The sequence below is a fragment of the Melopsittacus undulatus genome, chromosome 6 (assembly GCF_012275295.1).
Source record: "Melopsittacus undulatus isolate bMelUnd1 chromosome 6, bMelUnd1.mat.Z, whole genome shotgun sequence".
Classification (NCBI taxonomy): Eukaryota; Metazoa; Chordata; class Aves; order Psittaciformes; family Psittaculidae; genus Melopsittacus; species Melopsittacus undulatus.
The window spans coordinates 19248753-19368918 of NC_047532.1; the positions used below are offsets into that span (position 1 = coordinate 19248753).

General features: G+C 50.4%; 3 protein-coding genes across 3 annotated transcripts; 2 read left to right on the plus strand and 1 right to left on the minus strand.

The window, feature by feature from the left end:
* Positions 1 to 2813: 2813 nt before the first annotated feature.
* On the plus strand, positions 2814 to 103213 carry ZSWIM5 (zinc finger SWIM-type containing 5). Its single transcript, XM_034063870.1, has 14 exons — positions 2814 to 3510; positions 72684 to 73040; positions 81666 to 81814; positions 82481 to 82631; positions 88222 to 88401; positions 90760 to 90936; positions 93279 to 93425; positions 94369 to 94506; positions 94970 to 95230; positions 95667 to 95802; positions 97415 to 97572; positions 99653 to 99816; positions 100060 to 100141; positions 100738 to 103213. Exons 1-14 carry the CDS (start codon positions 2829 to 2831, stop codon positions 101598 to 101600), a joined length of 3645 nt encoding a protein of 1214 aa, XP_033919761.1. The 5' UTR covers positions 2814 to 2828; the 3' UTR covers positions 101601 to 103213.
* Positions 103214 to 104148: 935 nt separating this feature from the next.
* Positions 104149 to 107481, minus strand: UROD (uroporphyrinogen decarboxylase). Its single transcript, XM_005151084.2, has 10 exons — positions 107424 to 107481; positions 106468 to 106580; positions 106306 to 106385; positions 106044 to 106106; positions 105749 to 105946; positions 105344 to 105505; positions 105114 to 105251; positions 104899 to 104999; positions 104587 to 104653; positions 104149 to 104426 (listed from the first exon to the last, which is right to left on the minus strand). Exons 1-10 carry the CDS (start codon positions 107444 to 107446, stop codon positions 104262 to 104264), a joined length of 1110 nt encoding a protein of 369 aa, XP_005151141.1. The 5' UTR covers positions 107447 to 107481; the 3' UTR covers positions 104149 to 104261.
* Positions 107482 to 107636: 155 nt separating this feature from the next.
* Positions 107637 to 118028, plus strand: HECTD3 (HECT domain E3 ubiquitin protein ligase 3). Its single transcript, XM_034063871.1, has 21 exons — positions 107637 to 108129; positions 108220 to 108380; positions 108756 to 108848; positions 109125 to 109260; positions 109691 to 109806; positions 110089 to 110202; positions 110621 to 110703; positions 111064 to 111229; positions 111700 to 111781; positions 112718 to 112900; positions 113576 to 113628; positions 113945 to 114009; positions 114432 to 114535; positions 114870 to 114989; positions 115337 to 115426; positions 115795 to 116001; positions 116407 to 116536; positions 116982 to 117056; positions 117285 to 117366; positions 117488 to 117559; positions 117819 to 118028. The coding sequence occupies exons 1-21, from the start codon at positions 107803 to 107805 to the stop codon at positions 117901 to 117903; spliced, it is 2544 nt and encodes an 847-aa protein (XP_033919762.1). The 5' UTR covers positions 107637 to 107802; the 3' UTR covers positions 117904 to 118028.
* The last annotated feature ends 2138 nt before the right edge of the window (positions 118029 to 120166 follow it).

The window sequence follows — 120166 nt, forward strand, 5'->3', positions numbered from 1 at the left end:
TGAGATGTGGCACCTACCAGCGCTTACCTTGTCTGCCACAAAACAAAGCACAGGTAACGGGAAACCCGCAGGGGGCATCTCAGCAGCGCTCTTTTCCTCTCCCTTTTTTAAGGCTCTTCAATCTAGTTTGTGGCGAGAGGAGAGTACATTTATGGTCCCACAGCACCTGCAACTTCAAGCTGGGCTTCTGACCGAGCTGGTACCCAAGGAATTTCCCACGATATTGCACTGCAGTGCTGCCTAACTGCAGCATAGAGCCATGGGAGCTCCCTTCGGTCAGTAAATTATCCAGGCAAGGACTCAAACCGAAATGCTTTCTGGGGCCAGCGTGAAAATTCAGCGCTGAATAATGCCAGCACTCAGGCCAGAAGAGCTGGAGCTGGTGGCTCACAGCACGGGCAGACCCTGACCAAACAGCCTTGAAGGCAGGAGGGAACCAGGGCTGCTGCCAGTCGTAGAGGCTCAGCAAATGGCCGGGCGCAGGAAGGCGTGCAGTGAATTATTGATGTACCTGGTTCCAGGCTCTGAATGAGCAGCATCAGGGGCTGGGCAGGAGGCTGACATTTTGCATCCTTCCCCAGGGAGAAGAGGTCTGTCAGTGCTCTCTGGGAGGAGGAGAGCTTCCCCCCCCCCCCCCCCCCCCCCCACTTGTGAAATTCAGGTAATGAAAAGCACGAGCAGGAATGGGGAGCAACAAATGTTCTGATGAAGAGGGAGAGGAAAAAGAGATTGATTTGTCTTTGAAATAACATGCTAACCCCCCAGAGACAGCCTGGCCAGCCACTGCACTGACCTTGCTTTGATTTGAGTCTGGATTATATGTTTTATGCAGTGAAAAGTCAGCTCATTGGGAATGAATAACATCCCTGCTTGGGCTGAAGTCTAAAATCCTCTTTATTGGCATCGTCTGGGGATGACATAAGTAAGGACACTCAAGGTTGTCACTAGGTGAGCTCTGCAGACACTGGTGACAGAGGGACCATGCAAGCTGGGGTGCTGTTTCCCAGCTCTCATGCAGGCTCCCCCCTGCCTGAGCAGACCCAGCAGCTGGGGGGAGATGTGGGTGCCAGCACACTCCCAGGCAGTCAGGCTGCTGGAACACTGGAGCCCTCAGCCTCCATCATCGGGAGAGAGCTCAAGATCCTGTAGGACTGGTCTCTGCTGGGAAGATAAACATTACTTTGGGGCAGGAGAGTGCTTTGGGTTGGCCCCTTGAAGTCCCCCTGTGCAGCCAGGGAGGGGCAGAGGTGGATTAAGCCCTTCTCATCCCCCAGGTCCCATCACCAGGGCAGCAGAGGTGATGGTGAGGGGCAAAGTGCTGTGCTGGCAAATGCTTCCTGTCGCAACAATCCCTTACAGAAAGCAAAATGCCCTTCGGGGTTAAAGAAATAGGGATGTGATTCCTAGGGGAAACATAAACAAATCTGCGTGTAGCTGCTGCCTGAGGCCAGGCCCTGCTGCTGGTTAGCACTGATTATCTTGAACAAGAGCAGCCGCAGCAGTGAGGAACACCTCAGCCTTCAAGGAAAACCTCTTCCTGACCTTCATCGATTAGCATGTGGTTTATTCTCTAAAATGGAGATCTCTCGTTGCAGTAGCTCTGCCTGCTCTCACTGCCTGCCTGGGATCTGATTCCTTCCCTCCGGGTCCTGTTAGGGAGACCTTGGGCTTGGAGGTGCCTTGTGGCATAGCAAAGGTGCATAATTATTTCCTGTTCCCTAATTGCATCTCCCTGTTATTCCAGGAAATGTACTTTTGCTCTGTCAGTAAGAGTAAATAGGAGATCGCTGCAACAAGGGAGTAACCAGTAATGGTCTAGATGTGACTGAACTGCAGATAGAAAGGAGTTGGTTCACAAAGCAGCCAGAATAACAGCAAGAAAACGAAACTCTGAGATCTGGGAGGTCTGCTCTTCCTCAGAGGTTTGTCACTGAAAATTGGGCCGGGCAAAAGAATGGGAATGTATTTCTGTGGAAAATCCTGGGATGCTGTCCTGCTGGGCACAGCAGCAAAGCGCCCAGCCCCTGGGTCAGCTCCCTGGGCTTTGGGCTGCCAAGTCAGGCAAGATGTGCTGAAAGACCTTGCTTTAATGTAACCTCACCCAAGAGCACAGCAGAGCTCCCGGGAGGTCAGCGCTGCCTTGGGAGGCAGCTCCCAAGGGACGAGTGTGCCACAGGAGCCGGTATTGTCTCTGCACCCAAGGATGCTGCAGCGGTGTGTGGGATGAGCCCCTGCTGCAGGGCTCCAAACGAAAAAGCAAACCCTGGTGCCTACTGAAGGGCAGGGCTCTGCCGTCTGCTCTGCTACCCGGTGTAACTCCGTAGGTGATTTTTGGGTCAGGCTGGGCCTCGGGTCAGACCGGCTACCGCAGGGCTTGCAGCGAGAGCGGGCCCCAGTTCCCGTCGGACACCTCCGGTGGAGGGGGGCACATCCAGCCCCTCCGAGCCCCCTCACTCATCACAAGCTCGGCTGGCCTTGACACCCCGTTCACCCAGCACCTACGGGCACGGGGCTTTCCCGCTCCCCGCCCTCCGAGCACCGGGGGCACAGCGACCTCCTTGTTTCCCCCCTCTCGAATCAGACACAGCCAGGAGGGCACCGGGCCGGTCCCCCGGGGCTGCCCTTTGCCCTCCTGCCCCCGACAGGTGCGGTCGGACCGGGGTTCCGGCGGGTGAGGGGCGGGCAGGGGGCTCTGGGGCGTCCCGCCCCAGCGGGGCCGGCTCCGGGCCGTCGGGACCACCCCCTGCAGTCTCCACCTCCGGTCCCCGCCCTCTCCCCCTCCTCCTCCCCGTCTCTCCTCCCCTCGCCCGGCTCAGTCGGTCGCAGCCATGGCGGAGGGAGGAGAGGGAGAGGAGCTGCTCCGCCCGCCGCTGCCCGCCGGCGCCCCGGGCCCCAAGCGCTTGTGCTCCCGGGCCTGCCCGGCGGGGGGCACCGGGGCCGTTCACCCCCGTCCCGGGGCCGCAGGGGCCGGTGCGGGGCCGGGCGCGGGGGCCAGCGGGGCCCCTCCGGTTCTGGCCGGCTGCTGCCCCGCGGCGGCGGCGGGCACGGCGGGGGCGGTGGGGCCGGCGGCAGCGGCGTCGGGGCCGGGGGGCGGCGGCGGCGGTGAGGCGGGCAGCCTGCTGCAGCCAGAGTCGCTGCTGGACGCGGCGGCCAAACGGGTGGCGGGGAGCTGGGCCTTCGAGCGGGTGGAGGGCCGCTTCCAGCGCATCCCCGAGCCCGTCCAGCGCCGCATCGTCTACTGGAGCTTCCCCCGCAGCGAGCGGCAGATCTGTATGTACTCCAGCTTCCAGCCCGGCCGCGCCGCCGCCACCGCAGCATCCCCCGCCAGCGCCGCCGCAGGGGGACCCTCTGCCGCCGCTGCCCCCGCCGCGGCCGGTGAAGAGAGCCCCGCCGCCGGTCCGCCGCCGCCCGCCGCTGCCCCCGCCGCCGCGCCGCAGGGCGAGGGGCTGCCCTTCCGCCGCGGCATCCGCCTGCTGGAGACCGGCGCGGTGGACAACGTGCTGCAAGTCGGTGAGTGCCTTCGGGACGGGGCCCCGGGAGGCTCCTGTGTCCGCCTCTCCACTCCCCCCCCCTTCCCCTCCAAGCGCTTCAGCCTTTTGTCTGGCGCGGTTGTGGTTTGACAGGAAAATCCTGCCCCGGGGGCAGGGACCGCCTGGTGATCCGCTGGGAAGATGACGGCTGGCGGGTGGGAGGGCGGGGGGGAGCCCCCCCTCCTCATCCTCTCCCGATGGGGTGCGTGTACCCGGGTGTCACCGGTGGCTGCCCGCAGCGCGGCCGCCGTCCATTCAGCCCGAGTGGGAAATAAAGACACGCCCCCCCCCGCCCCCCTTTCTCCCCAAGAGCCCGTCGGGGATTTGTGTGGAAGCCCCGCTCCGGTGCCCCCCGCACCCTGGAGCACCCGGCCCGATGCTCCCACTGGGGTCCCGGCGCTTCCACCGGGAGATGGAGTTATCAACATAACGCATCTCCCCTACAGCTCTGAGCGTTTGTCTTTGTCTTCTCAATCACGGCTTTTTTTTTTCCCCTTGGAAAATCTCTAGGGGGGCATCTGTTCCCTGCTTTCCCTTTCCCAGCCCTCTGCCCGGACACGTTCAAAGGGACTGGCTGCTGGAGAAGGAAGGGGACAGTTGGGGTGATGAGTTGGGTGGACTGGTGGGTACCACTGGCGGTGCTCGGGGACGGCTGTGCGTGTTCTTCACTCTCCTTTGGTGGCGAAGGGGCCGTGGGAATGGTGATGGGAATAATGGCATCGTGTTCTCTCCATGGGCAGGTGGCTTTTGTGTGCACTGGCGGAGGGGGATTGTTGGAGAGGAAATGTTCTTCCTCTTCCCTCATCCTCCTAGTCCCCATCCGAAATCCGCCTTATATCCGTATATATTTAAAGAGAAGCAAATTGTGGTGTTTTATGTATAATAATCCACTCCCGGTTGTTATTGGAAGTGATTGAAATGCGCCTTTCCATTAAAATGACATTAGGCTAGAATTTGTTTTGCAAATGTGAAATGTAAATTCATCTTGTGCCAGGGTATGGCGTGAATGAGTGAAGGGAGGGTGGTTTTTGTTGTAAGGAATGGTGAGTTGGGCTGTGTTTATTTAAAGAGCCCTTCTTCCTTTTGGGGACAAAAAACCCCTTGCTTTAGAAAAAATCGGAATCCCATTTGGTACAGTTTACATCCAGAAGAGCTTTATCAAAACATTTTCCATTTGAGATGTGAAAATAGGAGACAGCAGAAGAATTCTCCTCCCACCTCTGAGGATATGCAGGGAAAATTCCTGTAGCACAAAAGGTTTTTCTCCGAGGATATGATTATACCCTTTTTTGGCTGAATTAATATTTTCTGAGGGCTGTGTTAAGATGATTAATTGTTCTGTTTAAAATACTTTAAACTTGAAACCAAATAATTCTTTTTTAGAAGGAGAGGAGTAGCTCTTCAGGAACTTTAAAATTAGGAGGGGAGGGAAAATAATAGCTTGCTGTGGGCGATGCTTTATTGACCTGCCCACCGAGGCGTGGGTGCAGCGAGCAGCCGGCGTGGGAGATGGAGGCAGTGGTTGCCTAAACCCAGGGCTGGTTCTATACAAAGGAATTTTCCTGTTTTAATGAGTTTTTATATTTCTTTACCTTTGAAACATGGCTCTGACGAGGCTTTAGCCGATGCTGTGAAGGATCTGGGTGAGCGCTGGGGTCAGGTGCGTGCAGGGCACGCAGAGTATTCCCATCCCAAAGTGACATCCAGCGCTGCATCCAGCATCATGCGTGCCTCGTTTCCTTGCATTTCCCCACTGCTGCTTTGGGCGAGCCAGAGGATGGCGAGGATGGTCCTGATTCTGGTGTTTCATATCCCCTGACAAATCTAAACCATCTCCTCAGCTTTGAAATCGGAGCTTGCTCCCATTGTCCTCCGAACCATCATCTTTTTAGATGAAGCAGCATGTTCTGGAAGCGCTCCCTGCGAAGTCGCTGGGTGATTTATCCCTGGTTTTTACAGCCCAAGAGGGGCATGCGGGATGCTGGCTGGGGGAGCTTGCTTTTGGAGGAGGGGGGTTCGAGTCTTGGCTGTAGTGTCGGTCATCTTTGGATGGCAGCGGGTGGGTGATGCGGGGTCACACACCTCAGGTTTTGTCCCTGGAGCAGCCCTGGGCTGGAGCAGGAAGGTTTACATCAAACAAAAGGCTGGGAAGGGCTGAGTGTTTATCCGGGGCGGACGGAGGCATAGCTGAGATGTCCTCCGCCAACTTTCCACATCCATCCTGCGGATGCTGCTGGAAGGTGAGGTGGAAGAGCTCCAGCCACTGGAGACACAAACACTTTTGTGGCTGCGTGTGTGTGTTTGCAGTTAAGATAGGAACTTGGTTGTTGGCTTATATGGGAACCATTATGTCTTGGAAAAAAATAAAACCCCAACCCTGGCTTGCTTGATGCTCGCCGGCGCTAAATCAAAACTACTGTTCCTCTCTAAGGATCCCTTTAATGGACACCGCCAGCTCCCGGCGTCACGACCTGAGGCTTGCACAGTTGAGATTTGCTGTTAATAAAGATCAGATGTTTGTACAGTTGTGTTTCTGACTCAGACCTGTGAAAGAAAAAAACCCAGAAGGATAGTACAGATGTGAAATTCCTGCTCTCTGTGGTTGGAAAAATCTCTTTGAGAAATTGAAAGCCAAGATCCAAGAGGAATGACCTTCTGGAGATGGGAGGATGGTGTGGAGGGGTGAGGGTTGTACCCATGGGGATAAACTGCTTCGGGCTTCAGCTCCCTCGTGCTCACAAAGCTGGCAGGTCTGAGGAAAAACATATATGCCGCATTATCAACCAATAATTCCTTCATGCTTAGTAAAACTTAAACGAGGCTTAAACCCTGATCTCACTGGAGTCATTAAATGGACTTTTTTTTTCCCCTTGCTCAAAGAAAGATCTTGGATGTTGAACACAGGCATCTTTGTCTTCTTAAAAACTGCTTTATTATTATGTGTACAGATCCCGTCTTTGTGTGTGTGTGGTGTGTGGGTTTTTTTTCCCTTTTAATTTTTAGACAAATGACAAAAGCATGCAGGAAAGGAATGCAGAAATGCCAGGCTTAATATAAAGCATGCGACTGCACTGCATGCCGGGAATCCTAAAGGATACAAAACCTTTAACGACAGCGGTTAATTTTTAACAAGTTCACTCGCATAAATATTTATGAACAAAAGTTTTTACACTATTATCTCTTGGGTTTTGGGAGAGAGAAAAGGCCTTTGGTGGGTTTTGACAGTAGGCTGTGATCTGGCAGAACAAATTCATGTTTCTCGCCTGCGCTCCCTGGTATGGTATAATAGGGCATAATGTGGTTTGGCCTCAAGTTGTCGCGGCTGCCAATGGGTGGGCGAGTGTCCGTGGCAGTTTTAGGTAGGAATTCTCCTTTTCCATTGCTTTCTGTGATTACTCATAAGAGGAAGCATCGAGCTTTGTGTTGTTCTTTGCGTTGTAACCGGCCTCTTAGGAACCTCCATGGTGTGTGTGCTCCTTCCCTGCAGATAAGCCTTTGTGCCCCAATGGGGAGGTATGCAGTCCAGCCATAAGTACATAGGCAGAATTTACTTTTGCTGTTAGAGCAACAATGAACCAGGGCTTTAGAATGCACAGGCTTTGTAAACACTTGGAGGGAGCCTGTGTTTTTCAGACCAGCCGTTAATTCTGAGTATTTTATCTGATGCTGTGCAGGTCAGCCATGGATGTCCAGCTTTCCCAGTTGGACATCCAGGCACAAGGGATTTTCTGACCCTGCTTCAACAGCCTTCTGCCCGGGCAGAGGTTAAGCTAGGCCTGCTACCTGTAAATAATACCCACAAATGCATTTTAAGTGCAAGAGTTTTGATTTGGAAGCTCTTTGCAGCAGTATAGTTTTCAGCTTCTGTTGGTGGTGTATATTTGTAATGATGCCTGTTGAAATGCAGCTTCAGGGGTAAAAATACCGATGGGTTCTTATGCTCTTAACATGGTTGAAACTACTTTTGGCTCCCCTCCTTTTAGTTTCATTTAGATTTTATTTTAGTTTTTTCTAAAAATGCTTACTTTTAGGTATTTGGTTTCCCTCCCTTGTGCTGTGGTATGGGGCAGAGTCTAAATTTGTATCCAGTTGGTTTTAAAAGTCTATGTGGTGTGCTGCTTTATAGAGCTGTTTATTTTGGGGAAAACACTTTGATGGGGCTCTAAGGGCCGGTTGTGGTTGCTTTTGTTTTGTGTAAAGATCATTCTCTTCCTGGGTCTAGGTTTAAGGCTGTATCCAGCAAGGGCAGGTTTGAAAGGAATACTATGGCTCACGAAATGTACTTATTTCATGTTGAAACCTGGTATCCTGTGGCAGGGTGCTGCTAAGGGAGTTAGTTCTGTATGCTCTCAGTTTTTGGGTGGGGTGGTTGTTGTACAACATGTCTCCAATTTGCTAATTAATTTTAACTTCATTTTTCTTTATGGGCAGAGCACTTTACCCTACCATATATATTAAAATACTTCAAACCACATAAAAGGGCCTGGCAGAGGTTCATTACCCTTATCATGATGGAAACTGAACACTTTAAATATGCATTAAACTCTTTACGCCTCTTTTTTTTCTTGCCTTAACATAATTAAAACAGAGGATTATCAGGCATTAAAACTTATGATCTGTTTATTACTGTTCCCTCATAGGTGAGACAGTTTTTGAGCATGTTCTTGGGGCTGTATTACAGAACCTGCAATTGGAGGTGGTGGAAACCACCAGAGTTTCTTGCTGGTAGTGCAGGGTGAGCTAACAGGGCTTTGACACCTGGAATTTTACCCCCCTTCTTTTTAAAGGGGATCTGTTTATTGGCTTTTGAGTCTTTTTTAAGAGTCTAAACAGACCCTCTGAAGCTGGGACATCTTTTTTAATGAGCTGGGTAATTACTCCAAGTAAAACTTAGCTTAAAGAGGCTGGAAAGCTGGGAAATAAAGCACAAGAAATGAAATCTTTAAGTTTCGGCTTTAAGAGTAAATAGGCTGGAAGTGGTTTTTAGTGTGACAAGTCCTGGTTTCTGGCTTGAGCAGGCAGTAGGAGTTCATTCTCTGCTTACCTGTGCTTGATAAAGCTTAACCCAGGTAAGAAGGTGCTTTTCTGCACTTCCAGCTCATGTGTCGTTAACAGCAGATTCTAATTTTGCCCACATGTAGAGGGAATCTTTTAGGAAACATGTAACTGTGCTAAAACTGCAGTAACATAAACCACATGTGCCTGCGTGCTTTGTTTCTGAAGCTTTGTGCGAGGGAATGTGCTTTGCTGTTACTTGACGCTCGCTTTGATGTTCGATGTTTTATGATTAGTCCCTCTAACCTCAGATAGGACTTTTGGAAAACTTAAATGAGCTTGTCTATGCAATAGCTCTGTAAAGTCACACTCAGCTGTGAATCATCTCTTGTGGTGTGTCAGCTTTTCATTTTCCTTGGATACATATATATTACAAAAAGAAAAAAAACCTTTAGCTTTAGGGTGGGAGGAAGAGTTTGTGGGCTGATGTGTTTCCTTGGCGCATATGTGAGCCTAGCCCTAGAGGAAGACTTGGTCCATGGGGAGGTGACAAGTCTTCGGTGTTTTTGGGGTTATGTCTTACACCCTTTCCCAGCAGGAGATCTTCTCCCATCTGGGGTTAGCCCATATGAATAGTGTGGTCAACCTTGTGCTCTCATTCAGTTTTTAGGGGTTTTGTATTTAGGCAGCATGGGCAGCTCTGTGTTCAGTGGCAATGTGAGTTTCTCCATCACTGTAGTAGCCCTTGTGGGGATTTCGGGAGGAGCAGCATCTCTACAGTTTCTCAAGGCAGCTGAGCAGTGGGGGAAGGAGCCTTCCCTTGCTCCCCTGTCTCTTAGCAGTGCTGGTTTCTTGGGATGGTGTGGTGGATGAGCTTTGTTGGGGTACTGGGAAGGTGGATGCCGGGTTCCTCTGCTGCTTTGCTCAGCAGGAGGCAGGTGATGGTTGAACCTGTGTTTCTCTGTGGAGCTCCCCATCTGTGGCTGATGTTGGTGATTTTATTCTGCAAGTAGCTACAGATGTGGAATAGTTACCTTGAGGGTATTAAAATGAACTTACAGTCTGTCCTACCTTACATTTGATAATGTCTTGGGGAGGTTATGTCATGGGGCTGTCATACTCCTGGTTGTCTGGGGAGGAAAGCGGCTCCTCTGATAACTTGTTCCTGCCTCTACTTAGTTTTGGCCTTCTCTAGCATCAATAGAAACTGATCAAATTTCCGAGGAAAATAAGAACTCAAAGGACACCAAACCTTGGCTGCATTAATAAGTGCTGTAAGACAAGTCTACCTTCTGGATGGAGCCAGGGTGTGGGGTAGTGGTGCTGAGCTCTCCTCGACTGCCTGCAGAGCTGGCGAAGTCTTGAAGATGCTCTCCTCCATGCTTGGAAGAGCAGGACTGAGCCCCATTTCGTTTTTCTCCTGGTGTCCATAAGAGAGGGTTTGGTGTACAGACTTGAGCCCTGACTTGTGCCTTTGCAACAAGACTTGGGAAAGGGCCCAGTAACATCTCACAGAGAGACACAGGTTCTGCAAAACACTTCTTGGGGGATGTGTGTGGGAAAGCATCTTCATGGATTCACAATGAAATGTCACAGGAGTGAAAATTGAGATTTTTAATGGATTTTTTTTTTATCCTGATGTTTAAATATGAATAGATTCCACTTGGTGCAGGGAGCGTTTTATTAAATGCTGAGGATTCACCTGTGCATGACACCACCGCGCTGCTCTCCAAATGGATTTTCTAGTGCTGCGTTTTAAGAGCATTTGCTTTTTTGTCTCAAGCTTACAGCTTAGGACTTTGTGCAGGATTGGGGTTAGGCCTTGTAAAATGGTGCATTTACAGTAATGCACAAATTAATAAAATCCTGGGCTTTTTCTGTGTCACATTTTGCTTTCTGGGTGCACTTTTTTTTTTCCTCTATAGAATCATTTAGGAGAAGACCTTTAAGATCATCAAGTCTAACCATTACCCCAGCACTGCCAAGCCCACCACTAAACCATGTCACTGAGGGCCTCATCAACATGGTTTTCTGAACACTTCCAGGGATGGTGATTCCACCAGTGCCTTGAGCAGCCTGTTCCAATGCCTGACCACTGGGTCTCAATCTCCCCTGGCACAGATGGAAGCCATTACCTCTTGTCCTATCACTTCTTGCTTGGGAGAAGAGACCAGCCACCTCCTCTCTCCATCCTCCTTTCAGATAGCTGTAGTAAGGTCTCCCTTAAACCTCCTTCACTGCTCTTCTCTGGACCTGCTCCAGCAACTCAGTGTCTCTCTTGTAGTGAGGCTTTCCGAACTGGATGCAATCTTACCTCTCACATTAAAAACAAAGCCATGAATGCGCACAGGAAGCAGATGTGCTGGGGTGCCAGCTTGGAAAGGTTGCATGTGGATACATTTGTCCAGCTTGTCATCTTACCAATGTCCTAATGCTGTCACCGCAGGGTTGAAATGGGAGGAGGGGGTCTGTGTCCCCCTTGGGTGCCTCCCTCATTGCTGGGGACCTGTAATGAGCTGCCTGCACCTATACCACCCAGCTTGTTTGACTGAGGGCTGCTAATCATTATTGAGGTTCGCTCAGCAGGATGTGGTGTGGTATCTGCCTGGCTGCTGTCCTTGCACCTGGAGACGATGCCTGTGCCCCGCAGCTGCTGGCAGAGTGGGATTCCCAATGGGAATGCTGGAGACTTGGTGTCTGAGACCTTGCCAAGGTCAGGACAGGCTGTGCCTCCGCTCCGGATGCTGTCCAGTACCCTTGGCCTCCATCCTTCAGCCGATGTTGGCTTATGGGTGACTGCTCGGGATGCCGATAATAGCCATTACTCGCTGTTGGTGTTATGTGGTTGTTAAAGGCAGGGAGCTCCGGCGGTGCCACGTGCTGTGCCCTGACTGCTCAGCTGCCTTGATGAAGATGAGTGCCCTGTCAAAGGGGTGGCAGAGCAACAAATGGGTTCCCGAGATAAATATAATTTGCATTAATGAACTGCAATGGCTTTGGATGCCAAATTAAAAGCAGTGTGTCTGGAAGATGACAAATAAATGTATTTTCTGCCTCACTCGCTGGTTCTCATCTCTTTTGATTTTCTTTATCATCAGAAAGAGGTTTTTTAGCTTTTTTTAAAGCCAGTTGTGTTTATTTTGGTAACAGTTCGTTGGCTGCTCTGTGTACAGAAGCTTTCTCTTGAAAGTACTGAAACTATATTAAAAGTGCTTTTGGCTGTCATCTTTTATTTTGCTTTGCCTTCGTTCTTCTCCCAAAGCTGGGTCGTTGCTGTATCAAATGCTCTGAAGCTGTCTGGTAGCATTTTCCCTGCGGTGCTCCGTATAAACTGGAAATAAAAAGGGAAGAAATTGCAGGATTTGGATTTCTGGAGCTTTTTTCCCCCCCCTCTGTGTGTGTGTGTGTCCCATTGAAGTCTGAGCAGCTGCCTCCATCCACACAGCCCGCTGATGGCATGCACAGATCTGTTTCTTGTGATTAAAAGGAGAAATAATACCCCAGTGTTTAGAGAGGGGCTGGGGAGTGTGCGTGTGTGTGTATGAGTAGTGCTTCTCCCCTCCTGCATGCCACTGCCTGCTCCTGCCTGTTTGGCCCAAGGACCAAGTGAGCCAGCAGCCTGGCTGCTCCTGCCTGCATCCTTACGGCTTTATATCCCTGCGAAGGAAGCATCCCATGCCGTTTGTGGTGAGCTGCAGCACCTCCACCCGGGTGGCCTCCTCCATCCTGCACTGGCGACCTGCAGAGGCCCTGGGGTTTTTATTCTGTTCTAAGGATGTTGAAGCATTTTGGTGGTGCTGCAGCCACTTGCTACCAGCGTGCTTTGAAAAACACCCAGCAAGTGTCGAGCATCTGTCTGTGAAGGGGGAGGAAATTCCCCCCCCCCCCCATTATTATTTTCTCCTGATTGTCCTCGCTTGGTGTGGCTTTGGCTATTATGGGTGTGTAAAATAGAACTATATATGACCTTTTATCTTACAAGAAATAGGTTAAGCCATTTTTAAAGAAAGTGGTGGAGTCAGCAGTGCTGCTAAGGAGCTGCTTTCGCATGGTTGATAGGCTGTGAAGCTGTTCAATGGACTTTGGTTTCAGAGACAATATCTGTTTAAATTAATCTTTGTCAGATACATGCCACTGCAGACAATTCAAATTCCATTTGCTTTCTGATCTCATAACAAAAAAGCACCTTACACTGGTTCTTTTATTGTAAAATTAACTTTTGTCTGTGTGTCCTGGAAACAGGGGTGGCATAAAATCTAGTTAAAAGGCTCCGTTATAGGAGGATTCTGTTTCTTTGTACAAGGCAGACTTTTTTTTTCCTCCCCCCCTTCTTTCCCTTGCGTGCATTTAAAAAGAAGACCAGTGTTTGAGATAGATTAGGGAGAATGCCAGCAGATGGACTGATTCTGTTGTTGCTGCTGGCAACCATCTAAGCAGCCATTTTGAACAATGCTGATACCGGGGTACTGATAACACAAAGATGAGGATGGGATAAATATCCAGCTAGTCCCTTTCTCCCCGCCTGCTCCTCCTCCCTCCCTTTCACGCTGCTGCTGCAGCCCTGTTATTAGAGAACCCGATTGTTTCCAGAGAAATGCCTCATCCTCTTAGCTCGGCTGGTGGATGTGTGCTGTTGCTTATCGCCTTGGTTTTCCTCATGGTTGGTGGAGACGCTGGCAGATTAGCTTCTCCTAGGAGTGTAAACTGCACTGGGTCTGAAGGGGAATGGGATATTTGGGTACTTTGCAGGCTTGATGCTCTTTCCTCTACCGTAGTAAAGCATGAGGTGTTTGGTCCTTCCCATGTAAGTGGAGACAGTTTCCTTCGCTTCTTGTGTGCATTTTAAGTGCTTAATATCAAAATGCGATGGCATTTGACAGATGAATTTAAGGTTTTAGGAGATGCACCATTATCTAAATGAGTTTGAGATCTCCTTTGTGCCAAAGTGATTAGTGTGGGATTGTGATTCCAAATTAAGGGTATCCCCTTCTCCCACTGAGGTTATCTGCTGGCTCTTGAGTATCAGGGTCAAGTTCATGTCCTGGACCTGCTGCTCTTGAGCTTCTTCAGATACATGTTCATATCTGTTTGTACCACTGGAGTTTTAGCACTGAAATTAGTGGCCTTCTGTCTCTCTGTTCTGTTTCCCATCTCTAATGGAATATCCACTTCATGGAGCAAGAAATTCCAACCAATCTTTACCTTTTCCTAGCAAATGACAAGAAAGCTGTTTTGTGTTTTACAAAAGGAATTCGGCCTGGATGAATGTGGGGTTGTTCTTAGGAAACCTGCTGGGCTTTGCCATGAGCTTTCTAGTGTAGCCCAGTCCTGAAAGTGTGATCCAGAGTGCTGGACAGGGGATGTCTTGTAGCCTTGGCCTTTTGGTACAAGAGCATCCGTGAAGTGTGAAGTTGCTCAGTAGAGCTGCCAAGCATCTTGGATAGGAGAGATGCCATTGGTATCTGGGGCTTGGGATTGCTGTAGGAAGAGCAGGGCTGGTGGGCTGGGAGACAGTAGGTAGCCTTCAATTGCAGTTTGGTGTCCAAACATACTGTGTAGAAATGACCTGTCCCCAAGTCCTCTGTAGGTAAGGCTCCCACGTTATGTGCTGCAGCCCCTCTGCAGTGCTTCAGCCATCTGGGAGTGTGAAGGGAGCCAGGCAGCCAGAGCAGGCATGGTGACGGGAACACCGTGTAGTGTTGATGCTGCTGCCTCTTGGTGAGCTGCTCTGGATTAGGGATTTGCATCTGATTTCCAAATTGCAGGTCTTTAAAGTGTTCCTGGAGCTGTCGGGCCCCACGTGAGGAGCTGAAGGTGAGCAGTAATAAGCTGCTGTGTTCTTGCTGCCTTCCTTACGTGGGTCTGCAGACCACAGGCTGAATGTTTGACCTGCTCACATTGCAGCATTTCTGAGACTTTCATGTGCAAGGTGATGCTCTTACTGTAGCTTTATTCCAGCTAAAACTTCTTTGGGGTTAAAAACTATGGGTAAGTCTCAAAGAAATCTGTATAGAATAGAATCATGGAACATACATCTAATTATATACAGAAGATGAAACTTTACTGTAAAGCAGCAGATGTAAGAATTAAAAAAAGGAGTTCGGCAAGCATTTTATGGTTTCCCTTTTTAATTTGTCCCCTCAGTCTGTTACATTTTGAGGTAAATCTTGTATTTCTTTTTTTTTTTCCTTTTGGGAAGTATGTTCTTCTTCTTGAATCTCCCTTCTTCTAAGCCTGCCTTATTTGATACATAAGCTGTGCACTGGCCATGTTTGATGGACTTGCTAAGACAAGGGGTGTCTGTCCTCGAAGTTAAAACATCAGGCTGTAAGATCCACTTTGGAAACGTAAGGGTGCATTGGAAAGCTCTCTGAAGACTTGAACTGAGAGGCCAGGGGTCTCAGCAGGTTCTCAGTCCAAGTCTTGCCTATATCTGAGGTCAGCTGGCATCGTTGAGAGATGCCTCTAGCACACTCAGAGGGCTCCAGTGCCTGGTGTAGTCCCCAGCTGCCTCTTCTCATAATAGCTCTTGTTGTGTCGCTTGGCCTGTGGCATTAGGAAATACCTTCTGGAGACTAGAAGATGAGTGAGAAGAGAGTGCCTGTTTTAGGCAGATACCTTCTTTGAAAGGTGGTGAGTTGGAAATGTGCTCTTCTGACCCCGGCTCATGATGAGGTTGGGCCTTAAAAGCTCCTGCAGGTTTTGCTGAAAGGAGCCAATGTGTGACCAAGTGTGATGGTGAACTCAGCGTCTTCTGGCGTGCTGCTTCTGTTCATTTGCTTCTCACTGTGGAAAATATTACTCATCAGCAACAGGCACAAAGCAGGTGCTTGTGAGGATGACCAAGAACGAGCAGTGGGTTTTGGAGTGCTTTTAAACTTATGCCCTCTGAAACAATGCAGAATGAAGCTTAGCCTAGTTGCTCTTTTCTAGAACCTCCTAGGTGGCATGGAAACGAACTCTGCCTCCCCTTCCTAGGGCTCTCTGCATCTCTTAACTTCTATTGAGTTTGACTCAGCTTTAGCTTTATGGACCTCACCCCACTACATAAAATTCAGGCTCTTTTAGCTAAACCCCCTTCAGATGTGCTTGATAGCAGATGGCTTTTTTGAGATGGAGGAGCCTGTTCAGACAGGGGTTTGTGAGGCTGCTGGTTTCAGAGCCAGGACATAACACCTTGCTGTTAAAACCTGTCTACAGCCCTCTATGAGACAAGGACAGCAGCTTCTGAAACCACCTCACCCAATGAATGGCAGAGAGCAGCACGTCCTTGCTTTCTTCTGCTTTTATGGTCGGTGTGGAAGGGGAGGTGATTGGCAAGGTCAGGCTGTTCCCATGCGGGTGAGGTGTTCTGGGAGCAAGTATTTGCTTTTTCATTTGGAAGTTACTGGTTACTTACGAAAACATGGTTTCTGGTCACCTCCTACAACCACATAACTGGGGGCATATGGGAAGAGTGGGTACCTTCAGGTGCATCACTCTGCCCGCTTTGAGTCATAACCCTCGTACAGCACAAACGTCTGTGTCCACATTCAGCATAGTGATGGGTTTTGAAAGATTCCCATGCCTTGTGCCCTGCCTTCAGCTGGAGGTTGTTTGCTGGTGGCTCACGGTGGTCTGCCTTCCCCATGGAGAACCTGAGGGGCAGAGGGGGACTTGAAGCGTGTTGTAACTGGTGCTGTGCTTGCTGGGAGAGGGAGCAGAGTCAGTCTGTGTTGTGATAAAAATCTGTTAGTTAGGCTCTGGAAAACTGTGAAAACTGACAAAAACTGGCCAGGATGAAGATGAACGATTAGATGTTCCAACCATTGCTCAGCTCATCGACTTCCACTCTATAAAAGAGGGTGGGTGATGTGGGGGAATGACTTCATGGGTGTTGTCCAAATCTGCTTGAAAGCACTAGTTTTCCAAGAAGAGTGAGCTTCAGGGGGCTGAGGGCACTTCCTAAGAACACCAATGCTCTGCTTTGTTCTGCACTTGAGTAATGCATGTAAGATAAGGCTTAGGTGGAAAGGACCCAGCTAAATGAAGCCAGTGCAGGGAATCAGAGTTGTGTTTCACTGGAGACCTGCTCCTGGGTGGATGGAGAGTTCAGACATCACAGGTTCCCTCTGCTGCTGGTGCTGTTGTCACCCAGTGCTCCTTTTGCCAGCATCTCCAGGGATTTGCAGATGGGCTCAGCAGGCATGGCTCCTCATATGGGGACAGTGTGTTTTGGAGAGCATCCTGAATGGGAGATTGATGCTTTCCATGAGGATTCCTTTGCTCCCTGTGTTCCTTTTATCCAAAAGAGGCAGAAGCCAGTGGTGAGGTTTTCCCTTGCCTGCCTGCCTGGGTTTTGCCTTGTTTCTGATGGCTCCTAGCTCAGCCCAGAGCCTACAGTTCAAGTGCTGTGGGAAGGACTGATGCCCAAGAGGGGTTTTTTCCCTCCCCACCCTTCGCCACCCCCACCCCCTGGTCAGCCACACTGTGAGGTTTGATGAACCATTAACCTAAAAATGCCCTGAGTAGCAAGAAAATGTTTCCAAGGTCTAAAATGTCTTGCAGAGCTTCAGAAGTGGGAATGGGAGCTGTGGTTTGCCTGAGCAGTTCTTTCTGCTCCTGGCTCTGCTGTGACCTGGCTTTGCTTTGTGGGTGCAAGGGTATGTTTGGGATCTTGCAGAGACGGGAAGGCAGCCCTCCAGGGCTGGGTCAGCCAGAGGGGCCGCCTTCCAAGCAGATGTCCTCTTGGCATGAGGCTCGGCAGGTTTAAGACAGGATGTCCCTGTGCTCTCGAGAGCTGAAAGCATTGAAATAAGTAACAGGCTGGGAATGTCTGAATCCAGCTATGAATTCCTGGGGAAGAGGATTTGGCAATGGCAGGCTGTATTGGCGGGCAGGCTCCATGTTGCTGGTGGAGGACCTTGATGTCCTGCAGGCTCTGCCAGGTGCTGAGCCCAAGATTAACAGGGCAGCGTGGCTGCATGAGCCCTTTTACTGTTTAGGGCAGTGCAAGGTTCAGTTCCATTGCTTCTTGGTGCTTGTCCATTGCTTCTCCTGTTATTGAATTAGGGGAGAAGCAACTAACTAAAGGGTAGGGACTCTTCCTGGTGTTCGCCAGAGGCTGCAACTTAGGGCTGTGGTTGTTAAGGCATGGCTGTGATGCAGTGTTATAGCAAAGCAAGCATCTTGTGGCCATGGGGATGCCCCTGAGAAGGACCTGGTGGATGTGATTCTGTGTGAAACTGGAAGATGGGTTTGTCCTGGGTGCAGAGACACCCAGGTAGGAGGAGACTGGTTTACTCTAGTGTGGGTTTAGTAGCTGTGACTCAGAGCCTGACCATCATCAGTCCCAGCAGTCCTATTCCTGAGGGCTTTCCTAGAGCTGAGTCTGCAGCATGGGTGATGCTGCAACCCAGGAAGGAGCTGACAGCAGGATCCCACCTTATTTTCATAAATAGTAACAGCATCTCTAAAGGCTTAGAGGGCTTGATAGGGAACAGAGCTGCTGGGTTCTCCTGTGTCCAGGCATGGTCAGCAGCAGATGCCTTGGAAGGAGATTAAGAGACAGGGCTGGAGCAGAGGGATGCTTCCCTTGTTATGAGTGGCCTCTCCAGCCAAAGGGCTACTGTGGTCCTTGACTGCAACTGAAAGCAGAAGGAGATGGTTTGTGACAGCAGCCTGGTCCCACATCTCCTGCAGCATTGGGATTATCCCCACATCTCCTTGGGGCATAGCATCCTTTCTGTGTTGGCAGCAGGATGGACGCTCCCTGGCAGGGACCATGGCACTGCTCTGGGAGGCAGCAGTGACACAGAGCTGTTGGGGCTCTGGAGACACCAGCACTTCTCCACCCTGTTTTGACGCCATCCTGGAGCCTGGTTTGGGAGGTTTGGGCCGAGGGAGTAACAGGCTGAGGTTTGGGAGAGGGAGTGAAGCTATTCAGAGCTGAACATGGTGAGAGAAATGTGTATTTGAAAACCATGCTGTAACGCTAGATTCTTCTCTTCCCCATCATGATCTTTTCATCAGTTTGACTTCACTGAATATTTTAATGCCTCTGTAATTGTAGGCCGAGTGAAATTCCCCATGGTAGTACTTGAACACGGTTAGCAGTCTGGAGGTGGTGGCGTCTCTCTGAAGGACTGCCTCATCTTGGTGTGCCTGGTGCATTGCCTGGCCCTCTCTGAGATGCCAAACATTATCCATGGAGGAATGACTCCTGGTGTAGGGATATTTGCTGGAAAGGTAAAGTTCTCTTCATCTTCTGGCTGTGATTTTTTAACATGGATGTTGTCTGCTGTGGGTTGCAATGGAAGAGTTCGTCGCCTGGCTGGAAAAAACCTTGAACAAAAACACCCTCAAAACATGCTCAAACCATGACAAAGGTGCATGCAGAGGATGTCCCATGGACCACGCTGAACGCAACCTCTGCTGTTTGGTAACTCGTGATGCCAGACTTAGGAGATCTCTTTGCAATGTAGGTTTTGGGCAGTGTTCTTGCATTTGGAGCATGAAGCTGTTATCAGGAAGCTGGGTGAAAGGCTTTCCTTGGAGCTCAGGAGAAAGTGTTATTATTTAAAAGGGTAACTTGGGGTGAGAGGGAAAGAAAGAGAAGTAGCCTAATCTTGCAATTTAAATATATTTAAAGATTCCCTCTGTTCAAGTTTGCTTCCTAGCCTTGATCAGACGGAAATGCTGTTAGCTACAGAGTGGAATAAATCGAGGGCACCCTTATCTGTGCAAGATAAATTACTATTGTTTAGGAAAGACACTCCAGGGATTGAAGAATTTAATTAAATACACAGGGATTATGAATATGCATGTAAATTAGACAATCTAGATATGACATGGCTACAACTGCAGGGAATTGTTCGAACTTAAAAGTGTAATCATTCTTTTTATCGGGATGTGGGGAAGGGTAACAAATGAGAAGATTCCCTTTCCCATTTGCCTCTGCCTTGGCTGGTCTCGGGTCATTAAGCAGTGGGAATTACTCACCACGGATCAGCCCTCCACAAGCCCACAGAGGTGATGCGCTGGAGCCTTTCTCCACCCTAATGAGCCAATGCAGGAGCCCATGGGAGAAATGGGGGTTGCAGTGAGGAGCAGCCACCACCCTGGTCCAGATAAGGGGTTTGGGAAGGTGGGGAGATGCTGTTTGCCTTCTGCTGAGAGACAGGATGGGGATGCTCCTGGCATGGTGCATGCTGCCTCCTGGTATCACCATCAGAAATGAGGATCCTCTCCAAAGGACTTGGGAATATAGTTGCTGTGGTTTCAGAGCATCTCCCTAAAAACCACGGGGGTAAGGTGTGCAAGCGTTGACTGATCAGCTTTTCTGCCTCTTTCCAGTGATTTTACAGGGGTGCCCCCTCCAATTTGATCTCTGCTGTTTAGGAAGTGGCTTGGAAATCACAAAATGTCTCTTTTTTTAAGAGACTAAGCTCTAGATTAGCTTGAAAAAGAGGCAAAATGAAATGTTTCTTTTGAGTCAAGAATCCCAGGAAGTTCAGAATGAAATGCGGGAATGTGCTTGTCCTGCCTTCCCAGTCAGGTCTGGCTCCTTGTAGCAACCTGGTGTCTGTGCTCAGCCAGGGCAGGTTCTTCAGGGGACATTAACTGCAATATATGTGCTGCCTTGAATGTGTTTAATTTGCAGCTCTTAAAGGTGGCATCTAATAACAATGCAAAGAAGTGTTTTTCTTCCCACCCTGTGTTTCCTTTGTTTGACTTCACCTCCATATGCTCGGTTTCATTGTTCTGCTAAAATCAGATTTCCCTATAGCTTGAGTCCAGGACCTGCAACTGAAGAAACGGATTGCTACAAGCCCCCATTCTGTGAATTTTGAATTCTTAAAATAGGCAGGGAAACATGCACGTGATCTGACTTTGAACTTGACTAGTCATTAAAAAAGTAATTAAGGAGAGGCTGGATCTTGACTTGTTTTCCATTTTGTTGTTGTTTCCCTGCATCTTTGTTTTGTTTTCAGTTGGCTGGAGCTGTATAAAATGGATCTGTTCTGATGGGGGGCCCCATCAGGACCCCCATGGACCCGGGGCAGGAGCAGAGCTGAGCCTCTGGCTGGCATCCCTGGGGAGCATGGGTGGTCTGCAGAGCCAGGAGGTGATGCAGAGACCCACGTCCACAGGGTATCAGCTTCTCCCACCTTCTCCACCCCCTGGAAAGGGGGGCTTATGATAATCGGGAGCTCGGTCCCATCCTGTTCAAGCCACATGGGAACAATGCCTATTTATCACTTTTCAAAGTGGATGATTTTCCAACCCCTGGCTCATGGGTTCTGATTAAAAAGACAACAAAGAGAAAAAAAACCCTATCTGAAAATGTGAAATGCCTAAAGCTTCCCCACTGCACATTCTTTCTGAAACCTTGGAAGACCTGTCTTTTTATTTTTGTCACGGAAAATAAAATAGCTGGATAATATTTGTATGGGTGCACAAGTGCATGGAGACAGGTTTGAACCTTTGTAATAAAGTATTTCTAATAAAAATTTAATGTCCTCGAGACAGTGTTATGGCAGCTCATTACTATTAAAGGTCATTTGAAGAGTATTGATCCTAAATGTTACAGCCGAATGTAAACTTTGACTGTTACAGTTATTAATGTATATTTATGATCTATGGGATATGTGTAAAAGGAAAATGAGAATATAAACGGACTGGTGAGCTCATTTGTTTCAGGATTGCCAAAGGCTGAGTTTGCACAATTCACCTCGCTTTAAAGCGTATCTGTCTTCTTTGTGTTACATAGATTGAACCTTATTTATTTTCATTTCATTTAACTGGCAAAATCTTTTAGTCCTGCCCTGGAAAATGAATGCCTGCTTGGATTTCTGTCATGCCCATGGCGTGGCCTGAGCTCTGTATCTGTTCCTAAATGTATACCAGGGAGCAATATTTTCCATTCCGCTTCCATGCCGGCACAGGAGTACCAAGGACTGAACTTTGTGTGCGACCGAGTTGCCAGCATGCATCGACCCTGAGTGTGATTAGAAGGTTGTGCCCCTGGAAAGCAGTTGTGGGGTTTTCATTGAATTAATAGAAACGTTAAGGTCGTGTGCTGAGAGGGGAGGTGGTGCTATCTATTTTTGCTATTCTGTAACGCACCCGTGTTTGCACATCTGAGGCAGAGGGGCTGTACCCACTGTGAATTTTAAGGCTCTTTGTATTAAAAAGACAAAAAAAAGAAGAGAAAAAATAAAAAAGACAAGAAACCTGTGGTGGCAGGAGGGAGATAAACGGTGCTTGTGATATTTCAAAGTCACATTAATCTTTTTTTCTCCCCCTCCCCCTTTTTTCCCCCCTTTTTCCTTTTAATGTATGACTTACTCTAGGGAAATTGTCTCCTCATGACTGCAGCGGATTAATGTGCACAGATCAGCTCCTGCATTATTTTCCTGTTTTGACAGAGTGGTGATTTTTATATGCATGTCCCTTTCTGCCAAGATTACAGCTCGTGTTCTTGGAGTTTGGAAGAGTTCCCTGCCAAGAAGTGGCAAGGAACGGGAAGCTGCCTTTCTGATGCACAGTGCTAGCGAGAAACTCTCCGTGGGTGCAGAGGCTGTGGTTTTGGTGGTGAGGATGGGAGCCTACTGGTTGGTGAAGGCGAGTGTCGAGGGCCAAATCGTGGTGTATGTGCTGGGACTCGTGCCTCAAGGCACTCTGCATGGTGGCATGGAGATCGTGATGTGGTGGTTATCCTCATGATGAGGTCTGGTGCTGGTAGCAAGGTGTGGGTATCCAGTAGCACAGAGTAGCCGGCTTTGGATGGGTTTGTTGCATTGAGAGTCCTTCAAAAGATCCTGCTGTTCTGCAAGCTTGTTGATGTCAGCTTATCTATTTTAAATTGCAGTTAAATATATATTCTTCTGGTGAGCTTTGGTAAAGTTCCACTTAAACAAAAAGTGAGCCAGCTCTGGCCAGCCTATGTGAATGGGACAGATTTGGCGTTTTCTACTCTCCCTATGGCTCCCGCAGTATCTCTAGGCACAAGCTTGACGTTGCATTTATGATGATCATTGCATCCTGTTTTTAATGGTTTGTCTAGACAGTGCTGACATAACTATGAAAATACTTTGGTGACCTAGTCTAGAATTAGTGTGCACAAAGAAATCAGCCCTCGCTTCTGATGTTTGCAATCAGTTTGAATGACTATATTGTAGCGCAACTTAAGAGGGAGGCAGATTTGGAGTTGCTCCAAAGAGCAAGTCGTGAGCGAAACACATCCAAACAAACCCGTGCGGTAAACACGCAATGGGTAGGGAAAATGCTGAAATGCAGGTTAGCCAAGGTTTGCTTTGGAGATGCGTGGCATGATTATGAGGTCTGGTGTAAGGCTGGAATTACCCCTTGGTTGGCCCAAAGTTTTTCCGGGAAGCTCGTAACCTAAACTCTAAACTTGGCCTGTGCGATGTCGTGCCCTGCATTTGGAAAAGCTTTGTCAGCGTAAAAATAATGTGTTCTTTGCAAATGTCAACTGTGTTGTTGACAGTGCCTTGGCTTAGGAGTTTGTAAACTTTGGGATTGGTGGTGGGTCCCGTTGGTTAGCTCGGAAATACCTGGCACGTCCCTGCTGGTGACTCGCAGCAGTGTAACTGTACTAGAGTTTCACTCTGGTCCTGGAGTTGAGGCCAGTTCCTACAGCGCTTGACTGGTGCCCTAAGGAGCATGTGACTTGCCTGCTTAGCCTGCTAATCCCAGGTATTTTAAGGTAACCTAAGTCTCCTGAGCTGTGGGAGAAGTGGTGGATGTCTCTACAGACCAAGTCCCTCCCTTCGTGGGGTTCATTGCTGTGGTAAGGACTTGGGCACCCTGGAAGAAGGGTGCATCTTAAAATGAGGTCCTTGGTTGTAACATAGCAACAGTTAAGGTTTGTGGCCCAGTCTGAACACCACTGCCTAAGTTTGGTGGGGGTATGCAGAGCTTTGGTTTTGGTAGGGGTACGCAGAGCTTTGGTTTTGGTGGGGATATGCAGAGCGTGGATTTTGTTGGGTTTGGGTAGCATTTGAGAGTTGGCTTGCTGCCTGTGGAGGAGATGGCAGTTCATCCCTACATTGCTGTTGTATAAACAGGGGAGAAAGGACAAATATGAAATGTTGAATTCATTGCAGGGAAATAAATGACACGTGAAAGGGAGTTGTCTGACAGAGCGGTTCAGTGGTTCATGCATAGCTAGGTACCACATGGAGGCGGTTCCCAGATGCGTGAAAACCAGCCTCTGGTTTTTCTCTGCATCTCCCTGTCTGTGTGGGGATGAAAGAGGTTTCCAGGCAGTGCAAGCAGAGGAGGAAAAGGGCAGGCAGGGTGTGTGCAGGGGTTTTGCTTGTTTTAGGGTGGAAGGAGAGGGATGGCAGCTAGGAACAGTGTCTCGTGCCAAGGCTCTTTGGGGGCTTGTGGGTTTGCAGGCATTTGGGATGGAAAAGTCCCTTTGCATGGCAATGCAGCTGGCCATCCTGTCAGCCTGAGGCTTTGCTTTGTTTGCCCAGTAATAGCTTTTATTCTTGGATTGCAACATGGAAAGTACTGGAGCTGCTAGTGTCTTGGTGGGGAGGAGTGGGAGCAGGATACCATCGATGAGGCTGCCCTGGCAGTGTATATAGGGTGAGGGCTGGGGACCGGTGTCCTATCTGCCCTGGTGTGTGTTGGAAACTCTCCCCTCTGTTGTGAGAAAGCAAGGCAGTGGTGTGCAAGACTGGTGTGCAAGGGCTTGGATGCCTGATGATGATGTGGTGACTTTCTGTGCCCTTGAGCCCTTGCCGAAACAGCGTTGGAATAACCAAAGGGAAACCGGTCATGACATTTCCAGGCCGGTGGGGAGCCTGGCCCGCCTGCCTGCTGCTGTTGGAGGAGGTGTTTCATGACTACCATTAGTTACGTGCTTGCAGAGGGAGGAAACAAATCTTTACTGAGTTGGAAACCTTGTGAAAAGGTCACACTTCTGAAAAGCTGTGCATTTTAAGACTGCTCAGCTCTGCAAAGCTGCCTTTGAACTGGAAGAGTGGGAGTTTAACACCCTTGCGACAGCTCTAGGCGCATTAAACTCACAAAGCGGGAGCTGGAACCAGCCATGAAGTTAACTCTTGCTGGGTGCGTGGCCTTGGGAGGGGAGAGGAGCCCATCCCTGGTTGATCTCCAGGGGGAAGCAGCATCAGTGTGAATACAGCCCTTATATCGGGCATCACTTGGGAGGAGATGGTGCAACTGGGGGAAGCTCCAGTTGTTGCTGAAATGTTGTGGTCATTAAAAGGTCGAGTGAGGATATAGTTCCCAGGGAAATGTGCTTCCCCAGAGCCAGTGGCAAAACTCAGCTTCTTAAATCAAAAGAGAGGGTAAATGTATTTCTTCTTGGATTTAGTCAATACAATGCGCTCAGTTAGTTCTTTTGTCTTGGAGACTGCCCTGGTCAGGCCAGAACAGCGTGCTTATGTTAGTCATTTACTTTTCTGTGATAAAGATACATTTTCCTGGCCCTTCTTGGGCTCTTTGGGTACCTTGCTTCTTCCCTGTCCCTCTTAATTGCCGACTTCCCAGGGTACCACTATCATCTCTGCCTTTGTGTATTCTCTCCTCTGCTGTGGCAATGATGAAGGTTTGCTCACTCCTGTGAACATGGATAGTGAAATTGCTGTTTATCATCTGCCCTGCTATTAGCATAGGTAAAATCCCTTCATTACAGGCTATTAGTTTGAGATTGTAGGTGCTAATGGCCCCATTCAGGAGATACTAGGCACTTGCAAAATCCCCCTGATGCCAGGAATTGATTGTATCGATCAGTCCCAGAGCACCAGCAGGATGTTTTGAAGAGGTTTTAACACTGTGTACAGGGCCCTCCTTATCTTCCAGACCCGTTTGAAGCTTATAGATAAGGATCCCAGACCCTGTCTGCTGGCCAAGTCAGGATCCGGTCAGAAGAGCCCTCAACCTCTCAGCTGGAAGTTGTCCCCTGTGCCTGCCCTGGGAAGTGCAATAGTTATCATAGCCCAACGCTGCAGTGGACCTGGGCTGTGGTGGCATCTGGAAAACCTGGTCCTTTGTGGTTGTGCTTTGTCTACTGGTCATTTGCTCCTCATTGCTCCAGCTAAATGCTTTGGGAATGTGATGTGGGTTCTCCTGATGTATGTTATTGTGCAGCTCTCAGTCTATAACTGAGCTGGGATAAGGTGGCAATGAGCCTACAGATGGTATGGGTTTCAGGAGCAGTATCTGTGGGCAGCAGTTGAACCTGATTGTTCATCTGAAGAAAAACTCCTAAAGTGTCTTGTTGACTGTGGTCAGACACAGAGGCTGAGTGCTGTTTTGGAGATGCAGCATCCCACCTCTACCATGTGGCTTTTACTAGTCCAAGAGAAAGTTTGCTGGAATTCCCAGTGTGTGTAAAGCATTGCCTGATGCTGTGCCCTTGCGGTTCCTTCTCAGCTGGGATATACCTTAAGGTCCTGAAGGAGAGGGATGGGATATGCTGCTCCCAGTGTAGCTTGATGGCTTATGGTGCTCACCAGAGCTCAGGGCATTGGGGGAAGGAGTCACATGGGAGGGTGTGAAGCACATGAGAAGGAAGTGAAGACCTGCTTAAAACCAAGAGAAAAGAAAAGCAGGAGCATGGATGGATGGAACCCAAGCAAGTTTGACCTCTGCTAGTCTCTGCTCAACATCTGAACCACACTGGGTACCGTGCCCAGAGGAACCTCTGACTCCTGCATTGCGAACTGAGTCACTGTAATTCAATTGTGTCTACCTGGCTGTGTTCCTGCTGCCGTAAGGGCTTATTCTGAAGAGTCAGCTGGGCTGCGCAGGCGCTGGTCTCACTTGTATCCAGCACAGGTTCTTCCATGACACGCTTTGATTCCCCCACCATTGGCAGTAGCCGTATCTTTTTCATGCATCCCGGTGAGTGAGGTGGGAAGCACATCTGGGGAAAGGCAGGGTGAAACGTCAGGCTCTGGATACCCCAATAAACACCCATACTACGGCTGTAACATGCTTGTGTGTCCGCATGAGGTTGCAGGAGGGTCAGCCCATGGCAGGTGAAAACTTCCAGCAAGGTAATAAATCAATCGGGCACTTTTCCAGGCATGAGCTGGGGGCAGAACTCTTCCCAGTGATGAGTCACCTGTTTGCGGCCCGTTGGCAGACGGACCCATGCCTCGGATCTGCAGCCCTCCCCTGTTCAGACACCACCGGCTGCAGAAAGTGCTGATGCAGCCCGCGGTGTCTGAAACGCGCCGTTGCCATCTGCCTCCCTGACGGAGCTGCAGCGGCTTCTTTTTTTAACCGGAGTTTGCTGAGTCTTGGCTAATTAACTGCCTTTGGAATGTGGAACGTAGGAAAACGCCTGCTAAGTTTGGGGGTGCTGGGGCACTGTGCAGTCACAGGTTTGTAGGGAGTTTTTTAGTGCCTAATAGGAGTGAAAACAGGCAGGCAGTAGTCTGATAGGCTTGGCTTTGGAATCTGGATTCTGAATTTCTTGATGTTTTCAAGAAAAAAAGTACGTCAAGATACATCTGCACTGAAAGCTGGAGACCCTCCTGTATGAAGAGAGGCTGAGAAAGTTGGGGCTGTTCAGCCTGGAGAAGAGAAGGCTGCGTGGAGACCTCATAGCAGCCTTCCAGTATCTGAAGGGGGCCTACAGGGATGCTGGAGAGGGACTATTCATTAGGGACTGTAGTGACAGGACAAGGGGTAACGGGTTGAAACTTAAAACAGCAGAGGTTTAGATTGGATATAAGGAAGAAATTCTTTACTGTGAGGGTGGTGAGGCACTGGAATGGGTTGCCCAGAGAGGCTGTGAATGCTCCATCCCTGGCAGTGTTCAAGGCCAGGTTGGACAGAGCCTTGGGTGATATGGTTTAGTGTGAGGTGTCCCTGCCCATGGTAGGGGGTTTAGAACTAGATGATCTTAAGGTCCTTTCCAACCCAAACTGTTCTGTGATTCTATGTATCTCTTGCTTGTCACCTTACCCTCTATAACAGTTCAGCATGTTTTCGTAGGGGAAGGAGCTGTAGGTCATGTCCTCTTCCTGGTTTATGGGATGGTGATGTGCTCAGGGAGTCCCATAGTGTCCCAGTTTGGAGCAGGCTGGCAATGTGATGGGGATGGGTGGGATGTGCATGGGGATGTCCATGGTGTATCCCAAGTAAGACCTGGATGGAGACTGACTCTGGCTTGCTTCTGTTTGCTGAGGAAAGAGATGGGACTTTGAGGGTGAACTGACTGCAGAGGGAGGCTGGATGAGCAGTTAAGACAGGAGGCTTTGTTGCTTGACTCTGGAGTAGGACAAGGTGAATCCCAACTGAGGTGGCTCAGGGTGGTTGAACTTGAATTTTTCTGGCTGAATGATCCATGAGAGTTCAAGGACCTATCTCAGCTCCACTTTGTGATCCCTCCCTAGGAGTTACTGATTTAGAGTGTGAAAGGGACATTTCTAGACAAGGTAAGAAGCTTACTTGCTGTAGGAAGAGAACACCATTGAGTGTGGTGTTGGCCCCAGGGTCAGGTGAACAGTATGTTCAGGTAGCCTTTGTTGTTTTGGAAGGAGATCAATGTGTGAGGTCCATCTGGCACTTTAAAACAAGTACATTTATTTCAGAGTGAGGAGGGTTTTTTGATCTTTGGGTTTGATTCACCAACTTGGACCTGTAATGATCCTTGATGCTTTATCCCATTTCTCTGGACCTGCTGCTACCAGTGGGCAGGAGGGCACAGAGCGAGGACGTGATTGAATTAGGTTTCTTTAGGTCTGAGCCTCCTGTCTCCTCTGGACATGCTGCCAAAAATTCATCCAGTCTAAACACACACAAATCTTCAGCTTGTAAACTGGAGTGACAATTAGATGATGCCTGAGCAGCAGACCTATTAAGAGGCCAAGCAGAGCTGGTGTTTCTCCCTTGCTAACTGAGTAGCAGACTAGCTAGCTCAGACACATCCCTTCTCTAAACAGCTTTGGCATCCAGACATTTCAGAGCAGCTAAAGTAAATAAGCCCTTCTCCATTTTATTTATTGGAAGAGGTCCTTGCCTGTGCTGGGAAGAGGTATCCTGGAACAGGAGAAGGTGCTTTGGCCTACTTGAAGCTTAAGGGGGAGAGGAACACTTGGACTTCAAAGGGCTGTCCTGATCCACATTTCTGAAGGCTTCTCTTTCTCTCCTTTTTAAAAAGCCTTCCTCCTGGATTTCTTTGAATAACTCATTGTTTGGGAATGGGCTCTTAATGTGTGTCCTTCTGTCTTTCAGCCTTTTGGTATTGGTTGTTGGGTTCCCTGCTGAGCCTTCCTCTTGCATCATGATCCTGTAGTGTAAGAGGATCTGTTTTGATGTCCCTGCTTGCCTTGCATCTTGGGAGATTTGGGGAGCGGGAAAATGTGGACATTTGTTTTCCTTAGCACTTGCTTGTTTGCTCCTGTGAATCATCTGCAGGGAGCGTTATGAAGAATGGATTGATGAGATCAATGGAACTCTGTTCCCCGCTGCTCTGGGAGGGTGTCCTGCTGGAATTCATTGGGGTTATCAGGGCTTGGGATGCTGTAGAAACCGAGCTTCTTTCTGAGTTAATGCTCATCTGATGTTCAGATGTGTATTATTTTCAGCCACAAAAGATTTGGGGGGGATGGACTTTGCTCTCTAGGGTTGGGATGTTTGTGCTGTTGGGACTGATTTCTTAGCACAGCTGGAGCTTTGCCTCCCTGTCTGTGTCTGAGCTGCTTTTTTCCCTATCAGGTAAGTAAATAGGATGGGAGAGACAGCCTATTCCCCACAATCCATAATTGACAAGTTTCGCTCTGGGGTTCCATTCTGTGCCATTGAACAAAGAAAAGGAGCCTGTACAAGTGCTAAGTGAAAAACTCGTCTTCTGCTAATTTTGAGAACTTGCCTATAATTGTGTACCCCTGCTGTGGCACGTTGACTTGAACAAAACCTGCACCTGGCAGGAACATTGTAAAGCAAGAAGTTGTAAATGCCTCCAACATCAACGTTCTGCAGTACTTTTTAGCTTGGCCCATAAGCTCTTGAGTGGCAGGAGGTATTGGAGGAATACAGACATGTTTTGCTGATGCTCTTGTGGCAGGGGTTTAGTATCCTCCCTTCACTTGTGGTTTTTTTGTAGTTTATCTTTTCCAAATCATATTTCCCTTCCACCTTCCTTTTCCATCTTTTCTGTCATTGTGCTTCTTTACCTGACCCAGTAGCTGTGGCCTGAGGACCTGGATATTAGAGGATTACCCTAAAGGATCTGCAGCAGTACTCAGGCTAAGAAAACCCAGCCTGTTTTCAGGTATCTCTGCTGGGAAAATGCATAAAGATCTGCAAACAGAAAAGGGTTGAAGATGTCATGCTCTTGCCTCTTTAGTTTCCCAGTCAAGCTGGGTAGTGCAGAGAGCAGTCCTGTTGCAAAACTGGAAGGACATGGGCAGCGTAGCCTGAAGAGCACAGAAGATTAAGGTATTTGGCACACATGAAATGCAGTAAAGCTTATTTCCTGAAATCATTGTTCTTTAACTAAATAGTGACTCCTAGGCCAATATATTCTTCAAGTTAGAAATGCTCAGAGGATTACAAAGTCTCTAATTTTAGGGAATATCTGAATGGAAGATCTCAATGCTACAGGAGAACCTAAGCCCTGTTTTAGCTGATGCACCTGATTTCACCTCATGATGACTAGAAACGCTCTATGTCAGTGGGACATTGCCTCTCCAGGCACAGACCAAGGGCTACATGTTGGAAGGAGATAGGTTCTCCAGGGCAGTTTGTGAAGAGCCTCTACAGGTCATGATGAGGCTCATGGTGGTGACTTTGGTAAGGCTGATGGCAAAGCCCATAGTGTGGGAATGAAGTGGAAGATATTAGCTCCTCCTTTCCAAGCATAGTGGTATCAGGTTGTTCCAGTTCTCCTCAGGATGCCAAGAGCTTGGCTGTTGCACAATGATGAGGACATGGCCAGTGTACCCTGAAGGAGCACTGATGATGTAATGGTTAATTCTGCTGTAAAAATCACATTCTTAGACGCTTGGGAATTGTGCTGCAGAAGTGTCTTCAAAATAATAAATGGCTTTCATACTCAGAAAGAACAAGTGTTATAGATTACACTTCTCCCCCACTTTCTTCTTCTTGTCTAAACCAAATTCATATTGCAGAACTTTAAAAATATACAGTCTAATCTCCCTGAAACCTAAAACCATTGATCTTTCCTGTAGGGCTTCATGAATGTGTTTCATTTTTGCAGTGTAGCTGTCATCTTGAAGATCTGTGATTAAAGTCAAGTTTTTTCCCCTAAAAACCCGTTTTTATCATCTGGTGAGGCTGTGGTGAAGCATTGAATTGGTGTAAGATTCATAGCAACTTTTGCATTAGGAAGCAGAATCTACTAGTGCTTCTTTGCCACCAAGAACCTACCTCACCATCAGTGCCCTTGGAAATGTTTAGGTTATGTGACCATATGTTCTGGGGGGGGGGGAAGGGATGGAAAAAGGCTTGGTTGCATATAAATGATCTTCTTTTCTTCTTTTCCTAAAGCCCATCCAAATAAAATATTTTTTTAATCTGTTTTGGACTCTTCTGCAAAAACATAGCTAGTGTGTTAGAATAGTCAGCTAATATCTTATTTCCCAGTGATTTAGTCCCTGTGAGGACAGGTCCTCAAACCAATTAGATGCTGGAATGAAAAACCCCTAGAGGAAGAAGCTTTACTCACATGGGATGCTAAACATTGGTAAAATACATAGAGCTATACTGGGAAATGGGGAAGGATCCTTTTGCTTTCCAGGAAACTAAACAAAAGTGTATATCCTAACTGCAAGTGAGGGAAATGTGTTACTGCAGAGCTCTTGTTTCAAGCAATGCCTTTTGGTGTTGTGCTCCACTCCATGGCTCATGACATAACTGAAGCCAAGCTGTGGCTTGTTTTCGGTGGGAGCATCAGAAGCTGCCTGTGGGTGTCAGTGCCAGTGGGGCTGTACAGCATGGGGATTTACAGTACCATGTCCTCATAGCATCAGCCATAGAGGAATCTTCCTCCAAATGAAGTTGCTTTGAAATCCCCTTCTCATTTTCCAGGAAGGAGGTGGTACCCATCTGCTCGGTGTCATGAGCTTCTTTAGAGGCTTTACTGGGAGGTGCAGCCGAGGCCAAGGTTTGATGTGGTGTCTCTCTGAATTCTGCTTTTTGACCATTTCATATGTACAACAGACTTGATGTTAAGTCTGCACGTTTGACACTCAACCATCTGTCTGACATACAGCATGATGGAGTGAGGTGCCCTGGTTAATAAACAGTGGGGAAAAACATAGTGCTAAACTCACCCTTCCAGTCTCTTTGGAAGGAGGTGGGACATCTTATCCCAGTATCAGGCATGCTCATGTTTGTGACTGCAGGGGCTTTTTTCTTGTCAGAGCCTGTGCTTTTAATCTCAGGGCAGAAGTTTGTGAAACTACAGCTTTACTCAAGAAGAATTTTGCTTTATTGTACCCTCTGCTTGATCTTCAAGTAGATGCACAAATTACATGGATATATTAGGATTTACAGTACAGGACTAGAGAAGGGCTATGCAGGGCACATAGGGCACTGGTTAAATTGATCATAGTGAACCGTAAACATCACCTTGCCTTCCAGGTATTTACATAAGTAGAAATCGAGTAAATATTTGTACGAGACACTACCATTATGCCAGCTGATGTACAGGCCGGGGAAGAGGTGATCTCACCTGCCAGTGTCCTCTTGACAACCTTAAGTGGGGTGTGAATATTCCTATTTACCCTCTAGGTCCTGGGGTAGGTTTCTAAATGTTGTTGAATCAGCTGAAGTTGGGGTGTTTTGGGTTTTTGTCCTCTCAACTTTGAGATCAGTTATTTGCCCTCCAGATTAAAACCCAGCATTTAAAACCGGAGTAAATTTATGGAGTGTGGTGCATTTTAATTAGAACATTTAATTAGGAGAGAATTCACAAGAGTGGATCTTGTTTTAAAATGATCAAAGATGTTAAATGAAAACAAAAGGGAAAGAAATTATGGGGATGCATAAAAGACCATTTATTTTGAGTGTCTTCTCTACCCATCAAAGGAGATCACTTTCTGTCTGTGCTTTTTGTTCCAAAAATAGCTAAGGTGCTGCCTGATTTCTCCAGGTCGATGTTGATCTCTCTTTGTAATTAACTACGAAAACGAAATGCACAGTTGGGAGAGGAGAGAAGCGGGTGTCAGCAGGTTGCTGAAGATAGCTCAGGTGTGTAAAATGGATACTCCATCTCACCACTGACCGCCCTGCAAATGGAGCAGTGCATCTCTCGCTTGTTTTACACGTTGTGCTGTCTTCTCAGCTTCTTGCTGACTGTCATTTTGCATGTGTGGCAGATGAATCTCTTGAGACTTCCGCTCATTTCCTCTCTGAGTTGCGTTAACATCTCCTTGCTTCTGGTATCAAAGCATGGGCAGCCAACATGGACATCATATTTCTCTGAAGGGCATTGACGGAAACAAGGAGATGGTTTTTCTGACAGATGTCTTCTCTTGCTGTCTCCAAGCAGCAAATCATGTGAGGTATTGATGCCAGGGTGAAAGACTAGCCCGCAGGTCCAGTGAAGGGTTTGCTCTCCTGAATCCTCCTCAGGTACACGTCTTCCCAGAGATTTCTGTGGAAGATTGAAAACCAGCATCCCTTTGTGGACCTGAAATACAAATCTCTATTTTTAGTAGAGAGCAAGATCTGATGTCCTCAGGAAATGAAGTCACTGACTTCACTGCATCACCCGCTTCTGCCATGGAAACAGTTGGTGAATTAATGCAAGTTTTGCACAGGTTTAACAGCCTTCCTCCTCTTCAGAGCAAGGGGTGGGAGGAACATTTTCTATTAAACTCAGAATTGTTGTCTTAAGTTATTAATTCCTTGCATCCTAATGTATTTATCTCTGGCTACAGTGAGGAGTGGAGCGCTTTGAAATCTAGCTAGCTCAAAGGATGCTTTCCTCACTAGGGAACAAAGAAGAAGCATTGCTTTAGTAGGACACTACATGGGTTTAATGATTACTTTACATACAGTGCGCAAGCAGCATAGCAGAGCCTTGTAGCTGGTTTTGAGGGTGTTGTGTCCTTCAGAAGATGCTGTGTGTGATATAGGTTCTGTCTAAATGGAGTGTGCAGCTCCTTGTGCTTCATCCAGATGAGGTCAGGGCTGCCCACCAGTAGTCACCAAGCTGTCATGGCCACTTGGGTTATAGACAAGGTCAAGAGACACTAGGATGGTGGCAGTGGAAGCTGTAGACCCTCTACAGCAACGTGCTCTCCTCATCTGCCTTTTCCAGGTGTTATAGCAGGAAGGAGAACATTTTGTCCTGAAAATCCAGGCTCCAGGACCAGGTTTTGCCAGAAGCTGGATTAGATTTGGGATATTTGTAACTCTTAAGTGGTTTTTGCACTTGGTTCCTCTCTCTGCCAGCATTGCAGTGCACTTCCCTTGATAACCCTAGCCATGTAGGAGCATATTGTGGTGCGTAGCATGTGTGAAGAGGTGCTAGTTTGGCCACATGGCTGTGAGTGCTGTCCCCTTTGGGACCTTCTCAGACTCTGTTGTATGGTTGGCCAGGCTTTCTAAAGCCGTTTCCCTCTCAAGTTCCTTGGGCTCATTCTTGGCCAAGAAAACATCAAGTTGCTGAAATTGTAAGCCAGGATCATACTATTTATGTTGGAGGAACAGCGCGGTTTACGTAGATGGACTCTTTGCAAAATCAGCTTACGCTGGCTTTTAGCAGTTGAACAGCTGTAGCAAGTTAGAGATGTTGGAAGAGCATCCAGCTTGAGAGCGGTGTGCTCCTCTGTCATCACAGTAGGGTCTTGGTGAGTGGCAGACATCTCCGACCTGGTTTTCCAGGGTTTGAAGTGGGAATGGTTTGGGACTGGGGGATGAGTACCATGGTTGCTGGATTTGTTTACTGCATCCCGGTTCCAGACCTGGTGGTGAATAGCAGGCAGGGCTCACTGCCTCCATCCAGCTTGTGTTGAGCAATGCCGTGGCTCAGGCTTCACATTTCTGGCCTTGCTGGAGACTGAATCTCCTTGGCGTGGGTTTCTGAGCTCTGCTTTTCCCCTCTCCTCCATTCTGTGTGAGCTGTGGGGTGGTTCTCATTGCCACCCCAGCCTTGTTCCTTGCCACAAGCCCCCTAAACTGGGAGCAAAGATGAGTTTCACTTTGGAAATCCCTGGGATTGAGTGGGAACTGGGAGGCCAGTTTGGATGTGGTGAGAGAGCAAGGGGAGATCAGGCTCCCTTCTGGTCTCGGCTCTAGTCTAATAGGGTTTGATGCATTAATCCTCTTTGCTGGCTGGGTCTGGAGGGTGTTTGGGGCATCCCTGTCTAGGCATGTCATCTGGCAACATGTGGGAAGGTGATGGATTTCTTGGACCATGGGACAGCGGGGAAAAAAGACAACTGTTGGGCAGATGTGTCATCTTTGAAGTGGCTTGAAGGGTCTGTTGGAACTCAGAGAGGGAATTTCTCTCTTCAGCGCAGCTGTCTTGGCTATCTGAATGTGAATGGTCCCAAAACCTCAATGAGTTCTTGCAGGGTGAGCTCAGGCTCCGGCACCCAGACCCCAAATGAGAACTGGCACTGCCAGAGGACCCAGCTCCCTCCCACCACTGGCATTTCCCATGGCCCAAGGGATGGAGGAGACAGTCTCCTTTCCCTTCCAACCTTGGAGCCACCTTAGACAGGACTGACCCTTCATATCCTCCTAGTTTTCTACTGGCACTTCTGTCCACCATTGGTGGATGTATAAGGGAGTAATTTCTCATGCTTGATGGCATGTTTTTTCCATGGAATCCACTTCTCTGGCACCATACCTGTGTTTGTAGGGAGCAGGCTGACCCGAGTCTGGAAATAAGCATTTTCAAGGCAGCGAGGGAAGAAAGATGTTGCAAATGTGATTAATGGCAGTGGGTGTGCAACTTAAAACTTCTTTTTGTTGTTATTTGATCTTTCTCCTGCAAACTCAGCAGCTGACTTCTGCAGAAGATAAACACATGGGAGGAGAATGGAGAGGGGCTCTTTGGTCTTCAAAAGCAATTAAATGTTGAATGTCTGACTTGAGACATCTTGAAGAGGCCCGGACTGCAGCAGGGGGGTGTTCATCCTTTTCTATTGAGCAGGCCCCATTTAAGAGCTCTCAGATGGACAGCAGCAGTTGCAAGACACTTGGGCAAAGTATGGTTTCTTATGGTGAGGGGTGCATGGAGCTGAGCTGGTTAAAGGCAGGTCACATCAGGCTGTATAGTCTGTATTTAGGTTGTGTTTTGCATTTATTGCTGTTGCTGTAAAATAGGTTGAAATACAGCTGATGTCTAACAGAGTTTGAGTCCAGGTGACCGCTGGGAGATGTTCTTGGTGCCACGAGGTCACTGAGAAGATGACAGCGCTGAGTCAATGGGTCATGTTTTCCTGGCATGCAGGAAAGCAGATGAGCCTGGGCACCAGCATTCCTGCAACACTGAACCAGCAATGGTGAGCTCCCAAAGGGCTGCTGCTGGGGAGCTTGAGGTGTTCCTGGACAAGCTCTGGATGAAATTTGGCATTCCTCTGGAACGTGACTTGTCTGCCCCATGCGGAGGCAGCCAGCAAGGGTGCCCTCCAGGTCCGTGCAACTAAAAGAATCTTGAATTCAGTCAGAGCTGAGGAACTGGGCAAAGTTTAGAAATAGGCTCAGTGCAGACTCCTGTTACGGGTCCAAGGAGCATGGTATCTGCTTCTGAAAACAGCCAGGGGCAAGTTGTCTCGGATCCAAGTCAGAGGCAGAACAGCGGGGCCTCTCACTGTGCCAGTGAACTCTTGATATGCTTACTGGCTGAATCCCACACTTGGAAGGTAAATCCTGGGGGGAAATTGCATGTATTACCCAAACGAATGGTGTTTGAGAGGGCTTCCTCTTCCCTGCTGTCAGCTGTCTGAAAGTTATGTCTTTTCCAGTATAGTCCTCCAAGATCTCTAATAGTCACTGGAGAGACTGGTGCTGCCTAGAGGTGATGTTGACCCAGTCCTTTGGGATACATAGGTGACTTTCTTGCAGTTGATGGTAGAGAAGCTTTGAGTGCTGTCTTAGACTCTCATCGCTTAGGAGATGAATCCCACCATCAGCCATGTGTGTGGGAAACAGACTGCTCCATTTTGCAGTGGATTTAGCTAAGTCAGCACAGCATTCCCACAGATGTGAGCTCTTCCTGATGGCTTGGTACCCTGACACCAGAAGAGATGTCCCTGCTGCATAAGGACTGTGCAGGCCAGTTGGATCTGTGGCCCCTGTTTGAGTGTCGGTCTCAGGCTCTGTAACACACTTGAGTGTTAGCATGACAAACCTTGAAAGCATGCAGTATTGCAGAGGTAGGAGAATGTGCTGGGAAATCTGGAGGAAGAAATGTGTGACTTACTCTTTATGAGCATTTTTAATCTCCTCACATCTGTTATTCTGCCTTCCGCCTTTTCTCCCCCCAAATTTGCACTTTGTCATTAAAACCAGGAAAGAAATATCCCAATATGCATATGACATTTTCCAAAAGTGCTCTCCGTGCTCTCAAAATCCAGCAGTTTTGCTGCACGCCGTTCATCTGTAATCAATTAGAAGGTTTTCTGATCAACAGAAGCTGGAGGTTCTGCTCCCTGGAGCTTAGCACTCCGCACGAGGAGGTGGGATTGCCTGGCACTTAGTCTTCTTTCACCTGAAGAAGGAAATTGGAGCAGCAATGAATGGAGCACAGTGAGGCAGAACGAGATCAAAAAGCTCCAAACACGCTTGTTAGCCCTGTTCCAGCCCCATTGCAGTGGTACTAAACCAGATGGTCCAGATGCAGCTTCCAGCTTGGGAAGTCCTGAAGCTGTTTCCTGCCAGAAGCAGGGGTAAAGCTCTCACTGTGTCTTCGTAGAGGTTGTCAGTCTCTGTTAGACAAGACAGTGCTGAAAGCTGTGATCCAGTGCAGACTGGGCTTACTGGTTTTGAGTCCTCTGAGATGTGCTGCCTATGGTAGGATTGAGACCTCAGATACCTGAGTGAACCCAGACTCATGAGGTGCTCATCTCTCCCTCCTGATACCAATCCCATGTTGCCTGACTGTAAACCCAGGGAAGCAAAACTTTCCGGGGACAAATTTTTGTCTTTGCGCTGCCTGGAGCCTGCTCTGGTTCTTCTGCAGGGTGGGGACTTCCACAAAGGCGTTCATTTCCTGTTGCCCCATGGGCTTTGCAGAAGGCAGAGACTTGGTGAAGGGGAGGAAGGAAGGGAAAACTGAAGCTAAATACTAGGAGGAAAAGAAATCTCTCCAGTGGGGGATAAATGATCTGAGTGTTTGACTTCTTAAAAAGAGGGACTGGAACCTGCTGAGATGCCCAAAACTGGGACATGATGATGCAAGGAGGGATTGGTTCTGTATGTTCTTGGCCACTAAAACCAATCTTTTCCCTCCATGTTCCTAGAAGAGCTGGCTCCATAGGAAACATGTCCAAGACTGGCTTCAGCTTCACAGCAATAGAGAGCAGCAGCATCAGCCTGTCCAGTGGCCTGAGCATTGGGATGTTTCTCTCCTTGGAGGGGGCAGGGGCATAAATACTACAGCTAAAAGACAGAAGGGCTTTTGAGAGGGTAATAGAGTGTAAGATGGAGTATTAAGCCCATCTCCAACCGTAATTAAACCTGCAGTTGGAGGGTCTGTCACATTGCTTCAGACCCTTGGAAAAAAAAAACCAACCCAGTTGCTAGCTTCATTAGTAATTAAATGTCCAATTACTGTATGTAATGTTTCTGCTTTGCTGAACTCCACAACTGCATTCATAAACAGCCCTAAGGAAGGCCTCTAATCTGTGCCATTGTTCTTCAAGTGGTTTGCACATGCAGAAAGAGAAAAGAAAAATCAGGCAGACATTTATAATATGGAAAGGAAAGGGGGAAGGGGTGGGAAGAGGAGGAAATCAAATCAGCATCTTCCACCTCCCTCCCCCCTCCCCGAGGTAGGATCTCTGCCAAGCCCACAGAGAAGCCCTCAGGCCCCTCGAGCATGCAAATGTAATTTTCTATCCAGACAACACACTATTTTTTTTATATAAAATGAAGTCCACCCCCACCCCCAGAAAACCTCCTCAAATCCCCGAATGCACAACAGAAGCAAGAAGAAAATTACAATGAAAGGAGGAGAGATGGGAGGGGGAAGAAAGCAAAAACCCCAAACTAAAAGCAGCAGCAGCCCACAAACAGAAGGAGAGATGGAGGGAGAATTGAGATGAATATGCAGTGTCCAGAGTTTAAATAGACATAAAAGATAATGAAGGGGGGGGGGAGGGAGAGGAGATTGTAATCAAACAAAATGATTTTGGTCCTCTTCAATCATCCCTGGTTTGCAGGCTGTCATTTTATACAAATTAGAGCCAGGGTAATTTTATGAATATTCACTGGGACTGAAATCACGTTTATTAAAGGGAAGGCGCCCTTCTCGGGGCCCACTGAGCCGCTCTGCTTTTGTTTGCCTGGAACAACAGGAAAGCCACTTGCGCGATGGATGGAGACCGGATCTATGCCCCGCTCCCCTCCTTGCCTGCGGTGGGGCCGGGCTGGGGTCCTGGATGGATGCTGGAGGCAGCAAGGGATGGGTTCCCATCCCTGTACATCCCCCCAGGGAGGGGTGACCTTCACCTTTGGGGTGAGCAGCAGAAGACTGGGTGGAAATGCCCTTCTCGGGGATAAGAGCTGTAGCCTGGGAACTGGCTCTTTGCCTCATCTGCGGGGGGGGGGGGGGGGGAATACAAGTGCTGTAGCCTTTAATTTCCAGGCAAGCCCTTATTGAACCAGTAATAGCTTGAAACCATTTGGGATGAAATAATTGCCACATTTTTACTTCTTTCTTTTTTTTTTCTCCCCTTCAAGCATGGCTGCTGAATTGAATTCTTCTTCCTGCTCCAGAGTCCAACCCAGGTCTGCGTTGCACATGTCTGGCACCATGCTGGGGATGGTTCCTCTCATACATAACCAATCAAAGATGTATTCAGGGCCGTTGTGAGGAAACCGGGGATGATTATAAGTCGAGAGATCCAAGCCTTTTGCTGACTGCTCACCCTTGCATATTATGAAATTTCTCTTAGAAGGGCAGACAAAGCCTTTTGAGCCCGTGTGTGGTGATGGCCTCGCTTGGATGTCTGGCTTTAACTGCTCCACAATGTCAGCCTCTCGTTTGGAAAAAAGGCCAACGTATCCTATTGTAGCATGTCAAGTACCCAAACGCTGCCATTCAGCAGCCTGGCAATGGCTGTAACCCATCCTCAGGTTGTCAGGGTAATGCAAGGAGATCGCTCTGCCGCTCGGTAGCCGCCGGCAGGAGGAAGGCGAAGCTGACCTAAAGAAGAAACGTTTGTTTAAATATTTGATTGTGGTTTAGCCCAGCGGTGGGATGGCTTGTCCCTTCCCCAGGACAGCTGGGGTGCAAGCCAGATCGGGGTGACTGGGTGTCAGGTTTGGTTATGGTTGATGAAGCCATCTCTAATAAATTGCAGTGCTGTGCTGGGGTTGCCCAGGGATGGAGACGTGATGGCTGGGGGGCTTGGAACTGTTTATGTGCTGCTGGCGTGAGCAGGTTCTCCATCAGGTGCTGGCAGTGCTGTGCATCTGTGTGCCAAACCCAGGTGAGAGCAGGAAATCACCTGGTGGGGACCAAAAAAAAACCAGCATTTTGTTTTCTTATTTTTAGATCTTATCTCTTTTTATTTTTTACCCCTCTTTTGATCCAAAAAAGATGAATTCAAATCTGAGACAACCAGACCAGCCAATGCAGTGGTTACACGGGTAGTCAGCATCTAGCTTGAACCTTGAACAGTAAAAGCAGAACTTAACCTCATTAAAGGGACTGTTTGGCCTTGGTTGTGTTTCTTTTGTGTTTTTCTTGCCCCCCCTCCCCCCCCAAATGTGGGAATATCAGTGGGGACAAGTGCAGAAAAGTGGTTGCACATGTAGTGGCAGAAGTTTCCTTCTGGAATCAGAGTGACTGTAGCGCCTGCCTGCGCTGTGGAGGGTCCTTTGTTTTCCAGATGATAAACCAAGCTCAAATGGCTGTCACATATTCCCAGCATTTTCCCAGGGCTCAGCTGAGGCCACAGGGGTTTGGTCCAGAAGAACTGACTTTGCAATGCCTTGTAGAGCAAGGCACTGGGCTCTGCTCTCAGCAGTGGTAGTGTGTTGGGCTGGGAATCATCTCTGGTCCCTCTGCCTGCTGCTGGGCTAAGGAAAAGTTGGCTTTCCCCTTGTCTGTCTGTGCTCCCCAAACCTTCCCATTGAAGATGCTGCCCCATTAGTTCTATGGCTATTCCTTAACTTAGTGCTGTTGTTGACAGGGCTGGTCAGGCCATCTCCACCATGAGGGAAGGCTCCTCATTGGAGCCACAACACTGTCTCTGGCTGCCCTGCTTCAACAAAGCCTTGCTTACAAATAATCCTTCAAGGCTGTGATGTGGGAGGCAGCATGTGCTCTTCAGGGTTGTCAGGCCACGTGTTTCCTGGCTTAGAACCCTTGCTGGGGACCCTGTCTATTGGGTGTGCTGAGGTGTCCTTGGCTTGCAGGCCTGATGGAGAGCTATCCATTTGGTTTTTATCCAGTGTTTTCCTGTTCTGGCAACATTTTGTCTTTGAAACTGAGCCCGAACCCCCACAGAGAGCCCCCCTGTTGAACTCCAAGGCACTGGGGGTTGTGCAGAGGGAGCTGGTTAGGATCAGAGGCTCCCTGTGGTGTCAAGGGCAGAAGAGGAAGAGCAGGCTGATGGCTTTAAGACATGGGATGAAATGGTTCCCATCTACTGTTGTTGTCTTTGTTGCTTGGGTTGGTGCATGTGTGCAGGCCAGACCCAAAGCCCAGATGAACTGAAGCAAATGCTCTCCCCTGTGTGATGAGGGTCCCCAGGGACCCATGAGTGGATGTGAAACTGAAGTTCTTGTAAGGGGGAAGGATGTAAATGTCAACCCTGTAGGCAGCCAGGCAGCAGCAGCATCTCTGCTCTTAGATCTTGTTCTATTTGGTGTGTGTTGCTTGGCTCCTCTTGGTCTTTTCCACCACAAATAACATTGCCAGCCAGGCTGGGCTGGTTTTCTTCTCATTTGGATTGAGGGACCTTAGAACTGCTGAAGTGTATTTGAGCTACTAGAGAATGTAATAAGCCTTTTCTGCCTGCCAGTGTGTATCCATGAGGACACTTCAGTCTGGACCCATAGGATCTTGGTTACTTTAGGGTCTTCTAAATTGAACGTACAAGGATTTCTTGAGTTGGTGTAGAGGAGAAGGGGCTGTTTGTTAGGGCTGTGCTGGGAAGCCTTTTTCTGTCTCCATGTAGGGAAACAGAAATGTTGTTGAAATGTTCTTTCTTTATTTTATTTACTCTGAACTCAGCTCTTGCTTCTTGTTGTTCTGGTTTTTGAGCAAAGCTAATAACAAAAGTTCTCAAAAGGGTTCAATATTTTGTTATGATACCAGAAATGATGAGTCTTTCAAACAGAAAAGAACATCCTTTGTCTCATTAAGTTTATGACTTCAAAAAACTCCTGCTGGCCATTTTCCGTGGGGACCTTTTTCCAAGAGGACTGTTTTCTGAGGCAGCTCCTCAGGTTTTGAATGGTTTCATTCCTCAGCGCTTCTTTTGAGTGGAAAGTTTAAAGATGCGTCATCTCGCTTGAGCAGGGTGATAAACTGTAAAGCAAATCTGAAGAGCCTTAGAAAAGGGCTGTACAAAATGCAGATGTAGGGGATTAGAAAACAGAACTGCACTACATCCAGTGATAAGTGAGGTTGAACTCAGCAATTTCTGAGCAGTTGCACCAGGGAGGAACAGAGGAGCAGGGAATGATTGATTTTTGGCTCCCGGCGGCAGGAGCAGAGGTGAAGTATCTAGCCTTGATTTGTGTCTTGGGTGCTGCATGCTGCAGTGGTGGTCAGCAGCATTCTCCTGTAAGGGCTGGGGGCAGCAGGGAGGTGTATTTTATGTTTGTAAGTGTTGTATGCTCCAAAATGGTTGGCATTTCCATGGATATATATGGCTGCTGGCAGTGATCTGTTGCTGCTGTTTGGGAGATACAAAGGGAAAGGAAGAACTTCAGAGCTATAATGATGCTTTCAGGTAAGGAAAACCCAACATGAAGCTGTTGCGGAGCATACCCAAGCTGTCAGTCTTGGAGGTCAGAGAACCCCAAGGCAAAACTCAGAAGTGTGACTTTGGTGGCTAAGGAAAATCAGCTCCTGCCTCATGGAGCAGAGGAGGCAGAGATAAGCCCTGGACCACAGCCCTCACCTGTTTGTGCTCTAATTTATTCTCTCACATCTCTCTTTGGCTTAATCAAGGCTCAGCGTTTTGCAGTTTCCCCAGGGCTCAAGTTGCTCTCTTGTGTCTGGGAGCTCCATACACCTTGAGTTTGTTGCTGGAGGGCCTGCCTTGCTTTTGCCATGCTGATCATCACCTGTCTGAGCAGCTTTGCACAGTTTTCATTTTGCTCAGAAAGTACGTATGCAAAAGCTCCTGTTGAATATTCAGCCCCTGCCTAGAGCTTAGGGTTTCCTCTCCCAGTGAGATGACTTTTGTGCCTTCTCCTTTGGCTTACTTGTCATACTGGAAAAGCAAAGCTGCTGTCAGTCCCTTATGCACTAGGGTAAGATCTGTTGATGTATCCTGAGGCTAAAGTTACTTTCTGATTCCGAGTAGTTCCCAGGGCACAGATTACAAGTGCTATGATAAAAACACTGGGTTGGATCTCTTTCATAGAAAATCTTTATTTTTTTCCTCCTGTGATCACATCTTTCATCTCTTGCCTCTTGCTAACCAGGGAGCTTGGAGAGTTGGGCAGATTCCAGAGCTTCCGTCTACCCCAAAAGCTGCACAAATTCAGTCTAGTGCTGTGTTTGCCATTGACCCAGCCTCACCAGGCTTAAAGCTCTCCAACTCCCTTTAACTAAGGGAGTCGCAGTGCAGGTTTGCTCTCTTGCTGGGGCTTGGTGGTGGACTAAAACAGCTTCCAGGTCTGCCTTTGGCTTGTGATGAGCCTGTATATACATTGACTTCAGGCAAGATCAAAGGTGCAGGACTCTGGTCCACTTAAAGGTTTTCCCCTCCTGGCACCTCACACCACTCATTGCTGCCATGGCAGATGGTGATAATGTGTCTTTAGTGTTCAAAAGAGACAATGTGAACAAGCCCCAGGGCCAGCATAGCTTTGTGGAAGAGATTCATTGGAGATGTAAAGCTGGCAAAAGGGAATGTTATGCTCTCTCTACCAAGGAAAGTGTCTTCCAGGTCTGGAGGAGTGGAGGCTAGTCTCTTGAGTGACACATGGGTTATCCTCTTGCTTGGGATGCCTAGGGTGCAAAGATCCCTGCATGCCACATCCTATTCCTGCCAGGTGCATCCTGGGAAGCCATGGATGTGGGTCTCCTTTCCATTGCTAGCTTTTTGTGGGAAGGCATGGAGAATCCTGTAATACTGTTATGCTGGATCTCTTTTGCCCTTTCTTTCACCTAGTTTCCTTTCTGAAGGCTGTCCAAAGACATGAATTTTGTGATGGACTGTGAAGGACTTGAGACTGAAAGCTGTAAAATGCACATCAACCACTCCATAAACGTCAGAGCGGCTGTGCAGGAGCACAGCTACTTGAGTTTAGCCAGTTCTGTATATCAAGTGATCCCTGCAGATTTATTAGATGTTTCAAAATGGATTTGAAATAACTGGATTTAGTGTTTCTGGCGATTCCTTGAACCATGTTGCTTTTCAGCCAACTTGCATAAATGTGCCAGTCATGGGCTGCGGTGTATCAGCCAACTTAGCAAATGGTTTTATTTATAGCTGGAAAAGTGAAGCCAAGGAGTATAAATCCTGAAAAAAAAAGGATAAACTGTATCGTGGAAATAATAAACTTCAAATTCATGGAATTTCTAATGTTCCACTGATGGCTAAAAAATCTGTTTAATGACCGCTGAGTGATATTTGGCTGCAAAGCAGAAACCCCAAAGTTGTCTTAACTCAACAGTGATATTTTTTAGTGTTTCTTTGTATGCTGGCACTGAATGTCTTTGCTGAATGATAGAAAGTTGACCTTCTCCGCTGCGTTTCTGCAGTGGCCAGATAAGATTTGAGATCACAGCTTTGCTTCTTCTGTTGATGATCTATGGCCATAGCCCAAGACTCGCTGTTAGATGTTGGGCTGTTTATCTGGAGGATCGGTTGCATGCCTGGCTAACTTTGGGGGTGTGAAAGTTGTTCAGCTCTGAACTGAACAGTGTCTGAAGCAAGTGCAGGGGGAAGAGGCTGGCAATGGATTGTGGATCCTCTGCTTTCTGAGCATGGCTGGCCAGCTAAAGGAGACCTAGCCACATCATCAGAGATACCAGGATGGATTGAATCTAGAGAGGTAAGAAGATCTGGACTGTCAAAGTGGTATTCTCCTCCTTCATCTCTCCATTGGAATCAGTAGTGTACTTTTAAGCTGATGACTGTTGTATTCTCTTTTGAAGTGATTCATTAAAGTTTAAGGACCAGATTGCACATCCTTTCCTTCTAGGTCAGTGTCAGGGCAAATGTGCTGTGGGAACCTCATTGCCACATGGATTATTTATGTGGGAATGTGTAGGATCTGTGCATGCATTTCACAGCTGCTGGTTGGCAAATTTGTGTGTAGGTGCATTGTCCTGGTTCGTGTTTGTCATGTTTTTCAGCAGCCTGAGCTTGGGGTTCCTTTCCTGGGTGGGAAGAATAGAGGGAATGGTGACAGCAGAAACCATTGAGGCTTTATGGTCCCCACAGGGGTTGTGTCTGCAGTGAGCTTTGGGGTGCTTGTGTGGCCATTCCTCCAGCTGGACTGACCAGCACTGATGCAGTCCATGGGAGCCATGGTGTGTGTTTGTGTGTTGTATCTGCAGGTGGTGGTCAAGTCTCCTGCCCAGTCATGATGGTTGGGTGTCCCTGGCCCCAGACAAGAGCTCTCCCAGTGCAGCATGGTCATTACTCTTGGTCACTCATCTGTTCTTGTGCTTTGTCAACCTGGACCAGGCTAGCATTTTGTGCATGTGGCTGCTACTTTTTATTCCAGAGATGGTCTCTAAAAACCTAGTTCTGTTTTATTTATTTAATTTTATTTCATTTATTTTAGGGCTGAGTTCAGCTAAGCAAGTTTGAAGTTTCTCTGAGTTCTGATGATTGACATTGTGTTTGAACACCGCATTCAAAGCTAATACTTCTTGCAGATGCTGAGATAAGTATCTGTAAATCTTTGCATTTACCATTATCCCCAATTTTCTTGTGCAGTGCCTGCTGTCACCGTATAAGGATATTTATCCTGCACATAATCTGATTGGAAAATAAGGCTTTGAAACAGAAAGGAAAAAACACATTTCAGGTGGTGTTAGAAATGTCAGTTGTGGATGCTTAAACAGTCCTGATTGCCTCCAGGCTTTGGGGCATTTGGGTTTTCAGCCCCCTATTGTTAGATCTAAAGCTGCTTATTGGAGTCCGAACAGGTTAGAAAGACATCTTGTTCTTCAGATCCTCAGAAGTCTGCCTCTCCCCCACTGCGGGGGATGGCCTTCTTACATCCCAGCCAGTCAAGTTTTAACCCTTGGCTTAGGCAGCGCGGGGCTGAACAAAGAACCGCTGCTTTCAGATGGAGCAGCATAAAAAGCTATTATTTCATAATAATACTTTGCTTTTCCCTTCCAAGGATCTCCTAAGGACTTTACAGATATTAAAGCCTGGGCAGTCACCTCTGTGACTGAGAGCTGGAGAAATGGCTGTGTGTGGGCAGCTGAAGGGTTGAACATGAGGTGTAACCTCTGCGTTGGGGTGGTTTCAAGACCAGAGGTCTCCTGTGTGGTTCATACCTATATTAGGCCAAATTGTAACAGGACAACAAGGACATTTGGGGCCACAAGAGCCTCCTGATTTGCATTACTTTGTACCCATTTCTTAGGCTTGCTTCAGCTTCTTGGCCCTTGCCAGCCGTTGTGTCTTGCATTGGGGCTGGTGGCTGTGAGATCAAGGATGCTCTCTGCACAGTCCAGATGAATTTTTTTCATGCCATCCCTCAAGCAAGGAAGAGGGAAAGATTTCATGTTCACTTGGACACCAATATGAGGGTGGTAGAAATGCAGATGGTGTTTTCTGGGCTTGGTTATACCTGAACCCTCTTACCTTTGCTATCATTACAGCATCAGATGGCTGATGGGGTGGATTGAGGTATCTTTGTATGAAAGCAGGTGTTTGCAGCCCTACATCTCAGTGGTGGGAGAAGGGATGTGGGAACAGGAGGTCTTCCCTGTAATACCTGGTCCTGACACTGGGCAAGTTAGACCCCATCTCAAGTTAAAGAGAGGAGAACTCTTACTAGTGAGATGAAGAGTCCTTGTTCTTTCATTCATCCTTTCCTGCTTTTGGGCCCCTCTAGGGCACAGACAAGAGCTGGTTTAGCTTGTGGGGTTTGCATCCCCCATTCTTCAATTGCTCCTTAAAATTGACACCTCCAGGGATGCTGTGGGCTCTCAGCTCAGCATCTGGCACTTCCTGTCCAGCCTGAGGTTGGATGTTGCTGGCATTGAGCAACAATGGGTGAGTGATGCTGAGAACCTGCTGCTCCCATGGATGTGGGTACCACTGCAGAGGGAGCACATAGAATCATAGAATAGTTTGGGTTGGAAAGGACCTTAAGATCATCCAGTTCCAACCCCCTGCCATGGCCAGGGACACCTCACACTAAACCATGTCACCCAAGGCTTCATCCAACCTGGTCTTGAACACTGCCAGGGATGGAGCATTCACAACCTCCCTGGGCAACCCATTCCAGTGCCTCACCACCCTTACAGTAAAGAATTTCTTCCTTATATCCAATCTAAACCTCTGCTGTTTAAGTTTCAACCCGTTACCCCTTGTCCTATCACTATAGACCCTAATGAATAGTCCCTCTCCAGCATCCCTGTAGGCCCTATTCAGATACTGGAAGGCTGCTATGAGGTCTCCACACAGCCTTCTCTTCTCCAGGCTGAACAGCCCCAACTTTCTCAGCCTGTCTTCATACAGGAGGTGCTCCAGTCCCCTGATCATCCTCGTGGCCTCCTCTGGACTTGTTCTAACAGTTCCATGTCCTTTTTATGTTGAGGACACCAGAACTGCACACAATACTCCAAGTGAGGTCTGACACTGCCCTCTTTGCCCACGTACCGTCCCTCTGAAAAGGCTCCTTCTGGCCAGCATCACAAATGTGTGGATAGATCAGATGCCATTTTCTCCCTCAGACAGTGGCAATAAGTCTCTTTCCTTTGTGGGGACAATTAGTTTCTTTCCTTTGCGAGAAGTTTGGTTGGAATGAGCTGACCCCTCTTCATGGAAGGAGAGCCCTTGTCCCTTGTGTCCCTGGGAGAAGCCACAGCATGTACCGTTTATGGTTTTTCCTTTTAACACAGTGACTGCAGCTTTGTTTTCTACATTTAGTTTGCATCTAAGACCAGGACATGGCTCATGCTGTGTCCCTGATCCAGTGTTTAAAGCTTTGCTGTGATTTAAGTTTGGCCTGGGCCCTGCAGGGTTTAGCTTAATTTTTAAAGCTCTCAATGTGAATAATTCCTCGCTGAATGCAGATCGCGAGAGGGGATATTGATTTAAAGCTTTCAAGCTGGTGGTTATGGATTAAAAGAAAAAAAGAGGAAGGAAGGAGATTTACTGTAGTCAGAGCTGGTTGCCCAAGTGTTAGTCCCTTACAAACAGGCTTTTGCTGAGCTAGGTGTGAGAGCAGTGAGGGAGCCCAGTGAATTTTATCTTTAAATTGCTGGCTGCTGAGAATCAGCTGTGGGATGCACTCGATTGCAATTCTCCACCTCAGGGGAGCGTTTGCTGTAACTCCTTGGCCTGGACTTTGTGTGGGTACAGATGTTGCTGTGGGGTTGCAGCAGTTCCCCAGGCGTGGGGGATCAGCAGGAGGATGTGCTGGGTTGGGGTGATGCTGCTGTACATCCACACACCAGGCTGTAGCAGGGGCAGCAAATGGGGAGCAATCAGCAGAACAGGGTATAGGGTCTCGGAAAGAAAATGACAGGAAAGGAAGCATTGGTAGAGAAGATGCTACAGGAGACTGAGAGAATTAAAGGCAGGGAGTATGTCCAGTTAGCATGCAGGGCTCTGAGGTCACTAATGCTGGTTATTTGGATTTCAAAGAGGATCCTATTAGCTCCTGTGGCGGAGAATCATTAATCAGTGGGGTGGGAGGCAGGAGCTCAGGCTGGCCAGAGAAGTCAGTTTCCAATGTCCTTGATGTCCTGCCGGGCTGGCGCTGCAGAGCATCCTGCACAATGATGGGTTTGTCTGAAATGAGACGCTTCCAGCCAGAGGCACTGGATGGGATGGGTAATGCTGAGCCTGTGATCAGTGGAAGGCTACAAGGACACCGTGTCCATCCTGACCTCTGTGCAAAATCCCATCTTGGTGCTGCTGCCCTGGAGGTGTTGCTGAGCTGCTCTTCTTAATGAGTGCAAACCCCAAATTACTTACCTTGGCAAGCACCCTGTTAAAAGTTTCTTGTTGCTATCCCACAGACACTAAATGGAATTTGGAAGAGGATTTGGGGAAAAACAGTGTTTCCAGGTGTCACTGTGATCCCTCAGAAATACAATCTCTGGCCTGCCTTTTTGTTTCAGTCAGGTGTTCTCACATGTGCCCAGGAGCCATTTCCAAAGGAGCCTTTAAGCACAGGATCTGAAGTCACACTGAGAGTTGGACTTGTAGAGCAGCCTTGTTCTCCAAGCCTGGTGCTAGACCAACTTTGAAAACCTCTGAAAGAAGTCTGTGACAGTTTGGAAGAACCATTTGCTGTAGAAAAATGCCATTAATAACGCAGAAGGAGACGTGTGAGTTGTCAGAGATGGGGTCAGAGGAGGGTTGCTTGGATAAAATTTAGCTGTGGACATGGTATTGAATCTGGGACAAAATTCGTTTGGCAGCTTTTCCCCAAGAAAAGTGGCCGAAACTTCCTTGCTTTCCATGTCGAAATTTTTGCCAAAACCTGTTTATCTGGGATTTGACCTAACACTTCCTATTTATTTAAATCCTCCAAATGTCATTAGGAGGAAGGTATTTACCAACAATTGTTATATACACACTCTTCTACATTTAGATTTAAATCCCTGTGGTGACCCATTCAGACTTGCTAGGGACTGATAAGCAAAGCTTTTAAAGAAAGGCCAATAAAAATGGTCTTGTGGACAAATAATGGCCATCACTCCAAGAAACTTGATTAAGATCAGCAAGATCAAGTCTCCGGCTGGACTGAGTATGCTTCAAATCCCCAGTTGTCTGGCTTTTTGTCTGCAGGATGAATTTATGAGAAAAAGGAGAACCCAAGCCTGCTATTTCAGCACCGCTGGAATTCATGAGTAGAGCTGGGTTTCAGAGACACCGCTGCCTTGTTTTGGCTAAGTCCTTAAAATGGAAAGCCGGAGATTACCATGGTAGGCCTGGGGTCATCTTGTTGCAGAATATATAGTCTCAGACACACAAGATCTTTTTCTTCAGACATCCCTTCTGGTCATGACGTTTGGGCCTTTGCTTTGCTCCCTGGCTAAGAGCAGCGTTAATCATAGGACTGGAATTCGTGACTTAACCGAAGAGGCGTTTTAATGCTTTTCCTGTCATCGATCAGCGGGCTGGAAGCCACTGTCTCGGTAGCGTTGTCACATTGACCTTTGTGATGGTGCTTGATGGGTTCCCATCCTCCTCAGTGCCTCCCAGCCCAGGAATGCCTTCCAGTGTGCCCGTCTTTTTGCTTTCGGAAGGGGTGATCTGAACTTGGACCCCTGCAATACAGAGAAGAGGCTTTTTGTGCAGGCTGCAAAGGGCTCTTCTGTCTGCAGCAGGGCACGGCAGAGAGACCTTCCTTCTCAATCTGTACTGCTAGAACAAAAAAAAGCCCTTGCATCAGAACTTGCTATTTATATTTCTAGCTCTGAGACTCCTCAGCTGCATTATTAATGAAGCGTTTACCAATTAAGATAGATGAGTCTGCTCTTGAGGGTGTTTGTTCAAGTAAGGTGCCTTATTACCATATCTGATAGATATAGTGCCAGGTGCTGATTAAAACCTTGCTGACTCCCCAGGGACAGAAGTCTTGAGGAAATAAGATGGGGAAAGTTGTCCTGTTTCCTGGCTTTCGCCGTGGAGGGAGCAGGAAGAGCTCAGCATCCCTCCCCAAAGGCCCATCCCAGACCTTGTGAGCAGCATGAAACAGGCATGGGGAGGAAATTAATCAGCCTGGATCAGAAATTCCAATAGCTGGAGCGATGCAAGTGTGATTAATGCCTCCTGAATGCAAGAGGTGGAAAGATGCTAGTTCTGTGGCTCTTGCAAGGCTAGCAGTCTGTCAGGCGAGGAATTAGTTTCCGATGTTGACCCTATGGGTTTTGGAGGTCTGGAATTGATGCGTGCCTGTGTTACGGTGTTTCAGCAGCTCACTAAATTAGGTTTGCAGGCAAAATGATGCTGCGAGGTGCCGGCAGCCCACATATGAAAACAATTTCCCTTTGAAACAGCACTAAGGAGGGCGAGCAGAGGAGAAACGAGATCATCTTTAGGTCTCTCGTGGCCTACACGAGTTGAGAAGTGTGTGTTCACTTTCCATGCTTATTATAATACGGGAAAGGAACTATGTTGTAGGCTTTAATGATCCGCATGTGAAGAGCATCTTAAAATAGACTTCACATCTCCTTGGAACATACATATGTGTTTATAATTTTATGGTTATAAAAATACGTATTTACTGAATACATGGACTTTGTTTCTCCATCTGCTAAATATAGTCACGTATGAAAGTTATATAGAAAATGTAATTTTCCCCTAAATTATCCTGCTGTCAGTCTGCTTCAGTTTCAGCGTCGGCAGAGGCGAGGCGCGAGTTGAGATGGGTGCCGTTGCGCTGCCGAGCAGGTGTCTGGAAGCAGTTTGACTGAGGATGGGGATGGCTGGAGGTGGGGTTGGTGGCACCAGCTATCATTAAGATTTGCCCAGCAGTTCACAAGATAAGACCCTGTTCTCAGTTTTGCTTGTAATTTTGTCAGGGTTTTAACCTTCCAATTTCCACGTTGGATGCCAGCCTCAAACTGATTTTAGGGGGGAGGAAAAGGAGTATAAAATGGTCCTGCCATTTTTGGAGAGCAGGCTTGCGGAAGAATGTTGGGTTTACCCTGCTGAAGAAGTCTGGGGAGCTTTTCTTGGAGCTTGCTGTGAAGCGCAATGCGAGAGGAAGGGGGAGGAGGTGCCCATTTCGTGAGACATCTTTGCCATCCTTCTACAAATGTGGCCAAACCAATGGAAAGTTGGAATTTGCATGTGCTCAGCAGAGACTTACTTGATTCCAGCATAATTACCCAAGTCCCTTCACAATGGACAAGGCTCCTTCCCACAGGGCTCCCTGGGGAAGCAAGGCTGGATGCCAGCCATCCTCAGCCAGTGGCTCCCTACGTGCTAGCCTGAGGCAAGCTGCACCAGAGCAGGCTTTCCCTCTAATAGCTGCTTTGGGGAGCAGACACAGTGGAGAGCTTGTCCCTCCTTGTGGCTGGGCAGGCAGGTGGGACTGGGGCTGGCAGGGAACATGGAAAAATAGAGATGCTCTTGGCAGAAAATGGAATAGTGACTGGAGGAGGGAGATGTTGCAGGGCTGGAGGAAAGCATGGGATGGTGTTGTGCAACAGGGACACATCAGGGCAGTTTGTCTCACTCTAATATTTCCTAATGCTGCAGCTTGAGTCATGGCCCTTCGCCGGGTGCTGTGTCTCCAGCACGCAGTCCTTGCAGAGGTCTGCAGAAATGCTTGTGCCACGTTTGGGAGATCAGCAGATGGTTCCTCTAAAGAGAGCCTGAAATGTGACTGTTGCTAAAATCAGTTTTTACAGTCACCGCAAGCACTTTGTGACGAAAGGATGGTTCCTCCTGCAAGCTCAGGCTCAAAAGTCACTCTAAATTAATAACTTCTCCAGCGTCTACACTCGGGCCTGGCTGGAGAGCCTGGAGTCTGCCTCGTGACAAGTGTCATGGTGCTGGTTTGTTTTTGTTCATTTCTGGAGTGTTTAGCTCAGAAGGAAGGAGCCAGGCGGCCAGCAGAGCAGTCCCTGGCTCAGATCTGGGATGGGGGACTCCACTGTTCCTGTTTCCACTCCACTGGGCTTGGATTGGGAATTTGGAGAGCCCTGAGAGACCAGACATCAGCAGAGTGTCTCTGGACAAGAGGCTGTTGAAGAAGATGCTGTCTCTTTGGTGTTTATTCCTGTCTGCTCATCCGGGCCCCCATCACTGATGGATGCAAGTGCTCCTGGTTCCCTTCTGCAGCAGTGTTCAGGTCAGTTGAGCTCTCTTGGACCTCCTGCTTCCCAGCTCAGTGGTGTTCTACAGCAGTGGGCAGGACATGTGCTGTCTGCAGTGATGTGGGAGGACACCACTTCAGACATGCTGAAGCTCCCGAAATGACCACAGTGACTCCAGCACACAAATAGAGGTTTCACATTTATACCCCTAAATGCCAAGGAGGAACCTGCTTCTTGGATTTGAACCAATGCTGCATCCAGCTGCCAAGGCAGCAATTTATAGCCATGGGGAGTGCAAAGGCAGAAATATATCAACTGTAAACAGTGTTAGTGAGATTTCCTTTCAGAACTACAGTTTGCTACTGAAGGAGCATCATGGTAAAGGGCTGCCTGCATACTGCCTCGTGTGTGCTGTGGTGGGGTTGGATGCCTGTAGGAGGGTCTGTGCTTGAGACAAGTTTCTGTCCTGTGATTTACTGGAAGGCAGCAGGGGGCTCAGGTTTTTGGGGGAAAGCCTGTGTGAAATGGGGCTGCCTGGTGGTCTTCCAGCTCTCGCCCTGGGGAGCTGGGTGACTGGCGTGCGTGCCCATGTTTTCAGGGAACATTCCTTGTAAGCATTTGAGGAACACTTGCTCTTAATTCACAATCAGATTCTTTCTTCTGTTGTACAAAAATGCAACCAATGAAAATAGACAAGCTCCCTGGGTCATTTCCAGATGCCCTTAGTGAGGCAGAAGTGTTTATTTTTTATGGGCCAATTTTTGTAGTCTACCAGAACGTCTTGTACTGTCTAATACCACATGGAGCAATAGATCTGCAGAGTGTGTTTAATAAGAGCAATGTGCTCTCAGGGATACTCAAATCAGAGTTAGTTTCCTCGCGTGTATGTGCTTTATATTGTGTATTATAAAACATCTGGGTCCAAAGCTGCAGTGAAGAAATCAAACGGCCAAGTCAACCTGGAAGTTTGTACCAGGGCTCTGCCTGGAGAATCACCGTGTTCAGCCTTCTCTTCTGCTGCAGGGACCTTGAGCAGATGGCCTGGCTTTTTTATATTCCTTTTCCTCCTCCTCCTCCTCAGGATCTGCAAATCAGAAGTAAAAACCAGCTTTGAATTTTCAGCATGAGGAACTGCAAGTCAAAAAGGGTCTCTCTGGCCGCGGTTCCATGGCTGTGTGGGAGGTGAAGAGCCCTTGGCTCTCCTATCTCTGCATCCTCCTGCTGCGGTTCTTGGCTTTGCCTCCCAGGTCTGGACCGCCGGTTGCTGGTGGTGCTGGAGCAGCGGGTGGCTGGTGTAGGAGGACGTTGGTGGCAGCAGCTCCATCGCAGCATCCCAGCTGTCCTGCATGCCTCCAGCCCAGGATCCTGTGTTTCGGAGGTGTGCAGTGTGATGCTGCTGATTCTGCTCTTCTCTGGGGCTTCTTGTGCTGTCCATCCAATCTGTGGCCTGTTAGGGAGGAAGCTGAGTGTCCTGCCTCCAAGATGAGCAATGGGGGATGTCTAGGGAAGAGCATACATGCAAGGAAAGCTTGCATAGATGCTTCCACAGAGTCCTTGCTGTGAGCTCCTGGACACAATCCTGGTAGGGCTTTTCCATCAGCCCTATGAGGTATGGGGTTGTTCCTCCCTTGTCTGCCCTCTCTGCTTTTCCTGGATTCTCTGTGCATTTACAATGGGAAGGGAGAGTGATGGGACAGGCAATGGCTGGAGGACTGTGCTGCTCTGGTGGGTTTGCAGTCATGGCATCACAGGCTGGGACATGGTCATTTCAGTGAATTTGCTTCATTTGCTTGACCTTAAACCCAGTCTTTCCTTTCAGGATGAGTGGGCAGGGGAATGATCTTCAAGACTTAACCTTTCCAATAGGAAATCTGTTCAACAGTGACTTTGATCAATGGCTGCTGTCCTTTAGAAATGTCCCTGGCATCTCCAGGGCCTTGGCTGCTGTGACTCTGTTAGAAGACTTGGCTGCAGAGATGGAAGAGGGTTGTAAGCAGCTCCATCTCGCTGAAGGAGCTGGCAAAAAAAGCTGCTGTCAGGGAGCTGTGGTGCTTTCTCTGTCTTTGCTGCATCAAGGAAAGCAAGACCAAGAGCTCAGCTTTAAGGGTTTCTGAAGTTACTCTTTGCAGACTGGAAGAACGTCTTCCCCTTGGCTTGGAAAGGCAGCGGGTTGTGTTTTAGATGAAGCCTGTTCAGTGCTGCTGGCATTACACCATGTACAACAGGGAAAGCAGCTATCTCCCATTTTAAATAAGGATGGGAGATGCAGTGGAAATCAGCCCTGGAGCAGGCTGCTTGTTCTCAGCGTGGGCAGTTTGCCTGTGAAGCGTGTCAGCGTGGGTGCGGGAGCCAGGAGGGACTGAAGGGCTTGTGTCCAATGCTCATATAGGGTTTTTTCCTTGGTGGCACACCAGTAATTTGAATGATATCTGAATTACTTGCTGTAACTTGCTTGTGGATGCTGGAAAGTTGTGCTAAATCCTTCCCCACGTGTCTTTCTGAATGACCAAGTCGCAAGGATCTGGGACCCTTCTCCTGATCATGTTTGCTCTGTACACTCTCAAGCTGTCTATGCATGTGGGACAGGCTGTGCCCACAAAGATCTGAAGGAATGCTCTATATTCTTGTATAAGCTGTTTGTGCTTTATGGGGATGCTGGGAGGAGCAAACTGAAAATGATGGGTTGACCAGAAAATGCATTTCTCCAGGATGCAGTGTCTGGGTTCCCACATCCCATGGCTGATGCACTAGAAACCTTCTCTGTGCTTGTACCTCCCAGCCATGCTTTCCCCTTTCAGTAGGAGGAGGAGATAAATCAGGGTCGTGGTGGGGAAAGCAGAGGAACTTGCTGCTGAAACAGGTCCATGTACCAGCACAGTGCAACTCCAGACTGCACTGATTTGGGCTAAATCATGATATACAGGTGGCATGATGGACCATACATCACAGTGCTCAACCATGCAGCTAGGTGTGCGGTGATGGAGATGGGTCTTTTCTCACGCAATGCAGTGGATAGGAAGGAGTCCTGGCTGACTCCTCTGAAGGTGCAAGTCTTGGTGTCACTGCCCTGCCTGGGAAGTGAGCCCACCCTTCGGTCAGATCCACTTGCCCTCACATCTCTATGAACTGGCTGCAGGAGCAAGGTGCTGCAGAGCATGGGCTGGTGTGCCAGCAAATGTCCCAGAAGACTTCGTGCCCCTTCCAGAGGAGCTTTCTGTTCACTGCAGCAAGAAACCAGGCAATACATCCCCTGCTTGACCTCGGGTCACTTTTTGTACAGCTCTGGAGCTGTGTGCTGAAGCTAAAATTATCAGTGTGGACAGAAATCGCATGGGTCACGGTGAGTCCATGCCTTCCCTTGCAGTGTAGGTGCAGTCAAGGGCTTTCTTCAGGAGCTGGATGGTTGAATAACACTTGAAGGAGAAAATATTTGTGCTGAGACCTGGTGCTGGGTCCCCTGTTCGGAACAAGCCTTGGAGTTGTCTTTAGTTTCTGTATGCCTGTCTGCAGAGCGAGAGTGATAATTAATGCAGGATTGCTCTCCTGGGTTCTGGCAAAGCCAATACTGATTTTCTGAAGTCAGCTCAGACATACTGAAAGTGCAGTTTTAGGCAGGGCTGCGGGTCAAATGTTTCTTCATTTGGCTCCTGCTACTTTGATTGTCAAATTTCACTTGAAGCTTTTCAGTCAGCATTAAAAGTGAGCGCATCAATCTGAACTGGGGAAGTCCTGGACATCAGGTTATTGCATATTCCAGAAAATTTCCTCAGCTTGGCCTTGGAAGAGGAATCTGGTCAGCATCAGATTTATGTATTTTTAATGCAGCTTTTCATTTTTTAACTTCTTTCAAACGGGTTCTTTTCCTCTATAGATCTTTCTGCAGTGTTTTGCAACTGCACCATTCATTCCTAACGAGCCAAACTTCAGCCTGCTCCTTAAAATACCCCTGTGAGGCCCAAAAGGGGCATTATCCCAGCTTTGCAGCCAGGGAAACCAAAGCCTGAAGAGGATAAGAGCTTCATTCCAGAGGTGCCAGGCAGTCGCCCACTGTAAGCCATGTGGAAGACCACAGGCGTTTGGAGAACCGGAGCTCTCGTCTCTCTCAAGTGTTATTCACCAGGAAAATGCTCATCTTGGAGAAGCACTGAGAGACTGTGATAGAAGGGACTGACACGGGCTGGGTGGGTTGCTGCCATATCACCTCCCCAGTGGTACAGAGCAAAGGCAAGAGGGATGCTCGGAGGCTCCCAGCCAGCGGGGATGGGAAGGAGGTGGGTGTTTTAGGAGGGAGCACTGGTTGTTTGACAGAGCTGAGACCACACAATGACTGGTGGCTTCACGTGTGTCTCTGGAGCAGAGGAGGGTGATGAGATACATACCGTTTGCATGCCTGCTCTCTGGCTTGATGTGGTCTTGCCGAGCGAATCAAAGCTTTTGCTTTGAAGGCAGCAGAGGGGGAAGGGGCTGTCTTTGTTCTGCTCTTTGGAGAGCGCTGGAAATCCTTCAGCCCAGAAGACTACACCCTTCATTACCCTCTGGGTTATTGGCCCCAGATTGGAAGTATGGCTCTGTCATGTGAAGTATTTGATTATTTATACAGTTAATGTTTAACAGAGTTGGAGTATTAGAATTCAACAGGGACGAGCTTCCAACTTTGCATGGTTCAGGACTAATAAAACTTCTCTGACCCAGCGTTGTCCTTTCGCTGGAGGGGATTTTTTTCATTAGCTTTGGAGTGTTCAAAAGAGATCTCCCGTATCTGAGGCATGTTGATCTGTTGGCTTCAGACAAAGCAAACGTGCAAAAGTGTCAGCTCGAATATCCAATTGGTGCAGATGCACGCGGACAAAAATTACATGGTGAGTTTAATTGGTGTCTTCAATGGCTGGGTTCAGCAGCATCTGCCTTGGAGACTGGGTGATGCCCACAGCCTGTTCTGGGTGGGGAGGAGCAGAATGCAGGCTGGGCAAATGATGGACTGGAAAGTGAAAGGTAGGAAGAGGCTGGGCTGCCCAGCATTTGGCTTTGCTGCTTGCACCAGCCTCAACTATACTGTTTCAGCTCTCAACTCGCTGTACGAGAGCCTGGAAATGTCAGTGGTGACCTTTTGGTCATTGCATCTTCCAGGAGTGTTGAGCTGGGATAGGATTTCCCTAGTGTTAGGCATGGGAGTTACAAACATGTGCCTAGGGCAGACCTTGCGGCTGGCATGGTCCATGGGACAATAGGAGAAGGGGACAGCGGTTGAGACTGGCTGAGCTTAACAAAGCCTGTGATGGGATTGATGTAGCAATGGGTTTGGTTTTCATTTCTTTTTAGTTTAGTTTACTCAGACTATGGGTCTGGTGGTGTCTCCCCCAACACACTTCAGGCCCATTGCCAGATTCACCAACATCTCTTGTTGGCACAGAACTCTCAAACCTGCACGTACTACCAGAACATGAGAATGCTAGCATGGGTTTTCATACCTTTGTTAGGGAGAAGGCTGATGAATAAGGGCTTTGCAGCATCCTAGAAGTCCTGCAGGGTGGAGTCTCTGCCCTGGAGGTTTCCTCAGTGCTGTGATTCAGTGTTGCTCACTTAAAAATCAGGTTGATTTTTAGTAAACCACCAGGACTGAAGCCATGACTGTGAGCTCACCACTTGTATTTTAGGTGTCCTGATTACCTCCTGATTTCCCACAAACAGAGTAGCACTGGAACAGGTTGCTCAAGGAAGTTGTGGCTGCCCCATCCCTGGCAGTGTTCAAGGCCAGGTTGGACATGGCTTGAAGCAACCTGGTCTAGTGGAAGGTGTCCCTGCCTGGGGCAGGGGTTGGAACTGGATGATCTTAAGGTCCCTTCCAACCCAAACCAGTCTGTGATTCTCTGTAATTTGCTTCTACTTCAGCCTGGTGTGGCAATGCAACTGATAACTTGTGTTGTGCTGGTGACAGCCATTTTTAATCCTCTCCTATGACTGGAGGAACAATGGGAGATGTACAAAAGCAAGGTTATTAGAGTGGTTGTTGCATGAGTGGAAGATCCAACGAATGACAATTTGCCTTTGCAAAAGTACATCGTGAGTGTGATGGGAACTCTGCTGCTCATCGTACTTCCAACCACTTCTCCTCACTGCAGATGATGCAGGAAATTGTACTGAAGAGTTTCATGCCTCCAGTTCCACCTGCAAGCATCACCTGCTTGTTGGCTGGATGGTGCAAGACTGCTTTCAGCTCTCCTGAGAAGTGTTGGTCCCTCTATCCATGGTGAGTTTGTCTCTAGGTTTAATGGAGTCGTTTTTCTAGGGAACTGAATTGATTTTGGAAGAATACAATATCTCTGCAAGATATCGGGGTCATGATCCATGACAGCAGCCTGTAGACAAGTTGTGTTCATCACTAAGATGCACTTGACTTTTATTTCAAGATTACTAGTTTTATTTACACTTCACCTGCTAGGTCCCAAATTTGGTGCTTCTTCCCCTCAAAAATGGCTGAGCCCTCAACCTGCCTGTGGGATTTCCATCTCCTGCAGAGGAAACCCACAGTGTGAAATTGGCTCCTAGGGGAAACAGCAAGTGGAAAGTGTAATCCGATGTAGAAGTATTTATTTCTTTAAAGACAAGTGGCAACCTCCTGTCCCTCCATGCCCCATGTGCTCCTTTTCCTGTTCAGATTTTAATAAATTTCTTGTTTTATCTTGAGGAAGCAAATTAATAAGTAATGGCAATTGCTCTTTAGAGCGAGAGGCTGCTAAAGGTTGCAGTCGTTTTAATTTGGAGTGTGTGTTGTTGCAGGGACCATTCACTGTTGAGGCAGGCACATCCATGTCAGAGCCAGTAAAATATGACCATTCCCTGTGTGCACATGCATTGGGTGTAAAGTCTTGCAAATAGGCATCCAGGCAAGGGCTGTGGGGGGAATTAAGCTGGTCTTGCTGGGAGCTTTGTGGTTCCCATCTCCTTTAGCTCTGGGTAAGTCTGAAACCCAGCACAACTGGACAGACACATCTTCCCTGGGCAATCCCCGCATTGCTCTTCCAGAGCAGCATTGCCATTGAATGTGTGGCAGGTCTCTTTTTATATGCCAGAAGCTGCTTCCTTCAGACACTCATCCAAGGTAGTTCTGTGTTCAGTTTGGAGGTGGCCTGGCCCCGAGCATTGTAAATACCCCTCCTGTGGGAATGTGGAGATGATGGTGGAGCTGGCTGTGTGCATCAGGGTGATGCTAGCACCACTGCAGAACTAAACCTAAGCTGTGAGCCATGACAAGAACAGTTGGATCTGCTTAAAACGGTAGGAGCTTTGGGAATAAAACTGAGTTTTGTTTCTGCACCTTTCTGTGTGGTTTACAACTCATCCTTGTGTCTTCTTGAAGTGCCTGTGATAGTGACTCTACAGCCTGGGGCTTTATCACCACAAGTGGTTTGATGGATGTTGTTCATCATCATGCCCTGTGGGTCAGCATCCTTGTGGGAGCTTGCAGGAGTCCAGCAGATGCTGAGATGTCAGCTCCTGAAGGAGAAAATGGCCTCTTTTATTTCCTGGCTGTTCCTCATCTGTAGACCTTAAGTGTGAGGGTACTTGATGCCTGAAGGTTTCCTACCTGGGGAGGCAGGGACAGAGGTGTGAGCTCCTTGCATCCCTCGTTCAGTGCTTCCCAGCCAACTGTCCCACAGCACTCACATCTGCTGCCAGACCCCATTGCCTCGGTTTCCTGGCCAGGTGAAGAAGAATCCTGCTCCTGTCTCAGCACAGGGAGGGGAAGGCAGTGGGTCCCACTCCTGGGGAAGATTCCCAGCTGGAATCTGGGAGAGAGACCCCCTCCCCAAAGCCAGGACATGTCACCCACAGTGTGCGGCTGCTCTCCCTTTTCCAGAGGCATCTGTGGACCCTCTTTGAAGGGGCAGGGGAGGATTTCCTCCCACTTCTTTCCAGTCTCCAAGTGGGAGCACTGTGTAATACTTGGGTTATGAGCTAATTAGGGCAATTCTTAAAACCCTTTGCTGAGATTGTGGGTTAAAACCGCTCTCTCTCAAATTACCAGCTTCCCTTTTCAAAGGGAAGAGAGGAGTCAACTTCCCAGTCCTCATCTGGTTTTGCTTTGTTTCTGACCCGTTATGCTGAGCTCACTGCATTTTTGGTTGCTTCCAGTTCCAAATTGAGATAAATCTGCTGATAACCCTCGGGCGTGTGTGGAGTCCACTGCCAGGGAACTGCCTGGCTTGTTCCGCAAGGATCCAGGCAAACCAGGAGCTGCAGGGGTGGGATTTCACTCCAGTGAGGCTTTCAAGTTGTATTTCAGCCAGCCAGCAGATAGTTAGCTGGGATATTGCAACCTCTTCCTCTTCCTCCTTTCCTTCTTTTTCCTCCTCATCCTCCTTTGATTTTTCTTCTTTATTTTCCCCTCCTTTTCCTTCTTCTCCTTTTCCTTCTCCTTTTCTTTTCCTTCTCCTTTTCTTTTTCTTTTCTTCCTTTTCCTCCTTTTCTTTTCCTTTTTCCTCACTTCCCCCTTTCTCCTTTCCCCTTCATTACTGAAATAGGTCTGTGGTTAGAGGAGCTGGAGATTCTCTATCCACCACCAGAACATTATGCCACATAATGGGAGAAAACTGCCACTGAATGTCTTACGTCACAGTTTTTCCCTTTCCCTTCAGTCCTGTGTATTTTGTGTTAACTGCACAATATAGGTTTCCGTTTGTTTTAATTGTGATGAATTCCAGGGAGAAGGGATGGATCGCTCCCTTGTTTTTCTTTCTACTGTAGCCCCAGCCATCCCGATGACAGATCTTGTCATTACGCAGTGTCATTTTAGATGTTTGCGCTGCACCAAAAGCAAACGGAGGAGCCTGCAGTCTAGGCTGCGGATTGAATAACAATGTTTTCCCAGAACAAAATAATCTGTGAAGTTTTTAATCAGAAACATGACTTTCACAGAGGCGGCCCAAGCACCGCTCCCAACACAGCACAGCAATGGCTTATGTCTCCCTGGGTGTCAGCTTTTGTGGCCCTTCTTGTTTCTGACGGCAGCAAAGCCATGGAGTCATCTTGAGCTTGAAAAACAGGAGGGGTTGTGTTTGCTCCTATGTGGTGGATCCTCTGGGACAGCTTTCCGGTTGCAGACTCCTAGCTACAGCAGAGGTTGGTGATGCGTGACTAGGAGATAGTGGGGACAATGCATGTCCGGAAGAAGAAAAGGTAGTGCTGAGGGGCTTAAAATCACTGTGCAGGAATCTGCTTCTCATGAAATGCCTGCGTGCTAAAGATGGTGAAAACTGCTGATGCAGGAGAGCGCAGCATCTTTGTCAGGCATCTGTCTCCCAACCGCCTTCCTTTCAAGCAAGGAGGGCTGCTGGGGAAGTCTGTGCTCCGCAGACCCCCTGCTGCCTTCCTGACTTCTCAGAAGGGTCATGTGAAAAGTAATGTGATCAAAAGGGGGGTTTAAGTGTTACTTAAAGCGTGACAACTGTTCTGCAGAGGGTTTTCGTCATGCAGAATTGGGCGATTGGCTGCTCGTCAGCTGTGACCTCAGGCTGGCTGAGGGGTCTCAGCAGAGAGCACATGCTGGCAACTGAGACCTTGTATGTCGTTGCCTCACTGAAGTTGGTCTTGTCCCTCTGTGATTTACCCTATAGTGTCTGAATGTGCTGCCTTTCTTGCCTTTGAAGTGTGTTCAGCTTCATGGGTGGTGGTGATGGTGTTACTGAGGATCCCTTCTGTGATACCATTTGTGAGATTTGGGTCAGTGGCCATGCCCAGGACATGGCAAGGAGTCTAGCTACTCTTGACACAGCCTTTGGGCTCTCTGGAGCTGGCTCTGTAGTTATGCAAGTGATTTTTTGTGTGCCATGTAGTTTAATGGGACTGAAGGACACCCAACAAAAGCCTGGTCCTTGTGGAAGAAGCGGAGAACTGATCCGTGAGCAGGTTGAGTTGGGCTTGGGAGCTGCTGCGGTAGACTTGGATGCTCTTCAGGTCTCTCCATGGTTAGAGTTGGTTCTTCTCAAATACCCTCAGCACACTTCACACATATGATGGATTAAAGCGTTGCAATCTCCCAGTGATGCGTGTAAGCACTGGCATCCCTCCTGTGAGGCACCAACAGGGAATTGGGGACCATGGTGTGTGGGCAGAGTCAGGATGGAGATGTGAGAAACACAATATGACAGCAAGTGTTCCCCCCTCCAAAGTGTGGTCCTGATGGAGCTCCCCATGGAGCTTGCCCATTCCCAGCTCTGTGCAGATATCCCAGGGACAGGAATCATTTGCTTTCCCCAGCACTGTGGTGCAGATGTTACACCTCGTGATGCAGAGTTATCTGGCCTCTAACTAGATGGTTCCTCTCACTTTGCAGCTTATGGGTTGAAAGAAAGCTGGGGAAAAAAAGCTTTTTCCACACAAAATCAAGGTTTTTGCCTTCCCTTCAACTCAGCTTTTGCTGGATGTTGAACTTCAGCATCAACCTTCCCAAGCTTGATACTATCCCTTGTGTCCTCTTCTGGGATAGCTCTGGTCAGGGTTGTCATCAGGGTGACCAGCCCCAACCGTTGGCATGCAGCAGGTGTTTGATTGACTCCCTGTCCTGGAATTACCTTCAGGAATAGCTAATCCACTCACAAAGTTTCCCAGAGTGATCCTGGAATAAAATGTCCACAGAGGGGGCTGATCTGGGATACCAATTGCTGAATAATTTATTCTGCAGTGAGTAGTTAATTTCCCTATGTGGAGCTGCCCTAATAAGCTCCAGAATTTAAGCTTTATTGGGTTGGGGGGGGGGAAGGAAACCACCAAGTTGTTGTGAAGCTGCTGAAGTGAAGCTGAGCCCTGTAAGTAGAATAATATTTCTACAATAGAAAAAAAAAGTTTGCCTGTGGTATCCTTAGTGAAATTCAATATTAAAAAGGAAGAATATATATGTATATATTTGGGTTTATTATAAATGGGGGCTCTAAAAGTTGGCAGGAGAAGGGGGTTGTCCTGGTGCCTGGGGTCTGTGTCCAACTCCCAAATGGGGATGGAGAGCAGGAATGGCAAAACAGGGACATCTCAGTGATTTTTCCACGTTGGGGGAGCAGTTTCAATGCAGAGCCTTTTTGTTAAAAGCAAGGTTTTTGGAAGGAAGTTAGTTGACCTTTTCAGCAAATCTGTTGCTGAGGCCATCGCCACAAACGCTATTGAAATGCTTTTAAAGTATAATGTTCATTTAACACCATTGCCAATAACTTAGAAAGTCAGACGTTATCCTCCCTTAAAAGAAAAAGCTATTCTTAGTGGAAAATACGTCTTTTTTTGGGAAGAATTTGGAGCAGATTTTCGTACTGAATCTAGGCTGCCTCATTCCCTCGGAAGGCTTCTGAGGGCCAGGAAAATTATAACTAATAACTTCCCTATAAATTGTGGAGCTGCTATTTTAAGGTCTGGTGTCTCAGGGAGGATCGGGGTGGCATCCTGCTTCCCTCCATTGCTGTGCAATGCCCTGGTTTGATTCTGGTCCTTATTAAGCTGGATGACAGTCATGTCCCGTGCAAAACCAGAATGTGGGAAGAAAACAAGTCCAGGAGGCTCTCAGGCTTGGTTTTGCTTTTGATTTTCCATACCGATGGGCTGGGTTTGGGTTTTGGCTTGGAGGTAGCCTGCTCTGGAGGTAGTTCTGAGTTGCAAAATATGCTTTGAATACAGTTTATCTTTATGTATTTGGAGACAAAATCCAAACCTGCTCCCCAGGCTGAGGCTAAGAGCTGGAAAAAGCTGCCTATGTGGAAGAGAGGTCACATCTTGGAAAAGCAGGTCAGCAAGGGGAGCAGATACATAGAGAGAAAGATGTCTATGGCTCTGAGGGACCTAAAGGCACCCAGGAATGAGCCTTTAAGCCAGGAGCAATGGGGTAAGGGCTATGGCATGGGAGGCACTTCGCTTTTAGGGTCAGGATTCTGTTTTTGTGGGGCTAAGTTGTTATGTGAGTTGCCACATGAAAAAGGTGATGATGGGAACAGCACTGTTCCACTCTCTTTCAACTGCTGCGAAGATCAGTGATCCCATTGTGGTGACACTTGCATGCAGGGATAAGAGGCATTTCCTTATTAAAACCCTTTTATGTACTAGAAGCCAGCTTTTCAGCTGTTGGAAGTCTGGGTGGCTCCATTGAAGTTGGAAGACGCTCATCCTCATGTGTGAGTTTTGGCATCTCCCATTGGCTTCCTTGAGGCAGCTGGGGTGGTGACAGCACGGGGCTGGGTCTGCTCTATGGCAGCCTCCACTGATGGGATGCACGAGCCCAGAAACTCCAGCAAAAGTGAATTTCCTCTCCATGGATATTTTCTTTCATGCTTGAAAACAACCCTGCATCTGCTAAGTACAAACACCTGACCTGGAACAAGGAGCCATGTTGCTCCTTGTCCACATACAGCTGCTCATGAGCAGAGAGAGGAGGATGTTTTTGGGATGGTCACAGGGATGTGTTGCTTTTTCTCCCTTGATGTAGGGATGGTGAGCTCACTGCTACCAAAAAATATATTGCACATCCTCATCTTTCTGATTTTCTATGGTGTTAAGAAAGCTCTTTACATTCAAGCTTACCATAAAATATACTGCAGCAATATAAAGCAGAGACTTGACAGCATTTTGCCACCAGTTATTACGTGGGCAGCACATGCTAGCAAAGATGCGGTGAACTCGTTCGCTCTTCAAGCCCTTTTTGTTGCTTATGATGCTGCAGAAAGGGCGTTTGGGTTGGTTTGTGTTAATCTGAACTGCTAGCAGAGGAATTCAGCTTGCATGGCTGCACCTTAGCAGAGGAAATCAGTCTGAGCTTTAAAACTGGTTGTATTTTTACTTCTTCCCCCAAACCATATGTCTTTGGAGCAAGGGTTGCGCATCTGGGTACATTAAAAACCCATTTGCTGGCGGAAGGATGTGGAAGGTGGTGGTGGAAAGGGTGGTCTTCGCTTTGGGGATGGCAACAAAGACACAGGTCCCCTGGCTCTCCAGGTTTGGATGGGCAACAAAGAGCACTCTGGGCTGGGGGGAAAATGGGGAATATTTTTTGGGAATGTCACAAATCAGAGCTACTCATTTGGCCTTGATCCAGCCACCCCCTGAGCTGAGTAGGGGGAGGTGAAAAAACCCCTCCATTTCAGGCTCCTAGATAAACAAACACCAGAAATCTCGTAAGGGTAATAATGGAAATCACTGGGAAATTGAGTTAATACAAGGGCATCTGTGTAAGTGAATGCTCGGGACAGGGAAACGGCTTTGTCATTTAACTCTAGTAGTGCTGGAGCAGATGGGAAGCGCGGTGCACTTCACGCATTAGCAGGCTCGGATAAAGAGCGAGGCAGAGGCTGGTGCTCTTGGCTGATTAGAGGTTAACAGGGATAGAAACCAGTGGATTGACTCTTCATTTGCAGGAGGTGTTGTGGGATCAGAGCAGATGGCAGAGAGAGCATCCCTCCAGCTTACTCAGCTGCTCAGAGGAGCTTACTGCTCCCTCCAGCACAAACAGCCCCACTTGCATCTCCTCTGTTCACAGCTGCAGCTCGTGCTTCCTCCCTGGCCTACCCAGAGAGAGAATATTTCTCCTAAACCTGTGGTAGTTGGTGTCTGAGGCTGTAGGTATGTGTGGGGATGCTTGCAAGCACAGAGCATCCTTTCCTACTCAACTGTATCCCTTTGTTACAGCTCTTTCAGTGTCAGCTTAGCTGCAGGCACAGCTCCTTCACAGAGGCTGTTAATGGTCTTTGGGGGCTATTAATGGTCTTTGTTAGCTCTGCAGAGCCAGAGGTGCTTTTCCAGGGTGGAAATGACTGGGCAAGGACAGGAGCATGGTGGGGGACCATGTGAGGGGAAAGGGTACAACAGAATCACAACAGTGTTCTGCTGGGGCAGCATCCTCCTGGCCAGCCATTGCCTGCCTTCTTCATCCCTGCCAAGGTCTCATTCAACAGCAAAACCTTTGCCTGTGGTCACAAAAAGGAATTGCTTTGGGGAGGAGGGAGGATGTAAATCCATAGCAGCTCTGCTCATTCGACTCACTGGAAGCCTGGATTCCCTATTTTGCAAGGGAGAAATGGCAATTGATTCAGCCTTACCCTCTTTCTTTTTGTCTGCCGGCGCTCTGAAAAGGCACATTTTATCTGTGTGTGACAACACCTGCCTAGGGTGCCTCTCATTGAGCCGCTCTGAATCAAAAGAGCAACAAGAAAAGTGGGTTTAATTGCACACATCTTCAGCAGAGTCTTTCTTGCACTGGCAGCACAAAAGGCCAGCCCTGAGCTGGTTGAATGGAGCCCGGGAGGGCTGGGGCGCACCATACTCTCCGTTACTATCGGAGGCAGATGATTCACTTTGCTGGAGCATTGTCATGTGCAAATGAGTTCATGAGCCCATCTCCTTTCCAACTGCAAGGTCAGGGACTGAGCAATTGTCAGCATCAGCCGGCTGGAGGAATTGATCTAGAAGCTGGAAAGCTTTGGGGGATGTTACTAACCTCAGCTTCCCACTGCATGAACACACCGACACCTTCCTCCCACGGGTGTTGTCTACATTACAAATATTGACCGATTTTAAGTTCACGTTCAGAAAGCTGCTGTTTCAAGGCATGGAAATGTGGCTGAGAATGGCTTATAAATAACACACGGTGCAGCAATTATTATTCATTGCTAGTTACGGCTTTCACACAGTGGAAAAACAAATGGTTTTTCCACTAGGAGCTAGAGCTGCAGTCCGCTTAATCACTAAAGAGCTTGGAATCGCTTTAGTTTAAAATACTTTTCCGCTGTGGTTTGGAAATTAGGAAAAAAGAGATATATTTGGGTCATGTTAACCTCATGTATACGACTTGGGCTGAGTGAGAACTTCAGTTTACCTCGTCTGCATCTGCTGTGCCCCATAAATATCTGTGTGTTTGTTCCTGTTTGGTTTTGCAGAGCTCCTGCCTGCTTGAAGGCATTGCTTCCCAAACACAGATTTGAAATGGGGTCCTGGGAGCTCTGTACTGACTACAGGAGCAGTGAGGAGCCAAGCTGCTGTCTGCTGCAGCCACCCCTCTCTGGCCAGGATGCAGGAGGATGTGCCTGGTGCCTTCAGGAAGCTGCATGGATGAACTTCCCATCACATTGCTCCTAACAGGGGCTGCCTAAAACATCAGCCTCAGTTACTAGGAGGTCACTTGAGGGTTTTGACAGCCAGATGTGGGGGTGAGTTTTCTGTGTACAGTGTGTGGCTGCATCCACCAGCAGTCCTTGCTCACCGGGGTGGATGTGGCAGCCCGTTTCCCTTTGCAGAGCTGCTCCTTGCCCTGCTTCAGGGTTTACACAAATGCAGAGAAAAGCCTGCAGAGGAGCCACAGTGATGTGAAGAAGTGCTCCTCGCATTACCTGTGTCACTGCTCCCCATCCTCTTGCGCAGTGCAGCAACCTCAGCTGGTCCCTGCTGGTCCAGGGTTAGGTCCTAGAGATGGCTGCTGTTGTGTGAGGGCTGCCTCCCGGCCAGGACTGCGTTAGCATCCCATGAAAGGCAAGCGAGTGCTGCGCCTGGGAAGAGCGAGCTCATTTTTCCGAGTGGCAAAACTTTGCGAATGACAACTGTGACTTCTTCCGGGCTGTGGTGTGAAATCCGGGGGATGGCTGTGAGCAGCAACTGCCAGAGGGAGCAGAGCTGAGCTCTCAAGTTCCCGGCTGGTGTAGTTGTGGGGTCCTCCTCTCCCTCCTCCTGCTCATGGCTGTTGGAGGGCTCTCGTGACACAGGTATAGGAATGGAAGGGGTTACACCAGGGTTTTGCTTGTTTCTGGGGTTTAAATTCCTACCTGTGGTCTGCGTGTCTCCGCACTTGAACATTGGCTTTACCTTTAGGGGTTTGCTGGAGGATTTGAGACTATGGGCATCCACAGCTGGTCCAGTGGTGGGTTGGAGCTGCAGAACACCAGTATTTTCTCCTGATGGGTGGCTGGTGGGTATCTGGGTTAAAAATGCCCAGCTGAAAGATTCTGCCTGCTCTTACAGAACTGGGGGAGTTTGCAAAGCTGCTTTAGTTGAATAAGTTAGAGATAAAAGAATTTTTACCTTGGTTAAACATACTGCTGTTGAGGCCTTAATGGCTGTAATAGCAAAGTCTCCTGCACTGGAGCCTCCTGCTAAAGGCCTGATCCTTTGTAGCTGTTTCGGAGTCCAGGGATCCATGTTCCTCACAGCCTGGGAGGTTTATCAGCTACAAAGAGGAAAGTGTTGCCCAGATGATGGGTTTGGAAGTGCCACCAGTGTGGAGCTCACAAATCTCCATGAGACATTTCTAGGGTCTATTTTAATTTAAATCAGAGGCACAATGTCCTGTGGCATTAATGCAGGGAAGGTCCTTGCTCCAGTGCTTTGTTTCCATTTGATGGATAAATGGGATTAGGAAAAAGACGTGTTCACCGTGCCCTGTGTGCCTGTGAACATTCATTGCACCTTCCCATGCTCCTTCTGGGGCAGATGTGAAAACTCAGCTCCTTTTGCAGTCTGGATCCAAGAGACATCCACTGGGAAGCTTCTGTGGTAAAAGTAGGGGAGGCTGTTCTGGGGCAGGGAGGAGATGATGTCGTTCTTGGGACAAAGCTAGGCTCCGATGGGGTGTAATTAGTCTGTAGTTACAAAGATGGTATTTAATTATTTCTTTTCCATGGTTTTCAAGCCCTGGCACTGTCACTTTGCTGGCAGCAAATCAAACACCAAGTTAGCTTATGTTAAGGAACAGAAGATGAAGTCCTAGATAAGCACTCGGCTGTGGGAACATCTTAAATTGAAACATGCAGGAGGGACAAGGAGGAATATGGTTTTGCTCTTGGTGCTATGCAGACCCTATGTCTGCAGCCAGGGCCATGTTTCTGTTTGCTGGAGTGCTGGTATCACCTGTGCCATGTGCTTCTGGGATGCAAGATGAATGGAATAGGAGGGTACAGTGACAGCTTTCACAGGGTATTCTTCTCCAGAGTCACCCATAGCCTCCTAGAGACTGTAGCATCAGTTTTCTATGGACCGGGAGTGAGTGCTTCGATGGGTGATGGAGTCATAACCTACCTTTTAACCACCACTCTTCTCTGAGATAGCGATACCCATCACTGCTGAGCTGGCGTGCTCAGTGCCCATGTGTGCTGGACTGCACTTTGCTGCAGAGCAGGGTGCAGCATGGTAGCTGCAGGCTGACCTCCCATTAATGTAAATATTCCCAAACAACACGTCTGTTCCCACCAGCTTCTCTCTCTCCCCATCTCACCATGTTTAATTTCTGACTAAGCTTTTGATAAATGTTTTGTATAGAGCTCCTAGTTTATCTTAAATAGACCTGCTGCCATCATGGCTAAAATCTAAACCAACACTTGACTTAGGGCTCAAGTGCCAAGTGAACTTGGCAGTTGCTGACACACTGAACGGTCCTGTTTGATGTGTGGACACTGGCTATGAGTTGTGAGGCCAGGCTCTCACAGCACATGGGGGAGCACAGATTTTAGGGTGCCTTGAGAGCAACCTGAGAGGTATCTGGACAAATGTCCTCTCTTGAGGGGCTGGATTCAGACCATGGTTGATGTATTTTCAGAGTTAGACCTGTCTGAAACAGGTTGTTTGGTTAAATGAGTTCCTTCAGCCGTACACCAGTTAGCCCCAAGTGGGGTCTGGCCCATGATCCTGCGAAAGTAAGCGGTTCAAGGCAGTGTTTATAGCTAGTAATTTGTCTTAGAGAGTTTTATATATATGTGCGTATGTGCCTATGGGTGTACGTATGCATATATACATACATTCTTGTGCAGGAATGTGGTTTCCAATCCTTTTAACTTGCTCAGAAAGTAAACTGGGGAGAAGCTGGCAGTGAGTCGGAGCCGCCTGCCAAGCATCGCAGACCAGAGAAGTGGTAAAACATAAACACTTGGGAGTTTATCCTCAGGATTTATATAGTTTGGCTGCTGGGGCATGGACTCGTGTGGAAGGGGGGTGCTTGTCAGCCCCTGGCTATGCTGCTCCTGCGGCGCTGAGCCCAGCATCTCCATAGCTGCACTTCCACTCCCGCGTGTGAGTGAGAGGGTAGCACAGGGTTGTTCATCCCTTCCCTCCTGCTCCATTATGCACATGGGGTAGGTTTTGGATGATGGCAGCAGGACAGGTCTGCTTTCCCCCTCCCCTGCGCTAAAGTAAAAGCAGACCTCCTTGATGCTTAATCAGATTTGAATGTGGTTTTTGGCGTGGCTTTAAAGAGACTGGCAGTGAATAGCTGGTTTTGATGCCATTTATTAAAAACCTCTGGTAAAATTTGTCTCGGAAAGCCTTTGTGAGAGCTGGCAAACGCACAAGGGTTTGATGCAGTTAATGTATTTTAATCTTCACACCCACCCCCCCTTCTTTTCTTTCGCTAATTGTAGGGCTCTCAGCTGTCTGACGCCTTCTCCAGGGGACGGCAGGCTCTGCAGGGACTTCTGCGTAAACATGGGCTTAATAAGGTTGCAGTGGCAGGGAAAAGTGAGCATCCTCTTTGGGGAGGAGGGCTGGGATGGGCAGAGTGGAGTGCCGGGGTCTGGGTACCACATCAGGTTCTGCCATGGGGACATAGGGTGGACTTGACCGTGTTAATTAACCTCCTGGTGCAGCCTTGTTCTCCTCTGAGGAACAAGACAGATGGATGGGGGGAGCAAAAATGCCCCTTTTCCATGTAGCTGGGTAAGTGCAAAGTGTTGGTGTTGGACCTCCTCCACAGCTGGCTCCTGGGAAGGGCTCCCTGGGCTTTCAGATTGAGGGTAATGCACATCCAGTCTTTTCTCATTGGCCTTATCCCTTGCTTACTTGATGCATTCACCTTCCTTGGATCCAGAGGTCCTTACAAGCCTGTTTCATGCTTCTAACCCGCGTTTGAGGTGTGTTGGGAGTCCTTCATGTGGCTTGCGCCCAAAGGTGCTGCACCCCTTCATGACACAGTGGGTGCTGTCAGGAGCACCATACGTTTGTGTGAGTGACTTGGGCTGTCCCTGCAGCCCAAAGCATGGATCACACCAACAAGCAGCTGGCTCCCTGGCAGCAGTGTTTCAGGAAAGGCTCCCATGGGAGCAGCAAATATTGTGGAGCTCAAGGAGCAAGCAGTTTCCCCCACAGCCCATATTTTGGGCTGCACATTGCTCCTGTTCCTGCTGCATAGAAGAATCATAGAATCATAGAACAGTTAGGGTTGGAAAGGACCTTAAGATCATCCAGTTCCAATCCCCCTGCCATGGGCAGGGACACCTCACACTAAACCATGTCACCCAAGGCTCTGTCCAACCTGGCCTTGAACACTGCCAGGGATGGAGCATTCACAACCTCCCTGGGCAACCCATTCCAGTGCCTCACCACCCTCACAGTAAAGAGCTCAGAGCTGTGGCCGTGCCCTGGAGCGCTCTACCTGGTTGAGGGACTGAAGTTGGAGTTGGGTTGCCTTTAATTTGTGGGGGTTTTTGTCTGCCTCATCAAAGAAAAGAAAACCTGGCCTTTTTCTGCCAGCCCTCACGTGAGTTGCAAATTGAGTGAGAGGGAGACGTGGATGAAGATGAATCCCAGGAGAGAAACAGTCTGAGAGACTCTTAAACAAATGGGAACTGAGCAGCTTTGCTCTTCCCCTGGGGCTTTGGCTGTTAAATAACTCACCGAGGAGTCTGGCTGCATCTGTGTTGGTGCAGAAGTGTGTTCATATACAGGCTGGGTGTTGCTGGGTGTAAGCCACCAGGATGACTTACATGTGTATGTGTTGGGTGGTGTGCTCTTTGACATGGGGATGCATGAGCAGCCTTGGCTGGCCTTGATCTTCTGCTAGAGTTTGCATGGGTGGTCATGCTCAGAGGGAAGCTAATGTGGCCTTTCCCTCTTCTCCTTTCCCTCTGTAGGCTTCCACCTCAGCGGGACAGTAACGGAGCCGGCGACTGCAACAGAACCAGAGGTGACCTACAAGGTGGCCATCAGCTTCGACCGCTGCAAAATCACCTCAGTGACATGCGGCTGCGGGAACAAGGACATTTTTTACTGTGCCCATGTCGTGGCGCTTTCACTGTACAGGATCCGCAAGCCAGACCAGGTCAAACTCCGTCTTCCCATCTCAGAGACCCTTTTCCAGATGAACAGGGACCAGCTCCAGAAGTTTGTTCAGTATTTGATCACGGCACATCACACCGAGGTGCTGCCCACTGCCCAGAAGTTGGCTGATGAGATCCTGTCATCCAACTCGGAGATCAACCAAGTGCATGGTAATTCCTCCCTCCTCCTTGGGTGGCTCAGCACTGATTCGCTCCGTGTTTGGGGCTGAGGTGATGATTTAACACTAACAGTGGTGACCTTTGTTTTGCCATGTTTGTCTGTTGCTGCACAGAGGTGGCAGTGTCAAACTGATGTTAATGTATGGGTGCTGTGACCACATTTGTGTTGGCCATGCATCTCCACTCTGCCTCTGTTCTTTGCGTTTATCTGTCAAACACTGGCTTCAACAGGCAAGAAAAGGCAGAGCAGACACACTGATGGTGCACAAGACAGCTCAGAATAGGATGGAGAAGCCAAGGGTGGAGGAAGGAGGTACATTTAGTCCCCAGCACAGAAGGATGTGGTGCTGGAGGTGCAGTGGGGATGTGGCTCCACCAGTGCACAGGGACACATCAACCCAGCCCTGCACGTGTCTAAGTCAGGTGCAGCTGAGCTGGTGGTAGATAAAGCTTTAATCTCCATGGGCATTAATTTGTCCATAATAAATGTGTGCCACTGTCCTGACCTGCTGTACAAAGGGGGCAGAGATGTGTGCTGAGGCTTTGTGTTTGAAAGACTTCTTCCCTTGGGAAGCACTGCCTGATGGATGGTGCCCATCCCAGCCCTGCTCCAGTTGCCCGATGGCCCAGGAGGTGTCCCAGGCTCCCTGGGGCTCCCTTCATAAGCTCAAACCGGGCACCCAGGAGCTGAGGTTGGCCGGGGTCTGCAGCAATGAGCTGCTCCCTGCTGCGCCTGTCCCACCAGCTGTGGAACGGAGATAATGAACACTTATCTGCCAAGGCAGGGCGTTGTGAGGATTAACACATGCCTCTTAAGTGCTCTAAAGATGAAAAGTCCCATATGCAGCCTAAAATAGGATCTGAACTGGTTGAATCCACATGTAGAGGTGAGGCCAGGGGTCCACCTCCACCACAGGGGTGATGGCAGCTCTGATCCTGGATGTTTTCCCCTCCCTCTATCTGGTCGTTCCTGCTCCTACCTTGTGAGAGGCTTTTGTCTTCCCCACTGGCCCACATCTGCTGCGTGTGTGGTTGTGCTCTAAATTACTGGCTTTTGGGGGCAGTTCCTCTTTTCTTGTCATTAAAAAAGAATGAGGAGTTGTGGTACTGCGAGAATCTGGTGAGGTCTGTTCCCTCCCTGAGCTGATCCACTGAAGCTGAGGTTGGACAAGATCCCTTCTTGGCCATTGTTTGAGGCTGCTTTCTCCTAAGCAGATTGAAGAAAAGCCTTTAAGGCTCAGAATATTTATTGCTCTGGAGTCAGCAAAAGGCTGGTGATTGGGTCTTACAAAGATACAGATGTTGGCTCCAGTTCAGTATCTGCCTCTTGTTTTTACAAGTGGCTTTAAAAAACACAGCAACATTTCTCTGTCCCGTCACACTCATGCAAATTCACGCACTCCAGTGTGTGATTTTGAGCCGACAGAGACGCTGTTGACTTACCCAGCAGAAGGTAGCACCTGTCCCACACCCATGTGGCTGCCTGGCTGGGGGCACAAGTGAGTAAATGCCTCTGCAAGCAGAGCAACAGCCTTGTCTCATCTTAGAGCAGGATGCAGATCAGCCTTAGGCTGATGAAATGATCTGAAGGTGCTCTAAGAACCATAGATGTTGCACCCTGTGAAAAGGAAGGCTTTAGAACCCTTCATATTCAGGTTCAGAGCGATGTTGTCCAGGACTTTGGCTCTCGGTCCTGACCAGTGGTTTAAGCTTTGCCCTCCTTGTCCTGCTGATGAAGCACAGCTGCAGTGCAAGTATATCACAGAGCTACTTGAGCAGTGGTCTCAGGGTAAGGAGTAAGCCCAGAGTGTGTGGGGCTGCATATAAGAGAGCAATTTTGGGGTTCCCGTTGAAAGGGATCCAGATATTTCCCCCATGTTGCCCTTCCCAGTTGTGTTTCATGCAGGATTGCTGATCCTGGGATTTGGAATTCCTCAAGGTACACTTTGCATAGAGCTTTATGGACTTACATGTGCATTGCTTGTCTGTGTCTAGTTCAGACCCTTGGGCTCACACCTTCGTTCACCTTGGGGTTAAAGTCAAAGTGGATTTTGGCTGGCCAACCTCTGCAGCCCGAACAGTAACCCAGTGTGTGCATTGGACACCTGAGGTTATTACCCCTTGGAGCAAGAACAGCCTCTCCAGAAATCCTTTCATTTTCCCCCTCATTTCTTATGAGGAGAGGTCTGTTGAGCTTCAGATCAGCATTGGTTCTTCCCCACCTGCCTTTAGTCACTCAAAGAGCTGCTCTTTCCACATTGATGGTGAGCACGTGTGACAAAGGAGCTGATTCTGCACCTCGGGAGTGCTCCAGGCTGGCTGGGGAATGCCCCTTGTGGAAGGAGATTGTCTGGTTGTGTAAAATAAGGATTTTCAGGGCTGCTCCTTCTCCCCCTGCAGAGCCTGAACGGCAAAGAAAATCACAGGCCATTGTCTGGCACACTCGTCTCGGGGCGTCAGAGCTTTGTTCCTTGCAGGAGTCTGTAGCCGCGGGCTGTGTGCCGCATGCCGATCTTCCCGGCTGCCTTCCTAGAAGGAAATGCAAACTATCCAGTAATGATGGAGCCCTGGAGCGCAGCCAAGGCGCTCGCGTGTTCTCGAAGGATTCAATCGGAGCGCAGCGCTCTAGGTGTGCCTGCCGCTCTGCTCCCCACTTGACCTCTGCCTGCTTAAGTGGGTCACATTTCTGCTCTCACAGCCGGCTGCAAAGGGCAGCGTGCTCACAGCGAGAGCGTCTCACGTGTCTGACACCTCCGCGTCTGAAGTGGCAGCTGGAGTGAGGACACCAGGGTGGGGGTCAGTGCTGCTGCGTCCCCTCCCCAAGTGTGTCCCTGCCTGGGGACAAAGCCAGTGGCATGACTGTGTGGCATGGAGCAAGGCTGTTGTTGCACTGCTGAATGTGACCCGTGGCTGCTTGGGTTTTCGTGCTGGGGTCGTGCAGCTCGGGAGCTTGGATCCGATAGCCAGGCCTCCAATGGACAGCCAGGCCTCCAATGGAGTGAGGAGCATCTCTTGGTAGCCACCGTGGTACCCTGCTCCCTCCACTCCTCCGAGAGCATCAGCTCAGGGTTCGCATTGGTTTGCCCTTGGGACACCCTGGCCATGGGGAAATGCAAGCGGAGACAGTGGCTTGGGCCACTGGCCATGGTGGGATGTGCTGGGGTAAGTGCAGCTTTGCCACTGGGGGGGGTTCCGTGCTCTGCTACCATGAAACATGGGAAGAGTGTCTCTTTTTGAGGTGCAAATGAAGAGCAGAGAGTGCGTGCTTCAGTGCAGTAAAGTATTTCAGAGAGGGCCAGGAGGTATTGGAGAAGGCAAGGCTGTGAAAAAGAGCTGGAATGTGAATTGTAGGCAGAGAGAGGAAATTGGGGGCCAAAAGTAAGCAGTGTGGAGGAGGGGGAGCTCAGAAGCATCAGTGAGTCCTGATAGCAATGCTCAGTTTGCTGCTCTCACTGTGTGTACCCAACACCCGTTAGCAGCGAGTGCTCAGGGTCCAAGCCATCCAGCGGATTTGGGAGGTTGCATTCACCTCCTTTTGTGTTGTGGCACAGCTTGCAGGGAATGATTTGAGTTCATTTTAAGAGAAAGGCAGGATCAGTGTGGGGCGTGCAGGAGAAAGCTGCTCTCAGAAACATCCTTTGAGCCTGTCATTGGGATGTGTTGGGACTTCGGAGGCAAATGTGAGATTATTCTTGAGGAGCAGCCTGTGGCCAAGGAAGGAAGGCTGATGGAAAGAGGAAGGCTGAAGGAAGAGGCTGATGGAAACCACTGCAGGGCCAGAGACAGTGGTCATTAAAATCTTTAATTAGAAGCTTAAAGACAGGAGCGGCAGCTCTGATGGCTATGGGGCCAGAAGATTTGAGGCTTAGAGGTATCCTTTGTGTATCCTCAGTGAAGTCTGTCCCTTCCTTCCATGGGTAAGGAACAGGAGGATTTGGCAGCCCTGGTGTTTGCAGCTTGGTAACTTGCTCTGCTTGAGCATCATGGCAGGGGAGCTGCTGCCCTCAGCCCAGGAGATGTGGCTGGGACAGTCTGTCTGCCCCACGGAAATGCCAGGGGGTCACACAGTGTCTGTGACACTCAGCTGATGCTATCAAAAGGCTGGGATACTCTTCTCAGGCAGAAGTGGGAAGAGCCACAAAACCTCTGCTGTTTTGCAGTGCAAGAGCAGCTCCTTCCAAGGCCAAGCCAGTGGAGAGTCAGTGTGAATCACCAAGGGGCCTCTGTGGTCCTGCAGGACCTTCCTCGGAGCTTCCTTGGAGGAGAGGACTCTTGGTGGGAATGGCTGCTCAGGATTTACTATGGGAAAACCAGATCTGCTTATGCAAAAGCCTTAAGGAGCCTTCTGCTTCCTCTTTTCACTTTTATCCCAGATGTATTCTTGACCACCTTAAGGCTTTCCTTTAGTTCCTGGACTAATACTGTCCTTCACTTGTTGGTCCATCTTGCTCTTATGCACAGCAAGTTGGCTGTGTGGAAAGTCCCTGCCTGCTTATCCTGTCACAGTGTGCCAGGGCTGATGTTTGAGGAGTCCTCAGGCAGTCTTTAACTTTGAGATCATCCCATGACAGCATCTGGAGGGCAGCACCAGTAAATCTGTTTGAAGTTCTGCCTGCCCACTGGGGATGAGGAGAAGGTCAGGTCTCCAGGGGATTCTTGTTCCTGGTTGCTGAGCTGATGTGAATGTAAGGGAAAATAACACACCTGTGTGCTGGAAATAAAGTCTCAATTGGCAGCTCTTCCCCCTTGCCTTGCAGAGCTACTGGGGTTACTGAATTACCCCAGACCATGTGTGATGCTTGACAAGTTGGCTTCCTGCTTGACAAGCTGGACCCAACACTGGTATCAGCTGGACCAGAGAACTCCTAGCCATCATGTTGGGAGCTGGTCTGGCTTCATTTGCCCCATGGCTGTGACATGGGTGTGAATCCTCAGGCTGCCCCGGAGGCTCCATCCAACCTACCTCCCCTTGAAAATGAACCCAGAGCCTTGGCGGAGCTTGACTCCTGGCTTCGCTGCTATTTTTAATCCCTTGTTGTTAGAGTTCATTTCCTTTCTGGTGCCTGGTTATTTTCTCTCTGAGGTTTTCTGCTGTTTGTTTATTTGCTCATGTCCTTCCCACCCCCTGCCCGGAGCTGTTCCTTCATGTCTGTTTTCTCTCTGGACGCCAGAGAGGCAGCCGGGAGGCATTCAGCAACACCACCACATGCAGTCATGAGATGGCCCTTGTGAGCTGCTACCACGACGGCCAGCCCTGCTGCAGGCTCCATGGCTCAACCAGCTGGCAGAGCCCTCCCCGACACCAGCAACCATAGGACCAGCATGGCCTGATGCTGAGCAACCAGTGTGTGCTAGGCACAGTCAGCTGGGAAGACTGTGAGGGAGATGCCAAGGTGGCCACCTGCATCTTTGGATTGCTTTTACCATCAGCTCGAGGCACTGGATAATTACCCTTTTTCCTTTGCGTCACCATTCCTGCTCCAGGTGAGATGCTCTGGGAGTGCTTCTCATGCTGCCTGGCTGATGTATCTCCCCCTTCTTGCTTTTGGGATCTTGCATTCAGGATGCGCCAATGCTTTGGCATGACCCATGAGGTCCCACCACCTCCTCAGCCCTGGAAACCTGCTGCTTTCCAGTCCAGGAGCACGTTTTGCTTCCTTCATGGTGGGCAGCTAATTTCTAAGCAAAGCACTGAATTTTCCATGCCTGGCTTCATTCTGTTTTCTGATGTGTAGATTTTTCCAGTCCTTCTTTCTCAGTCTTTGTATCCGCCTGGAGAAGTCTGGCTTGGCTGTCAAACAGTTAAATCCTGAGCCCACAGTGAGGGGGAGGCCTGCTTGGAGTGTGATGGATTGCATTTTTATCTCTGTTTCTACAGCCAATGTAAACGGGCTGGCGAAACACTCTTTTCAGTCAAGATGTGCAATGGTGTTTCCTTAAATCTGAATCCGGCAGGACCAAGATCCAACACATCTGAAACAGGGCTCTTTGGAGCAGGAATGCTGCTATATGAGAAATGTGTTACGCAGGCACTGGGCTGTTTTACATGCCGTTCCCTGCTCCTTTGGAGCTGAGACATGGAATCACTCATCAGCTGCGTCATGGCATGCTGCTGCCGAAGCCCCCACGGTGTGAACATTGGCAAGGGGAAGTGGACAAATCCTGCCATTAATATTTAAACCCAGCACAAATCCCGTTGTTTGCTCTTAAATGTTTATCCAGCTCCCCGGCGTAATTGGGCAGCTCGTTATCTGCTGGGTTGCGTTGCACATGTGGGAATTGCTATTACAACCCTCTCCCTGAATCTTTTATAGGAGAGCAGAATGCATTTACAAGCAAATTTAGGTTTTATTTGGAGGCGTGTTGCTAATTTGGCTGCGGCCCGAACCCCAACGTGCGAAGTGCTCAATGTGTTGCGTGGGATGAGGAGGTTTTATTTAGCTGCACGCTTCTTTCCTCGCTGCTTGGGCTTTCCATCATTCACGCTATGTGTGAGCGGCGAGCACTGAGGGTAGCCCCGGGAACCCCAAAGAAACGCAGCCACATTTTGCATCCTGCTAACTCTGACACCTTTATTGTCACATCGGCCTCCACGAGGGACCAAGGATGAGCTGAGCTTCAGTGGGATGTGTCACCCCAGGCATCCACACCCTCCCGGTCCTTATACATGCAGGCGGGTGACCCTATAGAGGCAGCAAAGATGCTTTGGCTGGTCTGGATAGCTGCAGCTGGGAATGGCGGGCAGGATGGTGGGGAGGAGGATATTAAGAATGTGATCGTCTGGGATACCTCAGGGATGGGCTGGATAAGCACTCGTGGTAGACAGATTACTCATTGGTTCCTGATAGGGGATAATCACTGGCTTGTCTGCTCTTTATCTGTGAGATAAGGATGGGGTTAGAGGAGGGAAGGAAAAAGGCACAGAAAAGCTGAGATGACCAGGATGGGCTGTCCGTGACGTTGTGCTCCCTCGTGGCCTATGGAAGGGCTTGGCCACCAGTGCCAGGGGAGCAGGATCAGGGCACATGGGGGGCTGTAAGGTGAAAGCCTTTTGCTCATCCAGGGGCTGTGATTTCCTTTCTGCTGCCTCAGCTCCCATCCCAATTATGTGGTTGTGTAGCCTATAAATTATTCTGCACAGGGAGGAGCAGCATCCTGTCCCTTCAGCATGGTGCAGGCTGTGCCTAGAGCTTGCTGGAACCGCTCTTGGGCAGTGACTGTTAGCAGAAATTAGAGGAGTTTTGTAAAGGACATTACATACAAATAGCTGTGTCTTAGCAGGTCAGGAGCATTCTCAGCCTTTGCCGGAGGAGCAGAACCACTCAGGTTGATGTCCTCTCACTTACAAGCTGAGAAGAGACAGTTGCCCTGCTGAGCAGGCATCCTTGGAGCTTCATTTCCATGAATTGCGTTTGAGCTCCTGGTTGCAGGGAGCTGGGGTGTGCGCAGCATCCAGAGCTTTCTCCAGATGAAAGCAATGTCTGCTCCCAAACCAGATCCCGGTTGAATGGGGTAGACATCATTAAGATTTAATTGGGAATGTGTCAGCTACAGCATCCCTTGGCTGTCTGTGCAGCACCTTGCTTTTCCTGTGCTGACCCCCTTCCTCTCTCAAGAAGGAGATGAGAGAAGCAAACCAAAGTGGAGCGGAGCATCCTCCAGCCATATCAGTCCCTCCTTGGCACTGGTTTTCCCTGAGGAGTTTCTGCAGAGCAGGACTCAAAAGCAGGGAGCCAAAAAGCTGAGGTTCTGTTCCCTTTTGCACTCCTGGCTGCTCGCTGGATCTGTGCTGTTTCCTGCCCTGTGAGCCTGAGAAGCTGGGGCAATGCTGGGAAGTAGGGCAGAGCTCGGGAGGGGAAATGGGAATTGAAAGGGGCAAGGTGAAGGGAGGTGGATTCAAGCTGTTGTTTAAAGCACTTGTGGGGTTTCCTCTGCTGGTTTTTTTGTTCTCTGGAAGATGAAATGCAGGCTGTGTGTGAACACACATGTGTGTCTGCCAAAGGCCCTGCTCTGGTTACAGTTTGCTCTTTGAAGGATTATTGATCCTTTGCTCTTTCAGCAGAGGGTCTCTCCCAGACAGGCACACTGATGCACAGGGATGTGTCCCCTGTCCTGGAGCAAATGGGGGGCAGGACGAGGTGTTAACCCAGAACTCTGGAGCCTCAGTGCAGTGGTGCCTTTGTTAGATTGTTCCTAATGGGGGGAAGGGCTTGCAGGAACTGGAGCTTTACTGATGCTTAAACAAATCAGCAATGTGAAGCAGATGCACCCTGGGCAATCCCTGGAGTCAGGGAGCACTGTGGGCACTGCAGCTGCATTGCCTGCACCCCTGGGGCTTTGACCTGTGCTAGCTCAGCCTCACTTCATGTGGGGTGCAGAGGGAAAAGGGCTGGCATTAACTCTGTGGTCAGGATCCTTCCTGATGGCTGAGCAGTGGAAGGAGAGCATGATGCTGCCAGCTGGGGCTCACTGCCTGGAACCTGGTTGGTTTTCCCACACCTCATCTGATAAAATAGAGGTGGGTCCATATATAACAGAGGTAGGTCCACTTCTTGCTGGTGGGACTGCTGTTCTAAACACATTTGTCTCTTTTCTCCTCCCTCCCCATGCCCCCAGGCGCTCCCGACCCCACTGCTGGGGCCAGCATTGATGACGAGAACTGCTGGCACTTGGACGAGGAACAAGTTCGGGAGCAGGTGAAGCTGTTCCTATCTCAGGGAGGGTACTACGGCTCGGGGAAGCAGCTCAACTCCATGTTTGCCAAGGTGAGGAGGCACCCACTGCTCTCTCCCCTCTCCGCTCTGTGTGTCACGTAGCCGGCAGCTCGCCGGCTGCCCTGGCAGGGTGCCCGTCACAGCTGGGAATCTCTGCTCCAGTGCCTTCTTGCCTGGTCACGGAGCAGGCGGTTGTAATCCAGGCTCTGGGTCAGGCCTGGGTTGTCTCACCCGCTCTCCTGGCAGATCCTTTCCTCCCTCGCCATGGGCTTGCTGTGATCCCTGTGCGAGGAAGGACTTTTCCCATCTCCCCATCAGTATGGTGGAGGGAAGGCCAACCCTGCAGAGCAAACTAAGACCATGCTGAGGTGGCACCAGCCTGCGGGCTCTCCCTTTCTTTGCAGAAGGGCCTTGTTTTCATTTTCTTGATTGCTTGGTCGTCTTCACAGCCTACGCTGTGGCTGCTGCACAGCTGAATTCCAACCAGCCACGTCACAGCCATTGCATGAGTATTATAATGTATGACTATCCTTGGAACTGGATGGTCTTAAGGTTCTTTCCAACCCAAACCGTTCTGTGATTCTATAATCATATATGTTGACAGTCTGGATCCCCATTCTGAGGGAACCGTGGGTTGCCAGCCAGGTGACAATGTCTTAAACACCTCTGAGGGATCGTGGTTTGTCTCACAAAAGACCTTCACTCTGTCCTTTCCAGGTCCGGGAGATGCTGCGCATGAGGGACTCCAACGGGGCCAGGATGCTGACGTTGATAACAGAGCAGTTCATGGCTGATCCTCGGCTCTCCCTCTGGAGGCAGCAGGGAACAGGCATAACGGAGAAGTGCCGGCAGCTGTGGGATGAGTTGGGTAAGGGTCACCACCTTGCAGAGAGCAGCAGCAGGGTTGCCTGGGCTGCTGGGCCAGCAGACATCATCCCAGAGGCCTTGAGGCTCTTTTGTTGGGGCAGAGACCCTGAGAGATGGCAGGAGCTAACTCTGTCCCCTGTTGGGGAAATACTTGTGGGACAGCTGGATCAGGCTCAAGCTACACAGTTCAACACCTTAAACCAGCCCCTCTCCTGCAAAGGGGTCAAGGATCATCATCCATGTGTAAAACATGGTTGGCCCTATACTTGGAGTAGCCTGGTGCTTGGGGTGCTGCTCTGAAGCCTTGGCAAGGGAGGGCACAGGGGCTGGTGAGCTCCAAAGGCTGGATGTAGCCTGGACATGGAAGTGCTTTTCCTGGAGGAGGAAAGGCAGATCCTCAAGTCTCATCCCATCTAACAGATTTCTGCCTGCACTGGTGCATGTTTCCAGGGTAAGGGGGTAGGATGGCCAGCACAGGGCCTGGCTAGAAGGGAAATGCAGTTCTGGGTAGTTGTAGCTAAGCTCCTTAGACACCAGCTCAGCTGGGTGACACTGTAATATCATTAGAATGAAACATTTAGATGAGCTGGGCCCAGGGAGGTTGGGTGTGTGGTGGAGTTAACCCAGCAGTTCTGCTAACTTGGGCTAACGCATCTTATGGTTATGGCTTGTGCCATAGTAAATTTGATCTTCTGCTGCCTGCTGATCTTCTTGTGTAAGAACAAGGGTTCATGGGTTGGTACCAAAGTGATGTTGTAGAGCTGGAAGAAGGTGGTCCAGGGTCTTGAGCAGCTGAAACTGCAGCTGGGATCCCAGATCCTCCTACCAAGTGCCTAATAAATGCAGACATAGCTGTGAGACTGGAGAGCCTGGCCAAACAATGCAGACAAGGGCCGGGCACGGGTGGGATGTCTTGCTTCTGTGTGAAGTTCTGTGGATGGAAATAACTATACCAGCTCTGGAGAGCTTGTCTGTGCTTGCTTGCCAAGAAGATGTTTCCAGGATTTTGGGACGCTGCAGCTAGATGTTTGGATATGCGAAAATCCTGAAGACATGGCCAAATCCACCAAGCCAGACTTTCCACATGGAAGAAAACAAACACATTGGTGAAATGTGGATGGATGGATGGCAGGGAGGCCTGGACACAGGAAACAATTCACCCAGATTATTTGGTCAGGTTTCAAACCCACCCTCCAAGCCGAGAGCCCTCCCTCCCTCCACGCAGGAGGCAGGAGTGGTTGGGTTTCAGTCTCAGCCATGCAGGGACAACGTTGATGTGTGTGGTTTTGGTTGACAGAATGGGAGGAGGTGACAGCACGTCCCCGTCAGCAGATGGCAAGGTGGCCAAGGAACGTCAGGGCTCTACTAAGGCTGGATCAGTGTGACAGCAGGTGAAGCATGGTGCCAGCCAATGCACGTCAGAGCAAGTGGCTCGCCTGGTGCAGGAAAGGCATGCAGGAGGGTCTGGGCATCTGTGTGCTGAAGAGAAGCCCCTGCAGAGGACACAGTGATGGTCCAAGAAGTGGCTCCAGGGCAGGATGTGCATGGACTAGACTCAAAAGTAGGGATTATTGCCCCCATTATACAGAAGTCTTTGGATTTAGCCTTGGGAAGCATTTGCTGCAGGTGCAGATCATCCCTCTGAATCATAGTTTGGGTTGGAAGGGACCTTCAAAGGTCATCTAGTCCACACCCCCTGCAATGAGCAGGAGCAACTTCAACTAGATCAGATTGCTCAGAACCACATCCAGCCTGGCCTTGGACATCTCCATGGGTGGCACATCCACCACCTCTCTGGGCAGCCAGTGCAAGGGTTTTACCACCCTCATTGTAAAGAATTTCATCCTTGTCCAGCCTGAATCTCCTCTTTTAGTCCAAAACCATCACTCTCATAGTATCGCAACAGGATCTGCTGAAGTCTTTCCCCATCTTTCTCATAGGCCCCCTTTAAGTACTGAAAGGCTGCAATAAGCTCTCCTTGAAGTCTTATTTTCTCCAAGCTGAACAACCCCAATTCTCTCTCAGCCTTTCCTCATAGGAGAGGTGCTCCATTCCTCTGATCATTTTCATGGCCTCCTCTGGACCGTCTCCAGCAGCTCCATGCCTTTCCCATACTGAGAACTCCAGAGCTGGATGCAGTACTCCAGGTGGGGTCTCACCACAGCAGAGCAGAGGGGCAGAATCACCTCCCTTGACTTAATGGACGCACAGAGGGACCAGACCTGCAGTGACTTGGGGCGTGCACCAGTAATGACCATTAGCAATGCAGAGAGATGTCCCAGGCCATCACTGGATGGGTAACAGTAGCTGGGGCACGTGGGGCAGTGAAGGCATGTTGTCCAACCGCCTGCGGGCTGCAGATGCCAAAGCTGCCCGGCGTTGCTGCTGCTGCCAAGGGGAGGGATTAGGGGCCTGTTGCTAGCTGCTGCGGGAAGCCCCGGCACAGCCCGTGTTCCCCTGCCACGTGGAAGAGAAAAATGAACCTCACAGAAATGATTTTTGGGCACGTGTTTAATAATTAATCATCGATTTTAGCAAAGGCTGCATCACAGACTTGTGTGGGATTGGAGGAAGATCAGCCCTAAAGAAGATTGTGGGTTTATGCTGGGGAAAATGTAAAGGATTTTGCAGGATTTCAGAGTTTTAAAAGGGTGGAGGGGTGGGGGGGGAAAAAGGGATTATATCAATAAAAACAGCATCGTTTGCTTGTGCTTGTGCTGCCAACTGAGCATCACTGCCCCGTCTGCTGGGGAGCCGAAGGAAAGACCTGCTGGATGGAGAGCTCTGCGGCGTGGGAGCATTTGCCCTGGCGCATTAGTACTTACGATTAAAGCCTAATTACAGAAAATAGACGAAAAACCAGCTGAAGTGCAGCCTGACCTTAATCTGCCCGCAGACGGGTTTATTTATCTCGGCCACTTGTTTACAGTGGGGAATTTCAGCAGATTAAGCCGGGGAGCGACCCTGTGGGAAACAGGAGAGTTTCTTTGATGGTTTGGAAACTCGGGCGCGGGATCGGGAGCGCCTGGCCTCTCCAGGGCTGGCAGCCGGGACTGCTGCGCTGGGAAGGCTCCGACCTGCCCCCCCACACACACTTTGTCCCTGCACCCAGCCCCATCATCAAAAAGCATTTTTGTTTAGAGGCTTAGCTTAATCGTGATCTGCCGCTTTGTTCCGTGCTTAACCTCCTGCCGTCGGAAAGTTCAGATGAAGGTTTCTGCAGCATGTGAACAGACACAGCCTGACCCAGCCTGGCTCAGGACAGGAGTCACTTGTGCTGTCAGCTGATGTCACTTGACCACAGGGCTCAGAAAACCCCTCTTTTCCATCTCTCAGATAACAACTGTGGCTGAGACAGATGCGAATCTCTCCTGCCTCCTCATCCCCACCTCCGTGCCACAGCTTCCCATCTGCAGGAGAGCCCAGGGACACAGCATTTTGACAGGCAAGGGATGCCTCAGAGGGCTCCCAAAAATAGGCTGCAAAGTCATGAGGCTTCCGAGGATCATACCTTAGCTGAGCTGTGGGAGCCAACAATCCAACGGGCGCATCCGATTCCTGCGGGTGGCAGAGGTTTATGCCCTCAGGGTGGCAGTGAGCAGGCACCCACTGCTCAGCTGAGGGACAGGAACCACAGCCTTAAGGAGGACTCATTTTCTGCTGCTGTGACCTGATTTAGTCAAAGATGCTGTGTCCATGCAGCCTCTATGGAGCCTGGAGTGTGGCATAGACCTGCACTGGGAAGAATGGGCCCTGAAAGCCACTAAAGAGATAGGCCTTCTCTTGTGTGTGCATTAATCACTGATACTGCAGCTCAGAAGTCTCATTCCTCCTTGTTCATCAGCAAAGAGCGGGGTTTCAGTGCGGTTTCCTGAAAGCAGCAGAGCTGAGGTGTGGATGGAGCTGGACCATCCAAGGGCTGCTTTGTGTATTTGCTGATCTTCAGTGCCTATGGTTGCTTTTCATGTTCCTGGGTGCAATGCTGCTGCCTTCATCTGTGTCATGACACCATGATGTCTCTTCTGCCAAGCCAAGCCATTCCAAGGAGCTGGAGCACAGCCTCTAAGCCTTATTAATGACTTGGAACCAAAGATGTCCACAAGTTGCAACCATCAGAGGACCCAGGAGAGGCACCCCAAAAGTACCACCAAAGCTCAGCTGTAACCCAGAGGAAGCTGGATGAGGACATCACTGCTCAGCCTGGTTCTGCCTCACATCTGGCTGTGTCAGAGCTGCAGGCTCGCTTGGAGCTGTTTGGCTCGATTCATGGCTGTGCAGCTGGGAACTGCCTCACAAAACAGTGGGTGAGGGAGGTGGTTTGGGAACATGGAGGAATCCCATCGCCAGCAGCAGAGCCATATCGGGTCATGTTGTCCTGCTGCTGGCTGTCATTTTGGGATGGGAACATTGGCTCTGGGAGTGATGGAGAAGTGGGGGAGAGCAGCTGGCTGGGTGGGGAGGAGGAAGATGCTCCAGGTCTCTGCTGGGCCTATGGAGGAGAAGCAGGAGAGGGTGTTTCTGTGGCAGGCTAGGCTGTCCTCTGTGTGTGGCAGGCTCCAGTGTGGGCAGAGAGAGGAGCAGCACAGGCTGCTCAGCCCAGGGGGATCCCTGGGGACATTGCCCAGCTATCCCACCCCACAGGGCAGGCACAAGGGAAGGGACATGCTGTATGCTGGCAGCCCTGCAGGGAGGTTTGAACAGAAATGCCATTAGCTACAGGGCAGTTCCTCATTTTGTACTTATTTAGGTTGTCGCAGCCCTTTTCAGAGCAGTGGGTGACCCGGGAGAGTCAGCAAGGCTCAGTTCACAGCACCAGCATCAGCCCTGTCTTGTGAAAGGATGAGCTGGATCTTGATGACAAATGACCTTGGGCCTGGGTTTGCCTGTAAGGCAACAGGCAGCATCATCAGGCCTGTGAAATCTCATGACAGGGGTGTCAGCATGGGTGTCCTGCTGATGGGCACCTCTGCTTGTGAGACCGGAGGGCTCACGCCTTCAGGGCTCTTGCCTGCGTGACATCAAGCCAAGTGCCAGGTTCCTCTGCTGGTTCCTCTGCAGGCTCTGGGGGTTATTTGGGATTGAAAAAAGAAAAAGGAAAGGAAAAAAAAAAGGAAGAAAATACACCAAATCTCCTTTTTAAATAGTTGAATGCAAATGGCCTGAAGAACAATGGCAGATGAAATAGCATTCGGAGCGGGCTTTAAAGCACTTGGAACATGGGTAGGATCAAAATCAGGTTAGTCTTTGGAGATAGAGACTCTGCAGCTTGCCAGTGTTTTTAAGCATGCTTTGATGTGTAGTTCAAACACTAGATTTGTCCTGGCAGACAGAAGCACTCACAAATTCATACACAGCCGCTCTCTCCTTCCCTCCTCCCCACTGTCCCCCATCTCAGGAGATTATAATTTAGCTTCATTACGGAGGAGTTTTACTGTATTTAAGAGCTGTGTAAATCCCCCTCCTGGGTCTGTGCATTATGCTGAAATGAGCTTACGAACACCGACAGAACCTTGCCGGCTCTCGTGGCAGCAGAAGAGCTTTGCCCCGTGGGTTTGGTGGTGGCACCTCCTTGATTCCTTGGCTTTGTTTAGGGGCGCTGTGGGTGTGCGTGGTGTTAAACCCGCACTGCAAGCTGGAAGAGAAGTCCTGCTGGCTCCGGCAGCTGCGCAAGTGGGGCGAGATGGATGTGTGTCCCCTGGAAGATGGGAATTACGGTAACGAGCTTCCCAACATCACCAACGCGCTCACACAGAGCTCTGGTCACAGCCAAGGTGAGTGCGGGCAGGGAGTGGAAATGCAGGCAGGGGTTAGGTCTGGGTCACAACTCACCCCAAAGTCAACAGACCTCAGTTCACCTGTGGTGATGTGTCCGGGAGTCATGGGAATACAAAACAGTTCTTGGAAATGTTTGGGTCTTTGCTGCATCTTGGTGAAGTTGCCTCTATTTTGAGCATCAAATTAGTGGCTGTTTTAAAGCAATTTGACTTTGGGGGAGTTTAGACCCCTATGGTATGGTTTGAGTATGCAGTCCTACAGAAAACCTGCACTGCTTGAGTTGGAGGGGAGATGAGCTTGGAAGCCCTGGCTGTAATGTGGGAGTGAAGAGTTGGAGATGATGCACAGCCCCTTTCTCTGCCCTTGAGCCTTGCTTATGGGCTGTGATTCAGGTGGTAGATAAGCTGTTAGCCAGGAATGTTAAATGCCATTCATGTGCAGAGCTCAAATGGAGCAATGTAGTTATGGGGTTGTTCCTTCATGCCAAAATATTTCCTCAACCCCTGACAAAGCATTTGATCCCTTTAAATTTAACCACTTGTCCACTTTGCACAACAGGAAGAGGGAAATTAATTGAAAAATTACTGCTCTTGTTGTCCCTCTATCTGCTGTGCTGGAATTACTCTCTGGTGTGTTACGTGTGGCGGAAGTGGGAAGAGGACAGGTTGGCAGCCATGCCATGAAGGAAACTTCACTCTCCTGGGTGGGATTAGCCCCACAGCAGGGGTTCAGGAGGATGCATGCTGCCAACCCACCCCAGCCACAGCCAGGACCGCATGTCCCTGTGTGCCTCCCTGTGCGCATCCTTTGGGAACAGCTTAAATTAAACCTGGCCTTGCTCCCATGTCCTGTGCAAGCCCTGGGACTCCCCCTTGGTGTTCCCAGCTTCATCAAGGATTCACTGTGGCATTCGGAGCAGGTTGCTGAGGCTGAGCAGGTCACTTTATTTAGACGAGCAGGGAGTTTCCAAAGCATGGGCCTAGGACATCCCTGTGTCCCTATGCTCCTGCATCTCCAAGCAGGGAACTGAGAGCAGGATGGATCCTGGAGGTGTCCCGAGGTTAATGTTTGTGTGTATGCAAATACTGCTGCAGGTTGCTGCCAGCCTCTTTCATTGCTGAAGAAGAACAGCTGATTCCTGAAATCCTTCCTGGTAAAGTGAGCGGGCTTGGTTCTCTATGCAGCAGCACCTGGTTCATTTCTCTCCACCTTGGGGTGCCTGCAGCATTCAGCCTAATTGCTTGTTGCCATCGTTTCCTTAGTGTGTTTATGGAGCCTTCCTGGATCAGCTTTGAGCAGTGCCGTTTGTTTTTCACTCTTGAATGCTTTTAACTTGGCCTGTCTTGTGGGTTTCAGGACCGACCATTCATCATTGCACCTCCTTTAGGGCTTCCAGTTCTGCAGCCTGCCGGCTGTGTTTGGCCTTCATGATCCGATGTGGCTGGAGCAGTAGCAGGATTGCTCCAGACAGGCCTTTTCCTCCTGACAGACCACTTGTCTGATCTGTCTGGACAGTGTGAAATGCTTGCCCAGCACTTGATAGCTCCAAAAACATCAGTGAAGTTACAGAGCAGCTCTGCAGAGGAGCAGACATCTGCTGCAGAGCAACAGTGGGCTTTCAGATGATGATATCTCCTCCCTTCCAGCCCCCTCACACAGCCCACAGAGGTTGCTAGAAGGTGATGGTTCCCCCCATTGCCAGAAGACAGATGAGACACACTCATGGAGTTCCCTTCATGGCTTCATGGAATCCCAGGCTGGTTTGGGTTGGAAGGGACCTTAAAGCTCATCCAGTTCCAACCGCCTGTCTTGGGCAGGGACACCTTCCACTAGAGCAGGCTGCTTAAAGCCCCATCCAACCTGATCTGTGTCACTGTGGTTCAGTGAAGCTGGGAGACTGTGCTGGAGCAGAAGAGTGATGCAAGGCATTAACGCTGAGGAAGCCCAGTCCTGACTCTTGGCAGTGAATGTCACAGGGGTGGGAAGGCACTGCCACATTTCAAGGCGTCAGCCTCGTATGTGACTTGGGATTATCATTGGAAAGCAAACAGATGGGCAGTCCTGCCTCTTTTCACACCTCTCTGATCAAGGCAGCTATTCTAGCAAGTTACTTTGCAGTGCTGTCTAAGGAGACAGCAGTCTCCATCAGATGGGACGGGCAGCAGAGATATCTGAAGGCAATCTGTCGCAGTGCAGGAGCCAGAGCCCCTGAGCTCAGCTAGGAGTGTCTGGGGTGGGAGCTGTGGGGCTTTGTTCTCATTGTAAAGGCATTTCTGTGCCCAGGGGGTCATGTCTGGAGGCAGGAACAGGCTGCCCCTGCCCCACCACGGCACTGACTGCTTTTCTCTTTGCAGACTCGTTGGCCAGGCCCAGACGAACCGTGTTCACGCGAGCGATCGAGGGCTGTGACCTGCACTGGCAGGACAGCCACTTGCAGCGCATCATTAGCAGTGACTTCTACGTGTCTCCCTCCTACCAGCGGGAGGGCGAGAGCCTCCTCTTCAACTCCCAGGGGCAGCCGCTGTGGCTGGGTGAGCATCCAAACCTGGCATGGCTGGGGTGGGTAGGTGCTAGTGGAGAAGAGCCACCCAAAGCATCAAAAGAAAGCTTTGGTACCCTGGCTCTTTGCAAGCTTCTGCATCCTAGATTGAAATTACCTCCCTGGCCCTTAGCCTGAGGATAGGGCGAGCAGAAGAACTGGATGCTTTCCCACACCCCAGCCACAGTCCTTACAGCAAATCCAACAGCTTCACAGTCTGGGTTCCCCTTGGGCAGCTTGGACCAGGTTCATCATGTTCTCTTTCATCCTCCCAGTGTTATCTGTCCCCATGCAAGCTCTCACTGTTTCCAGTGCAGCAGGACTGGACAATTAATCCTTGGAAGTTGTCTGGAGGGCACAGCTGTATCCTCTGGATTTTTAATTCCCTACTCTCACTCTCTCTTTAGTCTTGCCTCAAAGGCAATTAGCAGAGAGTACAATTAAGCCTTGTATGAGTTTAAGGCACCCAGGATCAGTTAAGCCCAGTACCCTCCTGTGTTGTAGACCTTTAGTCAATGTACCTCAAGCCACACAACTTCTCTCCTGCAAAGTCATGACCCTGGGTAGATCTGTAGACCCTCGACAGCTATGATGAGGCTGTGATGAGAACAAGTGAGATGAAGGGCTTGTGAGTGCTTGCTGTAGCTCTCAGTCCTCAGACTGACCCCAAAATGGGAAATGCAGGCCCCCCAGACCTCCATAAGGTTGGATGCCTCATCCCTACAGCCCAAGAGGTGAGTATATGGACATGGGACGACTCCGAACCCACCACTGCATTGTCATCTGCTCCAGTAGCCAGGGTCTGCCATCACCCAGCCAGAAGGGGAGGAGAGTATTTAAAGTCATCCAGAGATGTGGTTTCTGCAGCAGCTGGCACTAAGTTGCTCATAAGGCCAGGATATAAGTTAAAAAGGGCACATGTGAAGGCTGTTGGTGCACCTCTGCTAGCTTAGCTGGAGCAGGAAGGGACACTTCTACTCTGGGAAGAGTTTTGTGTAGCTGCAGGCAGCAGGTTTCCTCCCTGCGCAGCCATAGGTAGCAGTGGTAGGTTACTGCTTCCATGGACTCCATCTAGCAGGGATGTGGGGGCCCCAGCTGCCCTGTCCCCAGCATAATCTGGGTTCTGGCGAGCCCTTTGGCCCAGTTGGTTGGTGCATGTTATTTTTCTGATGTATTTGCTGTGATTCTGGGATTTTGGGCTCTGGCTTTCTTGGCACCCCTTCAGGGATTCGGTGCTGGGAGAGGAGTGTGATTTGTCAGCAGCTTCAGTGATGAATTCAGCAAGAAGCTGAATATTCCATCCGTTTAGCAAATGAATAGAGGGAGCAACAAGAAGCTCTTTTACAGATGTGTCTGTTCTGAAACCTCTTCCTCGTGCATTTCTTGCGGGTGACCTTTGGGATGTGGAAACCCCGTTTGTGGGGGTGGTTGTCTGCATTTCCAGAGCTTTCTGAGTTCTTCCAGGAATAGAAATTATCCCTTTACCATAATTTTAGATCTTCATGTTTGCCTTCCCCCGCTCCCTAACCCCCACCCTTGCTAGGACGTTTTGCAAGAAAATGGGATTTTCACTGCTTGTTATGCAGCATGTCATGTCATCTGCTCCTGCTAATTTCTCACTCAGTCATAATCCTCCTCACAATTGCTTGATATTTCAGGTGAGAGCAGGAACAGATGAATTCCTGAGCAATTTGAGTCTTGAGGGTTCACACAACTGTTCCTAATAATAAAACACCAGGTAGGAGGGCTGCAGAATAGACGGGGTGTCTGCAGAGCGTGCTCCATGGAGGTGTTAAGGAAGCAGTTCAAAGCATCACCTCCAGTCTGCCAGTGCCCCCAGCGCAGGGCTGGATGCACAGCCATCACCTGTGCGTGAGAGCTGGGAGAGGTGCTGGATGAGACACCAGGAAGTGTTTGGGTGCACGGCAGTGAGAGAAATCACCATAAGCCATGTGGATTTTAGGAGAAATGAACAGCAGGGTTGTCACAACCTGGGTTCGGAGCCGTCGTATTGCAGCAATGGTGTGTTGGAAATGCCTCCATTAGATAAGGTTTGTGGAGGTGGGGATTTAGGCACTGACGTAGCTGCTGTGGGTTGAACGTTGTAGGAGTCCTGTTAGTATTCCTGGTAGGTATCCCTGCCAGGAGGAAGGAGAAAGGGATGAATTCAAGACAAGGAGCAGGAGTTTTGCAGGGGTTTGGGGAAGATCAGAAGAAGAAAATGATCTGAAGCCTGATGCTATCAGGATCCCCCTCCCCCCCCGATCAGTACCATCCTGTGAATTTCTGTGCTCCTCTGCCTCAACCATGCCCATGTTTGTCCTTGCTTTTCAGAACACGTCCCTACCGCCTGTGCTCGGGTGGATGCCCTGCGCTCCCATGGCTATCCCAGGGAAGCTCTCCGACTAACTGTTGCCATAATCAACACCCTGCGACTGCAGCAGCAAAGGCAGCTGGAGATATATAAGCACCAGAAGAAAGGTATGAGTGGAACTATGGGAGAAGTGTCCCACCAGGTCTGTCTGGAGAGTCTCAGCTGGTTGGAAATGTCTTCTCCACCTCAGAGAGAGGTGTTGCCCCAGCCAGAGCAGCAGAGGTTGATGCTGGGCACTGCTGTATGGCATTACTCACACCCTAGAAAGGCAAACTGGTGCATCCGGTTGCTTGAGCCAAACTGCGTTGGTACCCACGTGCTACGGACAGAGGGGCCCATGTGCTGTCTTTAGGCTGCTGGAGTAGGGATGTTCATATTCCCACTGTCACTGTGACTTGTTGCCTATAAGGACTGCACAGGCAAGTGATGCCTGCATGAAAGAGGAGTTGCTTTTTCACAGAGCTGCAGTAACTGGCTGTGTGTGCTACCTCCACCTTGCATTTGCTGAATAAATTATTCCAGGAGGCAAGCCCAGTGTTTCTCCTATTGCAATTGCAGTTGGCAGGGAGCTGGGGTCAGTTACTGCAGTGCTACTGGTGACCAGTGACTCGTGAACCTTGCCAGCTTGAGATCATCAAAAGATGGAGCCTTTGGGACTCACTGGGAGTCTCTGTCATCTCCAAGGAGATTTCTCCTTGTGTTTCCAAAACATTCAGGCTACCATTGCAAAGGAGTCCCTAAGTCTGACTTTATAAACTCCATCTTGGGTCTCTGCAGTCCCCTGTGTCCTCCCAGAACAGAGAACAAACTATTGCATCTCAAGGGGCCTTAGGAGCATGTTTTATTGTTGGGTGCCTGCTCCTGATGTCTGGCAGTGTGCATGGTGGCTGCTCCTTGCCCTTGTGAACTACCATGTCAGAGTTGGCCCTGGAGGTCCCTGAGTCCAGGCTATGGGGTAAGAAAAGGCCACTCTGGTCTCAGAGACTCCTGTGGGTGCAGAATCTGTCTAAGTTCCTCACTCTTACAGTCTTTCTGCTCCATGTTTTGCAGAGCTGCTGCAGCGAGGAGCCACAACCATCACTAACTTGGAGGGCTGGGTAGGCCACCCTCTGAACCCCATCGGCTGCCTCTTTCTCACCCTGACCGAAGCTTGTAGATTAGAAGAGGAAAACTGCCTTGAAATTTCAGGTACTGAGTGCTCCTCCCGGCTCCTTCCTGGTGGCTGCTGCTGCACTGAGCCCGGGGGGCAAACCCTAGGGCAGGACTGGGGCTCAGGGCTCCTGGGCTTTGAGCCTCCCCTCTCTGTGCCCTTGCAAGGAGCAGTGAGGACAAGAGCTGCAGTGCAGAGAGCAGGAGTTAGTGGCCCTGAGCGTTTGCAGGCAAAGCGGAGCAGGAGAGCAGCTTAGCAGAGCTGGCCCAAGGCATGTTAGCCCATGGGAAGGCTCTGGTGTCAGATCCTGTTGCACATCTCAGGTCTTCTGCATCTCCTAGTGAGAGCAGGAAGGAGGGTGAAGCCATATGGAGCTCTCTCACAGGGAGCTTTTATCCATCATGGATGACTGAAGGCAGGCAGTAGAGAAGTGTGGGTCTTGCTTCTGAAGTTGAGAGGTTTTTCTCTCTAACCCTGGTGCATCTTTTTCTCCTCTTCCAGATGCCGGGGATTCCAAACCACCAGTGTATCAGCACGTGCCCATTGCGACCAGCAGCCAAGACAGTGGCGAGTCCTACCTGTCCCTCGCCTTAGAGGTGGCCCTGATGGGGATGGGTCAGCAGAGAGTGATGCCTGAAGGTCTCTATGCCCAGGACAAGGTGTGCCGCAATGAGGAGCAGATCATTGCCCGGCTGCAGGACCTGGAGCTGGACCCGGTGCTGGTGCAGACCCTGCGGAAGCAGTGCATCTTGCTGCTGGAAGGTGGGGGCTTGGTCCATCCCGATGGCTTCTGTGTCTTAACTGAGTATTGGTAACGCCTCCAGAATGCCCTTTCCAAGGTTTATACCTGGCTGACCCCATCCGACCCCATCCTGGCTTCTGTAGGTGAGGTGCTGAGTCTGTATGATGGTTGCTCTGCCCCATCATCTGGCAAAGCAAGGGGTTGCTGACATCCCTGGGGTGAGACCACCTCAGAGGCACTACGGAGAAGGGTGATAAGCACGGGGCCTTGGTTTCTGAGGAATTTTGACCTGAAAAGGTCTTTAGAAAAGGAAAGAGCAGCTCTTTGCCCTGGATCCAACTTGAGTAATGCACTAAGGAGCTGCTGAGCAGATCCTCAAAGCTTTAGGAATGGTGCAAACCCCAGACACAGATCCTGCTGTGCTGGTTATTGCTGATGGGCTCTGCTTCTGCCTAGGTGGTCCCTTCAGCGGCCTGGGAGAAGTCATCCACCGTGAGAGCGTCCCCATGCACACCTTTGCCAAATACCTGTTCTCTGCCCTGCTGCCCCATGATGCAGACCTGGCGTACAAGCTGGCTTTGCGGGCCATGAGGTTGGTGCATGTTTGATTCTGTCTCTGCCCCCCTTTTTGCCTTTCTCCTATGCTCTAATGGGAATCCAGGATGCTTTGCAACTGTAGAGCAGGGATGGAGTAGAGGAAGGCTTGGGGCTTGCCATCCTTGGGATTTTGAGTGTAAGGGTCCACCTGGGCACAGCAGCAGTGCAAAGAAACCCCTTTCTCAATTTGGGTGACTCCTGGTTTGCAAGCCCAATCCATAGGGATTTGCATGGGTCGCTGGTCCAGCTCTCTGCCCAACGCCTCACCTCAGGCTCCTCCATCCTCTGCTGGAGCAGGTCGCAGGCACACAGGCTGTTATCCCAGGACAGCTAGGCAGATGATTTGCCCCTGGCTCCAGGATGTCACAGAGCCAGCACAGAGCACAGTCACACTCTGTTCTCCATTAAAGCCCAGCTTCATCTATGGGCCTGGGGATACAGCCAGTGCAGAGCAGTGCTGCCCCACATCCCTCCCTGGTATGTGACACACCTCAGATACCAGCCTGTGGACTGCAGTTTTTTGGCAGGGGCTGGATGGATCTAGAACAGGCTGGAACTTCTCAAATGAATTAATGCTTTTGAAGGATCAACCCCAGAGCAGCCCTCTCCCTTCAACACCATTAAAAGTTCCAGCTCAGAGCATCATCTTTCTTGTGACATTTCCTCAATGAAATGGGTCATCTCTCCCCGAAACTTAGGGAAATTTGGAAATGCCCTTGTCCTGGGAAGAACTGCTCAGCAGGACAACCAGACCTAACAAGTAGCCAAGGGCCTCTGCTGTGCCTGGGGCCATCAAACAGGAGTATGACTGAGTGTCCATGGGGTGCACATTGTTCCTGTGTCATCTGTTAGAGCCTGTCCCCTGCTCACAGCCAGGACTCCCTGTGTCAGGGTGTCTCTGACCTGGGCTGGGAAGGTTGGGTTTCTGCTGCCCCATGGGTACCCCAAGCCTGCAGTCAAGGACAGCAGAGATGGCTGGATACTCTCCATGTCCAAGGGAACAAATGCCCTCCTGCACACCTTGGCTGGCCATCAAGTTGGTGACACCAGCACCAATTCAAGGGTTTTAAGAGCCAACATGGTTTTGTCACCATGGCCGGCAATGTGAGACTCCTGCTCCCCTTCCTTAGGCTTCCTTCTCCCCTGGGTTTTCCAGGCTTTCAAATATTCCCTGCAGAGCAGGTAACCTAACCCGTCTGCAGAGGCCCTGGGGAAATCTGCTGCTGCTTCTGATCATAACCGGCCATTTTAAGAAGAACCAGATGATAAAGGCAGGGGCTCTGCTGGGCACTCTGACATGAAAGGAGTGGGGAGGGAGGAGGGAATTTGCTTTTTGGTTGTTTTTTTTAAGGCTTGTGCTTTTCCTTACAAGTTTATAAATCACTTCACGGATCATTCTCTTCCTTTCAAGTCAGCCTGAGATTGATCCCTATGCCCATGTGTTGAGCATGCAGCCTTGGGAGCCCCACACATGCACAGCAGCAGGATGCTTTCAAAGGCATTGCTGCAGGCAGCCCCTGCCTCACCTCACCAGTGCCTTGGGGAGAAGGGGGCGATGCTGGGGCTGAGCTGGGGTCTGATGTTGCCTTCTCCTGTTTGCCCTTCAGGTTGCCTGTGCTGGAGACCACAGCCCCATCCGGCGATGTGACTCATCCCCATCACTTGGTCTCGGTGGTCCCCAGCAGATACCCACGCTGGTTCACCCTGGGGCACCTGGAGTCGCAGCAGTGCGAGCTGGCCTCCACCATGCTCACGGCAGCCAAAGGTTGGTGGGGACCTTGAATCTGAACATGAATCCGGAATAGGGGTGATGGGACAACGCTGCACAAGAGCATCGAAGGGATTTTCCTGGAGAGAAGAGGGAGCTCCTGGTTACGCTCACTCAAGTACTGGCAGAGTCCAGCTCAGTGCTCCACTGTCAGCCTGTCCCACGTAGGGCACAGTAACCTGGCCTCAGAGCAGCCCACTAGATTCTGGGATCTCCAGGGCTCTTATCCTAAAAGGCCCCAAGGCTCATACTCTGGCAGGGCAGGACAGTTCAGGAGGTTCTGCAGAGATGTAGGCAGCCCTGCAGGGATGCCAACCACAGTGCTGTGGATCCTGGGTTCTGTCCCTGGGTGGTGCTGGACCATGCCTGTCCTACAGCATGATCAGCTGCCAGGTCAGCTCATCCTGCCAGATGTATTGTAGGTTCATGCCATGGTTTAGTTTGAAGCTTCTTATCCTTTTACCTCTGCTTTGTCTCTTTCTACCCTGTAGTAATGATCTTACACAGGTTGTAAGAGGGTGAATACCTCTCCGTGCACCAAACCATGTGTGGCCTTCGGCAGGGCTGGAGATGGGGCCAGCTGTGCTGGGTGGGACGCCTTGGTCCCAGCCACCAGGGACTCGTAAAACACCTCCTCACTGGTTTCTCAGGCCTCTTTGGTCACTGCCCAGGCACAGTGATGAAGGCAGGCACAGGCCTTTCATTAAACATCCAGCCTCACTGCCTTAGCATCTTCTTCCTCTTTGCTGCTTTTCCAGGGCTGATCTCCTGATGGAGAGCTTGTACCTGGTTTATCCTTTAGTTTTTTCTCCCTTCCAGTGCCTAATGGGAAATGAGGTTTTTATGCCAGGGGTGTAGGGCTGTTGGACTGCATCTGTTTTTCCCACCATCCCCTTCTCCAGGTGTCCCCCACCACAGCATGTTCCTGTGTCCTCAAGGCCTCTCTTGCCTATGCTCCCACAAGCTTTTTTGGGGAGGCAAGTGGCTGCTGTGGGTGGCAGGAGATGCCTTTAGCTGTTTGTCGCCCATGGCAGGGGGGTTGGAACTAGATGATCTTAAGGTCCTTTCCAACTCTAACTATTCTATGGTTCTGATTCTAAGATGTCTCTGTGTACCCAGGTGCAGCACTAGGTCCTTCACATTGTTGTGTGTTATTTGGTTTTCTTTGTGTAAGGTTCGTCTGCTCAATTTAGAACTGAGAGTAAAAACATGAACCTGGAACAAAGCAGAGACGTAATATGACTTGTTGGTATCTCTGGTCTGCACCCATGCCAAAGGTCCCTTTCTGCACTCCGTGTCCCACAGGGGCTGAAAGGAGGATTTCTAAGGCTAGATACAGCATCATGATACTAATATGCTTTGATGGGCCCCTCTTCCAAGATCCTGCCCATTTCCCAATGCCATCACATATCCTTGTAGCACCCATGGCTTCCAGTGACAGGAGACCTACAGCACCACTGGGTGTTGTGCTTTGGGGGTATCTCAGCCTCTCTCAGTTGTGAGAGCTGTGTGTCTGACCTGGCACATCCAGGACCAAGCCGCAGTGTACCTGGGTGGCCCTGGCCCAGTCTTTGCTAGCCTTGCCGAGGGAAGGGACTTCCTGATCAAGACAGTATGTATACAGGAAGCAGCTTTTCTTCTTCTTTTTGCTGTTTCTAAATGAAGAATGACCTTTCTGCAGCCGTTCAGCACTGGGAATCTCCCCAAACCCCTCCTTTGTTGGGAAGAGTCTGCTTTACAGCTGTCAAACTTGAACCCAGGGTAGAACATCCAGGTGCCTGGAAATGCCTGCTAATGCTCCAGGATGTGTCTGGGATAACTCAGGCTTGTTTGTTCTCTCTGTGAGAGGATGTTCTTGAGTGAGGATGGGTGCTGTAAGATGTGTCACCTCCCGGGGAGGGCACTTCATTTTGCTGTTGGACTGCAGGGCCTGATCCAGCATCCCTGTGCATCCGTTCACATGGGTGTCCAGAGGGGCTGAAGGGGTTGTTCAGTCACTCCGTGCAGGCAGGAGATGGGGCTTGAGGGGGAGCTGGAGGGAGGCTGAGCCCATCTGAGTGTTGTTGCCTGCACCCAGGGGACATGCTGCGCCTACGCACAGTGCTGGAGGCCATCCAGAAGAACATCCACTCCTCCTCCTTGATCTTCAAGCTGGCTCAGGATGCTTTCAAGATCGCCACGCCAGCCGACAGCAACTCGGACACAACGCTGCTCAATGTGGCGCTGGAGCTGGGACTCCAGGTACGGGGTGGCACTGGGAATGCTGGTGGCCCTTCTGCCCCATGTGCTTTGGCAGTGGCACGGGTGATGGTCTTCCACCAAGCGGGGTGTCCCCTGTGGAAGGCGTAAATTCCTCCCTGAGCAGGGGAGCTTTTGGGTGGAAGCAAGGCAGCACTGGGGAGCCGGTAGCCAGGTTGGACAGAGGGATCTTTGAGGAACACCACTGTGGTGGGTGCACACAGTCACCCCGAGTTTGCCTTGCAGGTGATGCGCATGACCCTGTCCACCCTCAACTGGCGGCGGCGGGAGATGGTGAGGTGGCTGGTGACATGCGCTACCGAAGTGGGTGAGTGCCTTGCTGTGCTAGGGGGACCCAGCCTGCATGCAGTGGGAGGGACCCTAGAGTCATTCGTAGCCCTGTGCATCTGAGCTCTTTTGGGCCTCCCATTTATAGAATCGCAGGACAGGTTGGGTTGGAAGGGATCTTAAAGCTCATCCAGTTCCAACCCCCTGCCACGGGCAGGGACACCTTCCACTAGAGCAGGGTGCTCCAAGCCCCTGTGTCCAACCTGGCCTTGAACACTGCCAAGGATGGGGCAGCCACAGCTTCTCTGGGCACCCTGTGCCAGCGCCTCAGCACCCTGTGTAACTGGATGCACCTCAGAGTTGTCAGGGATGGGGCCACAACAGTGGCCAGGTATGGGGCTGGGACAGGTCCCCTGGACCTGGGTCAGGCCAGCAGTGTTTTGCTGTGCCCTGCAGCATGGCAGTGAAGGGTAACCTCTGCCTGTCCCCTTCTGCCCTGTCCTTGCTGGGTCAAAGGCAGCAGGTCAGCACTGCCACAAGCTGGCTTTGCCCTGGCTTTTGTCCTGGCACTTGGAGGAGCTCTGTGATCCGAGCCAGGCTCCAGGGCTGTGCCATGATGCCAGTGTTTTCTTGCAGGGGTGAGGGCTCTGGTGAGCATCCTGCAGAGCTGGTACTCGCTGTTCACTCCCACGGAAGCCACCAGCATTGTGGCGGCCACAGTGATGTCCCACAACACCATCCTGCGCCTGAGCCTGGACTACCCACAGCGGGAAGAGCTGGCCAGCTGTGCCCGCACCCTGGCCCTGCAGTGTGCCATGAAGGACCCCCAGAACTGCGCCCTGTCTGCCCTGACCCTCTGCGAGAAGGACCACATTGCCTTCGAGACCGCCTACCAGATCGTCATCGACGCTGCCTCCACCGGCATGACCTACACCCAGCTCTTCACCATCGCCCGCTACATGGAGCACCGAGGCTACCCGCTCCGGGCGTTCAAACTGGCCTCGTTGGCCATGACGCATCTCAACCTGGCCTACAACCAGGACACGCACCCAGCCATCAACGACGTGCTCTGGGCCTGCGCCTTGAGCCACTCTCTAGGCAAAAACGAGCTGGCGGCCATCATCCCACTGGTGGTGAAGAGCGTGCACTGTGCCACAGTGCTCTCGGACATCCTTCGCCGCTGCACCATGACGGCCCCAGGGTTGGCCGGCATTCCCGGCCGCAGGAACTCGGGAAAGCTGATGTCCACCGACAAAGCCCCGCTGCGGCAGCTGCTGGACGCGACGATAAGCGCCTACATCAACACCACTCACTCCCGGCTCACCCACATCAGCCCCCGGCACTACGGGGAGTTCATCGAGTTCCTCAGCAAGGCCAGGGAGACCTTCCTCCTGGCGCAGGACGGGCACATACAGTTTGCCCAGTTCATTGACAATCTCAAACAAATCTATAAAGGCAAGAAAAAACTGATGCTGCTGGTACGGGAGCGGTTTGGGTGAGCCCCGGCCCCTGCCGTGCTCACTGGCAGGGTCCGGCCGCAGAAAGGGGACTCGGGAGAGAAGAAGGAAGGAAAGCAGAGATCACCTTCCCCCCGTCGGCAGAGGCTGCTCTGTTCTGGTCTTTTTGTTTCTTTTTGTTTGTTTGTTTGTTTGTTTTCTTTTGTTTGTTTTCTGTTTTTAATTTTATTTCCTTTCTTGGATTTAACCATTTCACACGCTGAGAGGATCCAGAGATTCCTTGGGCACAAACCAAAAGGCAACCACAGGGAAAAAGGATGGTTCACTCAGCCCCCTGCCCTCCCTTGCCAATACCAAAAGCTAACCTGGAAATCTAATACCTCTTTCCTGAAGGAAGCGGTTGCTGGAGGGATCTGAAGGTTGCAAAGTGCAGAAATCGTTAAATTTACATGGGGAATTCAAAATATATAGGAAAAGAGAAAAAAATACAGAAGAGCGAGCAAAGAAACCTGCGACACTAGAACCTCATGCGTCACCAAAAGCGATGGCTTTGCAGAGCGCTTCTCCCGCCCGCCCGAGACATGCAAACTCCTCTATTTGTGAAGATACTTCAATAAAACAAGTTAAAGTAACTGTTCTCAGGGATTGCTTACTAAAAGTAACACAAAAAAAAAGAAAAAAAAAAGCATTTATGATACTGTAAATACTATAGTATATGTGTCAATTATTAAATTGTAAAGTTATAATTATTTATAATTCTGTCTTTTATTTGGGGGATACTTGAAATTGTCATGGGCTGGGGCGATTATTTTTATTATTGCTATTATTATTATTGTTATTATTATTATTATAACTATTATTTAAAAAACCACACAAAACAAAAACCACAGACAAAAAGAGGAGGAGGCACGCGAACGTTTCTCAGGTCCCCACGGCATCGTCGGCAGCGAGAAGGGTGTGGGGGGAGGCGAATGTCGACTCGCAGCCCTGGGACGGACGGATGGACAGATGGATGGACAGAAGGAAGGAGGAGCAGCAGCCCAACGCTCGAGGACAGCGAAGGAAGGGGCTCGGGGGACGCTCGCTCAGACACACATGAATGCTGGGGATGGAGGACATGAGCTCATCGCCTCGCACACACCGTCTCCCATGGGCGCAGGGGTGCAAGGTGCTTGGGCAGGCAGGTGGGCACCAGGGCTGCTGGCTCCTGGGGAGGGAGCAGGGGCAAGCACTGTTTGGCTTCCCAGCTCCGTGGTGCAGCCAATGCTTGGTCCTTCCTGGCTTCGCCCCATGCCGGGGGCAGACTTTCCAGTCCTGGGCTGGCAGCTCTTTGGTTTTGGTTCATTTCTTTGCCAGCGGGTCGGGAGGGCTGGGGGGGCCAGGGCCGGTCTGGATGGTGACTTGTAGTTAGAGAACGTGGGCTAGGTATCTGCTGTCTGGTTTGACTTTTACTTTTTTGGCAAGTGACTTGTGTCCGCGCTCCGGCCAGGAAACCAATTGTACTCGGTCTGTGTCGCCACCAAACTAGCAGTCTTCAACCAGTCTGTTTCTCTCTTTTTTTCCTCTTTTCTTTTCTTTTACTTTTTTGTTTTGCGTGCGTGTATGTGTGTGTGCGACCTTCATCTGATGTTTAATAATAAAAGGGATGAACGTTACTGCCTGTATCTCTACTGCCTTTCTCTGAAGTTGGAGGGGTCACCATGCTTGCTGGGTGGCTGGGTGTCAGCAGGTCCCTGCCCAGCTTGGGACACTGCCCCATCCATGCCAGCCAGAGCAGTGTTGGTGTCCACATCTTGGTCTGTCTACAGACAGGCTGGACTGAGTGTGCTGCAGTGTGGGATGGAGTAGCATGGAATCATAACTCAGAGTTCTTGGGTGCTGGCAGCAGTGTTGCTGCTTCCTGCAGGGTTTGCTGAGCCCCAGGCAGACTTTGCCCAAGGATCAGAGGAGATAGGGAGGGAAGAGATCTCCAGGACCAGTGGGATGGTCCCAGAGAATCTCTGGGAGCTGGAGGAGGATTATGGCAGTGCTAGGGCCACAGTGTTTTTGCTACGATCCCAGCCAGTGTGGCAGGGTGCTGGTGGCGGTATTGTCTGCAGGCTCCTGCTATGTGGCTGCCTGTCCCCTAGGTGAGTGTCCCCCCACCCACTAAATGATGCCCTGGTTTAATGCCATGTTGCCTATTCCCACATGAGCAGTACAGGGGCATTGCTTGAGCAATGTGCCTATTCCCCCGTGAGCCTGTGGCAGTTGTGTGTTATGAGCCCCCAGCTCCCAAGCTGTGACCCTGCCAGCCTCGGGCAGCTCCTCTCCCCTGGCAGAGCTGAGTGCATCCATAGTGCCAAGAGATGCCGACTGTGCTCTGGGTTCACACCCTCTCTTGCCACCCCTTGGCACAATACTGTGCAGCCTGGCAGGGAGAGGCATCTCCCCCTACTTTGCTGTCATCCCTGTTTTGCCAATCTGACCTGCAGGATGGGGCTCAGGGGCTCCCCCTGACCTCACATGCCCCACTGCCAGGCTGCCATCACTGCCCCTCTCCTCCAGGGCTGCCCAATTCCCATTCCCCCAGCCAGAGCCACACGGCTGCTGTGGAGAAGGTGCTGGTTTAATGCTGCAGCCCAGCCTGGAGCCAGCCCTGTGACAACACACTGCTTGAGGTGACCGTGGCCAAACCAGAGTCCTGTCCCCAAGCCCCCAGGCTCAGCTGTGCTTGTTGATGTGGCGGGAATGAGCATGCACAGCCTCCACAAAGGCACCCACATGCTCAGGGCTCATGTCAGGGTAGAGGCCATGGCCCAGGTTGGCAATGTAGCGTTGGGTCCCAAAGCCCTCCAGCATCTTCTTCACCAGCTCACCAATCTTCTCCTGTAGGCACAGTGAGAAAACACTCATCAATCCCACCAGTCCCCAGCCAGCCTCTGGGACTGCTGGGACATGAGCCAGCAATGCAGGTGGGGAAACTGGGACAGAAGGCCTTTAACACAGGCTACAACTAGCCCAGTCGCTGGCAATGGCCACAGCTTACCTTGGGTGCATAGAGAGCACAGGGATCTAGGTTTCCTTGCAGGGTGACATCTTTCCCTATCTGTGCGCTGCAGCAGAGGAAGCAGGTGAGTTGTTGCATGTGGTGCAGAGACTGGGGGCAGCCACATGCCTGTAGCCCCCACCTCCTCAGTGCAGCCCCTGTTTGCTGTGAGCATCACATAGGATGGGGGCCCAACTATCCCCACTGCTGGACCAGCAATCTCCAAGCCTGGGATGGCTCAGGTCAGAGGAAGAAGTGAGGATACCCGGCCTAAAGTTCTGCACAGGCATGAGTGCTTTGCCACAGCCTTACCGAGCTTCCTGGGGCCGGATGGTCCAGTCGAGACCGACCACCTCATAACCAGCATGAGCCAGGTCACGCAGCGCATAGTGTGCATCCTTTGCAAAGATGATCTGGAGAGGGAGGAGATGGGCAGTAACTCTGCTGTGGGTCAGACAGGTACCAAGGGTTGCGCCATCTCCAGCAGCCCCCAGATGCCAGGGTCAATCCAGGCAGCCCCAACTCACCATGGGCACCAAGGGCAGCGCCTCCTCCTTCAGCTTGCTCTTGACACCCTGGGCGATGTCTCTAATGTAAGGCAGGGCAAAGTCCTGGAACTGTTCTGGGCCCAGGTGGCCCGCATGAGATTCAAACAGCTGGAGTGCCTGCCAGGAAAACAGCATGGGAGAGCTGCACCTCAGAAGCTTGATGGTTTCTGCCTTCCTACCTGGCCCTGTTCCCATGCCCCAGGACTCACCTGCGCTCCAGCAGCCACCTGCCCCACCAGGTAGTCAGTGACGACATCGGCCAGTAGCCTCAGCAGTCGGTGGCTTGCCTCAGGGTGCCGGTAGAGCCAGCTCTTGGCCTTGGCCATTGTGGTGGAGCCACCACCTTCAATCATGTAGGACATGAGCGTCCACTGTGGGAAGGAGTAAAGTGAGGACAGTGATGGAAGGCCACAGGAGGGGCTGGGCACAGTGCTGAAGGTAGGGCCTGTGAGCACCCCAGAGCCTGGGGCACAGCTGCTCCCGCATTGACTGTCCCCTATGGACACACCCCTATAGCAGCCACAGCTCTGGAGGTGTCATGGCTGGTGTCACCTCAAAAGAAAGAGCAGAGAAGCCCAGATAGGAAAGCCACATGAAGGAGCCGCATCACTTACAGGTGCCCCAGAGAAGCCAATGAGGGGTACCCTGCCCTCTAGGCTGTGTCGTGTCAGCGTTATGGCCTGGAAGACGTAACCCAGCTCTGCAGTCACGTCCACCTTCTGTCGCAGTTTCAGCAGATCCTCCACCTCCTTCAGGGGCTCTGTGAACGTGGGTCCTTTGCCAGGGACCATGACAACCTCCATGCCCAGTGCCTGGGGACAGCAAAGAATGGAAGAAGCAGGAATGCAGTGGCTCTGAATCCACCCCCTTTCCCAGCCACTGCTCCCCACCACTGGCTATGGCTCTCACCTGGGGTATCACCAAGATGTCGGAGAAGATGATGGCAGCATCCAAGGGAAATCGTCTGAGTGGCTGTGGATGGGAAGAGGCAGCATCAGTGAGGGGCTGGGATACCCTTCCGCATGGAAGACCTGGACAAGCACATGGGCAGCAGGGTCCCCAAGGGCTGCAAAACTTACTGGGGCCACCTGGGGTGAGCAGACCCAAGGTTACTCCCCATCCCCTTCTGGGTGGTGAGAGGGGACACACAGAATCCCCAGAGGATGCTCACCTGCAGCGTCAGCTCACAGCACAATTTGGGACTCCGGCAAGTGGCAAAGAAATCCTGCGCTGCCCGGGTCTCCCGAAACTCTGCAAAGGACCAGCATGAGCATTATGGGGTGCGTGCTGGGCCACCCTTGCTGTGCCACTCCATACCCTTCCACCTGCTCACCAGGCAGGTAGCGCCCAGCCTGCCGCATGCACCACACTGGGGTGTGCTCCGTCTCCTCCCCGCGTGCTGCTCGCAGGAACGTGTCATTCTTCAGCTTGGGGAAACCCTTGGGGCTGTGGATGAAAGAGCAGATGTGAGCTGTCACCTACAAGGGGTCTAAGTGCCCGGCCAGATCCTCACTTCCTGGCTGGTGACCACACAAAAGGGCTTGTGCCCTGCAGTGACAAACGGTCCAGAGCCCTCTCCTGCTTGGGACTAGGGGGGCCTCCACAGGGAGAGGCAATACCCAGCGCAGGGGCTCATGAGATTAAGTTATCGTGGCCAACAGCTGCTCCCGCCTGGAGAGATTTGGGCCCAGCCCTGCCACTCATGTGCCCAGCTCCTATCTGTGCTGTGCAGCCCATGCTGACAGCCATGTGCCCCGACCTTGCCCTGCAGTGCCTCTGCCGAGGGGGTGCTGGAGCCCGGCCTGCCTTAGGGACGGGACCCCAAGAAACACGGGGGGGGGGCAGCACCATCCTGCTGTGACCAGCTAGGGCCACAGGGACAAAGCGCCCAAAGCCTCCAGTGTGGGATCAGTCACTCCAGTAACTGCAGGGCCAGTGGCCCTGCTGCCCAGGGCAGGATCAGTGTTCCCAGTGCCTCACCAGTGACCCAGCTCCACACCAGCGTCCCCAGCACAGGACTCCAGTGCCACAGCACCCGTATCCCCAGTGCCATACCAGTGTCCCGAGCACAGGACCTCAGTACCACAGCACCTGTATCCCCAGTGCCATACCAGTGTCCCCAGTACAGGACTTCAGTGCCAGAGCACCATCCCCAGGGCCACACCAGTGTCCCCCATGCAGGCCCCACTGCCTGCCCCCCCTCACCTCACTCGAGGACCAGTGAGGGCGGCGGGGATGCGGACCCAGGCTCCCCCCGCCCCGTCGCCCTCCCTGGTCCCGGTTACTCACAGGAGCCGCTCGCCGTCCTCCATGCTCAGGCGCAGTCCCCAACCCCTCCGCGGCCTCCTTACGCGCCCCGCCCCCGTCCCGCCCCGCTGACACCGCCATCTTGCCGTAGTCCCGCCCCTCCGTACACCGCCATCTTGTCCCGCCCCTTTCGTACACCGCCATCCCGCCCGGCTTCCCTCTCCTCCGTACGCCGCCATCTTGCCCCGTTCCTTGCTTCTCCCTAGGCTACACGGGCGCTGCCATCTTGCCCTGCGTCCGCCCCGTTGGGCGCCGCCATCTTGCCTCGTCGGCGGGCGGGGTTTGCCGTAAACCCGCGAGTAGCGACCCCATCGGTGCGGGGCTCGGCCGCTGTCCCGCCGTGCAGGGAGCGCGGAGCGCGATGCGTGCGGGCGGGGAAGCTCCGCACCAGGTGCTGGGCCGGCTGCGGTTCCTGCTGCAGTGCAGCGAGTGCTTCCGCCGCGCCCAGGCGCTGCCCGCCGCGCTCTGCTACGTGCCGCGGGAGGTGCAGTACAAGATCTGCAAGGACCCCGCCGCCAGCGCCGCCGCCGCCGCCCGCAGCCTGCTCAGCGTCTGGGACAGCCCGGGGCCGGCGCGGGGCGGCAAGCGGGCGGTGCGGGCCACCATCGAGGTGCGGAAGGGCGGCTGCCTCCGCGCCACCGGCGAGGAGTACTGCAACAGCGCCGGGCTCTGGGTCAAGCTCAGCAAGGTAACGGCGGGGTTGGGGGAGGCCCCCGCGGCCTGCGCTGCCTGCGGAGGGGCCCGTCCGCCCGCTGACGGGAGCCGCCCGTCCCCGCAGGAGCAGCTGGAGGAGTACCGGAGCGGCTGCGAGCTGGAGGAGGGCTGGGTGCTCGTGTGCAAGCACGCCGACGGCGGGGACCGGCTGGTGCCGGTGGAGTCCACGGAGCGGATCCAGCGGCAGCAGCAGCTCTTCGGGGTGGACTACAAGCCCGTCATCAGGTGCGGGGACTGGGTCGTCGTGCCTGGCTGTCCCTTTGCACGGCAGAGCGGGCGGTTCTTTCCTTGCGTTCACCCAGGTCCAGCTGCAGGGTGTCTCGGTATGCAGCCTGCACTGAGGAGTCCCGGTCCATTTGGCTACTTCTGCCATGGAAATGAGGCCATAGGGATGACAGATGTGGAGTTAACTGGGTTTGGCTCAGTAACTGCTCATCACCTGCCATTTGGGTTGGAAGAAGTAGAGATGGTTGGAAAGGAAAAGGTGGTGGATGAGGATGGAGTGCAGTCGGACTTCAAACTCGAAGTCTTCCCCTTCCAGATACTTCACTCTCTTTCTCCTGGGATTTTCTCACTCCTCTCTTCTCTGGGTTGTTTCAGATGGGAGCAGGTGGTGGATCTGACGTATTCCCTGCGCCTCGGAGCGAAGCCCAAGCCAATGGAGCAGGATGAGGCCGCAGTAGAGAAGCTTCGGTATGAGCTGTGTCCCAGCTGCTTCCACAGTTGGGTGCAAGGCAGTGTCTGTCGCAGGTTGCTCAGAGAGCCATCTCCTGCAGACCTTGGCAGAGAGGGGGGAAGACAGGCAGTGGGGAATGGCTCTGCTCGGCAAAGCTTTGTCCTAAATAAGCCTGTACAAACAGAAAACAGGGCTAGGCCATGGAAAGCAGAACATGGACCTGCCTTCCCTGACCTGCTAGCTTGGCTGCCCCTGCCTCTCCTCCAGACTCATTAATCCCTTTTCCCTGATAGGTTTGTGCCCCCAACGTGGACTTATGAATGTGATGAAGACCTGGTGCATTTCCTGTATGATCACATTGGGAAGGAGGATGAGAACTTGGGCAGTGTCAAGCAGTATGTGGACAGCATCGATGTCTCGTCCTACACGGTGAGTTAAAGGGAAAGGCTGTGTCAGCCCTGCCGTGCCACGGGGCTGGGCAGCATGGGTGGTGCTTGATGTGCTGAGCTGGGCTGTGTTTGAGGATGTGGGAGAGAAGCTGGGGGAGCATCATGCAGTGTATTGTGTAATGTGGCCCCTGGAAGGGCTGTGGTTTCAGAAGCAAACGCTGATACTAGCTGCAAAGCTGATTTTAGGGAGGGTTTGATATTCTGTGCCGCATGTGTGACCCCAGAGCACCTTGGAGAGTCAGGCCCAGTGTCTTGTGCACTCTTTATTCCCTGTGTCTAGCCACAGCCCAGCAAAGGGAACAGGCCAGTTTGATGCCCTCTGGCTCCAAGATTCATGACAAAAGTAATAATATAGAGGAAGTTAATCCTGCCCCCATCTGATCTTCCTTTCATTCACTGCCGTCTTCCAGGAGGACTTCAATGTGTCATGCTTGACCGACAGCCATGCGGACACGTACTGGGAGAGTGATGGGTCCCAGGGCCAGCACTGGGTGCGGCTCAACATGAAGAAAGGCACCATTGTCAAGTGAGGCACCTCTCCCCTGCACACTGGCTCGTGGCTGTGGCGAGCCCTGCAGCCCCCTCACCCTGCATGAGTCCATCATGGCCCAAATTTGCCCTCCACTCCCTGCCTCTCAGTCCTTACTCTGGCTCTGAGCTTGAACAGGTCTTACCATTGTCACAGGTACCTGGGGATCCCAGCACCAGCTGCTGTACTTGATGACAAGTGTGACCAGGCAATGAGGGAGAGTAGTGATGGGTGTTCAGATGCAGCTGTATTGTCCTAATTCCATGCTTCCCTTTGCAGGAAGCTGCTGCTGACAGTGGATACTACTGATGAGAACTTCATGCCCAAGCGGGTTGCTGTGTATGGAGGCGAGGGGGACAATCTGAAGAAACTGAATGATGTCGGCATTGATGAGTGAGTGGCTGGAAGTGGAGAGTATAGTGTGGCCCTTGTAGGGGCTGGGAGATGCAGGACACCCCAACCCTAAGCAGTCATGCCAGCACCAGCCTGGTTTAAAAAACCCAGGGCTTTGGGACAGGCATTTTCTGTCTCTGAGCTGTGAGTTCACTCTACCGACAGTAGCAGACAGCACAATCATCAGGGCTGTCCTGATCCAATTATGGGACCCATTGGGATCATGTCATCTGGACCTGGCGCACCAGCAGGTTCAGGCATTCAACATAGGCTGTGTTGTAGACAACTGGGTCTGTATTTCTGCCACAGATTCCCATGTCAAAACATACAAACCCTCTTCCCTTACAAGTGGCCTGTGGTTCTTGGCAGGATGGGTGAGGGAACAGCCCTGCAGCTCTCATCTGTGCTGTGTTTGCAGGAGCTACATTGGGGATGTGTGTATCCTTGAGGACATGACAACACACCTGCCTGTCATTGAGATCCGGATTGTGGAGTGCAGAGGTAGGGCTGGTTGTTAATGGCCTCATCCATGATGTATCTATAAGATACTGTACATTAAATTTGTTCCTGTGGCCTGGACTTGGCTCTGCGGGCTGTTTCAGATGAGATGCAGAAGAACCATGTGAAACTCTAGGGGGACCTGAAGGCTTGCAGACTGTCACCTTTCACCTTGTCTTTCTCTGCATTCAGGTCTTTTTCCTTCTTTCTGCAAATGCCCCACTTCTTCACAGAGATCTTTCAGACTCTCAGCACTTAGCCCCAGAGCTGGTCGCATTCCTAGGGCTTTTACTTACAGAACTCCATGCTGGAAAGCTTGCTTTCTCACTGTCTTAGTGTATCATCCATGGTCTTCCTTGGCAGATGATGGGATTGATGTTCGCCTCCGAGGCATCAAAATCAAATCCTCCCGACAGAGAGACTTGGGACTCAGTGCTGACATGTTCCAGCTGCCCAATTTAGTGCGCTACCCTCGCCTAGAAGGGACAGACCCTGACCTGCTGTACCGACGGGCTGTGCTCATCCAAAGGTACTGTATGGGGGGGCAGACAAGTGGGGTGGTGTTGCCTGCAGGGATTGGTTCTGTCTCCATCACAACCATGGCAAGAAGCTGTAAAGCTGTGTGCTGCCCCTTCAGATGGGCACCCTGAGCCCTGGATTAAATAGCAGAGCCATTTTGGAATAAGGTGGACTCTCTGGGATAACTCCCCTATGCTTTCAGAGGAATTTTGCAGCTCAAATTCAGTGTCTTGTGTGTTCCAAATGCGGTATATCTGTGTGATGTGTGGGGCAGGTGTGTGCAGAATCCTTTGTAAGGGGTATAAGAGGCCTGCAGTGCCCAGAGAGTGGGAATTTAGTACTGAAGGCTCTGTGATAGAAAAGACTGTGCTGGGTTGTGTTTGGATCAGTTGTTACTTCTCAGCTCGTGGCTGTTCTGCAATAGGCTTGTGCATATCTCTGTCCCTCCTGTGTTGCAGTATCTTTTTCTTTGGGATTTAGGTTCATCAAGCTCCTGGACAGTGTCCTGCATCACCTGGTGCCAGCCTGGGACTACACTGTTGGGACATTCAGCAAACTCAAGGTGAGTGATTTCCTCTGTGTCCTGTGGGGCCTCAGTCTGGCAGGGTGATTGTGCTTGGACTGTGGGAAGAGAGGCAGTCAGTGCTTGCTGCCTTTAAAGCAGCTCCAGGGAGATGTGTGTCTGGGCTCAGTTCATTAAAGCTGTGAAAGGTGATATTGTTTAGAGGCTAGTTTCCTGCTAAAATGCTGATGTGGAAACATACAGCTATGGGCTAACAAACAGAATCAAACAAGAGCACTTTACCCTCAAAAGGATTTTGAGCAGCCCAGCAGCACTGGGCATGTGAGTTGGACACACATCCCCTCTGAGATCCCAGCCCAGGACACTCTGTTCCTGCACTTGCTGCCAGCAGCTTTGAGCTGGCTGTGACAAACAGCAAGGCTTTCACCAGTAAATTCTTTCTGGCTTTAATAAGCTTTTGACTTCCATCTTTCTCATAAGACTGGGTTCATCCCTCCAGGCATCTGTTTTCCTTACATCCTTTCCCAGAATATATGCCAGACATTACTGGGATAGCCCCATTCTGTGTGTTTCCAGGCCTGATGTCAGAAAGGACTGTCATTCCTGTACAGGCTCAACACAGAATCCAAAGCATTTGATGATTCTTGTTTGTTTAGAGGAGCTTGCTTTGGTTACAGATAGGATGAATAATAAGGCAGATGTTCTGGTGAGAATGAGGGTGAAGGAATGTTCAAGCAACACTGGAGTGTAAGCAACAGATGATGACTGACAGAGAGAAGACTGAGCTTAGTATCTCCCTTAAGCCAGAAAGCAGAACCGCTCAGAGGCAGAAGTGGGGCAAATACTGTCAAGGAGAATGTGTCTGTGTGTGGAAGGCAGTGGCCCTGGGAAGGGGAGAGACCTGGCAGTGCAGTAGCTTCAATAGGAGGAGGTGACACTGAGCACTTCTCATGTTTTGGACGTACCTGTTGGCAGCATATCAAGCAGTTCTTGCTGCTGTCCAAGAGGCGCACAGCTCTCATTACCCAGTGTCTGAAGGACTCGGAGACCAGCAAACCTAACTTCATGCCACGACTCTATATTAACCGACGCCTGGCTATGGAGCACCGAGACAACCCTGCCCTGGACCCCAGCTGTAAGAACGCTGTCTTCACCCAGGTACCATGCCTCCTGGGAGGGTCCCTGCTGCTCTGAGGAGAGTGGGGCATCCTAAAACTAAGATGAGCCATGTAGAGATGGGTGAAAGGGGACAACATACAGCTGGAGATACCTAGAGTCCTCAAGCCTCTTCACGTGTTTCGTAGGGTCTACAATTACATGTGCTGATGATCCCATATCCAGGAATAACATCTAGGAGGGATTTGGGTCCTCTAAGTTGAAGTCTCTATCCTGGATGCTCTCTATGGCATGTTGCTAATGCAGAGCATAACCATTTCCTTACACTGAAAGGGCAGCAAATAATTCTTGCATGGCAACAATAATGCAGCTGCATGCAGTTCTGCATCATGGTTTTACAGCCATGCTGATTTTCCTATTGTCATTCTGCCCCCATCTCCAAAAGATCTATTGCTCTGTGTGTGCATAAACAGCCTAGACTGCTGTGAGGCGTAATGTGTATTTGATGTACCTCTGAGACCAGAAAGCTCCATACAGTGCTTAGCACTGTAATTATTGTTCCATTTCCAATAATGAAGGGCTCCTAGACCATTTAGAGATCAGCTTTGGTTACTATTTAAAGGTTTGGGGCAAACCAGATTTCTTGAATTTCCTGCCTTCAGCTGGCACCAGTTCCCCTGGAGAGGGGATACCAGCCTTGATCTCTGCTTGTTGCAGGTGTATGAAGGCCTGAAACCCTCGGACAAGTTTGAAAAGCCTCTAGATTATAGGTAAGTATGGGGGAGAGAGGGGATCATGCAGTGCTGGGAGCCATGTCCAGCAGGGTGTTTGGGAAACCTGTGCCCCCCCTGTGCTCTGGAGAAGGTTTGCAAAGGCAGGAGTCAGCTCAGCCATGGGATCATGGCCTATTTCCCAGGGTGTCACCTCCCTACTGAAGATGCAGCTATCTCTGGAGATTGAAATCTTGTCCCGTCCTAAGCTCAGACTGGTTCACTCTAGTCTCCTGCTGACCCTGCTGTGCCTGCTGCCTCCCCAGCATCTCCTTGGCTTTGAGCAGCTCCTCAGGCCATGCCTGGTTCTCCACAGGTGGCCATTGCGTTATGACCAGTGGTGGGAGTGCAAATTCATCGCAGAGGGCATCATTGACCAAGGTAAGGGCTGTGTGAGGCAAGGGCTCCTCTGGAGCAGAGGCAGAGGTTGATGGGATGAATTGCTGTAGGAGCTCTCATTTGCTCCCAAATGTACTGCCCATTGAGGAGAGAGGGAAGGCAAGTTGCCTTGTCCTGCCACGCTGGCCATGTCCTGGATGAGGAGAGCTGCTTGCTGGGATGGGGACCAGACCTCCATTAGTTACTAACAGCAGCTTTGACCATGCTCCCTCTGGCTCTCCTCCACAGGCCAGGCAGGGATGTTACTTACCCTGTTTCCTCTGATGCCGTAAGGCTCTGACAGGAGCCTTCTGCTCAGCGAGGGGCTGGGTTGGACCAGAATTCCTCATCTTTGTTCCATAGCTCTGAGGATTAGCAAATGAGATGTTCACATCACTAAAAATGCCCTTCTTTTGGGGTTGCAGGTGGTGGTTTTCGGGACAGTCTGGCAGACATGTCGGAGGAGCTGTGTCCCAGCTCAGCAGACACCCCTGTGCCTCTGCCCTTCTTTGTGCGTACATCCAACCAGGTGCTGTGGATTGGGGTATTTGATGCAAATCTTTTTGTGCCTGGCAATGCAGTGCTGTCCCTGTCCCTCTGCATGCCAGGAAGGTACCTACTTTCACTGGTCTGAGGCTTTTCCTTGGGAAGGGTTGGGTAGACCACTCTATGACATCTCATTTTAGGATATGCTGACAAGGGGCTGGATACTTGTCTCTGACTAGGAATATTGCTAAGGAGGATGGGGGAGTTTAGCCCACTTCTGTTGTGACAAGTGCCCAGAGGCAACACAGAAACTGAGTTTGTGGTGCTTCATGCTGTGCTGAGATCGTGACTTGGACTTATGCCTCTCCCTTCTGTAGGGTAACGGTACTGGAGAAGCCAGAGACATGTATGTCCCCAACCCCTCCTGTAAAGACTTCCCAAAGTATGAGTGGATCGGGCAGATCATGGGAGCAGCTCTGAGGGGCAAGGAGTTTCTGGTAAGCCCTCAGTCCTGTCCCTGCATGGAGGTTTGCTGCAAAGGGAATTGTTATCCCCCTTCTGCAGCCTGTCTGACAGGAGCATGGGAGAGCTCTGGGATCACACTGGGAGAAAAGGTGTTTGGCAGGATCTGGGGCCAAGAGGTTAAGAAAGCTCACAGCCTGAGCTTTGGGAGATACTGCTGGGGGCTTGGCAGAGGTGTCTGATCTCTGCTCAACTATGATGAGCTCTGCATGTAACAGGGGGATTAGGGAATCTCCTTTGTGTCTTCACTGTTGAGCCCTCTCTCCATGTTTGGGAATGTCTCCTTTCACACAGACTCAGCAAAATCCCTCTTCTTCTTCAGGTCTTGGCTCTTCCTGGCTTCGTATGGAAACAGCTAACAGGGGAGGAGGTCAGCTGGAGCAAAGACTTCCCTGCTGTGGACTCTGTACTGGTGAGAGGGACTGGGAGGCTGTTCTTATCATATTCCTTGTGGCACTCAGCAAGGTGGTGCTTTGTGTCCCTGTCCTCATGTTGTACTTACTTCCTCCTGTTGCATGCCAAAGAAACATGCACCAAAAGGGCACTCCTATCAGATGCATGTGATTTAATGCATCTGATAGCTAATACAGAGATGCTGACTACTGCTGCAAACATGTGATGTCCCAGGGCCTGCTAAACAGCTCTAGGGCCGCATATCCCAAATTGTGCTCCTGTCAGAGTCACTATAGCCCTTGTCTGGGAAGGGAGGAGATGGGGACTCAGGCACACCACTGCCCACTGGTGATCTGTCTAACGAGCACTCATCCGGGGACTGGGCAGGTTAAACTCCTGGAGGTGATGGAAGTTATGGACAAAGATACCTTTGAGTTCAAATTTGGGAATGAGCTGACCTACACGACGGTGCTGAGTGACCAATGCATGGTGGAGCTGATCCCCAATGGCAGCAACACTGTGGTGCGCTATGAGGACCGCAAGGAGTTCATCCGCCTGGTGCAGAAGGCTCGACTGGAGGAGAGCAAGGAGCAGGTAACGCCGTGCTATAGCATCAGTGGTCACTGAGTTCTGAGAGACACACGCACACAACCCCCTCCTCCGCTCCCCCAATCTGTTCTGAGTAAAAAGCATTGTAGCTAGTGACCCTGTGCTCATTAGTGCAATTGTAGGTAATTCTTTTTGTTAAGGTCCTGGAGTCCGTGGAGTTGTTGAGGAGCAAATGGGCTTGTAGCAGCATGGGAGACAGGGTTTTATTCTCAATTCTGACACAGGCTTCCTGAATAAACTAGGATGCATCTGGGGTCCTCTTCCCTTCTTCAGGTTCCTTGGAGTGTTATGAGCAGTCTCGTGGCTTGCATCCAGTCAAGTACCTAGGCTCAACCATAAGCCAGGGAAATAGACAAAACATGCTGCTTACCTGGCCTGTCTCCTTTTCAGATCATGGCCATGCAGGCTGGGCTGCTGAAGGTGGTGCCCCAAGCTGTTCTTGACCTCCTCACATGGCAGGAGCTGGAAAAAAAAGTCTGTGGAGACCCTGAAGTCACGGTTGATGCCCTGAAAAAGCTCAGTAAGTGAAAGGCTCTACTGAAAACTCCCTGACAACAAGACTGTCTTTTCTCTGAGCTGGGACAAGCAGACGTGTGGGAGGCTGATCTTACCCCTTATTACAAGTACGAATGTGGCCTTGTATACTTCTTGTCTTAAGCTGAGTGCTGATGAGGACAGAGGTGTCCCTTGTCTCCATGCTGGGCCTCAAGAGTCCAGGCTGGAGCATCCTTAGGCTGCCAGTATCTGAGTCTCTGTAGAGTCAAGATGTGGACCTGGATAACCTTTGTGAGAGGAGCTTGACTGCATATGTCACTCACACCTTGGGTCTACGTGTTCACACCCTGCAGGCACCTAGAAGTTTCTTCCTGTGCTGGCATAAGACCCCTGGGTGAGCAGGAGTTGCTGCTCTGCCTTATCCAGGAGGAGCTTGGATCTCTAATAAACTTCTGTATCCTTTCTGCCAGCCCGGTTTGAGGACTTTGAGCCGTTGGACACCCGTGTTCAGTACTTCTGGGAAGCACTCAACAACTTCACCAATGGTGAGTAATTTTCTCTGTCCCCATATATCTTGTGCCATGACAGCCCCTGCATGCTGGCTGGGAACGAGGAGGACAAAGCCACCCTCATAGCTGCCTGGGGAACAGATGGGAGCCAGGGGAACAAGCAGCTGGGCTGAAGGAGCTGCTAGCACTGGGGATACTTGGAAGTGGCTGTACTCCATCCGCATCCCTCTAGGGTCTGCTGATGTCTTTGTTTTCCCTTCACAGAGGACCGCAGCCGCTTCCTCAGATTTGTTACTGGCAGAAGCCGCCTTCCAGCACGGATCTACATCTATCCAGACAAAATGGGGTGAGTCCATTCTTCTGTAGATTGCAAGGCTGGCAGATCCCACACCAGTGGCATGTGTGGTCTGGCCTCCTCTGCATTGCTGCCATGCTGGTTCTGACCAGCTTATCACCTTCTTCCCAAGCTCTGAGACGACAGATGCTTTGCCGGAGTCATCCACCTGCTCCAGCACCCTCTTCTTACCCAACTATGCCACGTAAGTTTTGCTGCTTCCCTACATCCAGGGGACTGTGTCTCTGTTCAACTTTCTTACCCTTGAGGCTGACCCATAGAGTCCCATCACTTTGCCACATTTATGTCCCTGTGCCTGTACCATCTAGCTGCTGTGATTTTCTCTGAGTGGCTGGTGAAGAGTAGCCTCCATCTCAGAAAGCATCTTGTCTTCTCCAGTAGCAAAGGACCAATGGCAATTCCTCTTGTCTTTTCTTTCTTCCCCTTCCTCCTGCCATCCCTAGTGCCAAAGTATGTGAAGAGAAGTTGCGCTATGCTGCCTATAACTGCGTGGCCATTGACACAGATATGAGTCCGTGGGAAGAGTGATGTTGCAGCCTGACTGAGCAGCATGGACAATTGTTCAACGAAAATGAGCAGCGGGAAGAGCTCCCTTGTCACCCCAGGATGTGTATATATAATAAACATACAGGCATGAGGCCTGGCTTCCAGCAGCAGTCACCAGCACCTCTTTGGACATGGAGGTTTGGCTCTTCAGCAGGGTGGGAGCTAGCTTGGAGTGTAAATGAATGTAATGAAACCCTGGCCCAGCCCTCATACATCAGGAAGGTCTGATAGGATTTTGTAATGAGTTTCTTCTCCATTTGTCCCCTTTGCTGCCCCACAACTCTTGCTCCTCCCAGGCTGTGCTCTGCTCCAAACAGAAGTGGGGTAGAGCCACAAAGCTGCGTGGCGGGTTATAGCACAGGACAGAAGTGTGAGCTGCTGCTGAGATGACAGGGAAGCTCAGCGATGCTCAGTGTGTCCTAGCCTGATGTCTTAACTGCATTGCCTTGCCTCATTCCTGCTGTCACCTGAGCTCAATGGAAATGAGGTCATTCATGTAGGTACACAAGAAATGGGGCAGGCTGGTGGCAGATGCTGCAGGGGTGCCTCAGGCCACCAGGTGTCATGACGGACTTGTACAGCAGGACTGCAGCTGCTGTCAGGAAAGGGCTCCCATGATTTTACATCGCACAAAATCACAGTTCTGTGACCACCCATCCTTCCCTGCACCCCTTGCATAGCAGCAACTGCAGGAAGTGGGAACTATCTGCTTCCTGTAACCTTCAGTTCCACATCCAGCATGCTGGTGGCCTAGCAGCTGTTCTCCCAGGCTCTTCTGAGCCTTGGTTTCCCCTTAAAAGCCAGTGGTACAACTAATCTGTTCTAATTCTCATGGAGATGTGCAGGCAGGCCAAGCTCTCTCCACATACAGCCGGGGCTAGTAGCAGGCATGGCAGTGCTGTGCTCTGCTCTCTGCCATGGAGAGGTAGCTGAAGGCCTCAGGTGGACTGGGAAAGCCTTTGCCTCAGGGAAGCGCAGAGACTCTGGGTACCAAGGGTTGGAGTTCCTTCAGCAGATGGACACACACTGAGAGAGGAGTGGGCAATGAGAGCTTTACAATTTCCAAGACCATTAGAAATGTTCCTTGATCTTCCCAGCCCTGGGCAGGGCTAGTCATTGCCTAGCACTGTGAGCTACCAGATGTTGGTCCACTTTTATAAACTCAGCTCCATCTTCAGCCTGGGTGGTCTGTTGGACCACCACTAGTAAAAGCCACTGAGTCACTGAGGCTTCACCAGGGTGCAGCTGATGCTGTGAGTTAAGATTTATCCTGTGTTAACGCCTCATGCCTTTTTCCTCCTCTGTTGAAGGAGTCTGTCATCCAGAAATTGCTTCCAGTTGTAAACAAAGGCCTTCCCTTCACCAGTTTCCTTTTAAACTGTGGTACTCCCAGACCTACTGAGGGGTTTTGTGCTAAAGGGATGTTAGGAGCAGGAGAGAGCATATGTTACCATCTCCTACATCGTGGTGAGTGGAAGGAGCATAGGGTGAGTGGGGAAGCTGTCCCTGGCAACAATTGCCTGCAGCAGAGCCTTCCACACTCAGCTGGGTGTATGTGAAGTCCCATCTGCTGGAGGAGGTGTTTTGTAAGTCCTAGAGTTATCTCAGAATTGAGCTTTGTGGCAGATTTCAGCAGCTGGCAGGAAGAGGAGCAGGGCTGGTGTGACACAACGCTGGCTGGCTGAGTCCCTTCCTAGTGTGTCTGTTTTAAATGGGCATGAGTGAGCTGGTAAAAGCTTGATCTGCTGGCTTGACCTCATGCAGGAGTGTTGGTAATGGAGTCTTCAGCATTGAGCTGGGATTTGAAATGAGCCATCCTAGTTCCTTTCTGGCCACTGACATTTGGGTAGAATCAGGCCTGCTTTTTCCAGCCTTGCGCACTTATATCTAAAGGGAGGTCAGCAGGAGGTCACGTTATTTACTGAGCAGAACTAGAAGCACTGACTCCTCTCTGGTGCTTTGTTGTGCTGGGCAGGGGGTGGTCAGTTGATGAATGGCGCAGGGTGGCATGGATAAAATGGCCCTAGTCTGCAGTGAAGGGTGAGCTGATGTCACCTATGGGAGTGGGCTTGCTAAGAGCCTGCTGGGGCTGCTTGGGGAACATCTGTAGTGGAACAGGCATCTCTGACTGAGACATCTCCAATAGGTGACCAATGCTTCCTGGCCTTGGTGGAAAGAACTGCAGCTGATAGAGGGCAAAAGGTAATTATGGAGATACCCAGAGCAGCTCAGCTTGCTTGGACTG

Excerpts from the sequence above, each read along its gene's own strand:
- ZSWIM5 (XM_034063870.1), top strand. The coding sequence starts at position 2,829 with ATGGCGGAGGGAGGAGAGGGAGAGGAGCTGCTCCGCCCGCCGCTGCCC. Across the intron at positions 90,937-93,278 it reads GGGGCAGCCGCTGTGGCTGG|AACACGTCCCTACCGCCTGT; the intron begins GTGAGCATCCAA and ends CTTGCTTTTCAG. Across the intron at positions 100,142-100,737 it reads GACATGCGCTACCGAAGTGG|GGGTGAGGGCTCTGGTGAGC; the intron begins GTGAGTGCCTTG and ends GTTTTCTTGCAG.
- UROD (XM_005151084.2), bottom strand. The coding sequence starts at position 107,446 with ATGGAGGACGGCGAGCGGCTCCT. Across the intron at positions 106,386-106,467 it reads GGCTGGGCGCTACCTGCCTG|AGTTTCGGGAGACCCGGGCA; the intron begins GTGAGCAGGTGG and ends GGTCCTTTGCAG. Across the intron at positions 105,506-105,748 it reads TTGGCTTCTCTGGGGCACCT|TGGACGCTCATGTCCTACAT; the intron begins GTAAGTGATGCG and ends TCCTTCCCACAG.
- HECTD3 (XM_034063871.1), top strand. The coding sequence starts at position 107,803 with ATGCGTGCGGGCGGGGAAGCTCCGCACCAGGTGCTGGGCCGGCTGCGG. Across the intron at positions 115,427-115,794 it reads CTGCTGTGGACTCTGTACTG|GTTAAACTCCTGGAGGTGAT; the intron begins GTGAGAGGGACT and ends GGGACTGGGCAG. Across the intron at positions 117,057-117,284 it reads ACTCAACAACTTCACCAATG|AGGACCGCAGCCGCTTCCTC; the intron begins GTGAGTAATTTT and ends TTCCCTTCACAG.